Here is a 126,069-nt window from a genome sequence, read left to right as displayed (position 1 = left end):
ACTCGGCCAAAAACTAATCGGTCAACTCGGCCACAATAAAGTATGGAACGCAAAAAGTGCTTAATATTATTATGATTATTACTATCCACGCTTTAAAAAAATGACCTCATTGCCGATATGAATAGCGTGTTACAAAAACTCGTGCAGGTAGGCCTACCGCATTTTAGTAAATCGAAGACGTAGGCCTACGTTCCACCATTTGGCCATAGAAAAAATGATCGTACATATCGTTTTTGTCCATGATTTGCGTTTTTAAAAAAGGGGAATCCCCAGCGAAAACACGTAGCAGTTGTAGATATCGAAATAGCTGCCAAAGGCGCAGGGAGGCGCAGCTACGAATTGGTTTCATATGTTGTCGCCTAATCAAATGCATACACTGAAGAAATCTACGCGTGATTCAACAATGGAGTTAACATTATTTTATACCTCAATGATTCAACCAAACAATCTTATTACACCTAATAAATGTCCTCGCATATCGGACATGTTTATTGAATTTTGACGCACAAACGAACATACGCGCCCACGTACGTGCATCATCATTATTGGGCCTACAATGTGTTCCTATTATTATCCAAATGTTCATTATAATCATTAATAATAGTATGAATGCTTATTAATCAATCAAAAATGTGAAGAAATAATATTTTATCAAACCCCTTCATTTGCACTTTTTGCGTTCCATACTTTAACGGGGCCGAGTTGACCGATTATTTTTTGGCCGAGTTGACGTGAGGCCGAGTTGACTTGAGGCCGAGTTGACTTGAGGCCGAGTTGACTTGAGGCCGAGTTGACTTGAGGCCGAGTTGACCTGGGGCCGACTTGACTTGGGCCGACTTTACTTTGGCCGAGACGGTTTAGGGCCGACTTGGATCGAAATCATCTAGTGCCTAAATGGTCCCAGGACTGGCAATTACCATTCAATCTTGCTAAATGTAAGATCATTCATTTTGGAAGAAATTCTGATTCAACAAACTATTACATGGGTCATCTGAACGAGAAAATCTTGCTTGAAGAATTAACAGAAATAATGGATCTTGGTGTAATTGTAGACGACAAGCTTTGCAGTCTGCAAATGTCATTAAGAAAACCAACTTCAAGATTGGTGTCATCAAACTCTGAAGATTCTCTATAAAGCACTCATCAGACCAACAATTGAATACTGCTCACCAGCCTGCCTTCCTCACAATAAAAAAGATAGTGACAATTTAGAACGTGTTCAACGGAGAGTAACTAATATTTATAACAGAGTATGATAATAAAGGTGGGACGAACCCACACAAGACAAAAAAACACCAATTTAAATCCAAATGATTACTTTACATTTTAATAAAGAACATAGAACACGATGTCATAACTTCAACACACTAGGACAATGCACAGAAAAAGTTTTTCTCATATTTCATTGTCGAAAAATGGAACAATTTACTTTTGTAGTAAGTTCTAGGTGTAACCCAGTGCAAAATCACAAATGACAGGGAACCATAATATAGAGAGCCCTCTTGCAATGTTTGTAATTAAAGAAGACATACATTACCAAAAGTTGTCAGATAAGCTTAGCCCCACATTCCATTCTCCTGATGCACACAGATAAAACCAAGACATATAAAGTGTAACAGTGCTCCGACCATATTAACAACCTGTTTTTTAAAGTTTCTATCTGGCCCGTACGACTGGCTCTTTTAGGTAAGCAATTGTTTTGTATTAATTACCTTTAATTGGTTTTTTTATATATTTAATAAGTTTTATAGGATAGATTTAATAGACTAGTGACTTCTTTTTTGTTTATGATAGTACAGTGTGTATAAAGACACTAACGTACCAAGGATATGCATTATAGGCTACTTGTACACATTAAAGTAAGGTCCCAAACTGTTTTAGCGAGTTTGTACCTGAATATCAGTGTATTAATTAAAGTGTACTTATATTGTTAATATTATTATTTTAGTAGTGATACATCGAATTTTATTAATTATTAGAAGCCGATGCTTTAGACGAAAGGCTATCGCCTTTTTACGATGATCAATCCTTATACTATTTTAGGCCATTAGTAATTATTTATTGATGAGTGATCAAGAAACGAACGTCTTGATTATGACGACCGATATTGAATCGATGATAGGACTAATTCATGTATTATTAGTTTTATTAGAATGTTTAGAATTGTATTAATCTTTGTTGTTATTGTAGTATAGTTAACTTTATATTTGAACTCGTTTTTAATTTTTATTTCTAGAATGAAGCTACTTGCTTGATTAATTATGATATGTGTATATGATTGTTGTCTTACAATCAAATAGTCCAATATATTAACAGGGTGAACTTTTAAGTGTAATTAGACCCTATGCTAGCATTCCTAATCACCGTCGAGGTCACATATGTTCGCTGAATTGGCTGAACGAATGATGATTCATAGGGGTATTAGCACACTTGTTAGAACTTTTATTACACTCTTGATCTAGTATGTTAAAGGATACGTTTGTATTAAAGATATTCCAAGGAATATGTTAGGCTTAGTGAATGTATAAAGTGATGAAGCATTAGCGTGTTTTATATTGAATTTTCACTTAATTACTATTGCTATAGCATTTATGTGTTGTTACGATGTTATTGATTATGAAGACAATTTTGGATTAATTAGAGATCAAGAGTTACCTGTTTTAATAGGAATTACACATATTATATTGTATTGTTTTAATCGATTTATGTATGTTAGTTATGTTATAATACATGTATGTATTTTCTCTTTTAGTTTCAGATTAAATTAAACTTCAATTGGAATAAACTCCGGAATAATACAAATTTATTTGGAATCCAAGTTTTTATTAGTATTTTCGAACAAGAAGGGTTACATAAGTCAATTAATGAGTTTAAAAACACAACTAGAAAGAGACTACCACCAGAGAGAGCCCAACAAACAATAAGAAGATTTGATGGTCACAAAAGCGAAAGCTTAAGAAGACTCCAACAACAACAAATGAAATGAACAAATGTATGTCATGTCATTATATATATATAATACACTTCAATTATGGATGCCACTTAGTTACAACGTGTGTCCATATCTTTTAAAATAAATTTAAACTAAATCCAGGAATTCTGGCATACAGGTTTTTAAGCTCAGTTTGGATTTTGATTGTGTATATGACGTACACGGCAATTGAGTACAACGATTTTTTTGTTTGACAGTTACATCCTAATAGTCTAGGCAAAAAATCTGAAAAAATGAGTTAGGGGGAGTGGAATGTTAGAGGATGTCAACATAGCCAGTTATCCTAATTAATCCCTTCTGATCACTCTAGGCCCTGTTGACACTTAATTTTTTGCCTCGTCTTGAAATGGCGGCCATTTTTCAAAATGGCCGCCAATTTTATATAAAATGTGCATAAAATCGGATCTAAATAAGGTAGATGCACAATCTTGGTGTCTAAACACGTGTACTTCAGACAAGGAATCCATTAGGCCCTGTTGACACTTCATTTTTTGCCTCGTCTTGAATTGGCGGCCATTTTTAAAAATGGCCGCCAATTTTATATAAAATGTGCATAAAATCAGATCTAAATAAAGTAGACAAACAATCTTGGTGTCTAAACACATGTACTTCAGACAGGGAATCCATTAGGCCCTGATGACACTTCATTTTTTGCCTTTGTATTGAAATGGCCGCCAATTTTATATGAAACATGCATAAAATCGGATCTAAATATTCTAGATACATGATTTTGGCGTCTAAACTAATATTTTCGGACCATGCAGCAAACTAGACATACAACAACTGTTGTCACTCAAAACCGAATAAAATATAACACAAAAATTGGTGTTTAGTTGTTTAGAAATAATCAAAAATATACTTAAAATTAAAATATATAAATAACCATAAATATAAAAAAAAGTTTGATCAAACCATTTCTAAAGTCCACACATGAAGAGGCAGACACCAGAATTATTTTACATGCTTTCGCAGCTTGCAAGAAAGGATATGAACGGCTTATAATAAACTGTAGAGATACTGATGTGTTGGTATTACTTGTGCATTTTGCTAACCAACTTAGCAAATACATTTGGTTTAAAACAGGAACTGCTCAGCGAAGGCGCTTTGTTGCAGTTCATGACATCAGTTTACCTGAAAACATACAGAGGAACTTACCAGCTTATCATGCACTAACTGGGTGTGACACGGTTAGTCAGTTTCTAGGCCGTGGGAAAAAAACATCATGGAAAACGTTCCTGGAACATGGTTCTCTCCTTGATGATCTTGGACATGGTATACTTAAAGGAGAAACTACGAAGAAAGCTGAAGCGTTCATTTGCAAAATGTATTGCCCAGAAACAACTGAAACATCGATTAATGATCTACGCTTCAAAATGTTTCAAAAGGGTACAAAGGAACTCAGAAATCTTCCACCCACACAACCATCTATTGCACAACACATCAAACGGGCCCACTTCCAAAGTAAGGTTTGGTACATGTCTGGTATTCCACAGCCGGAATATGGTTCACCAGATGGTGAAGGTTGGTACAAAGACGGAGACACAGGGATATTAAAGCCTCAACTGTTAATGGATGACCCATTACCAAGTGACTTCACAGATACTGTAAATTGCAAATGTACATCATGCAATACTACAAGGTGTAACTGTCGATCACGAAATCTACGATGTACTGCAGCATGCGGCTGCAATGACCTTTGTCAAAATCCTCAGAACTGCTCGTCAGATGACGAGTCCGACATAGAAAATGTTTAAATAATTCACACTACCCCGAAACTGAGAAATACCGGGTTGGTGTCCGGCGGGGGATAGTTTACTGGTAATTATATAGAATCTAATTGTCTTATATTTGTATCAATGCCCCGAAACTGAGAAATACCGGGTTGGTGTCCGGCGGGGGATAGTTTACTGGTAATTATATAGAATCTAATCGTCTTATATTTGTATCAATGCCCCGAAACTGAGAAATACCGGGCTGGTGTCCGGCGGGGGATAGTTTACTGGTAATTATATAGAATCTAATTGTCTTATATTTGTATCAATGCCCCGAAACTGAGAAATACCGGGTTGGTGTCCGGCGGGGGATAGTTTACTGGTAATTATATAGAATCTAATGGATAACAAGCAAAATAAACATTTTGTTATCTTTAACTGAATGTTTTTTTTATTTCTTGCGTTATAATTCCTGGTGTTTTATTCGAAATCTTCATTTCTTGACTTACGCATAGACATGGAAATCATGCAATGCTTATTTTCCGATTTCAGCACTTCTTAGATTATGAGGAGGTCCTTTTGGAAGATAGTAGCCGGGATTAAATATAATTAACTATTAACCTAATAATATATATCATAAATATATGGCATTTCTTGTCTGAAGTACATGAGTTTAGACTTTAAAATCATGTATCTGCATATTTAGATCCAATGTTATGCACGTTTCATATAAAATTGGCGGCCATTTTAAAATATGGCCGCCATTTCAATACAAAGGCAAAAAATGAAGTGTCAACAGGGCCTAATGGATTCCTTGTATGAAGTACATGTGTTTAGACACCAAGATCGTGTATCTACCTTATTTAGATCTGATTTTATGCACATTTTATATAAAATTGGCGGCCATTTTTAAAAATGGCCGCCATTTCAAGACGAGTCAAAAAATGAAGTGTCAACAGGGCCTAATGGATTCCTTGTCTGAAGTACATGTGTTTAGACACCAAGATCGTGTATCTACCTTATTTAGATCTGATTTTATGCACATTTTATATAAAATTGGCGGCCATTTTTAAAAATGGCCGCCAATTCAAGACGAGGCAAAAAATGAAGTGTTAACAGGGCCTAATGGATTCCTTGTCTGAAGTACACGTGTTTAGACACCAAGATTGTGCATCTACCTTATTTAGATCCGATTTTATGCACATTTTATATAAAATTGGAAAAATGGTGTCAACAGGGCCTAGAGTGATCAGAAGGGATTAATTAGGATATCTGGCTATGTTGACAGCCTCTAACATTCCACTCCCCCTAAATTGATTTCTAAGCATCTTTTCAGATTTTTGTCCTAGACTATAACAAGAGTTCTTTGAACGAGCTACTGCTGTTAATTATCTAACTTTTTAAATATATTGTCAATTTGATTCCACAGTATGTGATTATGTCTACTATAATAAAACATATGTTTTTCGTCTTCAATGATTTCACAATTGTTTCCAGTTTTAGATTTGTAGGTACGATTCTATTTAGTAATTATTTATAATTCAATTATTTCTTACTTTTTTTCGTTTTTCACTTTTCTTTTCCAGAAATCACATCTTTTGTTGTCATCTTAATAATATTGTTGATATTGTATTCCAGATTAACATTCATATATTGGTTCATATTTGGCATATTATTATGTTTAATTATACTTAACCACTCTTTTGGAATAGCTCTAGTTAGTGAAACATATTCACCTATCCGTGACAACGCGACTCTACAGCTCACTATGTCGGTTGTTCGTTCTGTCGGTCGGTCGGTAAACACTTAACTCAAATTTGCGCACGTGACTGCAGCCATGTATATGGCCTTGTTCTTAATACGTAGTTGTTGTATTTTCTATAGGTTTCATTAGACGATTGAAAATAAGAATCTCCAATTTGATTAAAACCTGCATCTATCCAGTTCTTAAAGAACAGTGGTTTGTTTCTATATTTAATATAATTATTACCCCATAAGTTTTGCTTTATCACTTCTTCATACTTGTTAATTGTACCTTCATTATTTATGTTATTAAATTCAACAAAACACGTTAGAACATTATAATAAAATGGTGGTATATTATCTAAACCCATGTTATTTTTAAAATTGATATTTGACATACTCAAAATTAGTTGTTCGTTTTCAAATTTGTTAAACTAGTATAGTGGTAAAATTTTCCATCTTACTTGTTTTCTACACATTATTTTTTTTGCCCATATCATTTTCAGAGCGTTTATGTGTAGTGCGAAATCAAGCATACCTATGCATCCTTGAATCATTTTACCGATTAAAGTTTTTCTTTTTATTTTTTCCGTCTTTCCATTCCATAAAACGTTATATATCAATTTATTTACTTTAAAAATAACATCGTCCGGTACCTCGATTATTCACGCATTGTATGTCAGTTTAGACAAAGCTAAACTTTTTAAAATAGTAACTTTGCCAAAAAAGGTAAGGGTTTTTCCTTTCCATGTATTGAGTAGCATTTCTAAGTTTGCCACCTTACTATCCCAGTTTAATTCACTGCATTTATTCTCATTATATCCCACATAAATACCCACAATCTTAATTCGTTCATCAACCCAATTGATAGACTACATGGTTTTTCGATTTTGTTTATATTTTTGTCAATCCATATAGCGTTGTTTTTTTTTCATTTAAATTCCTACCAGACACTTTACCAAACTTATTAACAATATTTAAACCAATCTCTATACTTTTTTCATTTCCCACAAAAAGTACAGTGCCATCTGCCAAATGTGCAATGCGAACTTCCTCGCCATTATTATTAGGTAATGATTTTGCTTTATAGAATTTCTCTTTTCTTATATTACACGCCATAATTTCTACTACTAAAGTAAAGTGTAACGACAACAATGTGCAACCCTGTCTTATTCCGCATTCCATTTCAAAACTTTCTAATATCCAACCAGTACCGTATAACAATAACACACTCAGTCTTACTATAAATTGTATTTACCCTTTTTAAAAAGGAGTCTCCAAAATTAAATTTCTTTAGTACCTTAAACATAAAATCTCTATTTACAGAATCAAAAGCTTTTCTAAAATCGAGGGTAGGAAGGATGGGGTAAGTGGTCCATGGGGTAACTGGTCCAATTGTTTCCAGTTTTTCGGTTAAGTGGTCCATGGGGTAACTGGTCCAATTGTTTCCAGTTTTTCTTCAATTACTGCTACCCTCTATAGACCATATTTTTATTAGAACTATTATAACTTATGAACATAAATTACTTCTCTATTGTTTTAAAGATGAATTATTTTTTACATTTGTGGGCGAAAAAGTCTCTCTTTTTTAACATTTGTGGGCGTTATCACATTTGTGGACGATGATAGTTTTCTTTGTGGGCGCTTTTTTTCACATTTGTGGGTGATGCGTTTTTATTTGTGGTTGTTTTCACATTTGTGAGTGATGTGTTTTCACATTTGTGGTTGTTTTCACATTTGTTGGTTAATTTAACAGGCCTACACTGGAGCTAGTTGAAGCATACAACTTGTTATCTTTCCTTGTTTCTTATGTTTCTCCTTTGTTGGTTCCTCATCACCATCTTCGTCACTCTCCTCACTTTCATCTGATACTGATTCATCTTTATCTTTATCAGTGTCCAGAGTCTTTTTTTTTTCTATCTAATAAATTCTCCATGCTATTACCATGGAGCTATAACATTTATAGCTCCATGCTATTACTGTACTAAACCACTGTTAATACATTTTTCTGATTGTTCCATCAAATAAACTCTTCTGATTGGCCCCCATCAATATGACATTTTGATGGACCAATCATAAGAATGCTTGAAAATGATGAGTAAAAACAAAGATAGTGTACACACTATCTTTGATAAAAATTAAATAATGGCGATTTTAAAATGTTCTCACGGGACACTTTAGGATTCCATTTAGTATTTAGTATTGATTACGTAACCTGTTTTTCTCCCCTCTCCAATACTCGCCTCCCTCCCTTCCGATCCCCTGCTGTGTGTTTGTTGAACATCATCATCATAATCCTTGTATTGTGTAGCGCGTGTCACGCCAAATGAGGTACCGCTGCCAAATGAGGTACCGCACTTAATTTGGCGTCTAAGGCGCCAAATTAGGTACTATTGCAAAATGAAGTTCTATTGTCATTTTTTAAAATACAGTTTATATAAAACAATCATATTTAAGCCAGTATTAAACTACAATATGTATTATGTGTTGTTACGCCTGTTATTAGATCACCATTACATTAAATTAAATATAAAGCAGAAAATAGTTATCCTTTTTTGATTTTCGTCGAATAGATCGAAGCGGAAGTGCTTCGGTCATGGTCCGCAAATTATATGATACGCCTTGTGTGCCAAAATCTTTTTACTGCTTTTTAGTTGTGCTGCAGTGCAGATTGTCTGTGATCAAGCAGAATCTGAGGATTTACCTGTGCTTGGGGGTCTGTCTATCAAGGTACAACATTTCGACGAAGCCAATTTAATATTTTCATTTTTTTTAATATCTGTAGAATACGTCGTCATTTATTCTGAAGCTAATACTGTAGGCCTATATACCGTAATCAGGCGGTATTAAGGCTAGTTCACGTACAGTAGAATTCACGTAGAATTATGTGGTGTTGTTGCTTGATTGTAAATTGCCCAGATTCTTCATTAGAAAAGAACTGATATTAAGGTTAATTCTGGAACTGATATTAAGGAGTTTTTAGAACAGATATTAAGATGTCCTCTATAAACGGAGTCCTCACAAACTCATATAAGAGGTCCTCTTGTGAAATCAGGTTCCCGTCGAATTTATTTCAGCTAAATAGCTAAATTATCATGGATTTCGTACCCACCATTCCATCGATAGCTTTTTTTCTCTCTTTTGTGGTGCAAACATATTATTTAACACATTTGTTAATTCCCAATGTCGTTACAATTCATCAGTAACATTTTTACATTTATCCATTCCGTATTACCTCCTATTTCATTAATGTTCATATTTTTCTATACACTTGACAATGATCATCATTATCATCTATATCTCGTTTTAACATATTTTACACATAAAGAATTTGTGAGATTTTCATTTGTTTGTTTTCATTTTACAACCCGGATTATACAATGTAATTTATATACAAGATGAAACGAAATAAAATCAGATCAGTACCACCTGTAACTCGTATCACAGAATTCCTTTTCTGATAATCGTAGCAAATTAGAAATTATATTAGCATAATAGTATTTCTTAAATCTACCCATTTTTCTATACTTGTTTCTTTATTGTTATATGTTTCACCGTGATTCAATGTTATATAGCATATTGCTTTTAAATGAATTCCATAAAAATTTACCCACTGGCTTATTTAATGCTGATTTATTCTATAAATAGTGAAGGCTGCAAATGTGTAAATATCGGCCTAATCTACTATTCCATCGATATAGCTAATTAAATTACTGTATGTCAATAAATAATATATTAACTTGATTACAGTAGCATCCCACTCTCATCACCCCACAAAGTATAACAGTGCATGCATGTTCCACATTATGTACGACGTATAATTGATGGAACGAACAACCGAGATGAAAATAACGCATGCAATCTCCATTGCAAAATTAGGTTCCATTTAAGTATAAATTCTAATATTCCCGACCTCAAAATAATTAGTGTTATAACTAACTGTATTTAGCTTCCTAGAATTTCGTCCACCCCTCCAAACGTGTTTCCAACATCGTATCAAACAAGGTGACCGACTTCATTGCAAAATTAGGTTCCATTGCATTATTGCGAATTTAAGGTTGTTCCCCCGACTTCGAAGTAATACTTGCTTAGAATTTCGCTCAACGCCCCATTCCCATCCAAACTTTTTTCCCACATTGTAATATGATCTGAACAAACGACTTTATTTGCGAATTCACGTTGTGTTCCCAACCTTAAAATAACTCATGTATTTAGCTTGCTTAGAATTTCGCTCACCACATTCCCGTCCAAACATTTTCTCACATCGATATGAACAAATGAGATGACGACTTCATTGCAAAATTAGGTTCAATTATTTGCGAATTCACGTGCTTTTTTCCAACCTTAAAATAAGTATCATGTATTTAGCTTGCTCACCCCATATCTCATCCAAAGTTTTTTCCCATCATATGAACAAGATGACACGACTTCATTGCACAATTATGATCCATTATTGCGAATTTATGTTCAAATGTTCCCGATATCAAGGTAAAAAGTACCAGCTGAATAAAATATCTAACATATTGCAAAATTAGTCTCTATTATTGGGAATGTTTCCGACATCAAAGATTGTTAAAACTTGATGAAAATGCCATTAGGATTGGTTAATTAATTAGTTAATTACCATTATTTATTTATTGTGATATGCATGTTCAACTGTTACCTTCTATTACGGTACGTGACATGAAAAGATTATAACAAAAGAGAACAACGCAATATCTCAAAATTTGGTTTCATTATCTATTTATGTTCTAAATGTTTCCGACCTTATGAGTTATTGTTTTGATGAAACAATTTGATGAATTTCCCCTCGAAGTAGGCCTACCTGTAGCCTGCCATCCCTTATTTATTTATTATAGGTCACACACACACGTGTAACAAATGAGATGATGAAATTATAACAAATATCTAACTAACAATTTGCGACTTAGGTTCGCCATTATTCCGAATTTATGTTTTAATGTTTTAGACATCAAAGTAAATATAGTGTTATACTGTAGGTATAATAAGTGAAATAAATGTGATCATGTAACTCATATTCTTAAAGAACTTATAAATAAAAAACATAAATAACATTATACATTTAAAAAAAAACGGAATTGATTAAAAATGAAACTAAAAGGTTAGGAAACTGTATAGTTAAGCAATGTTAAACAAAAAAATATATACAATATAATCAATAGAATAACGGGATACATTCATATTCAACGAATAATCATTTTAATTTGACATAAACATAGAAATTCATAAAAACGAACAAAATAGTAACGGGAATAATGTACCGACGAAAGGAACGTCAAATCAAAATATTACTAGGAAATAATGCAGAAATGGCGTCCCATAACTCAAACAATCAACGTTTTAGCGCTAAAGGCAAATTGTCCCAGACCATGTCCGCATAACATGCAGACGTGACTTCAGACACTTCCCTTTGGCGCTAAAACGAGTAGTCTTCTTTTCCAGCTGCTTAGAAAGGGGTCGGTAGGCTTCCCATCATGCATGTCGAGTTTTCTATATTTTTCGATGGCAGTACCTTTCGTTTTTTACACTAAAATCGTAAATTTTCGTCGTATGTTTCAGTTATAATGGTTTAATTTCATACAATGAATAAAGATTATTAGGTTAGAAATACTCAGGTTATTAATTTTCAGTTTGTGTTTATTTGGAAATAAATAATATCAATATTTAATAACACGATTAGCTCGCCAGAAACGTGCTGCCAAATTAAGTGACCTAGCCTTGTGCGATACAGACCACGCGCACCTCATTTGGCAATGTCACTTCATTTGGCGTTACAGCGCGCCACCCACGTACCTTGGGATTTGTTATTAAATTAAAAAACCCACACACAATATAAATGTGTATTTTTTCTTCTATCTTCCTTGTTAATTGCCTAGGGAGGCTAGGCCTACTCCTTCTTGTTGCGCGACTCTCGAATTTGTGTGGCAAAATCTCGATTCTACTAGCGCCCTGTATACGTCAGATTTGGTAACGTATTCTTTTTAAACATTACATTATTTGATTATAGGACTAATTAATGGTTTTATCATATATTATGGTTTTTTAATATCTAGCTAGGCTAGGCCTAGCTAGCCTAGCCTCTAGTAGGCCCTAGCTAGTAGGCCTAAGGCTTAAAGGCGCCACACTATTGTTTAGCAGAGGCGGCACTCGTTAGTTCTGTAACACTAGCAGTAGAGCGGTTTACGATGAAATCAATCGCGTCTGAATCGGTTGCGTTTGAAATCGGTCGCGATAAAATCAACTTCCGGTATTTTGTATGGCGCGCCGCTAGAGCTATACGTTTGATGAAATCAGTCGCGTCTGAAATCGGTTGCGTTTGAAATCGGTCGCGATAAAATCAACTTCCGGTATTTTGTATGCCGCGCCGCTAGAGCTATACGTTTGATGATATCGGTCGCGTGAAATCGGTCGCGTTTAAAATCGGTCGCGCTATTTTGTATGGAGCGAGATGCATGCTAGCGGGATATACATTTTCTTCGTTTATATAGATTTAATTGATATTTTTTAGGAACTACTGTAGATTATTTATGTGGATATTTTTTATTTGGTTAATAAATATTTATTATCAATCATTATTTTTTTTTATTTCACAGGTCTCGGAGGATCTGTATCTTTTCAAAATGGCCATTTCTAAACACGTTTAAAATATATTAGGCATATAATAATTTACCTCTATTTTATTATGTATTGTAATTAATATATTATATAGAGAATATACGTCTGTGTCTTTCATTATGCAAACAATTACGTAAAAGAGAACAATTTATTTAAAAACAATAATTGTTACAATGTATAGCCCGTAAAGCCAGCGTATCCATTTTTATACTTATGCATACTGTGGCAGATATATCATATCCATGTCGATCACCTTTTTGTTTCTATTTTATTTATGTCTGTACGTTATGTAGGATACTATTAAGTATATATTATTGTTGAGGCAAATCATGTGTATATTTTTATTTCTAATGTTTAAAATAGTTTCTAGTAAAATGATTTTTATATGCGGATCGTAGGCGAGTTACTGAAATAAACCCCCAAATAAGCCATATCAGATGCGCCTTCTATGATCGTGCAGCCGTTAACTGTACGTTATTTCACTGATGGGGATTCCCCTTTTAAAAAAACACGTACTAGTGTTTCAAATCATGGACAAAACACGTATGATCGTTGTCCATGGCCAGGTAAAATGACGTATAGGCCTATTACTAATAACCATACGTTTGAAACATCTATGGGCCTCCTGAACGTGTTTTTGTGAAACATAGTTCCATAATGAAACGATGTATATAATTTACGTATATACGTCGGCGATACTATAATTTTTAATTTGAATATCTTTTATTTCTTCATTTATAATCATTTAATGTAAATAATTAAGTACAACTCAGTGTCTCACATCCATACGCCGTTCGTAAATCTAAATGTTTAAATATCAGTGCAAGATTACCTCTTTGAAAATCGTGTCCACCTTTATTATCCATCCATTATTATTCTTCTCACATCTATCATTGTACATCATATTGTCTGTATAGGCCCGGTAGATTGATTTATAATGGCATATTATCTATATATTTTATTATTATTATTATTATCCTAAAACCATGCTCACGTCAGAGTGGCGGATATCGAACATAAAAATCATCGTCATGCATCATCTTCCTTTATTGCATAAACCTCATTGAGCTGGTATCCACTTACAGGTATAGAACGAGTTTCGTAATTAACTGTGATTAAAAAATACGCAATAACTAAATTATTTCAACATTTTCAAAACTTTAAACAGTATTCAATAAAACATTTTTAAAACGATTTTCTAAACGAACACATTACAATTATTCATGGACACCTGTAGATAAAATGAAAACACAAATTATTTATAAATAATGAGGTAAATTTATATTTGTACATAAAAAATAATAACGATCGAGGTAAAAAATAATAGTATTATTAGAAATTCTTTATTCAATATTAACTAAAAACATATATTAGCTTTTTCATTAAAAATGTATCTAGTGCGTCCCATACAAATTAGCGCGACCAAAATAAAACGTGACCGATATCAAACGTAACTATATGATAAAAAGCGTATCTAGCGGCGCTCCATACAAAATACCGGATGTTGATTTTATCGAGACCGATTTCGAGCGCGACCGATTTCAAGCGCGACTGATTTCATCCGACACCAGTAGGCCTAGGCCAGGCCTACTTTCGCACCTCTCTCTCTGCTTATTAGATTATCTCTGCTCTGAGTGACGTGACCATTCATGGCCTGGATTGCTCGAAATTAAACTTCACAATTAATTATGAATAATCACAGTTCACTCATCCTCATCGCGTTTTTATATTTGGTCGATAATGTCGGATAACACAAATTCGTTTTTGCATGTCATTGTCAATTTGTCAATTAATGTTCTGACCATGTTAATTTGGAATCAAACACAACTTCAAGTCAATCGTAAATCAACTCTGTCAATACGACTTCCATTTAATAATTTTCATATTTCAAATATATGAAAATTTGGGTAAAAAAGTGTGGTTTGTTCCTAAGATCATGAATTTAGTCTTCTTGATATTCAATGTAGGCCTAAACTAGGCCCAAGTCTCTCAAACCATTTAGCAATTTTGTTTAAATTCTTTATTTAATTTAATTCTAATACCGGGTAATATTATCATATATTCGTTATTCATTCACCTCATAGACAGGCAGCCCAGAGACATTTGGTTAGATGAGCTAGGTACCAATATCTGACTATTTAAGTGTGTTGGGGGTCACTTGATGTCAATAAAAATGGGAGTCTGCCGGGTACCCCCTGCTGCGTCTAGACCGGGGGACCCCGAAACGTGCTAAAAAATCAGCCCCGGTTAGATGAGAGAGATACCACCTAATTTTACCACCATGGGATGCCCATTGGCATCCTAATACCAGTATCACAAACGACCGTCTTTTTCTCTGATGCAAAAGGCCCCCCGAAAGGAGGGCCTAAAATGGGGTTAGCATAGATGAGTGAGGTACCACTCAAAATTAATGCCAAATGAACAAGTTGTGTTCATACAATACTAAATGGATAACAACAGACTAATTGTCTGCTGCAACGCAAGTGCCAGACACCCTAAAGTTAGACTAGAGACCCCCTTCCCCCAACTAGCCCAGCTTAGATATTGTAGATACCACCAGCAACCAATGTTATATGATTTAGCACATTGTAAGCAATACTAAATGACCTATTACAGACTATCTGTACACTGCCTTGGCCCTGGCAGACCCCTCTAAAGTTAGACTAGAGACCCCCCTTTCCCCAACTATCCCAGCTTAGATATTGTAGATACCACCAGCAACCAATGTTATATGATTTAGCACATTGTAAGCAATACCAAATGACCTATTACAGACGGGTGCTGGTCAACCCGTACCCAAACCAACCCGTACCCATGCCAACTCGTACCCAACTTGGCTAACCCGTACCCAAATAATTGGTCAACTCGTACCCACTTTGGCTAACCCGTACCCAAACCAACCCGTACCCATGCCAACTCGTACCTAAATATTTGGCTTACTCGTACCCAAGTATTTGGCTTACTCGTACCCATTATTTGGCTTACTCGTACCCATTATTTGGCTTACACGTACCCATTTTTGGCTTACTCGTACCCATTATTTGGCTTACTCGTACCCATTATTTGGCCTACTCGTACCCAATTTGAATAATTACTTGTAATGAAAAAAAAAAAACCATTCGTTTTAAAACGATTTTCAAAAAGCACATTACTTCATTATCTGTAAAATAAAATGAAAATACAAATTATGTATAAAAGATATTCATGTTTACTTTTAATAATTCAAGTTTTCATCATCACGTGGGTATTTCAATGTCCGTGTACTACTATTCGTAGAAAATAATAGATTAACAACTCATAAATGAAAAAAAATAGAATGCAGCACAGCCGACCACTGACATCTTCCACAGAGCCATATAAAACAGCGCCCTCAAGTATTAACTTGACCAAATACGACGTACGCGCGCAAATACGATGAAAGCTGTGCTTTTTTCGTACGAGTCTGTACATATTATTATACTTTTTAGGTCAATAGTTTTTGCCATTATAATATCGAACATATGATTGGTATCTAAAAATTTAATAAAACTGGGTTTAAATGTAATATAAATATACTTTAAATAGCATTAAACTTGGGTACGGGCCAGCCAATGACGGGTACGGGTCAGCCAATGATGGGTACGAGTCAGCCAAAATTTTGGGTATGAGTAAGCCAAAATTTGGGTACGAGTTGGTGGGTACGAGTTGGCATGGGTACGGGTTGACCTGTATTCATTACAGACCATCTGTACACTGCCTTGGCCCTGGCAGACCCCATCTAAAGTTCAACTAGAGACCCCATTTACCCCAATATGGCCTAGCTTAGATATTGTAGATACCACCAGCAGCAAAAAAAAACCACCTAAAACAACATGTTTAATTGAATAAAGTTTAACTTTAATCGAACTAACACAAAACAATTGAAAATATATCACATCAATGACGATAAAATGACCATTACCATTCTAATAATATAAAGGGAAAAATAGTTTTAAGAGTTTCACTTAAAACTTATATAATCCAAATATATATATAACAAGTACGGATTCGGGTAAATTTAGCATTCCTGCTAGATTTGTGAGGATCTGGAATTCCTTGCCTTTGAATGTCAAAGATACATTCATCTGTAACTCTTGCGACCTATTTTAAGAGAAAGCTTAGTAATCACCTTATCAAATTCAGGATTGTAGAAACTTAATCAAAAGTGATTTGATTAATTAATAGTTGGTAATTTTAAATGCTGTATATTATAATCTTAATCCTGTATTCATATTTATATATATAAATCCAAAGGCAAATAACTGAAAAAATGACAATGCTGTGGGTATTATTGGCTGGATCTCAATGGAGATACAAAAAAAAGCGAAAAGCTAAATCAAAAGGATAAAGTAAAACAGCCAGAAACGTTAGCAGAGCTTTCGGGCAACACTAGCCCTTTATCGGTGCAAGTGAAAGAATTTGGATAACGTCATAGTATAAGAACTGGCAAGTGCTGCCTGGGTGGACAGGAATAAAATAAATACAACAAAAGGAGACAGGGTGGAGTCTGAATAAGAGTAGAAAACAAAGAAGGTAGCTTGGTAGAGATATAAACAATTTTGGAATGAAACTAAAAAACAGCTTAAATGGTGGTTAATATTGAAACTTAAATTTTGGTAGTCATTGGAATAATTTTACCGACCTGGGAGTATGTTTCTAATGTTAAGTACAAAATGTTTTGTGGTTTTAAGTTGTAATTCCCAGTGGTTTTCTTTGACTTTGCGAGTTTTGTCGCTCCATTTGACATCATGGAATATTGCAATAACTCTGAAATTTGCAATCGAGTGACCAGCTGAATTAAAATGTTCGGCTACAGGTTGATCGAGCTTTAATGATCTGTGTTGTGTCATTCTCATACAGAGAGTGTTTTTTGTTTCTCCGACGTACTGTTTGCCACAAAAATTACAGTATATGAGATAAATGACGTTTTTGGTTAGACAATTAATTGATTGTCTTATCCGAAAAATGCGGCCAGTTTGGTTACTCTTAAATTGTTCAGTAGAATCAACCATGATGAACAAGTTTTGCAAGATTTGCCGCAAAGGTGACTGCCCAAATTTTGTCTGTCATGAGAGTTAATTTCACTCTTAAATTTGGATCTGACTAATATATCACGAAGGTTGGGAGGTCTACGAAATGCAATAATGGGTGGTTCCGGAAAAACAGTCCTGAGACGTTCTGTGGACTGTAGAATGGGCATATGATATAAGTAATAGTTCGTAATGGAGGCAACCTAGGGTGATAGGTTGTGACCAATGGCACTCTGGTCGAACTTGGCTGACGTGGTTTGTACGTCAGTGTTTGACATCGAGGAATATCTTTTGCTTTCTTTTTATAGCCAGTTTCGATGTATTCCTTCTTGTAATTTCTATTCCGGAGATGTCCGGTTAGTTCTTCGGTACGATTCTAAAAAAAATCTAAATCTGAAGAACAGATATGTCTGATACGTAATGCTTTACTGTTCGGTATGTTTTTAGTACAGTGTTGGGGATGACAACTGCTAGGGAGCAGGTACATATTTTTATCCGTGGGTTTACGGAATAGGTCAGTTTTGAGTGTACCATTTTCTATGGTCACTATATAGTGTCCAAAAAATCAACGCTACTAGTGGATTTGGTAGCTGTAAATTTGATAGTTGGGTGGGCTGAATTAATATTGAGAAGAAAAAATTCCAAATTATCTTTACCATGGGTCCAGACCATGAAGATGTTGTCAATGTATCTAAATATATATTTTATGGCGATCCTGTTTTGGTGTTTTTTCTTTACACTCTTGGATCTTGAATAAATAAAATAAAACCAAAAAAGTGGTTTATTAGGTTTGAGGGACAGAAATTTGGCCTCAAATTGTCCCATAAATAAATTTGCAAAAGATGCCGCCATTTTTGTGCCCATCGCTGTGTCATGAATTTGAAGGTAATGGTCATTTCCAAAAATAAAATTGTTGGTTAAAATCAACATGACCAGTTCTCATAAATGAGCTTTAGTAGGCGTCTTGCCTGGAATTTGTTTGTAATTTAAAATACATGCGTCGGCTCCTTCTTCGTGAGGGATATTAGTATACAACGATGAAACATCTAATGTAGCCAGAACAGAATTATTATGTAAATTTTGAATTTGGTTAATTTTGCGGTCCATGGAGTCCTGAATGTATGAAGAGAGATCAGTCACATATGGTCTAAGTAAATCATCCCCATATTCAGAAATTTTCTCTGTAGCAGTGCCATTGCCCGAAATAATGGTTCTACCAGGACTGCCTGCTTTGTGGATTTTAGGTAGGAAATAAAATCTGCCTGGAACTGTGCCAAATAAGGTTCAATCTTAGGATTGATGGAGTGTTTTTTTACCATCACAGAAACAGATTTGGCCACCTTATCCGCAATTTCCGGGATGGGATCCGTTGTAAGTTTACGATATATAATGAAGAGGATTGTTTACCTGTCTTAAGTATTCCTCTTCATAAAATTTGATGTCCATAGCAACAGTGGCAGAACCTTTATCAGCGGGTTTAATGATGATATCATTAGGCTGACGCAATGTGGCAACGGCCTGCCTCTCTTGTTTTGAGACATTGTCACGTTTATCTGGACTCGGGACGTAGTTTTGTACATCCTCCTCAATAGCCTGGATAAATGTTTCTAAAGCTGGACAACGATTTTTAGGTGGATTCCAGGAACTTTTTGGTTTAAATTTGTTAACGTTGCCTTCGTTTTGCGTGGTGCTGCTGTCTGAATCAGCAAAATATTCACGTAATCGTAATCTTCTGGAGAAAAACTCCATATCCAAAGATAGTTGTTGTGCGCCGACCTGCCTTGGTTTTGGCCAGAATTTAAGTCCTCAGGAAAGAAGTTTTTTCTCTCCATCGGAAAGTCGACAATTAATTTCAACAACTGAATCTTGTTATAAGTCCCAACGAACCTTCTGCAGGGTTTCCTAAAAGCCCTGAAGTCATCCGAAGGTAGAGTCATTTGTGTTGAAATGACCAAGTCTGCAGGTAGACCAAATTTGTGATGTCCCCTTCAGGCCATTACCGTTGATTGCTTACGGCAATCATTAGCGATAATCCTGAGTTTGTTTTGAAACTCAGATATGCAGGATTCTAGAGTGAATTTCAACGTCAAACTCAGTGAGGATTTTGTGGCAATTGCCAATTTGGATCTCATTGAGTTGACAAGCATTTTTGTAAAAGATTATATTAATTTTGTTCAAGTACCTTTTTTAATAGATACAGTACTACATATCTACATAAATAAACTACATAAAAAAAAACTTATAGCCTACACCAAAGAATAACAAATATCAGGTCAAACAGTACCCATGCTTGTAGACCAGTACACCGCAAGCCAGATGTGTACACTTTTAAGTCCTTATCCGAAAAGACTTGTTCTATCGCCAGAGCCACCATGATCGAGGAGAGAATTGAACCGTTGCCGATTGTACAGTATAGATGGATTGCGACGCCCTCTGTCTTGGCCACTCGATTATGACTAAATTGTTTATCATTAATTATATTTTACAATTTAACAAAAAAAATAAAATTATTTGTTGGGATTTTCCATCTAGCTGACCATTGTGACTCTAAAAAGTATTAAATATTTTAGATCTGATAATTGAATAAATCCCATAACAGGATTACAATACATACTGTACTGTACACATGCTAGCTACTGTAGCTTACTGTGTCTGGGACATATGCCAAATCTGTGTTCTCAGGGTCACCAGTTATTCCTTTCAAAGTATGGATCATTGATCAATTCCAATGACCCATTTGAATCTTAACCTAAACACATGCTTTACTATTATTACTAACTGTACCTATACTACACTACCACCACAATAAATATTCATCATTAACATTGTAATATAATAATGACGTAACAGTGTTAAAGTTCAATAGAAAGGTTGATTATTTTTTACATCCGCAAACCGCTAAGGTAGGTTGTGTGTGTCGCAATAGGTTGTAAAAATCATGCATCTTGTATATGGCATCACTAATAATTAAGTACCAAATTATTAAGTAAACTTGCTTTTTAATATTTGTGACGGTAATTAGTTTAAAATCATTTGACAAATAGAGTAATAAAATTGCTTGGTTGCTCGGGCACTGTTCTTGTAACAATCCAGATGTCTTAGGCCTAATTTATGGACATTTAAAGTATATAGTGTTAAGTGTATAGCGAGCTATTGTAATTTATTTAAACCAAGATTTTGACCTTATAAATAAAAAGGTTGAACATATTAAATTAAGTAGGGTTGTCTAACTTTTCAACTTACCATACTTTAAATGTCTATTTAATTTACTTTGTATGTAGTAAATAGACTACTAAATTTATTATATTTATAGTATGCCAGTGGCGGATCTAGAGGGGTGAAAGGGTGGCTAGCCACCCCCCTTAATTCTCAAAAAAAAAAAAAGATGCAACATACCCGCGACCGTTGCTAGACGTGGATTCGATGCACCCAACTCTTTTTATTTAATTAAAAAGAGTAGGCCTAGAGCTAGGATTAGCATTAGTTGTGTAAATAGGCCTACATAGTGAAAGAAGAGTTTAATATACTATTTATGAATTCAAGAGTTTAAAAAGAAAACGCGATTTAAAATCTTCGGAAAATACCCAGAACTGAGTTATTTTCAAAGCACACGCACTTCTCTACCAGCAGCGTCACATTGTCTTAGCTCGCGCCTCGTGTGAATGCTGACATCATCACGCTTCAAAAATACACCATTTTCCATTTCAGTTTTAATTACCGCCATGGCCCTCCGTGTGTGTGCAAGCGTTAGCGTGGTACAGTATATTTACACCCCTGAGTGGAGTGTAATATCGTGAACTTTTTTATCTTGTATGAAGGTTTTTTATATAATAATGGTATACAGTATAAACGATAAAAATAAACAAGAAACATGGTGTTATTTTATTATTTCATAGGTATAAAATAAACATGAAATGTCTTGTATGTACACGGCCAAAAAAAAGTGTGTGGCGTTTTTGATTTGTGTTATAGACACGGCGATTACTGCAACCATTGTATACTAAATTACATTGAGTTATTCACCCGGCTATAGGGTATATCTGAGGTTAACAGACCACAAAAACACAGTACACAACACCATGCACTTATCGAGGCATTTTCGGAGTACCGCATTACCAAAATGTTTATTTCATTTGAAGTGTTTTTGATCAAAGTTTATTATTAGTTCGTCGAAAAAGATCTGTACAGTATTTACTGTAGGAAGGATTTAATTAAATTTACATTATGTAACACTAACAGTTGTTATTAAATGTGATGGAAACAGTTGCTCTAGCCTATTAAACAGTGTTTAAGCATCTATTTTTTCAAAACATTCCTGAGGCTTTCGTGGCCAACCCCCCATCGTCAGATCCTAGATCCGCCACTGTATGCAGAGGATATTTTTGGGGATATTGTATACAGTAGGCTACTGAAGATCAGAGAATACATCTAGGACTACCAACATTGAAGCAAGGAGATCGGATTGAAATTTTCATATTTCATAGCCTCTTTACTTTACTAAAGGTAAAAACAGGGAGATCTCCCTAGTAAGAATTACTCTTAGACTAAGGTAAGAATAATCTAGGAAAAGTGTTGTTCACATTATTATTATCAGTTATAATATCACCCATATTTTTTAACCTTTTTTTTTGTGGTCTTTTTACAGACAACAAAGGAGTATCTATCATGGCTGAACATTTTTTGTAAGTAAATTTGCTTGTGTTTAGTGTACTGTATCGTTATTTACTGTGAGAATAATGCATATATGTCAAGTTTATTAAGGTTGCTACAGTACACTGGTTTGAGACTTCTTCAATTATTAACTCTCCCAATCCTCACCCTCCCAACTTCAAATTGCCTAGCCCTAGCAGTACTTCCGAGTGAGTTTCGACCCAGACATGTTTCAGTCTAGTCAGCCAAGGACGTTTTATCCCACTTCCTTTCATTATCCATGTGTCATAAACATTTTTCAAACCCACGTTTATTGTCTATTCTGTTTTTTTTTATTTATTTAATTAATTACAATTGCATCAGATTACTAGGACAATTATCCCCTAGGACAACTACCCTGCAGTACAACTACATCTTAGGACAACTACAACTACATCCCCTTGACAACTACGATTGGTATGGTAACCAAATTAACAAGATTCTTCTTTTGGTGCCAATTGTAAATCAAATTGTGTGAGGAGGGGACTACATGGGCTGTGTACCATACTATACATTTTACAATATGTGACTTTCAAATATTTAGTAACTTAACATTTGTAGTCTATTTTGTAATAACTATAACTTATTTTAAACATTTTTTAGGACAAACAATGTATGTATGACATAATTAATCAATTAAACACAGTTAGCTATGTTGTCATAATAGGAAATTTATAAACCTGTTGAATAAGAGAGAGATTGATTTTCTAATCGTCTATGCTTTTTAAAAAAAAAATCTAATGTAAAATTAGGAGGTGCTGTAGAATATGAATTGGAATAAAATAAAATAAATCTAATAAAAGTAGAAATGTTATATAAATACATCATGGGCATAATTATTCTTGAGGTCCTCAAAACGTTTATTGTCCTATTTTCTCAAGGGTGGGGAGAAAATAAAAAAAAAACAAAATCAAAGTTCTTCTATGAAGAGTACCACTAACAGCCAAACCAATATTCCATATTAGTGGACTTTTAGTAAACGTATAATGACATAAGTTCTTATGGTAAAACATTTGATTTGGAAAAGAAATTTTATCGATAGAAAGGGGCCGATAAAAACTAACTTTTTTTAAAATATGATTTTCGATTGACATGTGCAGCTAGGTTCTTAGATTTCTATATGGCATCTTAATGTCACGCAAGAATAAAATAAGCCACTGTTTTATTTTTCAAAAGGAATGCATTCTAAGATAATTTGGAGCGTCTCAATTCTCGTTTAATGTCAATTAATTTACGAATACGCATATTAAAATATTAGAAAGCTTTCATTTAAGATCAATCTCTCTCCCTATGTTTTGAAGTTCAGTAAGTTTAACAAGTATCAATGTGTATTATGTAGTTTATTAAAATATTATTAATAGAAAAAAGGCAAAACAAATGAATTAAATGCAAGCCTAATGTGTAGGTATCATGATATTAGTTATTCTAGACATGTGGTTGTCCAGAGAATGTTGTTGTTCTAGAGAAGCGTTGTCCTAGTTGCATAGAAGTTGTACTAGAGGGTTAGTTGTCCTACAGTAGGGGTAGTTGCCCTAGGGGGTAGTTGTCCTAAGGGGTACTGTAGTTGCCCTAGGGGGTAGTTGTCCTAAGGGGTACTGTAGTTGCCCTAGGGGGTAGTTGTCCTAAGGGGTACTGTAGTTGCCCTAGGGGGTAGTTGTCCTAAGGGGTACTGTAGTTGTCCTTAGGGGGTAGTTGTCCTTGAGGATAGTTGTCCTAGGGGTTAATTGTCGGGGTAGTAGTTCTAGGTAATATTTAAATGCCAACTGCGAGGTATGTATTCTGTTAATAATAGAGGGCATAAGATTGACAAAAAATGTGAACACGTCAAGCCTATGATCATTATATTTAATGGATTTTACGCGTTTAAAATTTTTTTGTTTTTTTTATGGTTGTAATATCCTATGAATAACAACTTTTTAATAAGAATGTTACGTCATACATAGTAGGTAAACATCTGGTGATCAAACAGAATTAACAGTGAGTCATATTTATGTGATTTCTAGATCAGAATTATGAAAATGGTACTACAGGTACAGTATCATCATAACCCCTCAAATAAGTATACTTTATGTTCACAATCTATTTATAATTATTGGCAACATAATACAATAGTTTGGTTTGGTTTTCAAATGCTTTATCTACAACAACAATGTACATTTTATGTTTTTCAATAATTTGCAACATAATAACAGAATTTAACATAATATTTTTGAGTTGCTTTCCTACTACCAGAATTTGATGTTATCATTTTATTATCAATATCACTACACTGTCCATATCACTGTGTGTCTTGTTGTTTAAATAGTATGCCATTATTTCGAGGAAGTGCACCAATTGTTCCTTTCCCTGTAACTGTATAGTGGTATTATCATTTGTATTAAAACTGTTCCACATGCACCAAAGGATCATATCCAAATTATTGTACTGTCAGTTACTGCAGTAACTACATTTTTAATTCAGTAATGTCTTATGAATTCTATTTTAGTTAATTTAAGTGTAGCAAAGTTTGTGAGGCAGTCAGTCCAATAAACACTGTGTATCTACAGTATATCAATTATGCTTAATTCTGAAATTCTTTTGCTCACCCTCTAGTGGCCATCCAAATCTTGCTAAGTTAAAGATTATTAAAACAAAATGTAGTACTGCAGTACAGTAACGAGATTCATTGTTTGTATTTGGGTACGCTAAAAGTATGTTTTTTAAACTGTATATGGACTAAGTGCAAAATTCTTTCCTTATTCGTAACACTAACACTCAATATTTTTATTATTGCTAGAATTACAGTAAAATAATTTTGTTTTTGCATTAACATTACCGAAGAAATTGTTACCATAACAACTATTTGACTGTAAAAATGTCAAAGTACATCTAATGAATTCTAATTTGCAACGGTATCAACCCCTTGAGTTTTGTGTATTAAATTACTGTGGCTATTTAACAAAAGGTTTGGTGTGCTGAGTGTGTAGAGACATGATAATGGGACAATAAAGCAGAATTTGGAACCTCTACCTTATTGAACCCATAAATGTGAAAACAACCACAAATGTGAAAACAACCACAAATGTAAAAACGCATCACGCACAAATGTAAAAACAATCACAAATGTGAAAACGCATCACCCAAAAATGTAAAAACAGCGCCCACAAATGTGAAAACGATCATCACCCACAAATGTGATAACGCCCACAAATGTAAAAAAACAAAACAATTCATGTTAAATTTAGATCTAAACACAAACATTTCTGATACATAAGCTTAGTATTTTACGAGTTAATGTTAATCTATTTATATACATTGTGGTTGTACGATACGCGTTGGATTACTATTAAGTTGATGTTTGCAATTAGCTGGGCGCTTCAAGGTCATAACCATTGCTACTTGTAGTGTGTGGTTGTTAACTCGTTGGCTAATACTATTATGTACGTATTTTCAGTGTTTCAGTCGATGTTCAGTGTTTATTGCGTGCGTGCAACAAACAGAGAACAAATTGGAACTATGATACCTACATAGTGAGGTATACCCCTGATAATAGTAAGCCAACGACTTCAACAACCACAAACTAAAAGTCAATGTTTTAAATTACCTTAGTATCTGCATGCACGCAACAAACACCGAACATTGATTTGGAACTATATGTACATCATAGTATTAGCCATACACACTATTCATACAATGGTATAGAATATTGACCTTGTATTATCGTTCACACATCATCTTTTACAGATTCAGTATTTTTTATTTTTCAATTTCAATTGCACAATTGACATATCAAAGTATGAATTCTTGTCTGACAGACAATTTAAGTATTTTTTGTTTTAAATTACATTTTTTCAGGTGAATAATTGTTTGGTTAACATGAATAACTATTATGTGACAATAAAATGACACATTCAAAAACAAATTTGAAATAAAGGAGGGACAATATATATTTAAAACTGTTTACTTCAACAAGCGAGCAGCGTTTTTTGTAAGAAATATTTCTTGTTTTTTTTACATTTGTGGATGAAGCGTTCTTTTTTTAATTTACATTTGAGGATGAAGAGTTCTTTTTTTAAATTTACATTTGAGGGTGAAGAGTTCTTTTTTTTAATTTACATTTGAGGGTGAAGAGTTCTTCTTTTAATTTACATTTGAGGGTGAAGAGTTCTTTTTTTAAATTTACATTTAAGGGTGAAGTGTTCTTTTTTAAAATTTACATTTGAGGGTGAAGAGTTCTTTTTTGTGGGTGTTTTCACATTTGTGGGTTCAACAGACCTCCGCTACTAAAACATTTTTGTTTATAATGTACATACATAAATTGTTTTTTTGTGTGTTTTCTTTGTAGAGACGATCAGCGGAGACTAACAGAATCAGAAGAAATTAATGTGGATGGCAATTTAACTCAGTAAACCTTTCTGTTCTGTTATAATTTATCCCATTTGGTACACTTACTGTACTGCTTTCTCAAAGTATTGTATTGTATTTAAATCTTGATAGTCAATGATTGTAAACAGTTACTGTACAATTTTAAATATGTGACTGTTTCCACTATTATTAAATACATAATTCAAATGAAATGTTTATTGGCCAGTATAATAATACTCATCAATCAAAAAAAATAAAAAACAACTTGACATTTGTTTAACAGATTGGTTGGCTGTGTGATTATGTCTACAGTATACATGGTTTATCCTGTCATTTTGTAATGTGTTTTTTCTCTTAGCGATGGCGGCGCTATAACATTTTATCTCCGTATTTTCACTCCCAACAAGAGAGGGCGCATTCTGGCTACTATTGTTTTTATTACTTGAAATAGAGAAAGAGCACAACAGTCGGAAATACATACGAAAATCATTCGCTCTAAACTTAAATCAAATCAACATTTATTTATTTTTATCAATGACAGCGACCCTTGGCAGCCGATACAGTTTTCTAAAAGTTAGTCAATTGGGTCGTACCTATCCCAAAAATATTAGTTTTGCTCGTCCAATTTCTAGGCCATCTTTATGAAGATCGATATCATTATTTTAGCGTCCGTAGTACAGCGAAAAACGCACTAGCGTAGCCTTTCCGCTCGCGTTGTCAAAAAAGAATGTTTCTGTTGCAGAAATGAGATAAGACGAACTTTTTCATCTAAGGCAGGGTGTTGTTCGTCTTAGATATAAGACAAAATTAAGCAAATTTTTTTGCTTAGATATATTGATAAATCTGACTTAGGCAAAATCAAGGATTTAAGGCAAAGTTAAGACGATTTTTTTGCTAAGCAAGTTTGATAAATCCGGCCCCTGGTCCTCGAGCTTAACTGGAAACTGAGGAAATTCGGATAACATACTTTTAATCAATTTTTATATGACTCAAACATTTTGTTATATTTTTTACTACTGTTTTAACCTTTTTATATAATGTTTGTACTTGTTGCTTTTAGATTTTACACCTTGGTGTTGTACTGTATTTTACCCATTTTCATATTTTATTCATGTTTATATTCGTGAAAAGCAAGACAATTTTCGAGCCAGAGTGCTTGACAGAATAAAATAATTGAATTTAATTGAATGGTGTATTTAATTTTAATGGTAATTAATAATAAGAAATGTAATGTTGTCTATTTTGTGCCTGATAACTTGGTTAAACTGACAATCATTAGCCCTTTCCTTACACTGGTGGGGACAATTACGAAAAGAAGAATTTTTAGTGGAACACCCTACAAATTATCCCAACATACCACAGTCATCATTTCTTGAAGTTACCATAAATTGAAGGGATGCAAAATTGCACAATATATCTTTAGCCTTTGTTGCATGAGACTGTTGTTGTTGTATAATGTTCAACTACAGTACGTATTTTGTAATCATTTTTGTATTAAAATGTATGATTAATTTTGTTTGCTTATAGTGAGAATAAGATTGCTCATGATGCCGCTCAGCTGTGCCCACATTCAATGGCTCCACATTCATTGGCCCAAGATCAGAAACTGGCCAGAAATATAGGGTAACTACTTTTTCATTTTCACTATATACATTGTTCATGTTGCTCTAATTGCATTATAATCTAATCTTTTGAACTTTAGCAGGGCTTTTGAATCTGCCAATGATCCTCCACATTCAAAGCATATACAAATGACTGAAGGTCTTTGAGTGATAATAACTATCATTTTAACAGGAAAATTATAGAACATGTCCACTATGTAATGAAGGATCAGAAGATCTAATCCATTTCTTATTTATGTAAAATTGTAAATGTCTGAATGCTATCAGAGCCAATGAGTTTATTAATCATGAAAGTGCCTTGGTCTCACATAATTTGTTTAATTATTGGTCTTGGTGGTAGTTCTGGTGATTTATTATTTTAAATAAATAAATTCTGACTACTTTATTAATGACCCAAAGTTTAATCTTCTGTTTTGTAAAGTAAAAAAGGTGTACGCTCCACTATTAGAAATAGGAAAAGTATTCAATGTTCAAATTTTTAATGTTTTTCTTGTTTATTTTGATTGTATTGTTTTATATTGTACTCTTGATAATAAGTTTGTAATTTTTATATTTAGGATGAACTACCATTTGGTTTGTGCCGCTGTTGTAACAACGTCAATCCAAATAAAGTTATTTATATTATTAATTTACAGTACATGCTAAATTTTAAATGTTTTTTTTTTCCTTCAGTTCCGAACCGGATATGGAATCGGCTTATGGGACTGGAAGTCATAGTGCACAGGGTTAGTGATGTTTAAATTATTATCTGTAAGGATAACATTCCCTCTTATTCATCAACTTCATCAACAATTACAAAATGATACGCCCGTATTCTTAAACCAGACTTTAGTCGTAGTTCGAGCTAAAACTCTAAAAATGACGTCATTTTAATTCATAAACCGAACGACTAAATCGAGACGGATTTTGACCGATTTTTTTTAGTCTTCGAGGGGCCAGGCTAAATGGTCGACTTAATGGTATTTAAACAAGGTTTATAAAAACAGTCATTGAGTTGTTATATTGGCCAGATATTGAAGAATGAAATATCTATTTTTATATTACCTTAATTAAATAAACATTGGTATATGTTATAATAATGAAAATCATCTTTATTTGTACAACCGTATACAAATTACATTATTTTCTTCGCGCAAGTCCGACTTGAACTACGTCACGCCATAGCGACAATGGGAGATGCGGAAATTCACCACGCGATGGAATGTTTAGGGGGCCTAGCGCTTTCTTGTCATGCTATGAAGTGCATGGTTCGTCGCGATCATACTTTGTTGGAGGCCTAGAAAATATGAAAGTTACCGTACCGCCATGGTTCCTAAATATATTTTGAAGATTTTTGTTGTTAATCAAAAGTACTTCACTGTTTAATAAATTAATACTGATCTTGTTCTAATAATTAACGTTTAAAATTATTTTTCATGTATATAGTCCTGATGCGAAAAAAGTTTTGTAAGAAAATGGAAAGTGATATCAATGCGCAAAATTTCGTCTGCTCCTCAAATACTCCAATGTATAGCCTCGACTAAAAGCTTGACTTCATTAAGTCGAACTGCAAACTTCGACTACTTCGTTTATGAATCGAATTTGAAGTAATAGCTCGAACTACGACTTTTTCAAGTCGAACTTTGAACTACGAATAAAGTCCGGTTTAAGAATACGGGCGTAACTTTCAGATCCTTATTATAGATTAGTAGTAACCTACTTTAGTACCCAGTCTGTTTATTTTATTATTAAGAACAATGTGACATCAAAGGCCCATGATCCAACAGAATATAGCAATCATATGACTGGGCATGCCTACAATGCTTACACAGCACAGAATGTTTGAAAGTACAGGTATGCACAGATGACAGTACAATGTTCTGTTTCTGTGTACAAAAAAAGTACAAAGTTGCATATTTTCAAGGGTCAACTGTTAAATTGCTTGTGATCTGGCTGGGTTCATAAGATTTATATGTTAAAAAAGACAATCAATAAATCTCTTTAAAATGATCTTAAAACATTTATTTTATAAAAATTTTTATTTTATTTTTAAACATTTTAATTATTGTAATTGTAAATTAAGAATAACTTGAAATAATAGCTAGTGTAAGATAAATTGTAATTTAACTATTTTTTGTAGTAGATTTTGTAATTTGTATGTACGTTTTATCAGATCTTTGTTATAGGACGCAAGTGGAAATAAGTTTGTAACTTTTTTTGGGATCCCTTGCAATCAAGGCCTTTTTTTGTACAATTGTATGTTGTAATTATTTTTTAAAACCTTGATTACCAAATAAAGAAGAAATTCAAAGATAACCTAAAGGAAATATAAAAAATATATTTTTAGATAAAATTAAAATTGTGGTTTTGACCAAAAGAATGATTAATAGTAGTTTTTACTAGAATGAAGACAATAAAAAACTATCGATACAACATGGATTAAACAACACACATATAAACAACCACTAAATATCAATTTCACTTTTTTTAACAGTTGATGATGAAAATGATAGCATTGCTAATGGGACAAAGTAAGTATTCATAATTCTACTGTCTTGTAGTTAGTGGCTTGACTTGCCTGTTAGCTAGGCCCTACTAATCATACAAAATCCATATAAATAATGACTGGCAGATCAAAATATAAATTTGGTGCTTAATTGAATAAGTAAACAGCAGTGGAACATAATCATTGTGCTTTTTGCATCAGGAAAGTAATTGGTATTTGTTTTCCCTACTCAGCTGACACAAAGCTACTTCACAGTACAGTAATTCAAATACAATTATCATCATGTTGGTGCAGTACCTGCTGCTTACAGGCAGGATAGTGGTCCAGAGGTTGTGGGCTTGAGTCCCCCCCGAGAATTACTTGCACATTTTTCTCTATTGTTCTCAATGTGCTGAGTATAAAGTACAAAATTATGTCAGAGTTGGGAAAACATCTGACCGTAGCGTAGCGTAATTTGAGGCCATTTTAATCAGAATTAGGGTATCCATTTTTTCCATTTTTTATAATACATAAATAAAATACTGTGTGCAAAACACATTGCACGAGGTCCGATGCATGCAATGACTGTGTGTAAATCCATTCTTTCAATTTTAAAAATGTAGTGAGTTCAAAATATGCCTATATTTATCGGGTAAATTGTAGCATAGAAAATTTATGCAAACGTAAAACGTATACCCACGGGCCAAGAGGTATATTGTTAATCGCAGAGGCGAGGCTGGTATAATTTGAAAGTGTTCATCGTCGACTCTTCTGCAGCATATTCTTGTGGTGTTTGTATATATGTATTGTATGTCTTCACTCAGTTTATTCAATTGTAAGTTATTTTAGTTTATAGGATTATTTCAGAAGTAGAAAATGCAACGTGTTTAATGAAAGAACATTTAATTGAAAGCTTGAAAAAAAAGGTTGAGGAACTTAAACTAGAGTTGACAAAATTAAAAGAGGAACGGGATTATATGAAGTATGTAATTCAACACAATATTTATGAAAAATGCCATTTGCACATTAGTTGCACATTTTTTGCTTTAAATTCCAGTTTATTTATACAGTTTATTCAATTTTTGGTCAAAGTGAATTTAAACTATTGTGACATTAAAATGGCGTACAAAAAGGGGGACAATATATCTTTATATCAACTACAAATTTATTTATGGTGTTGTTAATATTGTTTAACTTAGAATCCAAGAACTAAGAGATGAGGTGGAAAGAGTGAATGCAGAACGTGATGACATGGAATTGAGGTATGTATTTCGTAATTATTTTATTATTTGAAGTATGTAATTGTAATTGAAAAATAAATGCCAGATTATATAATACTGTACTGTATTGTAGGAGTTTTATTTATTTTAGCAGTATAGGCCTAAAAATGCATGCAACATGAAAACTTTGAAATACTCAAAATGGCCTGCTAAAACATGCTCTAATGTATTGATGTGATTTTGAGCATTTTTTGTAAGCTTTTCCAACAGTATTATTAAGCTTTCATGATATTGTTTTACTTTAGAAACCGAAAACTAGAAGATGAGCTGAAGAAATCCAAAAAGGACATTGATGATTTTGTCAAAATGACCAATGCCATAGAAATAAGGTATGTATATTGATAATTATGAATTATGTAATTGAAAAATCAATACATTATTAATGATAATGCAAGTATTCCATTTACAATCATATTCGTACCAGTATTAGACCTAACATTAGCCCAACTTACCCATAATAGTAGGGATTATATTGTTGTTATGGCTTTCATGATATTGTTTTAATTTAGAAACCGAAAACTAGAAGATGAGCTGAAGAAATCCAAAAAGGACATTGATGATTTTGTCAAAATGACCAATGCCATAGAATTAAGGTATGTATATTGTGATATCGTGGAGAATTCAAGTCAAAGAAATATGTCTATTGCATAGGAACGGAACGTCTGTCCTGTCAGGGGTCTGGTTTGCATTTTTAAAAAGAAATTGTTATTTCAGATCAGTTAATATTAGAATGCATATTTTATTGTTAAATTTACATAATATAATTAACCTAACAAGGTAAATTTCTCCCTTCTAATTCATTCAACGATAAAATATTTTAGAAAGATTACTTTAGAAGTGCAAAATGTGAAGTGTCTGATGAAAGATGAAGTCAGTAGGAAGACTACAAGGTTGAATGAGTTGGAATTTGAGAGTATGAGATCAAAGGCTCATTATTACAAGAGGTATTAAGACTAACAATGTAACAGTATAAATCTTTATATCACTTTATATCACATATCACATTGCTAGAACAACAATTTAGATTGTCAGTTAGATGCTCACATAACTGAGACCACCTGTGAGTTATGTACATACTAGCTGGTGATAGATAAAAACTTTATTGCAATTTATAAACAATAATTGAAATACAAATTGAAGTTGAACAATTCAACAAATTAGGAACATACAGTATATACAAAATTAAGAATTATATAAGTTATAAATAAGGGAAACAATCAATATAAATCTAAGTATAAATCTTAGTACCCGACTGCGCAAGGAAAACCATCTACCAACCATTAAAAATACCGGTGTTAATAATGAAGTTCTTTGATCTATTTGTATTGCACTTTGGTAGAGGAAATTCATTGACTGATCTTAATTTTTATGGTACGTGACGCAGTTGTGGAAGTAGGTTGTGGAGAATATGGCTAAGACTCAAGCAAAGGAATAAAAAAGAAAGTGCCTCATTGTACAAAAACCACAGGAGTATAACTCTAAAAGCCCTTCTCTGAATTTGTTCAATATGCATTGATTTGTAAGCATGGTCAAACAAGTAGCCCACACTGGTGCAGCATATTCAACTACAGGCTGGACAATACTACAATAAAAAAACTTAATTCGTGAACGCTGAGACCGGCTTTACGCATTTGCCTTAGGAGTCTAGAATTAGCCTTCCTACACATGCAATCGACTTGGGCATTCCAAGTCAGATTAGCAGTGATTGTGTTTGGTTTGATCTACACATTCGATGGGGGTTCCATTTATGATCAATGGGTCAAAATTTGATTTAACCGTTTTGCAGCTAACCCAAAACTTTTTTTTTGGACTTTAATTCCATAAGATCATCATTAGCCCATGCGCAAGCGGTGTTAGCAAGTGGCTGGAGACCACTCATACCATCCCTACCAATGCGCTCATAGACGGTTTTATTCAGGTTTCGATAGCTTTTAGGATTCATGAATCAGTTTCCTAAAGTCAGTTTCCTAAACACCAAAAAAAAATGTATTAATATTGATTGATGTGAAAATGTTTGGTTTTATTTCAGTTATCTGCAAAGTTAACTGTAGCCTATAGATATCTACTATCATAAGTTTGTATATTACAAACATGATGAAACAACTATGTATATGTACAGTATGTCAACCTCTACCAGATATTTGTGTTTCCCCTGTTTGTCTTTGTATAAAATATCTTTATCTTGACCAATTAATCAATTATTATTGTAATTTTTATGTCCTGACCTGGGTGCTTTAATACCAATTCATTTTTTATTAAAAAAAAAATAGTAGTCAGAGTAAGTAACACATGACAATACATATTCAATTTCAATTAATTTTCTTTTTTTAGTTTTTAATCAATTTAATTTAAACTATGCTTAACTTTATCAACTACAACTTTATATATGGTGTTGTTAATATTGTTTAACTTTAGAATCCAAGAACTAAGAGATGAGGTGGAAAGAGTGAATGCAGAACGTGATGACATGGAATTGAGGTATGTATTTGGTAACTATTTTATTTAAGATTAACAAATGCCAGGAATACCATTTTTGCAGCAGTAGCCCAAATAGCAGTTGCCCATTCTCTACTGAAATTAATCTAGGATCGAAAAAAAAAGAAACCAAAACCGCATTTTCAAATAAAATGCAATCAGTGCAGGACCTATTATTATTATTATTTCTTTATTGACAACTGGGGATAACAATGTCCAACATGGCACACAAGTAGTATGGTACAAGCATGAAAATAGCAATAACGAACTTAGATAATATTTTCACTAACTTTAAGAACTTCGAAAACAAATTTTGACAGTAATGAAGGTTCAATAGAAAATATAAACACAAGGCTATGGTGCAAAGACTGGGGACCTAGAGGTACATATTCCCAAGATTGTCTTACCTCAGCCCCAACCATGGTGAGGCTGAGGTGTTCGACTCTTTTAGACTTCCTTTATTGCATTGGTAAATGAAATGTATTTTAGGCCTCAAAATTAACATTTTACGGATTGCTGTTTTAGTACATTGCCACCTTTAACTTACAGCATGTGTATAATAAATATTTTTCTAGTTAAGTATGTAGTTTTGGATTCCTAAGGTAATCATACTTGTAATTAGTCAATGAAGCTATGTTAATACAGTACGGTTACTTCCTTATTTTTAAAATCTTGAAACAGTAGGCCTAAACTTTGTGGACTAATCTACCTACATGCACTGCACTGCACAGTGTACAGCACTACTGTTCCCTTCACTTGCTACTGCTATTGTGAGACTGACTACAATAGAACAATAAGCAGCTAGCCAGACTACTAGAGTGTATTGTCTACTGCACACATGGTGTGGCACAAAATGCAAATTAGCAATACTGCATGGTTGAGTGAACTCAACACAATACAGACAATAAAAGTTAAGATTTGAACCCTACAATACTATTAGTATAGGATTTCATAAACTGTGCGCAAAAGTTATGCTGTTTTACCTCTGACAGTGACACCATCAAAAAGTATTTTGTTCAGATCTGCTAACATATCTCACAAAGGTAATGTTTTAAAAAGATTTGATTTCAATTACACTAGCATGAATAAGTTTATTTTCAAAAGCAATGTAGCTTAAAACCATATCAACATTTATTTGGATAAGCTACAGTAATCCTGCTCGTCATCCAAAGATAGAAATCACATTGTGTGACTCTAAATGCGCAGTTCAACTAAAATTTTCTGTTTATCATCTTAAGATTTGCCACCAATAAAACTCAGCCACCAAAGACATCCTCTGTGCAAACTCAAACGCAACAAACTCTAGAGATGCAGACAAGGCCAACAATGACAATGCGAATGCAACAAGCTCTAGCTTCTTCAGGTATTAATTTGACTTTGTGAGAGACATAGTTCAAAATATAGCTCAATAAGACTATTACTATACCATTTGACCTCATTTGGCCTATATTTTTAACCGTGTCCCGATAAAACCCCAGACAATATTTGCTTTGTATGTATATTCAAATTTTATTCAAACATAATATTAATGTTATGACTGTTTTTAAACAAATAAGTCATGTAGGACTTAAAAGTCCTACATGTACTGCGAAATATAAATATTTGGTTTGAGAGTTTATGGTACTGTAAAACTATGGGCCAAGGTGCCTGAAATAGTAGTCTACTATTTCGGGCACCAAGATCTACCTACTGTAGGATTGTATTCAATTTATAGTCGCTATCAATGTCGAAGGAGGCTAGGCTATAGCAGTGCTTGAGTTTTGTTTTGGTTACAAGAGTGGCACATGTACTCTACAGGTTGATGTCATTTATCTGTAAATACTATTTTAGTCGGAATTTACCATTTTGGCCAACCTTAGTTGATCTACACTTGATTTACCACCACAGTAGGAAAGAGCAAGAAGATGACAAGAAACATTGTCCTACATTTACATTTGTTATGACTGCATACAATTAATTTGTTCTCTACACAACCTAAAACAAATTATTGTCTTTATTTTTTTTATTTTTTCCAGGAGTAAGACCATTCGTTATTCCATTGAGATTTCCCATACAGGTAATTATATATAAGCATACAAATATACCTTTATAAATTATTTAATACCAATGGTGCATTAAAATAAAAAACCAACAAATAAACATGCACAAAGTGAGAAATGCAATCTGCTAAACCAATAAAAAAAATTGAAGGGTTGGGGGAAGGGTTATCTGATTATTACCAATTTTAGACATATATTTTACCTCAAATTACCTATAAAATATATGTTACACTAAACTAATTTTAGTAGGTTTTTTAAATAAAATACAGCAATAACTACAGAATCAGAAAAAAAGGTTTGCCTGTGCTAGGTAGGACCCTTTGACACCGTATCTTTGCACATGTCATATTGGAGGACCATCATCAATGGCATGCATTTGTGTTTAATAATTTCTCCAGATGATTTTAACTTAAATATTATAATTAATTTGCAGGAGACTGCACAGCATGGAGATTTTCAGGAGGCACAGCAGGTAAATAACAAATAAAATAAAAAATATTGTGGTTTGTTGAAAATTAAAATTAATAGGGAGGTTTCGCAACACTAGGAATACGATAACAAAAATGGATACGTCACACATTTGTGAAACTTTTGATCTAATCCCCATTTCATATTAATAAAGCGTATTCGTGTGACGAATATCACCAGTCATATTCGTAACTACAAAACGAGTAAAGTTTTTTATCTATTTTACACATTTTGCATTGAATTAGGAATGATTCGATGATGTTAATATAATTATAGATTTATTGAAAGTAATTTACTAAAAGTAATTTACTGAAAATGGCAGGTCAATTTTGATAAATAGCAGTTTTTAAAGTCCTCACTCGCTTTTATGTTACGCTAGGCCTAGGCAGCCAAGCAACACGTACCTGCGCTTTGTTTAAATTTACCGCAGTCATATTTTGGAAGGCGGCCTCAATGCGTTGCCATATGAAACAGATTTTTACTGGCTTACGAAAATGAATATGTGTGTGTTACGTATCCATTTTCATTATCGTATTCGTAGCATTGCGAAACCTATTAACCAAACAGAATTTACAATTTACAATGCTCGACCATGATACAACATGGGAAAAGTAGATTCAAGTAAAATGAATGAATGTGTATGCTGTATACTGTATGTTATGAATATATTATTTACAGTGTGTTACCTAATTAAAGTCAAGACCTATTTTTGTAGAGCATGTTTTTTGTTTGTTTTTTTTTTTCTTGTAGGAGGAGGAGGATGATGGTTCATCTGAACTATGCTTACAATAGCTGAGTGAAATAGAACACATTTTTATCTTTCTCATCTTCATTTGTTTGATAACACACCTACTTTTAACTAGATGCTAGGTCAAGGCCTAAACCATTCGAAAAGGCAGCTCTCCTATTTTAGGATGCAGAGAGGAAGGTTTTAGCTGATATTAACCATTGCTGTACTCGCATAACGAAAAGTTTTCTGTATTTCTGTATTTAAGAGTTCAATAGAATATTTATTTAATACTGTGTGACTCACAATCCATCAATCAAATTACAGTAGGTGTGTTATAATGTAAATATAATAAGAACATAGGCCTCATTCACAGAATGAAATTATTATTATACTATTGTTATAGTGTTGTATTCAAATTTACCATTGTCATGAAATTTAGGGCATCGCCTTCAATGTTTCGTTGCCATGTGAAACAAATTTTTACGTTACAAATACATATCATAAGGCTCAAATGGTGTTTAATTTTTTAATAAGGAAATAAGTAAGCACTGTTGATGTTAAACTTTTTTTAACTTAAACATGTATTGTCCCTTGAAACACAAAAAATGAAGGTCAAAATATTCTACATTTAAATTGGCCATATCAAAGTAATATTAAAGCTATTCACTTTAAGTCGAAAATTCGAGCCAAAAACAACATGTTTACGTAATTAACAGGTAAATTAATTTTATTACATTTCGTCTAGAAAATCGTCACGAGCGAAAGCAAACAAAGATTTCAAACCACGAACATGCATTTTGCATGATGCTAATTGGGATCGTTCACAACTCGTCACAGCTGAGAAGGTGTTCTCACACAGATCGCGAGGAAGTTTTATGATTATGCATACAGAGTAGCCAAACAAGCGCGTTGCATTATGAGATATGTTTTGATCGAAAACTTTGACTGGAAGTCAAAGTTATTTTTTGAACAAAAAAACGTCTGTATTTCAGTTAAATGATTTTGTTTTCAACTAATTTTTGGTGAAAGCTAATAACTATTATGATACTTTAAAATGACCCACTTTTTGTCGCAATATTTTTTTAAAATTTTTTTTTAATTAATCAAAGGGACAATACATCTTTAATGAATAGACCACACCAAAGTAGCTGTAATGTTTTTTCATATTATACTTATACATCATGTATTGGACTAAATCCACAAGATTCTGTACGCTGTCTATTTTTAAAGATAACTTTATACATTTTTACATGTTAAAGGATCAAGTTTAGATTGACTTGTGCAAGAGCTTGCTTTTAAACATACATTTTTTGTTGCATATATGCATTCTTGCCTCTTTTCTAAAATGTTATAACAATTTCTTATAATTATATATATTTTTTGGCATGGAAACTTAAAGAATTCGATCCAACTCGGCCCTAAACCGTCTCGGCCAAAGTCAAGTCGGCCCCTAGTCAACTCGGCCCCAAGTCAAGTCGGCCCCACGTCAACTCGGCCCCAAGTCAACTCGGCCTCAAGTGAACTCGGCCTCGAGTCATCTCGGCCTCACGTAAACTCGGCCAAAAACTAATCGGTCAACTCGGCCCCAATAAAGTATGGAACGCAAAAAGCGAAGCGAGTTGATAAAAGAATAAAATAATTTTAAACATATTATTTTTTATAAACATTTTTATTTTACTGTTATCTTAATAATATCTATCTAATATATCTAAGAACATTTTGATTCATTCTGGGAACATCCTTGTAATGTATCAAAATATAGGCCTAGGCCTAACTAACAAACAAACACGTAGGCTACTGAAACTATACATACACAACTATTAATATATATAAATACTACTTATCAATTAAACGAAAAACGACAGAGTGTGTTGTAATTTAAATATTAAATTTTCCGTTTTATTTTGTTTAGGCCTATGTGTAGGCCTAACCTATTAAATTAGTAAATCCTGCCATTATAATATTAACTATTAGGCCTAGCACTTTTTGCGTTCCATACTTTAATGTGGCCGAGTCGAACGATTAGTATTTGGCCGTGTTGACGTGAGACCGAGTTGGTTTGAGGCCGAGATGACGTGAGGCCGACTTGACTTGAGGCCGACTTGACTTGGGGCCGAGTTGACTTTGGGCCAACTTGACGTTGGGGCCGACTTGACTTTGGCCGAGACGGTTTAGGGCCGAGTTGACCTGCACCCAACTTAAACTGTGTGACATTTAAATTACACAAACAGCAATGAAATATTTAATTACTTTAATTAAATCCAATGCTATGACGATTTTTTTATCCAATCAGTACAATAGGAGACCTGCTAGTTAGTGATTCAGTTTATTTTTTGACAATAAGGAGATATGTACAATAAATAATATATGATTAATATATAAAAGCAATAATGACGGTCTATGTACCCTATGTAACTCTAAATCCACTGAAGATCTTTTAGGCATTTCCTTTTTTCATGTCCTGCGCTCCAGAATATTAGACTGGAGGAATTGGCAATACTTGAGCAAAATCTATCGAATGCAATTGACGTTTGGAACCAATTTAATAATGGAAACAATAGACCAAAAATTAATGTATGTTCTTAGTTCACCTGTACTTGATCTTTCTATAAATATTGAAATTGCATTCGATAGATTTTGTAACGGTTTCGCCAAACGGGCATGGGAAAAGAGAAGGGAAATGAAAATGATTAGTTTTTTGATTTTCAAATCCTGTATTACTCTAGTTATGTTTTTTTTTTTTTTCAAAGTTTCCTTGTACGGTAAATAGGCCTATTCTTAAATCATTTTTTTTTCTATAACTTTTATTTTACTTACTGTACTATTGACGCACCTTCATTCAAGAAGTGTGCCAGCTGTTTCAAAAGTATTACTTTAATTTTTTTATATCTTGTACATAATATAGTTTAAGTTTCCTTGTACTGTAAATAGGCCATAGTTCCTAACTTTTATTTTACTTACTCTGGATGCACCTTCATTCAAGAAGTGTGCCACTGTTTCAAAAGTGTAGCTTCCAAATAAATTATTATTATGGACAACGTTGGCCCAGCTTCTACAGTTTTACTTATTATAAATTCAATTGTGAAAAATGTTTGATGGCCAAAGTCAAAATTAAGCACACTGTTCATCTAGTAGTTTTACATTTGAACAGTAAACAGCCTGCTATGGGGTCATTATATATTAATTATGCATGTGTATTTTTATAATCATAGGGTCCACTAATAGGTTTGATATGTGATAATAAAACAAACTCCGAAAAAAAGTGGGGGAAGCCATTATGATCTATAATGGTAATGGAAATGAACCTAGTTTGTTTTCTTGATAGATTCTTCTGATAATCGGAAGCAAATTTCTAATCTAACAGACTATAAATTCCCATTCTTGTACAAGAAGATATGGCTGGAATAAATTCCGGTGGATATACTGAAATTTAATTAATTAATTTGAAACAATAAGATGAGGAAACCTGTGAGAATGAGAAAAAGTCGCCCCAACCGAGCTCAAACCCAGAACCTTCTGTTTGATATGCAGCTTTCCTAACCATTAGACCACTGGGGCTTTCATGGTATTGTTCAAACTCAGCAAAACAATGAGCAAATCTCTCTGCTCCAATTTAATGTTTATTATCCTGTCGTTATCCTAATAAGCAAATTTTGAAATTGCATACAATACCCACAACCATTGCAACATAGATGTGTCTGAATAAAGTAGTAAAAATCAACAATTCCAACTTAGTTTTATTTACATGTAGTTTAGGATAACTGTAACATAGTTTTAAATCTGCATCATCAGTAGGCCTGTTGATGTCAATAGTTTTTATTGCTTCTCTGCTGCCAAACAATAAATTAGAAAAATAAAATTCAAATTTGGTTTGGAGGGTTTGTTATCTTTGTCTGTCTATAACGTATTCAGCGTTAACAATACACATCTGTTTTTTAAGATATTTGTCTATTACACTTTTAGTTAATCATGTTAACTCACCATATCATACATATCCGTCACATAATGTATCAAATACTTGGCATGAAGAGCGAGTAAGACCATTTCAAAATTTAAAGAATCTAGGAGAGAGAAAGAGTGAAGAAAATCCAGACAAAGATGGTCTGAAAAGAAATCAAATTTGTGATGAGATATTGGAGAAAGATAGTCCTACCATGGAGGTATAAAAATAGATTTTCTATTTTTACCTCCATGGTCTTAAATCAGACGTACTACACACATATGCCCTAGTAAAGTCCACCGTAAAGTCTATTCGGGGTGAGAAAATTAATCTCCCCTCAATTGGATGTTTAAAATGTTTACCATGATAAATATTTGTTTATACATAATATTATGATCAAACGAACGGGTGTGTAGAAAGCGACGACCTCGAATTGGACGACCCCAACGACCCGGGCGACCTAGAATTGGACGACCCATAACACGAAACCGACGACCCCTATACTAGCCTAGCCTAGGCCTAAGTGTGGTATTAACATCCCGAAGCCGAACATAGCCAAAGATCTTTAAACCATACCTTATAATACTCGCAAGCAAGCAATTGGTTGAAAAAATACAGAAATATCGCCATTTGATACTGAATGTGTCGACACGAACAAACGAACATATATGGAACGCCAAGAGTGCATCATTAAAACTGCATTTGACTCGATTGGCACACGAAATATCATAAACATGGCAAACCGGGTAAAAAAACGGCCCCTTTTTCAGCGGCGGGTAAGGTTTGCTCAGTGGATTGGACATCGCTAACCCAAATAATCAAATCAAATCACCTTACCCGCCGCTGAAAAAGGGGCCGTTTTGACCTGATTTCCCATGTTTATGATATTTTGTGTGCTAATCGAGTCGAATGCAGTTTTAATAATGCACTCTTGGTGTTCCATATCTGTTCGTTTGTTCGTGTCGACACATTCAGTATCAAATGGCGATATTTCTGTATTTTTTCAATCAATTGCTTGCTTACGAGTATTATATAAGGTATGGTTTAAAGATCTTTGGCTATGTTCGGCTTCGGGATGTTATACCACACTTAGGCCTAGGCTAGGCTAGGCTATAGGGGTCGTCGGTTTCGTGTTATGGGTCGTCCAATTCTAGGTCGTCCAATTCGAGGTCGCCCGGGTCGTTGGGGTCGTCCAATTCGAGGTCGTCGCTTTCTACACACCCTCAAACGAACAGTACTATATAACATTTTTCAAATGACACTGGATTTTTGTATAATCAAATTTTAATAATCCCGCCGACGAATACCCTACTATCCAATCACAAAACAGTCCAATTTTCCTTCCTTTCTCGACTGCGCGCTCGACTTGCGAACAGCAGGTAAACAGTAAACACTCACTTTCGAAAACACACGTGCCGGGGGTCCTTCTACTACCAAGACCTGTCAATTTAAATAAAGAGTTAATTTAACGAAATATGATATATATAGACTTCTAATAGCATTTCCAACAATTAAACCTCAATTTCAGCGCGATATAGACACCAAAAATGTTACGAAAATGTAAAATCGACAAGCTTCGTGAAATGAACTGAGTTGTTGATGCATACATTGCGTCACAAATGTCCGTATTGCGTCAACTAGTATGGCTCACTGACACTCGACGCAGTTCTCCTGTCGTAGGCCTACTGGGTCGTAGGCCTACATTTAACATTTTTGGTCTCTATATCGCGCTACAATTGAGGTTTTATTGTTTGAAAAGCTATTAGAAGTCTATATATATTATGTTTCGTTAATATAACACTTTAAATTGAAAGGTCTTGGTAGGTCATACTAGTTGACGCAATACGGACATTTGTGACGCAATGTATGCATCAACTCAGTTCGTTTCGCGAACGCGAAGCTTGTCGATTATTTAACATTTTTGGTGTCTATATCGCGCTAAAATCGAGGTTTTATTGTTGGAAATGCTATTAGAAGTCTATATATATCATATTTCGTTAAATTAACTCTTTAAATTGACAGGTCTTGGTAGTTCTTGGTAGGTCTTGGTATTTAGGAGGACCCCGTGCCGGGGGGGGGGGGGGGGGGGGGGGAGAAGACGATGTAACACAAAAGTGTGATGCCATCATGACAACTATTTACACATGCATTGGTCAGTGTGGTAACCAACTAGGACACAATTTTTTTAATACTGTTAATAACACCAGTGATGAACAACAAAGGTAAACCATAAACATCATCAGTCTATAATAGAGAGCGCATACCCTAGGTAGGCTAGTTTTAGGCTAGGCCCTACACTACTAGTACTACTACTAGGCCTACTAGCCTACTACTACTACTAGCTAAGCCCAAGCCTCCTACTACTACTAGCCTAGGCCTAGCTAGAATAGGAGACTGAACAGACGATCGGGGCCACGGACGATCGGGGCCATCATAGAGATGATCGGGCCCATTTTTTTATGTGCCCGATCGTCGTATACGTTTGGCCCGATCGTCTTAGGTGTTGGGCCCGATGCGATAGCCAACAAGAGGGATGCTATTGCTAGTCAAGTCGCCCCATCGCAAAGTCGCCCCTTACAAAGTCGACCCATCGCAAAGTCGCCCTGACACAGTCGCCCCATCGCAAAGTCGCCCCAACGCAAAGTCGACCCAACGCAAAGTAGCCCCATCGCAAAGTAGCCCCATCGCAAAGTCAACCCAAAACGTTAATATAGTGCGTAAAATGTTGCAATGATACACAAAACAACACGTGTAGCCATAAAAGGGGAAGCCCCTCCATGTAGTCTCATGTCACACGATCGGCACGCTCCCATCAGAGAGGAAGCCCCTGACTAATCACTCCGCAGTCGCACTAACGCGCTAGCTCACCAGAGGGAAACCCCCGTAATTACTCCGCCATTGTCGCACCAACTGAAGAAGGGGAAACCCCGCCGGAGTCACTGATCCAACTTTTACGATGATATGAGTCGCGTTCGTAATCGGTCGCGTTTAATTTTGGTCGTGGTAAAATGATGTTACGATCTAGATTTTTTTTACTTTGGTCGATGAATATGTATTATTATTATATTAATAATAGCTTTTTTTTGATTTTACAGATCTATGATGAGAAAAATGACAATTTGTAAACATAGTTTAAGATTATAGTATTATTCGGCATAATGTCATTTAACAGTACATAATTATTTAAATATTTTATAGGGAACGTAGGCTACGTCTGTGTCTTTTATTTTTATGCAAAAAATTACATAAAACAATTTATTTATAAACATTAAGTTTACTATTAATTAGTATTAAAATGAACATTTGATTATAAGCCTGGAAAGGCAAATCCCATCATTATCCATTATAAATTGCATCATATCACCACCTATGTCGTAAAAGATGACGTGCGTGTGTGTATTCGTCGTACGTCCATGTACGTATTACTCCGTGCCCCTGCACTGTCTTGTTTTATTTCAAATTAAATAAACACCCGATATGAGGATATTTATTAGGTATGATAATTAGAATGTTCTATAACCAAAAGTAAAACGATCATATGAATGGATGAAATCCTTTTTTTTAGTATTTTTTATTTCTTCATTTTGAAAAGTCATAATAAAATTAAATAACAATAGACATATAACTTGTCAATAAATGCAAAATGATCAATAAGTAGCCTATAACTAATCTATACGAAGGCCTACTATATACATGTATTATATTATCCTAAAAGATTCGTAATTGTGGCTCTGGTAACTAATTTTAAAATCATATTAAATTAACATTTTGGAAACTATAAATCAGGGATAATCTTTTTAGAACTTTCAAACAAGGAACTATTTTTTTTAATGATTTTCAAAAAGCACATACCCCATTAAAACCTGTAAAATAAAAATTAAAACACAAATTATGTATATAATAGGATAAACATTATTATAATGTATACGACATTTTAGCACCAGACGATCGATATCAAATGCAACCGATATGATTAAAACAGCGTACTACTAGCGGCGGCGCTTCATACCGAAATAAAACGATGGTCGACTTTGCGATGGGGCGACTTTGAATTGGGGCGACCTTGTGATGGGGCGACTGTGCCGGGGCGACTTTGTATTAGGCGAATTTGCGATGGGGCGACTTGACTGGATCCCGCCAAGAGCATCGTTTGTAAATCCGTCCCATTATAGTTTATAATTGAGATGTCGGCAAACAATGTTAATGATAATATTAATAGACCAGGAGCCCAGAGGGGTCAACCTAGCTGGAAAGTTAACCAATTTCTATGCATGTGGCAATTATCTACGTACATATCAATGTATGGAAATGACAGTCTGGCGCGTTTCTTTTGGTGGGTGTGGCTAGGAGGGACATTGTAAAGGGTAAAAAAAATGAGCTAGATCAGCTGAAAAGTTAACCCCATGAAATATTTTGCAAATTGTTTGACATAGAGTGAAATATAAGGAATGGCTATTGCCAGACGATTTTAGTGGTGGGGGGTGCCTGCCAGACCCCCATTTCTGGGGGGCCAAAAATGAGCTAGATCAGCTTAAAAGTTAACCCTCTAAAACTGGTGGGAAAATGTTCAATAAACTCTTAACTATCATGAATGACCATTGCCAGACATTTTCAGTGGTGGATTGTGCCCGCCAGACCCCGTCAAACACCCAACCCGCAAAAAATTGAGCTAGATCAGCTGAAAAGGTAACCCCATGAAATATTTTGCAAATTGTTTGACATAGAGTGAAATATAATGAATGGACATTGCCAGATGATTTTAGTGGTGGGGGGTGCCTGCCAGACCCCCATTTCTGGAGGGCCAAAAATGAGCTAGATCAGCTTAAAAGTTAACCCTCTAAAACTGGTGGGAAAATGTTCAATGTACTCATAACTATTATGAATGACCATTGCCAGACATTTTCAGTGGTGGATTGTGCCCGCCAGACCCCGTCAAACACCCAACCCGCAAAAAATTGAGCTAGATCAGCTGAAAAGTTAACCCCATGAAATATTTTGCAAATTGTTTGACATAGAGTGAAATATAATGAATGGACATTGCCAGACGATTTTAGTGGTGGGGGGTGCCTGCCAGACCCCCATTTCTGGAGGGCCAAAAATGAGCTAGATCAGCTTAAAAGTTAACCCTCTAAAACTGGTGGGAAAATGTTCAATGTACTCATAACTATTATGAATGACCATTGCCAGACATTTTTAGTGGTGGATTGTGCCCGCCAGACCCCGTCAAACACCCCCACTCCCAAAAATTAGCTAGATCAGCTGAAAAGCTAACCTTTTAAAACATGCTGTAGAATGTTCAGCATGATTCCTAGTATAATAAATGCCCATTTCCAGACATTTTAAGTGGTGGGTTGTGTCCACCAGGCCCCCTCAAACATCCCACCCTCAAAAATGACCCAGATTAGGCCAAGGGTTAACCACTGTAAAACTGGTGGGAAAATGTGTAGTATACTGTCAAGGATATGAATTCTCATTACCAGACATTTTTATTTGCTCATTATAGAACCACCCCATCCATCCAACCCCTTACCTAATTCACAAATGTGCCACTATGGTACAGTATATAAGTTCAACATAGTGTAAAATAGGTATTCAGAACAGGACTTCTTTGTCTTTTTGTGGTGTGGAAAAAAGTAAATCAATTAGTCAATTGGTTTATGCAGTTAAAGGACATATTTAGAAACTGACTTATCTTCTATAATGGTTCACTAGAGAATAATGTTGTTGATTATCATCAACATTTCAAAACAAAGGCTGATTTTATTAAATGCATTTTGATTATGATAGAGAGTGGTACATCTTTAAATCAAGGTAAGTGTCCAGCTATGATTTTTTTTAATTGTGTATCTTAACAGTAATACTAAACAAATACAATTAGGCCTAGGCTATTTATGGCTCATTGATAGATATTCCACAGCGTTCAGTGGCGTAACAGCATGAGCGCTCACTGGCCTATTGCTTAATATAAGGGGCCCAGTAAACAGCCTAATGCAACTATGAACCCAGGCGTTGACACATTTATGTTAATATTCATGTTTTACTTGTTAGAAGTATACGATTGATTACCATTAGGAATGTTGTTTCCTAATTTCTAATATTGTGGTTAGGAAGTCAGTGCCATGTCATTAATTAAGCTTTAGGCAAGTCTAAGTAATATGTATATGTATTGGTTTAATTATATTGTTTGAGATTAGGATACAGTGTAATTAAGAAAGACCTGGACAATGCTTTATTAGGTTGTAAGCACTAGTAAGGGGTATGGTGTTTATATAGTTACAGTTAATTAAAGTAGTGCAATAATATATTAATTCACTAATTGTAGAGTTGTGTTTTGTTCAATGTTTATGACAGCCATAATGAATCTAAAAGAAAAGCAAACCGTACCAAAAGAGCGAGACAAAGTATCTTTAAGAATAAATCAAGAGGAAACACATTCAGAAGAAACATCAATAACCTTGGAAAAGTCACAAAGTTGTGCAGAAAAAATGCATCCATGTACAGTACAACTACAGAAGAGCAAGGAGATAAAGAATTACAACATAGTAAAACTCAAGAAAAAACCTCTGAAACTACAGAAGAACAGGATATAAGTGAAGCAGTTGGACCAGCAGCAACAAGTATTTTACCTGTATCTGTTAGTAAAGAGGTATAATGTGATCATTAATTTTAAATAGCCTATGTTTTTTCTCTTTGAAAATGTATTCTACATTCCATATTACTTTTATTTGTAGTTTAATTTAAAGTTTGAATATGCTTGACTTGGGACATTACATTTCTTTCAGAACACTGACCATGTTTCAAAGTGCTACATCTGCCAAACGGTAACGGCGGACAACGATTGTAAATTAAGAGCGTTCAGTGAAATGAAATGGTCAACTGTAAAGAATGCTGCTGCATTACGTAAGAAAATGAAGTCTGACAAATATGCTGATACAACAAACAAGATTTTTCTTATGAAACAACCTGAAAATTCAATCAGCTATCACCCTTTATGTCATAGGTATTACACTGCCGTGAAACAAGACAAAGTAGTGTTCTTCGGAAATCAGATGAATGTGGCATGTTAAAGGGAACTTGCATATTTTGTGGAAAAGGCCGAAAAAATGGGAAAGAAGAGAAAAGTCTTAAGATAGCAACTGTTTCTGGGTGCAAGTCACTTTCCCAGCGGGTAAAATTTTCAAAAAACCAACGTATCAATAGTCTAATTCTGTGTGCCGTTGATCTGCCGAGTTCAGTTTCTTCTAGAGTTGGCGTTCTACGGAGCAGTTGGAACGTACATTAACGACAGCGGTATCGAATATATTCTCCAAGAAGCAGATATCTTGGCTGAGGGGTCAATGATGGGTTTCATCAAAGGAAAGTGCACTAGAATTCACCAATTGCTTGCCAATGTCTTGGAGCAAAAGTTGTATAAACGCTTTCTTCAAGAAATAAATGCAGAAGATCATCACACATTTCAAGAAATAATGTCAACTGCACCTTTGGACCCATCATTGATTGAAGAACATATATCGGATCCTGTTGTAATTAATCACCTGCAGAAGTACGAGAATTACTTCAAGTCAGTGCTTACTGGAAATATAGGTTCAACAGCACAATTCTGGGCTATTTACATTTTTCTTATTAATCGACTCCATAGAGAACTTCAGAGATGTGTGAAAACAAATGATGTCACTGGCTACATTAATGTATTTCCAACCATATTATCTGTTTACTTTGCCCTGAACCGACCTAACTACGTCAGATGGGGAACTCTAGGGCCTATTCATACAGAAACTGAAAAACGCTGACCCAAAGTTGCTTGAAGTACTGGAAAAAGGAGCATTTTCCATCAGACGTACAAATAAGCACTACAGTAGATCAGCTGTTGACCTTTCCTTAGAACAGACGGTCAATCGTGATTCTTCTTCAAGTATGAGAGGGATTGTTGCCTTTCCTAATTCGGAAAATGCAATGCGCCGGTGGTCATTGACTATGACTCAACGAGCCATGGCAGTCACGGAGCTGAGAACATTTGCTGGTCTTGAATTGGGGGAAACTGTAACAGCTCAATGCCGTCTATCAAGAATAAAAAAGGACAAATTGACAGTGAAACGGAAGAAATAGAGATCGAAGAATCAAGTGATTCTTATGGCGATGCATGGAGTGAAGACTCTGATTCAGAAGAGGAATATATGGATTAATTTAAAATAATTTGTGCAGAAAAGTCATAGCTTATTAAATAAGACTGCTTTTTGTTGTAACTAGTGAAAACTACTGTAGATAGAATAAGGTACTATATAAAGTATCATATGCTAAAATGTCGGGTGTTGGGATATTTGATGTAGTTCTCATTTTAGTCATTCATGCTGTTTAATGGGTGTCTGGCGGACACAACCCACCACTTTAAATGTCTAGCAATGGTCATTTATTATACTAGGGATCATGCTGAACATTTTACAGCATGTTTTAAAAGGTTAGCTTTTCAGCTGATCTAGCTCATTTTTGGGAGTGGGGGTGTTTGACGGGGTCTGGCAGGCACAATCCACCACTGAAAATGTCTGGCAATGGTCATTCATAATAGTTATGAGTACATTGAACATTTTCCCACCAGTTTTAGAGGGTTAACTTTTAAGCTGATCTAGCTCATTTTTGGCCCTCCAGAAATGGGGGTCTGGCAGGCACCCCCCACCACTAAAATCGTCTGGAAATGTTCATTCATTATATTTCACTCTATGTCAAACAATTTGCAAAATATTTCACGGGGTTAACTTTTCAGCTGATCTAGCTCAATTTTTTGGGGGTGGGGTGTTTGACGGGGTCTGGCGGGCACAATCCACCACTGAAAATGCCTGGCAATGGTCATTCATGATAGTTATGAGTTTATTGAACATTTTCCCACTAGTTTCAGAGGGTTAACTTTTAAGCTGATCTAGCTCATTTTTGGCCCCCCAGAAATGGGGGTCTGGCAGGCACCCCCCACCACTAAAATCGTCTGGCAATGTTCATTCATTATATTTCACTCTTTGTCAAACAATTTGCAAAATATTTCATGGGGTTAACTTTTCAGCTGATCTAGCTCAATTTTTGGGGGGTTGGGTGTTTGACGGGGTCTGGCGGGCACAATCCACCACTGAAAATGTCTGGCAAGGGTCATTCATGATAAGTATGAGTTTATTGAACATTTTCCCACCAGTTTCAGAGGGTTAACTTTTAAGCTGATCTAGCTCATTTTTGGCCCCCCAGAAATGGGGGTCTGGCAGGCACCTCCCACCACTAAAATCGTCTGGCAATGGCCATTCCTTATATTTCACTCTATGTCAAACAATTTGCAAAATATTTCACGGGGTTAACTTTTCAGCTGATCTAGCTCATTTTTTTGACCCTTTACAATGTCCTTCCTAGCCACACCCACCAAAAGAAACGCGCCAGACTGTCATTTCCATACATTGATATGTACGTAGATAATTGCCACATGCATAGAAATTGGTTAACTTTCCAGCTAGGTTGACCCCTCTGGGCTCCTGCTCTATAATGGTAGCCATGAAAATGATTAGATTAATTAAAGGTGGCGTAAGCTAACAAAAAAACACCACATTTTGTCATTAGGTAACTGTATATCTGTGTCTACTACTATTGCAATTGTTGGAATTGGAAGAGAGAGAAATTGAAATTGAGTCCCTTTTTTAGCCTAAATGAATTATTTGTTTTTTGTTTTTTTTATTGTGTTTGGTATAGAAAAAAATGTCTCTTAATAGAATAATCAATCATAATATATAATAATATTTTATGGTGAACAATAATTATAAATCCAATTCGTTTTTCGTAATCCCGATCGTCTAATTATGCATTTGTCAATTGTATGACCCACTATATGACCCCCCCGGGAGAGGTGCGTCATGGGTGCGTCATTTACAAATAATTGCTGACGCAGGGGTGGGTCAAAAAACCTAGATGGTACGTCAAATCAATGATCAATGGTGTGTCAATGTCCATCACTTTATTACCCAAAATATCATAAAAAACATGGTCACAGTGTGTCAAAATGGGTGCGTCATGGTCACCTAAAGGTAAATCACATTATTGGTATTCATGGTATGACCCACTATACGACCGATGGTCGTATAGTGGGTCATACCAGAGAGTAACAACTCCCTGGTCATACAATTGACAAGTGCATTATGTTAGATAGGCCCGAACGTCCACACAGTATAAGTATGAAAATAAAACAGACAAAGTTCTTGTTTCTGCCTCAAAATAAAATATTTATTGTACGAGTACTTTCGACCATAGATCATCATCAGGTACTGATAGAATATTGGTAAAAGACGAATACATATAGAGAAAGGGTATCACTAGAAAACAAAGGAGTCTATTATGGGCTATATGGGCGTAACAATGACAAACAAAAGGTATTACATAATAATAACTCATGTCAATCAGATAGACAAGATAGTACTCAATTCCTAAATGATTTAAATGATACATTAAGTCCATTGGGTTTGAGAGTTCCAAGTTGAAAAATTGTACGTTCTTCTAGTCGTCTATGGTCACGTTCGGATGAGTTACTGTACATTGTTTTATGCCAGTAACCCGTATATCATTAATATTATGGTTATCATGAAAATGTTCTGCCACAGGAAGACCGGGTGTATTAAGATGAATGGAATGTAGATGTTTTACAAATCTATCCCCAAGTCTTCGTTTGGTTTCTCCAACATAGGTTACATTACATTTCGTACAAATAATAGCATATATCACATTAGTAGAAACACAATTAAAATTATCTTGAATGTCAGAATTCTTACGTGGTCCTATTATACTACTAGTACATAATACATGTTTACACGTCTTACATCTATTTCTGTTACACTTAGTCATACCAACATCATTATGATTCGATGATTTTAATTTAGAATTCACTAACTGATCTTTAAGATTACGATCTCGTTTATATGATATCATGGGATGTACATTAAAAATGTTCTTAGTTACTGGGTCAGATTCCAAGATATGGTAGTTATCCATGGCGATTTTTGCGATTTTTTTTGAAGTAGGATGGAATGTTAAAACTAAAGACATACAGTACGATCAGACACATCATGAACTTTAGTAGGCCGATAGTGTGCGAGAAATATGTCTGTAAAATCATCAATTTAAAGGATTTATTTTGTACTTTTTATGTGATTCTCTTAAGTACATTACTTTACTCTAAGGTGTGGTATTCAAAATAAAGTTAGTTAACAAATTTGAGGTCAAAATAATGTACTGTACAACAAGACAGGTGCAAAACAGAAATAGCGCCTATTTTATGATATAAATGTTATCGTAATGCAACAATTAAAGTATAATTATTCTTTTAGATCTCCATTTGTGTGTCAAGATAATAAAATTCGTTCATTGAATATAGATAGTGAAAACAAAGTTTTAAAACGTTTGATCAAGGATTCCAAGAAAAGGTAGGCCTAATTATCCATTAATGTATGGCAATATGGTGTAATGGTACAGTCGCCTAGGTAATCTGACTAGCATCAGATACCATGAGAGCAGGACGTGTAGCTGCTGTATTTCTCTTTTCCTTAGACAAGATGCCTCATCCTTCAAGTAGGATTTAAATTTGTTAGTCTTGTGTACATATGTATTGAAGATTCAAGATTCAATTTATTGTCACACAATATTACATACATGAAATTTGTTTTCCTGAGCTTAAAGAAACATAGATACAATTTAAAACACAATATAAAACTGTAACACCTTAACTAATTATCTTGAAAAATGTACATTATATAGATGACAAGCATATTAGAAAAATGATTTGAACTTTCAATTGTCTCATGGTATGTGCTGCACTGTCTGTGGTTACAATTAATAACTTTAGTAGTACTACTTAGTTACAGTATTTTGAAATGACAGGTCTTCGCATGATGATTAGGTTTTCAGATTTAGCTCTGTACGCACCCACGGCATCCACAGTACAAAGCCTACCATGATCAGCACACCAACATTTTTTTGACAATGTGCCCATGGACACTATGATGTCATATACTACCATGTGGGCACATCACAATTTGTTGTCAAATATAGTTTGATAGTTTATTATAGATAGATTCTAATAAAATAAGTGGTTCCATAATAGTTTATTATAGATAGAGATTTATTCTAATAAAATAAGTGGTTCCATAATTACTGTACATAATTTGCAATTACATTCTCTTAAACTCTTAATCATTTTTTACATTACAAATTCTAGTTGTTGGTATAATTTGAATTCTTTTTTTATAGCCTGCTAAGGGAAGATAACATTGTATGCGGAAGAAAGGGAAGAGGTGCCAATTGGGCATTTGGTATGTGAACACCAGAGTAGAATCTTTTAATTTGATTGGATAATGTTACATGTTATTCTGTATTTAATATTACATTGTCCAACCAACAGTAAATGAATGGTGAATTTAGAAATGTTAAAAATCAAGAGACAAATGTTTTATTGTCATATGGCTTGAATGCACCCTAACCCTTACACTGCTGACGTCCACTCAAGCTTATGTATTCTGCGCGCTGAATTAAAATTAAATCACGTAAAATTTCATTAAAAAAATTGATTGATTTTTAAAATTTCAGAGAGGTCAATAGTTCAATGACCCAGAAATTCATAGAAATTTCATTCTGACTTACTATTAGAGGGATATAACAACCTTGGAAAACACCTATTTTCCGCTTCCACGCACATAGATCTCGGCGACTAGTCACTGCTCGCGTTGTAAAGGTAGAACCCAGTGCATGTATCAGATGCAGATGGTATACTGGTGCATCTTGGTCACTGTCATACTATTTGACAGGGAAGGAGCCTAAGCACAGAAGAAAGTCAGTGCAACACTACAGCTGCTAGTCAACTGCTCCTTGAAACTGTTTTTACTATAGAAATACAAACCCATTATCGCATTTTTTATTAATGTGTTCTTTTGTTTCTTTTCTAGGTTACCATGGTTTGAGAAATGATGAGGAGAACTTATTAGATTCTTGTTTAGAAGCCTTCAGAAAAGAGGTTGAGAGATGTGACTGTTACACTGGTACTGTCATGATGCATAGTCTCTGTGGTGGGACTGGTTCTGGTAAAGTTCATTCGTTATTAACAGCAGTAACTTTATTATTACCGGTTACTGGTTGTACCCTGCAGTACATTAGAACTTCAAGTTTACTCGCGGATCTGCTTCATTATAATAGAGATCCTTTGCGACAGCCTAGTGACTTATGATGCCATGTTAATGTCTAGGAGCACAAATGGGTAAATGTTACTCGCCCACAACAAACCTGTCGTTTATGTAATTAATGGGGAAGTAGAGAGCATATTTCCTTTTATTCTATGTCCATTATAATGAAACATGAGAAAACATTTTATTCCAAATTATATATGTTTTAATTTTCTTTATTATTTAAGTCAAAAATATCAATTAAGGCATTACCAAATTTTATTGTAGTACAGTAGCTATAAAGAAACATTTTATTTGGCACACTGATAAAATAGTATATAAAGCATAAGTGTATTACCTACAGTATGATGATCTTCTAAAATATTTACATTGCAATCACAATTATTTTATATTGCAGGTTTTGGTTCACGCTTGTGTGAAGCTATTCGAGATAACTATCCAATGGCTTACATCCAGTCAGTGGTAATTGCCCCATTCCAAACTGGGGAAAGTCCTTTACAGAACTACAATGCAACACTATGTATGGCTTGGCTACAAAGGTTTGTTTCCATGGGTTTGCATTTATTATTAACATTTAACAGTTAAAAGAACAGTACAATGTAAATACCTGGCCTTATATAACACATTTGTTTTTTCAGGTATTCAGATAGTATTTTTATGTACCACAATGAAGAGATACTGCATCGGTTGTCAGGACTGAATGTGTCTAAGGTTGTACGAGAGGAGGCAAAGGTCACAATTAAAGATATCAACGAACACATTGCCGAGAGTCTGGCTGGATTGTACAAGCCAGTTTCTTCAGGGAAGTAAGTATATTAAGTATATTTATCATTACAATACTAGCAGAAACACATCTTTTAAAATGTTGAATTAATCAATTGACACACTAGTGAACTTTAGTTTGCAAACTTGATACAAGTTTGGCAATAAAAGCTTTCTAGTGTAAAGGCTCATTTACACTAGGACGATACCGATCGACGATAAATAGATAAACATACATTTTTCTTACATAAAACAAAAGAAATTAGAAAAGTTATTTTTCTAGAACTAACCATTCATTGTGTGTTTGATAAAAATAATATTTTTTTTGAAATCCTATGAAATGATCCATAAGAACAATAAAATTGTTGTATTAGCACAAGATTATTACTCTTACTAATCATTACATCATCTGATTGGATGTGTTAAAAAATGTTTTTCATCAAAGGCAGCATAGATGGTTATTCTATAGTTCTAGGACGAACAATGTTTAGATTTCTTTTGGTTTATTTATCATCGATCGTTATCGTCCTAGTGTAAATGGGCCTTAAACCATGCAGTAAACTACAGAAAACTAGTTTGTAGAAGTTAGGTCATGCACTACTTGACAAACATGTAAAGTATATGATCAATGTACAGCTTTTTGGTATATCTTTTTCAAACTTAATTGCACAATACTGAAATACAAATAATTGTGCACTGCGTCAGTATGACATGGTAGAATGGCTTTTAATATTTCAATGTCATAAACTGCCAATACTGCCCTCTAATGTCTGACTTTCACAATGTTAACCCACTTTGTGGTTAACCTGTGTTATTTAAGTATAGTATGTGATTTATTGATGAGTTTAATCTGTGCAGACTACATCAGTTAATTACTCAACTCACTGATTTTGTATGATAATCAAAATCTATGTTAAATTTGCAAGGGAATGAGGCTGTATGGAACAGAGTGTATAGTGATCAATAATATTGTGTTCAAGTATTGACCGCAATACCCTATTTAGAGTTTATTGCTATTCACAATTCAGTCGACCCATTCAGACACAGTGGATTCACAACAGTCAGCCTCTTGTCTGGTTACAATTTATTGAAAACAGTAAAAAACAACAATTATAACAAATTCATCTAGATATGTAATTATTTTGTGAAAATATATGCCTGTATATAAAGTACAGTACTAGGTAATTTACCCATCCCAGGATGGTTTTCAAATGTAGTTTAAAGCCTTTCCAGTACCAATCTGGTCATTTCGACACCCAACGTGAAATAGCAGAGATACAAACAAACAAAAACATACAAACACTTATAATAAAGATATTGCTGCCAAATTGGACACATGACCTTTAGAGGAAAAGCATGTTATAGAAAAGGTTAACATATAATCCATCATGAAATACTGTAGCGATATATCAATGCAGAATGTAAATATTGTACATTTCAAATTTAAACCTACTCTTTTGGCTAACCCAGTTGGTTAGTGCTAGAGTTAAATACAACCCCATTTAACAACCAAAATAAAATGTATGAACATTTTCTCTTTATTGTTTAAAGACTTTTTATAGATAAAGATAAAAAAGAAGTAAAAGTTGTAATTATCGTTCTCAAGCTTAAATACAAAATGAGTAAATTCGGATTAGGCCCTCTACATACCCATGGCAGTCAGCAGTGCAGCATCTACTTGATAAGCAGACTGGGATACCTTTTTTCAATTAGTGGTCATACTTTAATATTGCACAGCTTTACGTCCCAACCGAAGTATGAGGCAATGAGAGTAAAGGTCTGGTCTGTACAGCACCCGATGCAATATTCCCATATGGTCTCCCATCCAAGAATGCAACTTAACTTTGGTGATCTGACAAGAACCGTTTCAATGAAGTATGACTATAATGTGGTATTAGAAAACATATTTAAAAATTAGTCAAAACAACTACAGTGCAAGAGGTTGTGCCATTGCGTCCCTATTGCCAATTACATCAACATTACAAAGACATTAAAATGATGACAAGTGTTAACAATAATGTTTCAACGAGTAGTAAATTATGAAGATGCTGCCTTATATTTATCAGAACTTTGTTTGTTTCTAGGAGCACATCACATGGGAATGAACCTTGGGAAATATTGCAGTCTGTTTGTCCAATGCCATCGCATAAATTTGCTCATGTTATTCACACAAGTCAAACGTAAGTATTGAAGTTAACCTATCCTTTCTAAAAAAAAAGAAGTTGTTTCTTTTGTTGCGGGTGTGCTCTACCATTTGTTGGAAAGAAGGAGTTATGAACTTTTTATATCGTATAACTAATAACTATCGTGTGCAGAATAATTTTGTAGGCTGGAATAAAACAAACAGTATGTAAGAATATAAATAAACAAACTTTTACATATGGTCAAATAATTTTGTATTGCAACAATGTCAAGTTAGGCCCTGTTTCTGCTGCCAATCGTTTGGCCATGAATTGCTCAGCTCAACAGAGGTCATAGCTATCCCTCCCTCAATCCATACAGACGAAATGCATTTTTGGGTAATGAAAGTCAACTTTTAAATATTCCTCCCACAAATAAGTTTCAGCAAAACAGGTCATCGTATTATATAGGCCTACCGTATATTATTATGGTATTTTTATTACGTATTGACGATATGCAGAAGAAACCGGGCCTTAAAGAGAAGCAAATTTGTGACATTCCAGAAACTGTGGAAGGGGTTGGAGTGGGTACAGTACAGTACTTTCTCTGCATAGCCCCGACACTAGAAAACTTTACATACCTTTGTTGCAAAAGTTTTGGCCTCTGTTTCAAGTTTTTTTTTTTACATGTACACAGTTACAAGAGGCTGTATTTTTGTCTATTTGAAGAGTCGTGTAGCTACAAAGAGATTCAATAGTTAACAAACTTCATCAAATTAATGTGACAAGAAGGCGCACGGCCTAAAACTAATTTTCTACAGTTTTCAATAGTTTGTCAACTGACACAAACAAACTTTTCTTGCCAAACTCGAGTTAGTAAAGTTTGCTAGTGTACTGTACGAGGCTTAGAGGTTAACAACTTATGTTTACACTGGAGTTTTAATGAAGTACTTTTTGATATAAAATGATAATGTGTTTGTTTCTGAAACAACAGTACAATCTACCGTATAACGTAATTAATATGTATAGAGTATATTTAAATTATATAATATTATTCATAATGTTTCTTTCGGGAACACTTAAGCTTAATCCCAGGTGTGTCATCTTGAGACAAAATATGCAAATGTAGTTGTCGCAGGTGTGGGCAACATAACAGTTCTAAACATATGACGCCATAGTAGAATTATATTGCCACAGATACCTGTGTCTGCGTCACAAAAAAGACACTTTATGAATAAGTGTTCTTGGAAAAGCTTTCTGATATTCAACTTCACTATACATTTTTTGTTGATGAATTTAATGTTCCATTAGCAGTCTATATTTAGTTTGAATTCAACAACAACCAAATGATTTAATATACTACAATGTTCTCCTGAATCCGAAATATATTATATCAGCTCATAACTAGAATTGAAAATGGTGTAAAAAATGTTATATTAAGAACACGTTGACATTTTTGGTTTAGTAGCAATCAACATGTGGGAAAAAGAATACTTGATTGTAAATATTTATATAATATTTCTGGTTGTTGAAGCATTTATATAAGATAAATGTTGCAACCAACAATTTTGACATTAGGCCTAGCATAAAGATTTTTACTGACCATACCAAAGTCAAATGGCTAGATAGACTAAGCTACACTTCCACTCACATTATGTGATTATAACCACTCATAGCAGACAAATTCTATGTTCTATTTACGTCACATGCAATTTGTGTCTGTGTTTGAACTAATGTACCACAATCAATAACTCATTGCTTAAAAAGATTACAGCAATGATAATAGATGTGATATTTTCAAGTTTCAAGATTATCTTTAGTCAATCCTTTTTAGTTATCCGCTTGGTATACCAAGCGGATAACTCCTTGTTATTGTATGAGATCAACAGTTTTTTGGTTATCCGCAACTTAGAAGTTGCGGATAACCCTTGTGATTGTAAATATCTTTTTTTTTTTCATCTTCTTTGTTCTTCTTTCTTTCCCGGAATTTTGTTGCATGCATATCTCTCATCCTTGTCAACATAACATTGTATAACTTTGTCAAAAGATTGACCTGTAGCTGTAGATGTGCAAGAAACTTCGTTATATGACGTTAGAGTCGCGCAGCGTAAGTTACGCGCAATTTTATGAATTTCAATGATTGATCATAGATTATAAACCAAAAGTCATTTTGTATTGACACTTGGTGAAAATTTAAGTCATATCATGGGAAAACTTTCTATGGATTAAAAATAGCATGTTTCACAAGAAGTTACGCGCGCACGCGCATTTAAAATTTCAAAATGCGCAAAATTAATTTCTAATCAACTTTCTACGCTGATCATGACATTTTGAACATGTCAAAAATTCCCACGCGCGCGAAAAAAATTACGCGTAAGGTGCGCACGGAGCATGAAAATCATGTGTTTTTTTCTTGAATTATGATTTTACAGCCTTTCTTAGTCATTTTAAAAAAGATTTACATCATTTCAAATTAAAATGACGTCATACGAACACGTTGATTTAGACCATTTGCGCGCGTTTTAGTTGCAAAAGTGACAACATATTGTCAAAATTAAGCCTATTTTTAATCTATTATAGCTCCTCAGGATCATCCACGACCCCCAATTTTTTAAATTTAATATGAAAGCAGATATGTTGTAGATATGAATTCATGCAGAACCTTTACCACTCGGATGTTATGACGTCATCGTATGGCCACACGAATGTAAAATATAGGATTTTTTACTCTTTCGTTATTGCTCATCATATTAAATAGAGCGCATCTCACTTTTACGTGCCCAAAATTCTTCAAATTTGATTTAATGTAATTATTTAGATAATTATCTTCTAAAATTGTTATCTTTATATGTCAATTTGATGACGTCATCGTGTTAATAATTGGATTTAAAAGATGGGTCTCGTAATTTTGTCTATGCTACACTGTATATAACATATACAGTTTATTCTGTAAAATACTGTAATATGATGTATGCTACATAATAGGTACAATTCAGCACTGTAAACATTTATTTCATGTCATAGGATGGCATAATAATTGTCGAGGTTCATATGGTTAAGTATGTGCATGTTGCGTTTGCGCGGATAACCCGAACTCGTCAAAGTGACGAGTTCAAATCTAGTTTCTGTATTATTCTTCTTTCCTTCCTTCCTTTTTGTGATTCGCGTTTCTCTAAAATGTGTAAACATAACATTTCATAACTTTGACAACATATGGGCATTTACGTGAAGTTGTGCACCTCCTATTTTTGAATGACGTCATAGTTGCGCAACGTGACTTACGCGCAATTTTATGAATTTCAATGATTGATCATAGATTAAAAACCAAACGTCATTTAGTATTGACACTTTGACAAAATTTAAGTCATATCAGGGGCAAACTTTCTACGGATTAAAAATGGCATGTTTCACAAGAAGTTACGCGCGCACGCGCATTTAAAATTTCAAAATGCGCAAAATTAATTTCTAATCAACTTTTTATGCGTTTCTTATCATTTTGAGCATGTCAAAAATTCCCACGGGCGCGCAATTTTTTACGCACGCGGTGCGCACGTAGCGTTAAAAACATATTTTTTTCTCTTGAATTATATTTTTCAAGCCTTTCCTAGTAATTTTGAAAACAATTTAGACCTTTTCCAGTTTAAATAACGCCATACAAACACGTTCAATAAGACAATTCGTGCGCGTTTTTTATGAAAAAGCTTAAAAAATCGTCAAAATTATGTCTTTTTTTAAACAGTCATAGTTTCTAAAGTAAACCGTTAACCGTTTATTTTTATTACAAAATCTAGAAGTTGATGAGTTGTAGATATCGGATCATGCATCGATAAGGCTAAAAAAACATTGTGACGTCATCGTATGGCCACACGAATGTAAAATATAGGATTTTTGTCTCTTTCGTTATTGCTCATCACATTCAATGGAGCGCATCACGCTTATCTGTATTCCTTTTTCTCCTGCATTTATATATTGTGTAGGTCAATCAACTTTCTTTAGCATGAGATAAAAATATTTTAATTTTTATGACGTCATCATGCCTAAAAATTTTAATTACGTGGGTCATTAATTTCATCTTTACAGTACATTTTAATCTGTAATAGCTCGTAATAATAAAATGTGATAATCACGATTAAAACGTTTTATGGAAGCTATTGAATTGTAGATACGAATTCATGTAAACATTTTGCCAATCGGATGTTGTGACGTCATCATATGGCCAGTTGAATAAAAAAAGTCGTATTTTCATATTTTGCGTAATAGTTCATCACATTTAAAAGGGTGCGCATCTATATTTTACGTATTCAAATTTCTTCTACACGTTAATATGTTGTTCCTGAGATAATTTCCTTCTGAAATTGCTATCTAAGTGTTTCATTTTGATACCGTCGCCATGTTAAAAATTGGAATAAATGGCGGGTCCCGTAATTTCACCTATTTTACACTGTATGTAATATGTATACAGATTATACTGTTTACAGCATATCATATTCTTCAGTTCTTGTCATAATGCCATAATCTTTATCTGTGTGGAATATTCCAACGTATGACGTGCACGTGGCGTTTGTCGTGGTGCGGATAACTAACTCGTCAAAGTGACGAGTTTCATGTCTAGTCATAAATTGCTTTTGATAAAACACAAAAATAATTAAACATGAAAGTCCTTTGAGTTTCTTTTTAAGAGCATCTATAGACTTCTTGTTGTTAGGTCCAGGCTAATACCATGGCATATTTTTACTTTTCATAGTAACTAGGAGATATAGGTCCTCTGATGTAGTAGCATGTACTGATTGCTTAACACATCAGCCTATGGATACATTACATTACATACAGTACTGACTGTATTTATATCACCATGATTATTCTATTAGAATTGTATTACATATCTGACAACAGCTGATTCCGAAAAGAGAATTCCGAATAGCAAGAAATAAATATTCCATGAAGTGATTCCAGGATCACCTGATTTCCCAATAGGAATTAGGAGTTTGCGTTTTTACATGATTCCCAACAGATACTGCACTAAAACATGCATTATTCAAATCATATGACAAGACATATTAACAATGTTCAACTTCTTTCCAAAGAAGTTTATCCATCTCCTGCAAATATCTTCTTTTTTGCTGTTTTTTTTAAAAGCACCCATTGGTGTTGGTTGTTTTTGTATAATTCGATCACTTGATCTTGAAAATGGTTCCATGATGGTTCCGAAACATCGATCTTCTTTTTTTTTGTCATTAAATTTTATTGTAAAGTTATATAGTAAGCGTCTATTAATTCGTAAAACAGTTTGTGTCACTATTAAAATTATATAAAAACACCTCACACACAATTCAGCCCTAGGCTATAAGACAGGTTGTTCCCATCCATAAATTTACATTTTTAGTTAGTCAGTATAACATATCCCTTTAATAATACAAAATGCTTATTTTAATTTAAGATTTTGATATAATTTCTTAGGGTATGTGATCAATTTTTCTTTACAGCATTAGACCTCGTAGGTTTCAGAGTTATATCCTACAGTATGTAACATCCGATATGTATGATTAGACACAGAACAAGATACACAACATGATGAAATAAATTCATGTTGTTTATTTAATTACTTTGAGAATTGTTCTTCGGAAGATAAAAATTAGGTGAAACTTATAACAATGTTTTGTGAACACTTGGTCCATTCACATTCAGTTGCCATTTTACACGAAACTTTCACTACATTTTGATTTAACTCCAATTCTCAAAATAAACAACATATTTATTTATTATTATTTAAAACGTAGCTGTATTTCATTTCGTTTCATTTTTGTCAATTTAAAAACATGATAAAACAATACAAATAAACATAACAAAACCCATGACGGTGACAGGATTTAACAAAAACAAACTTAATTGCTGTAAAAATATTCACCACCATCACGGGTGACATATAAAAGACAATTAAAATCAATTGAGTAATTTAAATATTAAAATACAAGATATACAATAAAAAGATATATAAATATAATAAAATATTAAAATTGTAAACTGTAGTATCTTCCTTAATATGCAAATTGAAAATAAACAATGATGGCCTCAATCAATTTTTTAACTTACCATTTTTCCATTTAACCATTTGCACTTAGTGATGAATTTCGGCTTTGGTAGAATACTATTTTTAGATTTGTCGTTTAAACTGTCTCTTTAATTTTATTTTTTTGCAGTAAATCATCTTGGGAAACACTGAGTGGTGGTCTCCTGAGATCACTCAAGCGTTACGATGAAGATGGACTAGCTGTATCCTTTATACCATGTCACTGTACTATCATCAGTATTTCTTTTTCTGTGTCAACCATTTACTAAACTACAATTAACATACATATTATAGAATATAGTTTCTTACTTAGTCTTTCAATAAAAATGTTTGAGATAGTTTAGTTTACGCATGTAAAATTCACAATTAATAGTTCCTATTTTAACATTGTATGTCTTGGGAAGGGAAATTGTATACTGTATTTGTTTAAATTATTGCCCTGGGGCGTTTATTGTTCAAGATGGTTTTTGGGAGCAGTTCATTCAGTGGAGGCATTTATTTTTTTTGAGTGTAAGATGGTATCATGTATAATCAAATAAATACCCCCTAGATATAAAAAAATACACATGATTATTATTATTAAGAAGGGGTAAAATATACTAAAGATTGTAGCAAAATTGTAGAATTGCAATTATTTCCCTATCTGTAACAAATCTTTAATTTTGGTGTGCTCTGAACGGTTAAAATGAGAGTTCTCTGTCATAGCAAAAAGGACTATTAGCTCACTGTATCTGCTGATCATACATTTGCAGGCAGATATGCACAGTTTTAACACATTATTACCCTTGTATTTGTTCTTTAAACTATTAAAGATTATGAAACATTTAGAACATATTGTATAGGCCTAGTTTATATTAATTTACAGTTTTGTACTTTGAACATTCATCAAACATTCCAAAGTATCTTGGAAAAGTATAGAATGTCTGCTAGATATTTATAGAGTGTGTTACCCTTTAAAACATTGAACTTTTAGAATATTAAATCTTTAGAATTATAACATGTGTCTAGTCCCATCCCTGGTATGTTCATCCATGGAGGAATTAGTTTGGTGTAAAAGAAAGGAGTGCACATTCCACAGATATATTTCAACACATAAACATTTTATTGTAGGTTCCCATATTTATATTTTTGGACTATGGTAGGCCTAGCTGTTGCAGAACCAGTACAAATTTGAATTTACTTTTTTCAAAGAACAGTTTCGTTGGATGATGTAATCAGCGTTTTAGAATCAAAAGTCATAGTTTACTGCCATTTAATTGAAATGTTCATAAAAGGAAGTTTGTGTGTTATTCAAAATGTTTGCTACTGCACGCATCCATACTGCACACACATAGGGTATTAATATCAGATTTAGGAAAGTTTTTAAACTATATTTGAACAGCCTCCAGGTGGAAAGGATTGGGGTAACATATACCAGCTTTTATATTTTTTGATAGAATATACAACATTTTTTTAAATCATAAAAGTAAAAATGTCTAATGGATAAGAAGTTTTCTTTTTAGATCTATCCTTGTCCTTTGAAACATTGCTTCATAATATTAGTGCTCATGTTTTAATTAACTCACTGTGATTTACATTAAGCAGAATTGAACAGAATTAACTTTAATCCTGTAGATAGAAGAGAAAATTATTTCAATCATTTCTAAAGCTTTCATACATAGGACTCTTCAACTTACTAGTTTTATGACAAGATGAGTGTTTTTACGTAAGATAAAAAAAAAAACAATTTTGTGCAAAATTTACTTTGTGTACACCGTTATTTCCACTTTTCTATATTGGCGAACTTTTGATTTTATAGTCTGTAGCCATGAATTTCACAGCCCCTGTTATTTTTACCAAAAAGGGCACTTTTCCAACAAATGCAGGGAAAAAATCGTCATAAGCTAGGTTAGTCACCACTTTAGCTTTTGGCCTCTAGAGTTCATTCAAAATGTACATAGCCAGGATTTTGGTGTGTCCTTTTACCCACAAAGGGACACATTTTATTCTCATAAGTTAGGCTAGAAGCATATTTACCTTTACCTTTTCTGCTGATCAATAGTTTGAAAATGGGCACTTCAGGGAAAATGGATATTTGAACCCCCTGGCACGGACCACATTTAGACCACTTGTTTGTAGTGTAGAAGTTAAATTTATGTGTACTACATTATATAGTTTGTTTCCTAAACTGTAACAGTTCTCTTCATTGGCTAACTTTGCTGTTGCTCGTGGAGATAAAATGAGTACGTTCTGCAAACATTCTAAGAGCATTGAAAACAAAATCAAGGCAGCTTACAATTGTGTGAGGTGGAACCCGTATCCAGTTGATTTTTGGATAGGTATGTTGGCATGATTGAAAAGAAATGTTTGTTTATGTTTGTATCATTGATCATCATTTTTCTAACCATCATCATTATCACATAACCATCTTCATTCATTATTTTCATCACAAACATCATCATCATTATCGGCATCGTCATCATTATCAGCATCATCATCATTATCATAATCAACTTCATCATTATCATCATCATGGTCTTTTTCATCATCATCATCATTATCATCATCAACTTCCATTATCATCATACATCATCATCAACTTCATCATCAACTTAATGATTATCAGCATCGTCATCTTTATCATCATCATCAACATCTTCTTCATCATCATCATCATCATCATCGTTATCATATATCATCATTATCATCAGGCATCATCATTATCATCATACATCATCATTATCATCATCAACTTCTTCTTCATCATCATCATTATCATCACCATCGTCATTATCATCATCATCATACTTCATCATCATCATTATCATCATAATTATAATCGTTTCAACAACATTTTACCATGATTATCATTTTCTATTCATCTACTATAATTTCTCTAATTTTGACATATTTCATAAAATTATTTATTTATTAACCACAAAGCTAATAAATGTTTTAACAAAGATTAATTTTTAATTTGAATTAAAGAAAAGGTGATTAAGCAATTCCATCATCACGGCCATAACCACAGGTCTTTGGTAATCCCTATATTTGATTACAAAATGTATATTAAATCTGTCGCCAAGCCCCACAGTATATTATTCATTGGCCCAAAGCCACTTCCTGTCTAAGTATTACCATCTATTATTTTGACCTACTTTTTTGTATTCTTTCAGGAAAAGATTCCATAAACGTGGCTAAATCTGGAACTGCCTCTCTGACCATCTGTGCCAACACAAGCAGAATAGTTGAGTATGCTGGAAATGTTCTCAGTAAAACTCGGAACATGCTGGAGGCAGGAGCCTATCTGCACCTGTATTTGAATCATGGCTGTGAAAAGGTATTCCCTAATGACCCAATTATATATTGATCTAATTTCAATGCTTCTATATACAATACAGAAGAAGTATAGAATCCTTATTTTAGGAAACCTCTATTCAGGGGTCACCCCTATTAAAGGGACACTTTCTGGTGAAAAAATGGCAAACCCTTATTCAGAGCACACTTATTTGTGTACAGAAGGTGTCCATTTAATAGAGGTTGTACTGTATAAATTATACTTTATCTTGGAGATAGGCGAAAACAAGGCAAATCCGTTATGTCAAAGGTTCTGTCTCGGATACATATCCTATCTACCACCTCTCAAACCAGGATTCAACAAACATAGATATATACATGATACAGTAATATTCATGAAACAACTATTTTACTGATCCATCCATATGTTGATTGCGGAGGGAAAAAAGGCCGGTTTCAATCATTTGGAAATGATATGGTTGTCTAAAACTCAAAACTGTCATCACACTAACATAGGTACATTGGCCCACTGGTGATAGGTAGTATCAAATGCCAATTATAACTTATCCAAGTTTAAATGACAAGAATGACAGCCTAATAATTTAGGTTAATTTAAAAAAAATTGTACAGTATATATAAAATTCATTTCATCACAAAAAATGAAGAAGTGTATATATAATTCAATACTGTACAGTTTGAACATCATTCACAAGTCCAGTCAGTATTCAATCTCCAAAGGGATTTATCCAAAGTGCTGTCATGATGTAAAAGCTAATCTGTTATCACCATTTACTATAAAATGTTTTCTCATTACATTCATGTTGTAAAGATAAGTGCATTGTGTTTGTAACATAATACTAACATACATACTTATAACAAAATTATTTATGGCCAGATACTGAGAACATTAGTGACCTTTCATTTAAACATCGCAGCATGCTCATGCTAGACCCTAAGTCTCTAGTTCTTGTTTTCATTTACGGGCGCCACCAGCCGGGGGTTTCGATTTTCCATCTCAAGTATAAGTATGACAAAATAAGAATGTGTTTTACCAATATTTCTAAGCATGCAGAAAATAACTTTTCGACTTGACAGCTGTTTAGTCATGAAACGTATCATGAAAACCAAAAGTCGCTACTAATGGAGCAAAATAACCATTTCAACATATTAATTCTGTTATATATTATAGTGTATGTAGTGGTGGTATAATTCTGATTGTAGTGATAATACTGTTGCTTTTGATGGTGAAAGTGGCATGGGACAAAAACAATAGCCATGGGATTTATCAATGAACAGATAAAACAAAAGCTTTTCTCAATATACGTGACCATCGTGGGAATTGAACCCACAAACTTACAATTGTCAGTGTGAATCGCCTTTGCACTCGGCCAGCCACTCAAAAAAGTTAATATGTTAAATTAAATTACACAAACAGGCATTAAAGGCCCTCAACTTGACTCTTCTTTCTTTTCCTAGGGGGATTTCATTGAAGCCTATGACACTATGCAATGTGTCATCGATAACTACAAAGATGCAGTTAAGTGACTCATTTCCGTTGTACGTCTCATGTTAATGATTATATGGTCTGCTGGGTGATAAGTCACTTGAGTGAGTAGCCCAGGGATGGCCAAGGCTCAATGGAAGGGGAGGAAGTAGTCGAGTGTGGTGAAGTGACTAGATGGACAATCCTGCTAATTTGTATTTTATGCATACAGAATGAATATGGATTATTAAACTAGGCAAGCTATTTAAACTGATTCTAGAACAAGGCTGCAAATTTGGATTATGATTATTACTAAAGTACATTCCTGTCTTCTGGAGAAAGTTTACATTCCCACATAAATATATTTGATTATATTTTGTTCTTTACCATACAAAATATAGTTTCTAGAAAAGTTGTATTTAAAGAGGTAGACAGAGACACGATATATCCCTTCCTTTGAAAAATCCCTATAAAAGGGACACTTAATATTGGCCGTCCTTTATATATAGAGAGTTTCTGTAGTATATAAGCCAGGATGTGATGATTCTTGATAGTACTTCATAGAGAATTTGATAAACTTTTGGTAAATCTTTTATCACCAGGTTTGAATCATATGTGCAAACGCTTAGCGGCATAAAGTGCATAGTAACCTAGTTAGGTCTAGACATTATGACAGACAGGTTTGTAAAAATATATTAACAAAAGAAAAATGAAAATATCTCCCAATTTTAACTTTTTTTTCATGCAGGGCCAATTTTCACTGCCAGGTAGTGTCGACTGAATACTGAACTGTATCATCTACTGTATCTACTCTCATGATAAATTTAATTTGTGCAATAGTAAATACATTTGAATAAACGGTACTGTAATGATTTTTTCACACTGAAAAGTATACATTTAGCTCATTGTTGTGTGTTTGTGTTTGTGTGTGTGTGTGTTTGGAATGTAGGGATGTTGGGTCGTGCAAGCAGATGTACAGTAGTTTGATGCAGTTTTGTAGGTTTATTTAAAGTTTATAATTTATAACGATATATGGATGTTAAAATGTATACACGTTAGATGCGGAACGTTATGCGTCATTTAGATTGTACACAATATGATTTAAAACAAAAAAGGGGAAGATGATCTATAAGTTCTTGTTTCCTCCTTTTCCTGCACTTTATAAGAAACATGTACTTTGTTATGTTGTGTTATATAAACTATTGTTGGAAATAAACATATCAAATATGGCAATTGTCAAACTTTACCGTAACATGCAAGTGCTTCTACAATTAATTCTACTGTTTATAGTATACGATAACAAAAACAAGGAAATAGTATACATATATCCTACAGAAAACAAAACAAAATAGAAACATGTTCACACTATAGAAGTACCGTATAGGATAATCATTTATACAGCTTTCAATAAAAATAATTTTTGTAGAAATTCGATCAAATGACATCGGAACAGGGAATTGGTTGTATTGATGAAAGAGTGCAACTAGGATATTCAACTTGGCCTATATTCCATTTTAATGGTGGACGGTATCTTGGCCTATATTCCATTTTAATGGTGGACGGTATCTTGGACTATATTCCATTTTAATGGTGGACGGTATCTTGGCCTATATTCCATTTTAATGGTGGGCGGTAACCTAGGGTTTCGGAACAAACGTACATCGAGGCCTATATATCTTCATGTATTTATGCTGCCTTTCCCGCGTGTAATATGGATAACACGTTGTCATCTGGTGAAACTTGTCTGGTTTTATTTTGTCTCATAAAGACACCATTAATGTCCACAGTTGCATTTGTATGTGGACATGCTGGTTTTTCACTAGGTAACTTACTTTACCAACAATTCATTATGTGTATCGTTGACGGAGGTTTTTTTTCAACAATGACCCATTGACACTCCCGATAATATCTGGTCTATACGCATAAGTATCATGTTAGTCCATCTTAACGCCAATTTACACGACGAGCGGTAACGGTAATCGGGAAATCGCGTAGCTAGCTAATGTCCCACTCATAAGTGACAGTGTATCTAGTGCGGTTCTGCTCAACCGCCTGTCCATCCGCGTTTTGTGTAAATGGCCATACGAAATAACATTCTATATTTTTGTTTTTTTGTTTACCACTCACCGTTTTTTAATATGTACCGCTCGTCTGTGTTTAGCCTTTAAAGTGTCTGAGTCTTTGGTATATACACCCAGTTATAAACTGTGTGTACAAATGGCCAGTTCATTAATTATGAACCCGATTCTCCGAATCTGTATTATCTAACTTTCTTCTGTTACATGATGTTCTGTATATTCCATGGTACAATGTTCGTCACATGAACTCTTGAATTGGTATTGCGATTATTTTAATGTTAATGTGTATACACATATGACTGTGACACTGTATTTTGGAACACGTGATATTTTGCCTAGATAGGTCTACGCTATTGCTCGTCTGAACTTAATCGGATCCTAATCTACATATGTCGATGGTTTATAGGATTATAGTCAAAATTACCTTTTTAGCCTCTAAACAATTTATCATTTTTCAAACTATTTAGATTGATTTAACAGAAACCCATCATGAAGCTTCCTTAATTCACGAAGGGAGTGACGAAGATTATAGAAGCATTTCATTTTTATTATCGCATTGGTTCCTTGTAGTCTTCAGACGTATTATAAATATATGCAGATGTACGTAAATTAGGAATAGTTTGACTAAATGCTCATTGTGTCGATGGTAAAACCAGTTCTCGGTAAGTGTGTTGAATTCTCTTTTCATGTTGTTTCAAGTGTAGTATTTTTTTTACACACTGTAAGCATCGGTTGACGATTTAAAAGCCAAATATACAGTGTTAACATTACTACTGTACTAAATCAAATAAAAACCTAACCCCTGTTAAACTGAATACCCTCCGATAATCTCTTGCACTCCCAACATTGTGCGGCCGAATTCTTTTGCGACCGTAAACGTACGATACCGTTATACAGCCGTCAACCCAACGTTTCTCGTGTTCTTGTAAACATGATGAAATCAACTGTTATTGCGAATGAATTTAATTCAGAAGAAAACAGAAGAGTTTGAAATACAGTACCATAGAACCCCTCAGTGAAACAAACAAGGGGAAATTTAGACACATTTGTTGGCTCCCGAATATAAGGTTACTGTATACTTGCGCATTATACATTATACAGTATACTTGATTTCAACTGTTAGTTTTTTCTCTAACTCATACATCTTTGATGATATATTTTCTCATTTTTCTTTATATACCGTAACCACTTGAAAAGATACGGTACCCACACATGGTCGGTTTTCAAATGTAGTTTGAGACTTTTCCAGTAACAATTCCGGTAATTTTTATATGGATGCGTTCAGTAGCCAAAAAAAAATATGCATGACAAATATTCATTATGCCTATATGCCTATCTTAAGCATATTATGTGGAGCAACTGACCAAGCCATGTTAGTAAATGTAATTAACAGTCTGGAAGTAGACTGTAGAAAATATCAATAATTCAGATGTACAACTGTAGACGAGTTTGTCACGCAAAAATGAAATGGTTAATAATTCTTTGGATCAACCGATAATCGGGGTATCAGCCCAGACGAACCCGGATGTAGTTTGAAGTCACGATTTCAATCCTAGGAACATTCAGTTGAATCCATAATCTATGTTATACGCTAAGTTAAATGTAGTGCTTCAATCGGTTAAAAACGCTTGTTCGAAGTTGTAGGCCTATATTTGTCCTCTAAAACCTATCAGAGTTATTATGATATGTCGGAGGTACATCGGAGTTATATAACGAAGTTACCGACACAGATGTTTATACTCTGTTACTCGGATCAGCGTTACTCCGCGTTTAAACATCACTTATAAAAGAATACCTTCATTTTAAACATTTTGTAATCATGTGAACATCGCTTATAAAAGAATACCTTCATTTTAAACATGTTGTAATCGTGTGAACATCGCTTATAAAAGAATGCCTTCATTTTAAACATGTTGTAATCGTGTGAACATCGCTTATAAAAGAATACCTTCATTTTAAACATTGTAAGGAAAAATTGAAAATAGACTAGGGCCTATAGGTTCCCACACATTGAAAGTTTAACTACACTGTAGTTTCATTTACTCAATTTTTAAATCGTAAATACATTTTATATTTTAATTACAATCATTTAACGTTTTTTAATAGTGTATCGTTTTTATACGGACGGGGAAGAGTGTAATTTCACTAACTAGTGTGACAAAAAAGTGTGATGTGCCCAAATATAGATGACGTCTGCGCTGCTAGGTAACATCAGTCAGTCTGTATAGTAAATATCCATCTACTCAAAAGGTGTGTCTGATTGTAGTGCATAGTCGTAACAATTGATAAAGTTCCATATTAATAATGTAGTGTTTATAACGATGATCACAGATGGTTTAAGCATTGAAGAAAACATTAACAATTTAGAACGGTATTCAATTACATCATTTCGGATGTACATGTCATATTTTTATATTTTTTTCACGAATAAAGTTATTTCCGTCATCCGAATAACGCAAAAATAGACTGAAATTTATTTTCCTTTTATTTATAGCATTAACCCCTAAACATTTAAACATTTTTTTTTGGTTAGCCACCACCTTTATTTATGTATTATTTATTATGTATTTGTATATGTAGACTTCATATCATAGCCTATTTTGTCTAATTTCTGTTTCCCCCCCCCCCCCCCCCCCAAAAAAAAATGTTGATAAAAAAATTTCAAATTTAACATAGTTAATTGATATTAATGAGAAAAACACACCAACACACAGACATATAAATAACGTACAATCAAATTGAAGCAAATTATTTTCCTTATTAGGCCATTATATTCTTGGCCCAAGAAATTATTTGTATAAAATGTTGTTAACAATTAACATAGTTCATTGCTAAAAAGACAAAGACAAAACAATTATCAAATCGAATCAAAATTATTTTCCTTTTATAATATTGGTCCAAGAAATTGTTTTTAATAAAATGTTGATAACAAAACTACCGTACCACAGATGATTACGAGGAAGAAATAAAACGAAACAATTTTTGTTTAGAAGAAAAATACCACAAAATGATTGCCTACAAGAAATCAAAAAATAAAACAACACTAATTGTGTTTTTCCTGTTTCACGACATTGGTCCGAAACATTGTTTGAATTATGTTTTTAACACAAATACCACAGTTGATTATTACTAGAAAGTATAATAAAGTAATAAACATACAGTGTTTCGTAATTCTTTAATCGCCATAAAGTAATGTTTCATCATTTTGTAACATTTTGGCAATATACAACATATTTACGACGGTTATTATCACTCTATATAGCTATTACACCGGGTTTGATTTTAAACAAAAAAAAACAATTACCGGATATTAAATTATGAGTTTTGTCAAATGTTGGTGTTCATTTTCCCGCTAGGCCTAGTAATGTGACCCAACATTCATTTGATTACTACGGCCTTAGGGTGACTCGTATACTTGTCAATACCGATCAATGTATTGTCATATCGTATGGTGACATCATTCACCTACCGTTGACAACATCACATCGAATGTGTCATCATCTCTGACATAGGTCTTCAACCCACTCTCAAAACAGATAACTGTTAATGACATTAGCTAATGAAAGAAATTTCAAATCCATAAAATATGAAAACACCTTTTTAGGAACACACTTGATTAATTCAATTAATTCTGCAATAGAATTGAAATAGTTCGGTCTAATGAAAGAAAACAAAGAAAGTAGACAAATAGATTTTAGTACAATTAAACAAATATAATTAGCTTTTGTGTTTGAAAAGTACATACAAAAAAGTATACGAATACAAAGCGTTTGGGCATACTCTAAAAACATGCCAAGTCAGATAAAAATAGATAAACATTTAATTATATATACATTTGTTGAGTTAACGTTTCGACTAGGCCTAACATATTTCACATGTATTGTACGAAGACGTGTTGCTGTCGTTGATGACAATAAATCCAAGTTTGCTCTCGACTCTAAAAAAGATTATTATAACCAATGTCACTTTACGACACAAAATGCTAATACAATAAAGTGATTGTTATGGCGGTTCATTTCCCGGTAATGTAAGAGTAATTAGTGTTATTGGTGATTGTGAATATATCGATTCATCAATTCTAATTAAGATAATTTTCTAATTAAGATAATTGTAGTAGCTAATTTTACCTACAAACCACTTTCGACAAGTTAGTGAGACCACGATGTGATACGCACAAGAAACCTTTTACTGTTCCATCATTGTTTTAACGCGCGCTACACTTTTTCATCAGGATTTGGACGTGCGCGTACACAAAGCCGTATCGATTTATCAGCGTTTGGACACGCGTGTACACAAAAGCCGTACCGTTTCATCAGCGTTTAGACGCGCGCGTACACGAAAGCCGTACTGTTGCATCAGCGTTTGGACGCGCGCGTACATTAAAGCCGTACTGTTTCATCATTGCTGGCAGACCTTGTTTTAGACAAGGTTTAATATGAGTTCATCCAACCATCGTCATTAGGAATGCATTGTCTCAATGTGTGCCACCAGAGAGTTAATACACCACTGATTATCAGTTTATTAATTTTATACTGAAATTTATTATACATGATGTGCACATGATTTAGGTAATCATAGTTTGAGGCAGTTCTACACAGCGAAAACAATCACCTGCATTAGTCGTCATAAAAAAAAATAATTAGTTGATGGATAAATGTTGTGCAATTTTGCTATATCCAAGGAATTAACCATCATTATAAGGCAATGTTTCGTTTTATAATACATTTTATATATTTTCAAAGCGTAAACGTGTTTGAATATTATTAAAACATGATTTAATATTAAACAGAATAAAAATCAGTTTCTCAAAATGAATGTTGTTGCATTGCATAATTTAGTCAGCATCTACATCATGCATTTTTACAATTGTGTCAATGATGGCTAATGATCTCGTCGGCATTGAGAATATTTTAATTCTGTACTGTTGTACACAACTACTTTAAGTTCATGGGCCTCAGATACCATCTGTCAACTTAACAAATTTCATTATGTGGCATTCAGTTTTCATTGCCTCCTGTTTCACATAAACGTATGCTATCTAGGTATCATCCAGAGGCATGACTCGAATAATATCTCCACTAGTATTAAATTCGTCTGTAAATTAGATAGTATGGTGATTAATTATTGCTATAGTATAGTAATACATCCACATTGTATCAGGATAGTCAAGGCAATTGAAGATTGCCTATAATATATAGGGCATTAAACGTTTACACTCACAGTAAAGCAAAACCGAGTGACTTTCCTAAATAAGTAGCTAATCAAATGTGAACGTCACTTTAGTCTATTAGCGATACTGCGTTTGTTTTACTTAGAGTGATATTGTATATTTGTACAACAGTGTACATGGTGACGTTGAAAGTGCGTATACACTATAGTCCAAGCGCACATCATAATTTGTGATATTTAATTTGACAATGGTCAGGCTTTTATGATTATATGATTTTGAATATTATGATTCGGGATGACCGGGTTGTTCGATATGCATGTTGAAAGTGTTCCCATTTACAATTGTATTGTCATAAATAGAATTTATCATAATAAAAGACGTTATTATAAAATAATGAAAGTTTATGTTAAAGGGAGAATGTTCATGTGTTGAGGGATTGACTGTTGAGAATCCACCACAGAAACAACACGAACCGTTCCCCAGAATGTATTCCTATTATTAGCTATTACTATCATAAGTGGCACTTAGTTAATTAACCACCGCAAATATCATTTTCCATTATCGTCAACACAAGTTTGTAGAATTAACGTGTCTACTGAAATTAATGGAAGAAAGTGTATTTTCACATGGATAGTAGATCGATTGATATCAATAACACCATTGATTCAAATTCTCAATATGGAATACCGTAAGTTTCTATAGCCTATTTGTGACAGGATTTTCTTAAACACAATGGATTGTACACGCTCTCTTATTATCTTAGTTAAAAGTTAATTTTGCGGCTAGTATTTCGTTTTGTTCAAACGTGTTCAGTCTCGTTATAAATATAAACCGGTCCTTTAAACCTATCGGGTATATATCGGTGTTACATTGGACTTGTATATTGGAGTTAACTAATACGATGGTATTTTTGCACACGAGACGACCGGCGCGTCGGTTGATATGTAACTTGGATGTGATTCGAATTAGCTTACTTAACACTTTAGTTGGTGTGAACCCTTCACCATAGTCAAACCCAATTCACAAATCAACCTATCATAATATAGGCAAGTAGTGTGTTTGCCTATCTTTATCGGCATATATATATATATATTATAGTAAGCGTTTCTCTACATCGGGGTCTGGGGACCATCCCTACATTAACTCATGTAATGCACTCGAAATACAGGCAACCAGCTACAAATTAAATTGTGACGTCATTCAGAAATCATACAAACTCGTCCCCCGATTGAGTTTGGTAATAATCATATCGCATTAGAACTCGTTAGCATTAACACAATTAATGCGGTCATCACAGCTGATGTCATCTATCGTATGCACGTTAACATGGTCGCCACTATACTACATGGGCTAGGTCTGTTTGATGCTCATGTCATTATCATACACCAACTTCATATGAAGTCTCTTTTCTTTTTTGTCTTAGAATCTCTTCTTTGGGACACACCCTATTCTAGAAACATTCCTATTAAGGATATGCTTAACTGATGCTCATCATAAGCCTACGTGACGATATAAAATCAACTCAAATTAGAACCTTTACGCAATAAAATGTCTACTTTTAAAACTTCCTTTTCCGGAAAATCTCCTATTAAAGCCTGTTTTCCTGTCGACGTTAGTCGACGCTATCGTTACCAATAATCGACGATCTTCTACGTAAACATTGAAATGTTAACGATTTACAGGAAAAGGTACTCGCTATCGTTATCATTTCAACTTGATCGTTTTCAAACGATCGTCGTTGAACCGTTAACGATCAACGACGATAACGTCGACAGGAAAAAATTCTTTAGAGGACACTTTCTGTGAAAAGAATGGAGGGAAAATGATGTCTTCAGCCAACACCTATTCAGAAGGAACCCCTATTCAGGGTTACCGTTCTGTGAAAAGGAAAATGGAGCAATGTTTCAACATAATAATGGATAAAGTAATTACAAGCAGTATATTTTTATTTTTATTTTTTATTTTATGTCTTTAGGCACTGTGGCCAAGGATTACCAATAGTGAATTAATCACTGTCCTATCAGATAGGTGGTAATCCCCCTGATACAGAGGCTATTGTGTGAACCAGTTCACCGGGGTAACCCCCTACTCTTTTTCGAATAATGAACTGGGTTCTTTAAAGTACACACAGGTTATAACTGTGTACACTGGACCTACGGTTTATAGTCCTTATCCGAGAAGACTTGTTCCACCACCAGAACTAGGAGCGAGTCGGCCTCGAACCCTTGCCGATGTTAGTTGGCTCTTTAGGTACGATAAACGGCGCCCCTGCCTTAACCGCTCGGCCATATGACTCGCTCGGTATTGCTATTACAATAAAATACTGTATTATATAGCCTACACTCATTATAATTGTTCAGAAATAAAGTGACACTCATCTAGGAGATGAAACATAATTATGCTTTTCTATAATTTAACTACCACCCAAGAGAGCATATTTTTATTTTTAATATTTCACATTTCAAACGGTCCAGTGAGCTTCCATCATAAACTGTTCACTAAACCAGATAGTTCCATAATTAACATAGAACCACGTGAATAATAAGTGTCACAATGGCAATTTATAGAAACTGGGGACTTATTTTAAACAAATTCCATTCTTGCAGCAGACGTTTTAAGTAAAATAATAATAAAGAGAAAATAATATGTATTTGAAGTTAAACCGAATGTTAGTTACTTAAGTTAAGTCGAGTGATAATTTTGTAAGATATAGGCATATTCTCCCACTGACAAAATAATTTTTAAAAATGGTTGAATATTATGCAGTTATAATTTCAATTATTAACCAATGACATTTAAAAAACCCGTATTAAAGGGAAAAACTCAACAGATTTCAAGCGGGGTTTTTTTCGACTGTTTAAGTGAAATCATTAGTTTTCTTGGTTTCTCTTGTTAACATTATTAAAACTGCAAAATAGCGGACTCAAAGTTTGATTTTATTCATATTTATTTTTCATGTTTTGGAAGACATCATCTTTTATGTTCTCAGTACTAGTTTTACGACTATAGAACTTATTATAGAACCGTATACAAGGTAAGTTATAGGCCTACACGAATAAATAAGTCACAGAAGAAATAATGAATCGATGATATTGGTTTATCATTGTTTTCCTAAGAAAAAAATATTACTAGGCTAATTGATCTATTTTATTTTGGAATTACATTAATTACGACATTAACACATTTATCACCAACAATTTACATAGAATTGAATTATTATACGCATTGATAATTTTTTTCCTTTAGGCACCATCACATTTATAACTATAAAACATGAATATGGAATTTAATAATATTTTAAGAATAGAATTTCTAACTAGATCTTAACATTTAATCGCCTACAAACGAAATGAAATTCACTTTGTCCGTACATGGTCCGTGTCGCTTCATATGTTGTAGTAGTATGAAAAATTTACATAGAATTGAATTAATAGAAGCATTGATATTATTTTTCCTTTAGGCACCATCACATTTATAACTATAAAATATGAATATGGAATTTAATAATATTTTAGAATAGAATTTCTAACTGGATCAAGAAATTTAATATCTCTACCAACGAAATTAAATTCATTTTTGTTCGTACATGTGTCCGTTAGACGAACTTTACGCTTCGTATGTTAGTATGGCAATCAAGGTGTTATGATAAATGGTTCACCAACTACCGAGGGAACAAAGACAATTATAAAATAAAAACCAATCCAAATATGCACTGATCCAGCCCAGAGCTAAATCAAGCAAGTCTACAAAAAAGGTAAAAGTAGCACGAAGCGTTGTTTTAATGCTTTTTCATAGAGAATTGAGTCGCTTGTCGGAATGATTTTTCCAAATCAATTGTCTCTATGTATCGCGAAACGTTTATTAATATTCATGTATTTAATGAATGCAGTCAAAGTAAGGGTCACTAACCTCTTATTAAACGGATACATAATTATGTCATTAACACAGATCGATGAAATTATTAAACTTGACCTTATTACAAATAATACAAATGTAAATTAACAAAATATGATACGATTTCATATTCAAAATATTAAATAATACTTCTGATTTACGTTATGGTTTTGGTGTTTATGGTTTGTTTTTTTGTCATGTAATTATTGACAATTTAACCGCCAAAAAAAATAATGTAGGCTTATTATAACTTAGACCTAGCCTAACCATCATACTATACATTTACGGTTCGCACGTTTACGTTGTACAAAAAGGCGAAACGAACCGATGGAGGAACTCCCGTACCGAACAAATAGTCTTTAACTGGAGAATAACAATTGAGATCACTCTTAGTGGTAGTCTGTGGAATACCGATATTAAACATTTTTGGTGTTAGTCTTTAACTGGAGAAAACGATAGAGATCAGTGTTAGTGGTAATCTGAGTGATACCGATATTGACCATCATTGGTGTTTTAACTGAAGAATAATGATTGAGATCACTATTAGTGGTAGTCTGTGAAATACCGATATTGACCATTATTGGTAATAATCTTTAACTGGAGAATAACGATAGAGATCAATGTTAGTGTTAGTCTGTGGAATATCGATATTAACCATTATTTGTTATTTTTTAACTGGAGAATAACGATAGAGATCACTGTTAGTGTTATTCTGAGGGATACCGATATTTGACCATTATTGGTGTTAGTTTTTAACTGGAGAATAATGATAGAGATCACTGTTAGTGTTAGTCTGAGGGATACCGATATTTGACCATTATTGGTGTTAGTCTTTAACTGGAGAATAATGATAGAGATCACTGTTAGTGGTAGTTGGTGGAATACCGATATTGACCATTATTGGTGTTAGTCTTTAACTGGAGAATAATGATAGAGATCACTGTTAGTGGTAGAATACCGATATTGACCATTATTGGTGTTAGTCTTTAACTGGAGAATAACGATAGAGATCACTGTTATTGGTAGTCTGTGGAATACCGATATTGACCATTGGTGTTAGTCTTTGACTGGAGAATAACGATAGAGATCACTCATATGGGTAGTCTGAGGGATACCGATATTTGACCATTTTTGGTGTTTTAGTCTTTAACTGGAGAATAACGATAGAGATGTGTTAGTGGCATTCTATGGAATACCGATATTGACCGTTATTGTTGTTTTAGTCTTTAACTGGAGAATAATGATAGAGATGTGTCAGTGGTATTCTATGGAATACCGATATTGACCGTTATTGGTGTTAGTCTTTAACTGGAGAATAACGATAAAGATCAATGTTAGTGGTATCTGATGGTTACCGATATTGACCAGTATTTGTGTTAGTCTTAACTGGAGAATAACGATAGAACCACCGGGAGTGGAATATCTGTTAATGTTAGTCTTTTACTGGAGTAATCCAATATAACCACTTATAGTGTTACTTTAGAATACTAAAAGAGCATCAAACTACATAACTCATGTTTAAAACTATACTAACAAATGTAAAGCAATCAACTTAATTAATTAATCTATCAATCTATTAAAAGCGTGCATGCGGAACTCGATATATTTTGTGCACACCAGAGGAGTGTGCTGTAGCTTAGACAAAGGCCTCACGAACTTGGCCAATATTTTAATTAGTGAACATAATCCTGCAAGTAGAAACTTAATAAACGATAGTTCGTATAACCTTGAAGTATCATATTCAATAAGATACGTTTATCCGAGAGGACTCGTAATCAGAATCACAAAACGATCGTTTGCTCCACCCATCATTCAAGCTCATATTTAAATGAATTAGGATCGCAAACCCAGTTACCAAACGAACATTAATTGATTTATCTGCGAGAAATATCAACAAAATCACATATTTCTCCACATGTAGAATTACATTTCTATCGTAATTCAACATGCAATATTATTATGAAGAAATATTGACTTTTAGCTCGACGAAGGTTTTTACTTATGAATTACTAACACAGTGTCACCGTTGACCTTTTTTAAACATTATTAAAATGTTAATAAAAACAATTAATAACAATAAAAACAACAATGCTGTCGTGTATTTTCCTTTTTTTCTTCAGCACATTGACAATTTAAAAAAACTACAGTAATTATTTTGCCAATTTAATAAAAGCATCTTTTACAATTCTTGGAAGACGTTTTTATTTATTGCCTATTGACACGATATGTTTATTGACCCGATTCTTTCTTTTGTTAAAAAACCAGTCAAAAGTGTGCCCGGATGTTTTACGCGAATCACGGATGATGGAGCGAACAAAGCAAAAATCTTTCAAAGACAATGAGTGGGAAATTAAAAGCCGAGAAGACAAAGAGAAACATATGAAGGTCTATTTATGATAATTATCATGATGGTCGTGATGATAATGATAAAGATGACATGGGGTAGCAATATTGTTACTGATAGGAAAGTTGTTGTTGGTGGTGAATGTTGTTGGTGATGATAATGACTGTGGTGTTAGAATTACTGTTGATAACTGTGTGCTGTTTTGAAGGAATGTTATATATTTGACAGTAGTGGTTGATCCGCCCTGGTCAACAATGATTATTTATGTCGAATTTTTTAAAAATAAATGGTATTATTGGTGATGTTAGTAGAATATCAATAATTCTGATGATTGTACAGTTATTTAATAGGATGATAATGATATTTGTTGGTGCCAGTGGCGGTAGACATAATGTTGATAACTGTAAAGTGTTGTTTATGGTGATGAGGGTAGTGTTTGTGATAATAGCTGTGGTGGTATAGACATTGTTTATGAGGTGTCATCTTGATGATAACTGTAGATGATGAAAGTGTATGGTGATAGTGGTAGTGGTGGTATAGACATTGTTTATGAGGTGTCATCTCGATGATAACTGTAGATGATGGAAAGTGTATGATGAAGGTGATAATGGTAGTGGTGGTATAGACATTGTTTATGAGGTGTCATCTCGATGATAACTGTAGATGATGGAAAGTGTATGGTGAAGGTGATAATAGTAGTGGTGGTATAGACATTGTTTATGAGGTGTCATCTTGATAACTGTAGATGATGGAAAGTGTATGATGAAGGTTGGTAGTGGTGACGATGTTAATAGCGATGTTGACGATAATGAGTGTTAAACACACACAAATGTGATAACTCCCACAAATGTGAAAACGTATTACCCAATGTGAAAACAACCACAAATGTGAATACATATCACCATATGTGAAAAGAACCACAAATGTGAATACGTATCACCCAATGTGAAAACAACCACAAATGAGAAAACGCTCATATGTGAAAACGCCCACAAATGTGAAAACCACAAATGTGAAAACAACCACAAATGTGAAAACAACCACAATGTGAAAACAACTACAAATGTGAAAATGGTTGTGTTGGTAGCAATAATGCTGTTATTGGTGTTGGTGATAATGGCTATGTTGGTCACAATGTTGACAATGGTACACAGCGTTGATGCGATTGATAATTGTTCGTGATATGAGTAACAAAAAAAATAGGAATAATGATTTTTGTGGATGAAGGTTATGATTTTAGGTATAATATCTGCTGTAACGTTAAAGTTTGGGATAAATTACCAGTTTTCATGCGGGCGATTAAATAATGGCTGTGTGGTGGCGGTGGTAATATGTTAATAATGTTGAAAAAGATAGTGATGGTTTATTGTTGCCGAGGAGGAAAGATGAGTACTGATAATATAATTAGTATTATGTTGTGTTGTCATATAGGCGATATTTTAGTTTGATCTAAATTCTTGACATTAGAAAGAACAGATTATGCCATTAATAAATTATAACCACTCAGCACCAAATTTGTAAACAAGATCTGTTGCATATTATTTCAAACAGCTGATATTTGAAGTTATCCTGTTCATCTAAGCCCACTAGTTACATCTATTTTATTTATCTACTGAAATTGAATGAAAGAATTTTAAATACGTATTTTCGGAAGTCCATGTGTAACGCAATTACTATAAGTACTGGTTATGAATTTCAATAATGTTTGCGTTCAGATCCCACCGGTTATGAGGACAGCATGAGGGATGTTGCCCGGCACGATCTGTCGTGCTCATATATAATTGAACTAAACAGCTATACAAATGCGAAGTAGCCTTTGTATATAAAATTATATAGACTTACCCACTGTGACTTGATTATTATGATTGATTGGTCCACTTTAGGGAGAACACGCCCCCAACGACACAGTAAAAAACAAACTGTCGTCCAATTTATGTATCATTCGGAGTCTTTGTGCTGACGGGGTTTTAAATGCCATAAACGTGCTTTGCGACTGAGTTCAAAAAGGATTATTAAAGCTCTGCGGATATTTACATTCGTCATAAATTACATTTGTCGAGAGAAAAAAAAAACATGTATGGGTTATGATCTATTTAGATGTTCTGAAAAACTAAGTTTTAATTCCGGAGGAAAAAAAATAATATTGCGCATCGTTTACAGTTTTGAGTTGATGCGAACGTCTCTTGAACAAACATTTTGCCTGAGGATATGCGATCCATCTGTCAACGGCTGCCGGTGACATAGACGTTTTTTTTTACTGTACTAGTCACGCATAATGCCATCATGCTAAGCACACGTACTTTTGTAAAAGTGGAGTTTACTTATCGACAATGATATACTAATAACGTAATAATTAAAGGATACAAACGTGTACTACTGTACGTATCTATACGGATATTGGAAATTTATTTGATGGATTTTTATGGTAGTAAAATTAAGTAGTGGTAAGTTGAATTAATTATTCGTAAGATTCGACTTTTCACGTGTAATGAGATAATATATAGTATAATTTTCGGTATGACATTTACAGAGAGTAGAGTGATGTCTGTTCTTCAGTTTACGAGATACATTCAATGTTTTGACCGTTCTAAATTTAGATATCAAGTGTACATACTATACCTTATAATAGTGTATAATGTGAATTTTGTTGTTTTTGTTTTCACACACATCCAACAGAATTAGCCAAATACCCAGGATAGTTTAACTATTTTATATTTATTTAGCATGCTTATAAACTCTTAGGGTTAGGGAGTGGAGTTACAACCCCCTGGCACTAGCTCAGGATTGAACCCTGGACATAGGGATTGGCAGGCAAGCATGTCAACCTACAGCTTCACTAATTTGATGTTGCCCTCGCGGGTAGGCCCATGTTTAATTAGGACATATATTATAACACATAGTTTAAACATTCTATTGTACCTTATAATGTTAGATATTTTGTATTGTACCGTATTACAAATTATTAAAATAGATCCCCTGTACTCTTGCAACAAAGTGTTCCCTTAATAGGGCCGGGGTGAGCTGTAAAACATATACTTCTTCTCGTTCATTTCACGAGAAAGTGTGCCCTTAACAGGTGTGTCTCCCGAATAAAGGAGGGGTTATATACTATATCAATGTGGTACTGATACAATCCTATGACACGCGAGTAGTATTAGACTGGCAGGCGGAGATTAAAATGCGCCATGCAGCATATTCCCCGTACTTCCACCACAACCCCCTTCATATTCTGCACTCGGCCTCGGTCTAGCTACTCCAGTTTGAATTGATTTAAGCATGAAGAATGAACTTCACTTTCTCTTTAATATAAATTAATTACCGTCTATACAATTAATTGCAATATTCAGATTGAATGATGTATTTAATTGCTGTTGATGTATGTTGCTTTAAGAGCACAATTAGACCAAGGCTGATCAATCATTCTATATCCATACACTGCACGTCACTAATGTTCAGTAACATCATCCTAACAGTAAAACATATTTAGCTATCTCATCAAATGCTCACTCGGCGAACATTAGGCCTAATGGCCTGTGTCTACATTTAAACCAACATTATACATTGATGTATGTAATATAACACTGTGTTGGGGAAATATTATGATGGCTATTATGCGTACATAAGGGTGAGGGGAATGGAGTGGGACTAGGTAAAGAATTGTAAAGGTGTAAGTCCAAATCTATATTAAAATTCAGACTTAAATGTAACGTTCGAAATATTGAATTACCAATACCAGTATATTGTTGAAGGATAAACAATATGGGCCTACTGATGGGCGGGAATATCTAGGATAGGATGCGCCACTTCTCTCTTCTTCTGGGATACACACATGTTTGTTCTCTCTCCTCTAGAGGCAACCCACTTGTATTTCATTCGATCTTTCAATTTTGCATCAATATTTAAATATGTAATATGCATGTCTATAAAATGTTTTAAATTTGTATTTATATACCCTATAAAAAATGTAATCAAACTAATTGTTTTGTTTGAAAATTATAAATAGTTGGTTACTTTCAAGTCATATTATTTATTAAAATATTAAACATCATATTATGATGCCAGTAAGATCTGTATGGCTTCTTATTAATTATATAATTATTCCGCAATATTATATAATATATTCCTTATTAAATTATGCGCTATATAAGAATGAATTATTATTAATAATTAGATTTGAAAGTAACCCACTAAATGTTTATGTTTATTTGAATTTCACTGGAGTTATAGGCCTACAATAAGGATCCTAATAGAAATAAAGAACAATTGAATTTGAATTGAAAATTGAATAAAACTCCCCAAAGAGGCCCTTGTAAAAATGGAAAAGTAAGAAAAGTAAGGGGAAAATAGGAGTAAGAGGAAAATTGACACATCACAATCCTGCCTAAACAGAGCAAAATGGTATACAATGTGGAAAGCGTCAGATGATGACAACGACGTTGATGATGATGATGATGATGAATATCTGTTTTCTTGCTTTAAAAATTCTGGATTATAAAAATGATAAATTAACAGTTGTATTTCCTCACACAGCTGAGATTCTCCTCATTGTGTCTATACGTGATTAGTAATGGGCACGATGCACTTAACGACTTCAATCATGGATAGAGTGACTGAGATTGTTTACACAAAACGCGAGCAAGGATTTAATTAAAAAGACAGTTAAGATGCATTTATTAATTAAGGAAAATATCAAATGATCTTTGATCTGTAATTCAGAGCGCTTCTATAGTTTACCCCATAATGTTAAAAGTGTACCAAATCCAGTTTTTAGGATCGTGTTCGTTGTTCGACTAAGCGCCGCCGCAGTCTAACAATCACCGCAGCGGCGGTCGAGAAAGTTCCGCACCATAAATACCGCTGTGGCGCTTTCTGACACGAACACACACAAAGTGTGAACTATTTCATAACACAAACCTAATCTTGATTTGTAGGGGTTGCGGACACTATAGCACTTCATTGCTGACACAGCCCCCTGTGTCAAATAAATGAATGACTAATATCATAACACAATAAATAACATCATATAATAATAATAATAATTTATTTGGAAGGTACACTTTCGAAACAGTGGCACACTCCTTAAATGAAGGTGCGTCCAGAGTATTAATTAAATAAAATTAAAAGAACGTGATTTAACAAATAGGGCTATTGCAAGAAAACTTAAAGATATATTGTCCCCCTAAAAATTATTTTTGTTGTTGAATATGCCATTTTAAAAAATAATATTCTATTAAATAATTTTTATTTTCATGTTTTTGGGGGACAATACATCTTTAAAGCCAAAAATTAGTCAAATTGGCTGGCAGCCATCACATAATAGTTATTCATTTTACCAAAAATTGGATCGGAAAAAAAATGTTTTACCTGAAAAAAATGTAATTCAAAGATGTATTGTCCCCCTGAAAAAAAATAAAAAATTTATTGTTATGTTTTTGGGGGACAATACATCTTTAAAGCAAAAAATTAGTCAAATTGGCTGGCAGCCAATGGGGTTTTTGTTGAATTTAACCGTTTATTTTGTCATTTTATAAGTGACAATATTATTTTTCGGGGTTTTTTCTCGGAAGTGATTAAGTTTGTTAAAACTAAAAAATGGCCTATTCAAAGTATGATTTTATTAATCTTCATTTTTTATGTTTTTTTTAGGGTGGGAGGGTGAGGGGGAACTAAATTATGTAAAAAATTTAAAAGTAACAAAAGTAATACAGGATTTAATAACAAAGAACTAAGCATTTCCATTGCTTCTTTCCTTTAGGCCTATATGATTCTTTTGACAATAACCGTCATCCCATAACTACGAGGCACCGTTCGTCACACAATTCTCATGGTTTGTAAAAGACAACCCATGTAACATAATTAGTCGAACGGTGCCTCGTACATAACTGCATATGGAATTTTGGCATGATACCCTACGGACCACGCTTTGATCATTTACAGTAAATTGAATATGTTGTTTGTTTTTTTTTTTCAAATCTATAGGCCTAATAAACATAAAAAACAAACTCAATATATTCAGGGCAACCAAATATTTTCATTTAAAAAGAATTAGTTCTTCAATTTTCCATCTTCAATTTTGTTATAAATTTGACGAGTTCTATAGTACCTTTTTGTGTAGTTAGGCCTACCATAGATAGGCCTACAGAAGATCCAATATTTCTCCATTCCCATGGAAATGAATCACCAAAATAACATTCGTTATATCCGACGCCAGGCAGGAAATGAGTAATTCACGAAGTTACAAAAACCCCCATGATAGCCCCTTACACAACCCCAGGCCCGATGTTATTGACAGGCACAGTGTCATAACACAGTTGGTATTTTTGACTCATAAACTAATGACTGTTCTGTTTTTAATAGATTGACTCATCTAATAATGAAGTGTGAAGTGAGTATGATCTGAATCTAACCCGATGACTGCTGCTTGATGACTGCTGCTTGCATAGCTTTTGGATATACATGCTTCATTCCATTGCACTCATCAGCCAAGCAAAAAACAATAATTAAAAGCTGCTGATAGAACTCCAATACACGAAAGACAACATTCTCTACGAATGTTATATTGTAGTTACTCTTATTTCGACGAGACTTACGCACGTACACGATAACGATTGTATTGATGTTCCCGGTGATACAGGAATAACGTTGTCAGTTATACCAAAACGATTGACGTTATAGGCAGACAAAATGGGCGCGGCAAATGGCAAGCCACGCCCCACCATAAGATCGGTTGTCGAAGTAGTTGATCAATCAGATGAGGAAATTGATATTATTGATTTGGAATATTCTGATTATTTTGATGATGTGTTTGAGGACAATGAACCGGTCAAACACGGATCACTTAGGAAAATACGATTGTGGGATTTTCCGTATTCATCTCCGACTAAAAATGGAAAAAGAGCCGCAAGTGAAAGCGGTGGAATTGCATTCACAAGACGAGGTAATGTACTAAAATCACATTCCTATCGTAAGTATATAGGCCTATAACAATTTATGATATCGGTTAATGACATACTAATATTTTGTATTCAAGATTTTGTTGATCTAGTTTAGAGATGGAATGGTATTATTAAAGATATAATGAACAACCCCTCATTTGCGACACTCCTATTAAAGAAACACTTGTGATCATGAAGATTTCCTCTTAATAGGTAATACTGTCTAATAATCAATACAGTGAACCCACCATATGGGACATCCACGAAGGGGACAATTTCCTTCGGAAATGTCCGGATTGACAAGGCAGTTGATACGGGCGTTAATACAATATAACCCATTTTGGGACACCTATTCATGGTACATCCTTATCAAGGAGAAACAACGAGGGATATTGTGTTGTGTCCCAACACACACGCACACCCCTAATGGGGCTGTATTGTAAACTATAATTAAATAGGCCTACTTCTTAAGCTTTTTATGAACTACGGCGGAGCAATACTATGTGTAATGAAATTATATGGTTTAAAGGTTACACATAAACCCGGTTTAAAGGTTACACATAAACCCAGTTTAAAGGTTACACATAAACCCAGTTTAAAGGTTACACATAAACCCGGTTAAATCAGACCTTGTGATCTTGATAATTTTTATTATCACATATACAAGCCATTTCATAAAATGATAAATGATAAATCCGGGTTAATTTTGGGCATGTTTTGAAACACTTATGTATTTACTTCTTCGGCAATACATAACTGAGTATTTAAGATCCCATGACCTCTACCCCATTCCCTCGTGATAAAATCCATTACTCTTATGGACAACATGCATTACAACTTATGCTCACTGTTGTATACCCACTTGTTTGATTAATTTTGTTCACACGCACTGTAGAGTTAAAGCGTGATAGAACGGATTTAAGCTGAATCATGGGATGCAAGTGCATATGGATAATAAGCATAACTTAACTCCGGTATAACTCCGATAGGTTTCAGAGGTAATTATAACATTATACCACACACGCAGAACAACAAGAGTGTAAATTCATTCTTCCCATGGTTTCCGATTGAAGCACCGTTAACTACGATGTAAATATCACTTGTACGTAATATTTACAAAATTATAAACGCATTGTAACAACATTAATAAAATGTCAATCAAAAAATGAAGTATCTAGTATCAATAAGTCATCACAAAACAAACGCGTTGTGTGAATTATTGATGTTGAAATTATGATAAAAGAAATGTCGGTAAATTAGCTCGGGCAAAGTTTAAGTGTTGGTAAATACGAGGCTGGTCTGACACGTCTGTCATTGGTACCCACATTTCGACAGACCAGTTGTGAATCCTATCCGGAACAACTAACTTCTCTGAATATAAATAACGCAGTAGTTTTTCAGTGGAGGGGAAAATAGGCTTGACTTAAAGATAATCCTCACTAGTAAGAACTTAAGGTAAGGTAAAATGAAGAACTTATATTAATCGTCTTGACTTAGTGGGCCGAATTACCCAGCAGTCGATTGTCACTTAAATGTTCGTCTATGAGTAGGCCAGCGGTAACTTACGTCGTCTGAAGATTGTACACACGGTAATATACAGTATTGTAATGTCGTCTGAATAGTATTCGTCTGAAAAAAAATGAGGGTTGTGACTTTCGAAATGTGTTATCAGGCCTTATGTTTTATGTGACTTACGGTAAACATGCAATCAAGGTCGAATGAAATGTATATATTTGGTATGTTTCACGTATCAAAGTCCAACAAAGAAAACTTATGAGTTGTAACTATAACAAAACAGAATGTAGCGATGACACAGAATTATTGACATTTGATTATTCAAGAAAAAGAACAAAATAAAGCAAAATATCTTTCTTGATTTCCTAGGTCTTTACTCAGAGTCAGACGTCATCACTCCACCTAAGCCAGACTATGGTACAATTCTAAACCACGGTCGCAAGAGAATTCAATCTGCCAAAGAAGCTCGCAGCAATTCTTCTAAACGATCTAATCTTCTAAGGAAACTTTTCACCAAACCCGAGAAAAAATCTGACCCAGATTCAGATGTCTACCAAGCAAACGCCTTTCGAAGACTTCATATACCTTCGTCTAGCGCAATGGGAACGTGTTGTAGTACTTCAAAAAGCATTTCCAGTTTGTCCACACGTCAAAGTGAAACCTTCGCGAAAACATTTCCACATAAAAGAGAGTGTTCAGGAGAGGTTTCGCAAAAACTTGAAGAAAGTTCTAATAAAAGTGAATTTGAAACTAAAGTAAATTGTAAAAGAGACTATGAAAAAGTATCTAATGATGAAAAAGCTTCTCATAAAAGAGAGTTCGAAGGAGTATCTTATGAAAGAGAAATTGAAAGAGCTTCTCATAAAAGAGAGTTCGAAGGCGTTACACGCAAACCATCGAGACCTCAAGATAAAACCTCAGAAAATGACAAAAATCAATCCAACATTGTAAGTCTTTCAAATGCCGGAAATACGGGTTACTCAAATGGACAAAACAGTACTGATATTTGGGTAGGACGTGAATCTGCTAAGCAAAACAAAAATGGACAAACTCATGATTTAATGATAAATGATGACCGTTTAAAACATGTGGATGGCAGACATAAACCTAGGCCTCTGCCAAGAACGTTTGTTAATAACGGAGCAACAGAAGCAAGGAATTCGTCAAGTGCCAGTGTTAGGAAAATATATATGCAACAGAACAACTCCCACCGACAACGGAAATTAACACCTGCTGTTCCTTTAACAGTACCAGGATTTAAAGGTAAGAACAAGAATTACCCTGACAAAGATGCTGTGTCTCTATTCAAATCGTCCACACGTTGAACACGTTGGTATATGTTTTTTAAATGTGTTATGTGTTATATTCTAAACTGTTTGTACCAACATACTGGTACTTGGTCCAACAATATGAATGTTCACCTATAACAACGGTGTAAAAATCAAATTAATTGACAGGACTTGGAGTAGCATTATAGACAAACTATCACCTTAAAACTAGTTACAATTACTCTAACAATTAATCTTATGCCATGGTTTCCACTACAGAGTTAGGGTTACGCAAGGACGTACAGTAAGCTCACGTGAGTTAATGTTCGGTTCCCACTAAAGACGAAACACAAGGACGTAACGCAACGTACGTGATTTGACCAATCACAAGTAAGTGGTGGATTATTCGAACTGTCATCTTTTATTGGTCAATTCGCGTGCGTTGCGTCTACGTCCTTGCTGAAGCAAGCCTGTACAATACATCGTGTATAGTGTCTAAAAAATGATTTTCAAGATCCACTGAGTATAAAAAAACGGACGGAAAGTAGTACACAGAATGAATACGCGTGTGACTTTCATGATACAATAATTGAATTCGTCGACAGCATTTGACATAATGCTTTTTCCAACCGTACATCACAGTATAATACATTGAATTGATTTGATAGGATACGAATTGATAGCGACGATGTTTGCACATTACAAAATTAATAAAGTTGTCGCTGTCAAACCACATTCATTATTGATCCCGTGTACACGTTGCACATTCCAATAAGCAATATAATAACCATATACTGTAACATTTGTACATTTATATTGAGTGTTGTGTTATAAGGAATATGAGAACAAGTGATTGATAATACGTTATAACACTTCGTCTAAGTAAATAGTTTTAGGAACAAAATATTCCCTGTAATAAGACTGGCTTTTATTAATGCGTCATGTATTATCCTCTCATATAAATATGTATGGTGTTTTTTTGTCAACATGTAATAAAACGTATGGAAATTTGTATAGAACCATTCGTATTATACTCATACATAGGCTTAGTATAATACTAATAATAATTGTAACAGACAAGAATGATATCCTTATATCAATATAAACTAGTCATAGAATGAACTCATTTGTTTTCAATTCAATTTTATTTCGCAACAAGTCCATATCAACAATACAAATAACAGCAATACAAATAAATAGTTGTAAAAAGAGATTCGACTACAAACAATGTATGAAAAGTACTGTAAAGAGAGATTATTATGAATATAGTATAGTTGGGTCTATTTTCTATACAGTTTTGAAGTTTTAAGCATTCGAGAATTAACACACGTGATAAGCGAATTGCAACTATTATTAATCTTAGTTTTAAACATTAGGCCAATCGTAACCTTCAATAAAACGTATTTTAAACATGCAGAGGTAAGCACAAATCTCACTACTGGGAGATGACCAAACCCCCCCCCCCCCCCCCCCCCCACTCTGCCTTCTTTAGACGGAACCACTACACATCTCCCGCCTCCCCTCTAAACTATAAAACTGTCAAAATAATAAATGATGGTGATTTTTACATATTTGTTCCAGACCTGCTGTATGATATTTTTGTTGAACATATTACCAGAATTCTGTTGAGCATGTGAGCATAACATAGCAGAATTTGTATTTTAACATAATTATCTTTAAACACAGCCCCTTTGCAGAGTAGTCTTCCTCCAGTTGGTGACGTAGAAGAGTTGTTATTTGAACGTGACAACAACAGTCAGAGCAGATCAAGCAAAAGTACACCAACAAAAGGTGAGACAGTTTATGGTTATGGCATAACCAAAGTAAAAAATATTAATAATCAATTAGCGTAATGTAAAATAGGCTTAAAGGCCGCCGTTGCACAATAAACAGCTCACACGGGAAACGACTCACGTCAAGCGTCAAAACGAACCGTCATTTTGACGTGACGAACTCGAATAATAATAATTTATTTTGAAGCTACACTTTTGAAACAGTGGCACACTTCTTGAATGAAGGTGCGTCCAGAGTAAGTAAAATAAAAGTTAGAGAGAAAAATTGTTTAACAATAGGCCTATTTACAAGGAAATTTAAACCAAATTATGTAGGCCTACAAGATATAACAAAAAATAACATTAATTAACAATAGTAATACTTTTGAAACAGTGGTACACTTCTTGAATGAAAGTGCGTCCAGAGAAAGTAAAATAAAAGTAAGAGAAAAAAAAAATTAAGGCCTATTTACAAGGAAACTTAAACTAATTATTACAAGAAAAATAACATTAACAAAAGTAATACAGGATTTAAAAAGCAAAGAGCATTTTCATTCTCTTTCCCTTCTCTTTTTCCATGCTCATTTGGTGAAACCTTTACAAAATCTATCGAATGCAACCTCAATATTTATAGGAAGATCAAGTACAGGTGAACCAAGAACATACATTAATACATACATAGTACTAGTGTTCTATTATTAAATTGGTTCCAAACATCAATTGTATTCGATAGATTTTGTTCGAGTATTGCCAATGTGACGTGTAGGAAGCGTCATTTCCAACTTCGCGCGACTCGCTTCGATTTGACGCGTGCCGCTTCGTGTGTAAAATGTTGACGAACACATTTTAGTGGTTGCGAGGAGATGTGGTTTGTTTCATTTTTCGAATTGTTATAGAACCTTTATTTTGTTTAAATAATTTCTCTCCTTCTCTTATCCTTCTAATTGTAAACAATGAATCACAATCACAAATAGAGTATCCGATGTTTTTACTGTATATTTGTAATCATTTTATTTACAGTTAAAACCAGGCCACCGCCAATTCAATATCATTTAAATTCATCACCATGTTCATCTAGTTGGCCTAGCCTATCAAATGGTGACGGATATCAGCATCATATACCGCCGCCTTCCACTCCACCACATAAAAACCTGCTATCACCTTCGCCGAAGCATCTGCTAGTTTCGGCTCGACACAATCACGACATGCTTCCTAAAAGAAAACTAGTTCGAAAACTTACTCCTATTATTCTAGAGGTTCCAAAGAATTTGGAAGGCAAGTATTTTTTTAAATAATGATCCTGAACATCGCCATCATCTTTAAGCCATATATTTTTTTTTCACCATTTATCTTTATTTATCATCCTCATTATCATACATTTATATGAATAATACACTCTGTCAGTAGAAAGTCAGTGACTATCACAAGTCATCGAGTATTACAAGTATTTAAAACTTGACTTGCGATAGTCAGTTTATCTACTGACAGAATCGGGTGAATAATATGACGGATATCAAAACTTACAACATTCGACCTAACACCTTAACCATACTTAAACTCACCACCTCAACATTGACCTGTTGTGTTTGTGTTTTTTAGAAACGACACAGTGTGTGTGCACCACATATCTTGCCTAATTACTAGTTTCTTCGCCATTGCAAACACCATTCAATTTGTATTTATATTTAAAATTACTATCTCTGAACATTGCAGGTCGTAACAATAGTTTATCTTCCGATGAAGAGGATGAGGCTCACCAATTCCTCCATAACGGTGTCTACGGGTACGAGAGCATGGTAGAAGGAACACCAAAGTCCAACGGCTACGGACCAAGCGACGAATATAGAGAGGAGTTGAAGAACACGGTCGACGAACTGATAGACCAGTTGTCACCGACGATCATGGGGGACGAGTTCATCGACAGACCCTACGGGCGACGAAGCCCATCGTACTGGCGAAAGCAACCTAGCCAGCCGCGAAACTTTGTATTTCCGGAGGTACGGCGTGTTGAAGAAGATAACGGCAATTTAGAGACAACCTTTCCGCCAACAAATGGATATAGTGGAGATGTGTCTCCATCGGTATGTAAATAAATGTTCAATAAATGATGCTAAGATGATGACGAAAATATCACATACTATAACAGTGACAACGCCTACAATATGTTTGATAATGTACCGTGTACAGAATTTTTGATAATGGTTACTATAAAGGTTTTACTTACGTAGAGAGAAGAGTTTTGGCGAACACCGACACGTGATTATGCAGAATACGTTTTAGAATAGAAAATCTAAATTTTTAAATATATACTGTATATTCACTCTGTCTAGTACCATAGACAACGTATGTAATACAGTATCGCATGTACATCATGCGATACTCTATATGCCTACATTGCCGATGATATTCGGCAAAGAGTAGGCCGACTGGGAATTGGCTATTGAACGATTCTAGTGATCTGAAGGTCCCATTGAAGATTTCTCAAATTGTAGGCCTACGGTACTGACTCATGCTGATGTACTTTAATAGTAATGTTTAAAAAGTAAACAATATCACTGATCAAGCCAAAGCACCACGTAATAATTTAATGAAACATTCAGTCAACTTGGTTGAACTGGCATTTTGCATATTAATTACCATCTGGAATTAACAGACAATGTAATGATTTTTCAATGAGCAATGTTAATATACTCGTTTTCTTTTTCTCTTAAGTTGGCACCGTTAAATCATAAAGTTCATCGACGGAAAATAACACCGGCGCCTTCCGTTCATCCACCTCTTTATAGATTAGGTACGGTATAAAGTTGTTTAATTAGGCCTACGGATTTGTTTGGTTTTGTGTTGTTTTCTGTTCTACTTTTTTTGGCGTTTTGTATGTAGCCAAGGCAAAGCGTTATATTAATTACATTATTGGCCTGTTATCCTAATTATTAACTAGGCCTATTAGGCCAGTTGTACCGGCGTTCATTGTGTAGTGGGTGTACCATATGGTTAATATTAAAATTGGATTACTGTAGATGGATACTAAAACGTTATGAGGGTAGCACAATCTCTCTTTTTGTTGCCATATGCATACGTGTTTGATTTTTTCGTGCTATTTTTTGAATGACAACAATACTATACCCAACTACTACCTATCCGTCTGTCTACACACACACGCACACAAACTTTTCATTCATATGTTATTCACCTACTGTATTAGTTTATAGAACATACTTGACGTGCATTACAAAACATCAAACTTTATTCTTTTTTCCTTTTATATGTACAGATCATTCTAAAATGGCATGCAACTCGTTTGTCGAAGACGAAGATCAATTCTAAGCAGGATATTCAAAAAAAAACATCAAAACAAGTGAAGTGAATTTATGGCAAATAGAATGTTATGAGTTTTGTTGACGTAGGTTGGGTATTGGAACGTGAGCCTGTTCATTTCTGTATTCGACGAACCAGGGCAAATTGTTACAATGATTAATTGAAGGCATATAGAACGGAATACAAATATATTAAAGCGGAAGATACGTATTTAACTAATTGTTTTTCATACAGAGCTAGCTGTGTTGCCTACGTTTACACTGAGGCTACCGGAGAAAAATTCATCATCGTTACGTTTTTTGATCACTAATGTACGTTTAGATTTAGTGTGAAACACTACACCCATGTTCACGCCACCGGACCAGAATCAGAAGCTTAGTGTGAACGAATGAAATTCTGTTCAATTAACACAATTTAACTCCTAGTTTGTTAAACATAGCCAATTCATAATTGTTGGGTCAGCTTTAATTTTTAAAACGGGTCAGTGGCCGAAGTTTTAATTTTTAAGGATAAAGATAAAGAAAAGTATTTGTATTGTATCTTTTAGAAGTGTTTTATAAAAGCACCCCCGGCCAACTTTAAATAGGTATTAGAGTAGACCTAGGCCTTAAATGGTATATAATGTGAAGATATGTATCTTCAGAGTCCCCCAAAGTGTATATATATACCATAGGGCTTATTTCAGTTGTCTCAATTGTTTTGTGTCACAACTTTATGTGAATTTTTCATCATGAATGCAATAAAAAAAATTGAATTTGGCCATGCCAATTTATGTTTAGCATTCAAGAAATATGTTTGTGAAAATCATAAACCAGTTACTATTATTATACAAAATACAATGTCGGCCTATTATTTAAAAAATCATTTATTATAATACAGTGAATTTGACTTGTAATATATTTTTGAAAGAAATGTGTTTAATTTAAGATTTCGTTGGGTAAAATACTTATTTTATACAAGGAATACTTAGTAATAGTATTAAAATATCTATAATTTCAAACAAAACGTGTTGTTTTCGACCCTGTGTTCTAGTTTAAGAGATACACATTTATTTATTTAGTTTGTTCAAGAAAGCCTTTAGTAAAAAGAAGAGAAAAAGAAACATAAACAAGAAATATTTCTCACAAAAAACGCTGCTCGCTTATTGACGTAACAGTTTTAAAGATATATTGTCCCTCTGAAAAATATTTTTTATTTCAAATTTGTTTTTGAATGTGTCATTTTATTGTCACATAATAGTTATTTTACCTGAAAAAATGTAATTTAAAGCAAAAAATACTTAAATTGTCTGTCAGACAATGGTTTTTGAGTTATAATTAAACGTTTCTTTTCTCTTTTTATATGTGAATAAATATTATTTTTTTGTTACAGAAGTGAATAACTTTGATATGAAATACAGACTCAATTTCTGTCACTTTAGTACAAACATGGAACTATAATTATAGTTCCATGGTACAAACAAAAACTTTCATCGTTTTTTGGGTCTAGCAGCTGGGACCTATAAATTATAGTGGAGTTTCCATTTTAGCAAAAATGTCAGTCTCTCAGTACTAAAACTGCTGCTTGCTTTATATCAGATTACGTCATCTCTTGTGACGTAGCGGGCTAGAGCAGCAGCGTGAAAAAAAACAATACCGTACAAGATTGAATAATACAACGTCGAATCAATTCTTAGAAGGTTCTATTATTAACATACTGTAGATAATAAATAATATATGTTCGTTTATTGTTCAGTGGGAGGTCTTTTTCCAATAATAGTTAATAGACGACGTTGTAACTGCATTCAACGAATTAATGACAATGACTGCTTAAATGCATGTTTCGTCTTCTACTTTGAGGTTGTTCAAAGAGTGGAATGAATGGTGTTGACGAAGTAACACCCTCTTGTTAATCGGAACTTACCTCAGGTGAGCTCATTTCCCAACATAAACAATACTATTATATTATAAGTATTTCGTCATTGCAGGTAGGGCCTATAGTTTAATAATGGCCATAATGAACAAATTATCACTGACGTCATTCACGGCTTATGGTTGCAGTTGGTCCATGGTTGGTCTAATCAAAATTAAATATCTTACATGTAGGGGCCGCGTTCTTGTTGCGGTGGTCGATACTCCTAATGCTTGGTTCGACAGAACGTAACGCAACGTAAGTGAGTTGACCTATCGCAAGCGATGGATTATTCGAACTGTCGCTTGTCATTGGTCAACACGCTTGCGTCCTAGTGGGAACCAAGCTTTAGTTTAGGTAGCAGCTGGGGTGAGCTGCGGCGGCGTTTACGCATTAACGATTTGACGTAAAATTCTACTCTTTACTCAAAATAACATTGAAAATTCATGTTTCTTTGAATAATAAAAATAGTTTGTTTGTATTGAACTTTATCATTAAATGCAGAATTTATTTTTTGTAGAATCCAAATGAAATGACGTGTCTATTTTTAAATAGGGAAATATGGATGACATGGCGTGGATTCGCACCTCCCTGCTATGATTGCTCGGTATTTATCGGCTCTGAAATTTCAATAAATATTTACTGCATTTCGACCTAATACTGTACAGTATTTGGTAACATTCTAAATAGATTGATACATAAGACGTTCCATACGTATAATTCTTTGGAGCAAGTCTATACGTTACTGTAATGCGCTACCTGGCCTCTGAATGAATGCCCACATTTCGCTAGGCTAAACATAAATTAGTGAATCTTTGCAGTAAATGTGTCTTGCTATGTGATTGGTTGAAGTTTCCTGAATAGCTAATGACGCTACGTTAAAACCAATCAATGGCAAGTACACATTTAGGCCGCTATTATAATAGTAATATTGTATAATGTAATATGGCCCCTTCATTGTCAGCATATGCTGTTTATGGCCACCCTCTATAAATAAGATTAAATAAAAAATAATATATCTGAGAATTTAAATTTTACTGGTAAGAACGGGAACCAGGACGTGTTTCCATTTATACGACCAAAAACAATATAACATTGGTATTGGTATGGACAAGTATTACGTTTCGTATCACATTTCCGTTTAATATATATGTACAATATTTATATACACAGAGATAAATACACTTTCTATTATTATACAAATTGTATCTTTCATTATATCTCTTTTTGTATTGAAAATGTAATTTACTAAAAAAAAAGATTTAAACAAATCATCATTTGAAAATTACATGATTCATATGTTTAAATGAAATACAACTACTGTAACGTATTGTAGACCATGTAGTAGTTCTTATTTTCATTATAATGTATATTTACTTTAGATTGCCAAAGTGATCCTAAAGAGCATATTTTAATTGAAACATGTTTCATTAGTTATCCACATTTTGCGGATAACTCTTTGTAATTGTCCGTCTCTTGTTTTTTAAATTACTTATCTGCATTTAGTAATTGTTGTGTGGATAACTAACTTGTCAAGTGACGAGTTAATGTCTAGTCTAAATTTAATTCTTAAGAAGAGTACAAGCAACTACACATAACCTAATAGCTGCTAATCAGTAACCTGAACTTTTCGTTGACACATTTGTTCATAGAAATAAAATAAAATTGTTGAATCATAACAAAGTAGAAAACGGTGTTCAATATATGTCTACTGCATCTTACGTTGTCGGTTCTCACTTGTGATGCTCAAGGTTAAGTTTTCTGCTTCGATACGTTGTGTTTATGTTCTTGTGTTGCATATAGTGGGAACCAAGCTTCAGTGGATGCATGTTTCGTGGGAATAAAATAAAAACTGTTTTGGAAAATCCTCCAAAAACCCTAGAAAGCTAAGTTATACCTTTAATCAAACCACTTGAGTGAATGCTAGTAACTGGTCTCTGATTAGAATCAAGTTAAATAATAATAAGAATATTTTGTGTCCGTTCATTCAATGATTTTTGGATAAATCATTATTCATTTATGTATGAAATGTACTATTGCAATTGATTTTCTACAGAAATTTGTCCCTTTTCACAAACTTGTTATTTTCTAAAAGATGTGTGACCTCTGTGAGGGAGATTAGTCGACTGTTCATCCGTTTTAAACCTTCCAGAGAGTTTGTTAGCAAGATTGCAGATTATGGCAGCCTGAAAAATTAATAAGTACATGAAAAATAGGGTATATATTATTATTATTACAAACAAATTGTGTTATTTAGGAGAGAGAAGAAAATATTTATTTTACAAAGTTGATAGAAAGGATAGAGAAATGCAAAATAAGAAAAGACTCATTACAAAACAATAAAGTAATTGGCTTATTCTGGAAGTCAGAGCTTCTCACCTGTTTAGTCTTCACAATGAGTGAATGGCTACCAGAACTATCACGATACTTAAGATGGAATGACTTCATATCAGATGAACAGTTCCATGAGCTGGCTTGCTCATATGGACAACTTGATAGTAAAACCTATTATGAAAAGGTAAAAATTAAATTACATCTCTCAAGTAGGTATATTTTAACCAAATATTGTTTAGTTTGTATATGTACTGTACAAAGTATGTTTTGCAGAGTCTTTACTGGACTGGCCACCAGGCACAAAAAACAATTCACTAATTTTTAGTCCGGATTCAGATGTTCATTTAAAACAAACTGTTTCTATTTAAAGACACATGAATATACAATGCTCGAAATAGACATAGATCTAAACAGATTCACATGCGCAAAGGATGCTTGAGGCAGTGGCATAATGCAGAGGCCTGAGGCCTCTGGTTTAGGAAACCTACATGGCCTTCCAAGTTCCAGTGCTCGAGGCCTCGGGCGTTTTTAGCCTTTCTGGCATATTTTAATGCTTGTTTTTTCTTTTGGGCACTGTTCATGGGCCTCCATAAACTCCGGGGCCACTATAGCTGTTACGCCATTGGCTTCAGGCCTATATAATTGACTCTTGAAACACAGAAAATAGGTGATTTAATAATTTAAAGTGATTGAGGAAAACAAGATAAAAACTTGATATTTTATACAAACCTTGCTGATTGCATTGATGACATGAATCCCTCTACAATTGGTACCTACAAACACTGCAACTGGGGGTCGCTGTGTCCCCCCAGTACGAGATGCACCCATTTGAGCAAATCCAAAGAAGAACGCTGATCCATAGATTACAAATGATCTACATTTTTCAAGGTACATTAATTGAAGTTTCTGCAAAAAAACAATACATTATTAATAAGAATGCCTTGAAATCTTTGATTCATTTTTAGTATTAAGATTTGTTTTGGACACAATGCAATTGAGTTGACCAATCACAAGCGACAGATGATCCATCGCATTATGATTGGTCAAATAACTTGCAGTGCGTACATTCTTGCAGTGTTTAAATTGAAATTTCAACTTTAACTTCATGCAAATGAGATGAATTACAGAAAGTTCAGACCAATCAATAACAATATTCAGCTATTTTAAATAAATAATTTAATTTCAATTATTAAGTGTTTTCTACATTTTCACTTCATTTCATTTCTTTGTTTTATTTTGCATTTTAATTACACTTATTTTCTAGGGTAAAGATGAGATAAACTATTTCAAATAACTTTCAAACTAATTCATTGTGCGCTTACAGGGATATTGGAACATGTTTCATCACTCCCCATCTCAACACATACTTGATGCTTTCTATGTCCAGATGATTTATCTGATCTAGTAAGATGGTCAGTCATAGTAAATCGAAAGCTTCCCAATAAATGTTATTGAACTTGCATTCATTAGACACTCACCATGATATCTCTCACTCCTTTACTTGTAATGTTCTTGTGTTCTGCTGAGATTCTTTGAGCCCAGTTGGCAGTTTTAGTTGATGGGGCCTTAGCTTCTAACTTAACCCCTGGTATAAAATGCCTTAAGTTTATATTGCTGGGGAAAAAGAAATATAAAGGTTTCTTAAATGATAATCATATTGAACTACTGCTTTTGCCTCCCAATGCATTTAACCAGTATTCATGCAAGTAATAATATTATAGAATAAACTTGAACTCTTTCACATATATATAGAATTACTGTATAATAAAATTACATGTGAATTTACAATTTAAACAATCAAGATAGTATTGAGAACTTACTTTAAAAATCCTACTTTGTGTTTCTTTGGATCATGGTCACCGTAAACAATCTGAAATGATAAAAACAAACTTTTAACAGTTTTTATTCCACTCCAGTTTTAAGTACTATGGTTGAGGAGTACTTTGAACCTAGTTTGTACCAATATTACGGTTGTGGTGTGAAGTACTCTTGTCTTAGCTCATCAATCACTCGACTCCTATTAAAGACCACTTTTGGGACCATGGTTTTGTTTTAGTGGTCTTTGGGTAGTGTTGGTCTCTAATTAGAATCCCTCTAATCAATGACCGGCACTAGAAGTTGTCTTTATTTCCTATTTAGAGATAAATTGGAGGGAGCAGCTAAATGGTAGATGATAGATCATCCGGGCCATGGTACAGTGGATGGATTCTTTAAAACCTTTATTTCATTTTAGATATCATTAATCTTACAAGAACACTATACCTGCATGTATATGCCAGCTAATAGTACAGCATCATTGTCAGAACATGGATACATTGCTTTGAGAATATTTAATAAGCATTCATCAAATAACATCTTTATTGCTTGTGGGTCTTTTATCTGTCATAAAAAAAGTAAAAAACTATGTAATTCATGATGTTCTACTGTAACTGTATCTTCCTGAACATGGAACTAAAACAAGCTTTACATTTCTGAGGTGAGTACTTATGATGAGCACTTTTCAAGATCAAGTCACATGACTTTTTAAGTTTCATTCCGTAAGTTCTAAATGTCTTTATCTTACCAATCTTTCATCATTGAGTGTGAGAAGAGCATCTCTTCTTAAGTAGAGGACAGGTCGCTCAGTATCCGGGTTATAATTTGTAAGTTGTCTAACTATTGCATCCCATTGTCGAATGTGAAGAATCGGTTTATGCTCTGGTCTCATTTGAAGATCTGTATCATAAAGATAAATATTAATGTACATATTAGCAATCTTTTACTATTGGTTCAGTACCATTAATTTTATCATGGTTAAAAAACTGAGCCACTGTGCAATACCTTTAGCTTAGTTTACAATCCTATCCTGCAACTGGGTGATAATTATGAAGAATACAAACTGTCTTTTAATTATTATTATTATTTATTTATTTATTGATGGTTTGATTGACTAACTGGTTTACCTGACTGACTAACCAGTTTACCTGACTGACTAACAAGTTTACATAACTGACTAACTGGTTTACATAACTGACTAGTTTACCTGACTTTATACTAACCAGTTAAACTGAATGCCTAAATTTTCTTTTACAAATAAACACATTGTAATTTAAAAAGGTCTAACTTACGTAGACTTTGTGAAGCTATCCATATTGCAAATACATGGTGGCAACCCTTAGGAAGTTCCAATTGCTGAAAAGTTAAGAAAATATAGTTTAAAGATGGTGTAAAATAAGTAACATGTTCATCCAGAACACAGCAACATATACACTGCACACCAACCAACCAACCAACCAATTTACATGTTGTTTACAGAATTTTCCTAAAAGTTTTTAGTGTAAGTTTATATAATAGCTAGCTTTCGTTTTGGACTAGTAGACAACTATATTTGGTCGATTTCAATTTTTTCATTCGGTTACATTCCCAAAACAAAACCTCACTACATACTGTACTGTACCAAACTGCTATTTTTTGTACCCTAACAATTCAGAAAGATGGTGTAAAATAAGTAACATGTTCATCCAGAACACAGGGTAGAGATTTGTTAATACATCTGGTATATGAACAATTACCACACTCCTTCCACTGATTATAGAAGACACTAAATAGTAAAATATGTAAATAACTCACTTTAAGTAATTGAGCAACAGAAGTGTTGCTACCAGCAACAACATCCAAAACAACATGTGAGCCATCTAAGTCCATTAGATGTACATCCACTTTAATTGGCTGTAAAGAAATAAAAACAGAATAACTAATACACATACATTTGACATACACCATTTGTACATTTGACATACACCATTTGTACATTTGACATACACCATTTGTACATTTGACCTACTCTTTCTGTACATTTGACCTACTACCTCTGTAATTTTACCTACTCCTTCTATAAATTTGACCTACTCCCTCTGTACATTTGACCTACTCCCTCTGTACATTTAACTTACTCCCTCTGTACATTTGACCTACTACCTCTGTACATTTGACCTACTACCTCTGTAATTTTACCTACTACCTCTGTACATTTTAACTACTCCTTCTGTAAATTTGACCTACTCTCTCTGTACATTTGACCTACTCTTTCTGTACATTTGACCTACTACCTCTGTACATTTGACCTACTACCTCTGTACATTTGACTTACTCCTTCTGTACATTTGACCTACTACCTCTGTACATTTGACTTACTCCTTCTGTACATTTGACCTACTACCTCTGTACATTTGACCTACCTCTGTAATTTTACCTACTCCTTCTGTAAATTTGACCTACTCCCTCTGTACATTTGACTTACTCCCTCTGTACATTTGACTTACTCCCTCTGTACATTTGACCTACTCTTTCTGTACATTTGACCTACTACCTCTGTACATTTGACCTACTACCTCTGTACATTTGACTTACTCCCTCTGTACATTTGACCTACTACCTCTGTACATTTGACCTACTACCTCTGTACATTTGACCTACTACCTCTGTACATTTGACTTACTCCCTCTGTACATTTGACCTACTACCTCTGTACATTTGACCTACTACCTCTGTACATTTGACCTACTACCTCTGTACATTTGACCTACTACCTATGTACATTTGACCTACTGCCTCTGTACATTCAATATCAAAATATACATTTGACTCACTTAAATAATTATACTGTACAAAGAAGGCAAGCGGGTCTGAAACCCCCTTTTCGAGACATTTACTGTATTAAAAGGAACATAAATAGTGGACTTGACTCTAGTCTCCTCATGTCTGAGGACATGCACACAACGAACTGTAACTTTTGGTCATAGCAAATCAAAAGCTCCTATAAATTTGTATGTAACTTACCGGCTTTCTCATTGCTTCTTTAAGCACTTTGATTGTTCCTTCCCAATCGTTCATCTTTGAATCCTCGCACTGGCGTAATGCTGTTCTATTTTCATTATTTACTGCAGTCTGTAAACAAACAAAATTCTTTTCTACACTAATTTTTCAAATTTATCATAATGTTTCCAGTGAGTGAAATACACATTGGGATTTGTAAAAAGTGTGTTGGTAACAAATCTACAAGGCTGCCATTATATTTCTGTTAGTCAACATACCAAATCAATATCTTTATGTGCAACAAGCACCTTGACAATATCGGTGAAACCTTTGTCAGCTGCAAAATGTAGAGGAGTTGATCCATCTTCATTCCTTTAAAAAGAGAAAATGTCATAAAATTTTGTGGAATATACAATCTTGATGCCTGCAGCCAAAAGGCTTGAAAGAACACCTGATTTTGCTGAGATAGAGACTACCTTTTTTACTTTGTATAGTGGTGGCATTTTATGATAGAAAAAAAAACAGATTTCTATTTCAGTAATCTTGTTTCAAAATGGGAATACATCATCAAAAGGAAAAATATTATCACAAAGAATACAAAATAAAGGCAGAATTTTGCAATTCTAAAGTCTTTTGTTTTGTTTTTATATATTTAGGCAAATTGCCAAGGATAATCATAAGCGAATTCATTCTGTTTCATTCACATTCACAAGACAAGACAAACATACAGTACACAAAAGATGCTGTACATACAAAGTCTTATTAGAAGTCTTTGGAAGTGGAGTTGTAAATCGTTAAATTAGAAAAAATCCTGAAATATGACAAGACTTGAACCCAGGACCCTTGGAATGGTAGCCAAGCATCATAACCACCAAGCCACAACTCCACTCTACTTTTGATGAACTAAGCTTTTGAGAATAATGAATTATACACGCTATAACAAATTATCTACCACCAAAATTTTAAATTTCTGACAATAGTAGGCCCTAATAATAGATACGGTAATAGCAGTAACTTACTCTACATTCGGGGATGCTTTGCCAAAATGCAAAAGTGCTTTAACTGCCTCAGTATTGCCATAGAACACAGCATAATGGATAGGTGCCCATGAGTGTTGGTTCGGCTGATCAGCATAGTATCCCATTGAAATAATCTGTTTTATAGCTTCTACATTCCCTTCAAAGGCTGCGCTGTGAAGTGGAAACTCATCCACCCAACTGGAAGTAAAATTGACAGATTTAATGTTTACAGATTGAGTTCTGGAACCAGACTTTGAATACCAAAGATATCAAATTATTTCCTTATGTAAAATAAAACGTAGTACTATCCAAAATTGAGCGAGTTGACTGTACAATGGTATACAGTACATATACTGTAGAGAAAAGACAAACACATACAGTATGAGACCAATACAGCCATGCATGTTGCCGTATGTATCCTACTACACTGACAGCCTATCAACATTTACTCTCATAGTCTCATGTCTTGAGTGTGATGATATGGGTGGCTGCCATGGACAGAGTATCTGTCTTTTGTAAGATTCACTCACCTTTATTTTCATTTCAGTATATTACAACAGTATTGTTACAAATCATTTTAATAAAAAAAACTCTTTCTTTACAACCAGAAATTGCTGTTGATATTTCTTTTCTTACAGTATTTCATATAGCAGTAACTGTAAATGTAGATACATGAATAAATAACCTACTTCCTAGATGGCAAGTCTGGAATGTCCAGCCTGGGAGGAGTAATTGCTTTGTAGTCTGGAATTCCCATACCAAAGAATGGATTCAATACAACTCCATCAACACTTATAAAATCATTCACTCTCTGTAAAAAATTTAAAATATATTTAAAATATACTAGGACCTACAGTATATAAATTCACTGCAATATCTACTATAATAATCGCCCTATCTTTTTCTGTCTAGCTTTATTCAGAAACTAGTCACGGTCTTCAAAAAGAAAGAACAATTTTTTAGGTCAAAGGTAAAATCTAAACAATTGCTTAGATCGATCAAGCGGAAACTTGGGGAAAATAATCCTGATGATAAGTATGAATCCGATATCGAGGAGGGTGCCATCCAAGGTCATGCGATATAAACTTTAAAAATTGCACCGATTGAGCTGAAACTTGGGAAAAGTCTTTAAAGGTGGTGGGTAGGTGCAGTTCGGTATATAAGAAAAACAAGTTTCGTTTGTTAGGTCGTCAAGGTAAAATCTAAAAAATATTTAAATTGCTCTGATCGAGCTGAAACTTCCATAGGGTGACCTACAAAGTAGGCATGTTATAAAACAAATAATGAATGTTTTATATTCGTGAAATGGTACAAATAACTTCAAAAAAGCTGAAAATGTGTTATATTTTCACCTCATAAAATTATTTTTACTATTTCACTTTATAAACATTCAATATTTATATACTGTACAACATTGGACTATACAATAAAGTACTATTCACTACTGATTTATAAACTAAAAAAACTTACAGTGTCTTCAACAGGTAAGTCTGTTTCAAGTTGAAAGAACTCGTTTATAACCAAGTTGTCAACAAGATCCAACAGTTCCATTTTCTTGAGGGCATCTGCCGGAGTGTATGTACTTCCTTGCGGAACCCTTGACACGAACGCTGGATTTGTCACATTGTTCTGCAGGCGTTCGTGAACTGAACGTGGTCTGTGCATTTTTAACAATTTCTTCTCTAAAATATTGCTTCAACAACTTCTGTGGTATTTACTGGATACATACAAAGTGTTCCAAGTTTACATTAAGAAGTTAATGCTTCATCAAATTTAAAAAAATGTAATTTCTCACTATTTTCTCAAGCGCTCTAAAAATGTCTTTGCTTTGAACTGTCTTAGTTCAGCATGTAGTTTATTCACTGTATAATCCTAATGGTTTATTACAGTATCAAATCTGCCTTTTTATGCCTACTGTTGGTGTTTGGCCTCGAGTCAATGATCCTTTACAATTAACACACAATGATGGGCGAAATTAATACATTTACAAAGTTGGCCTCTGTTTACACTTGTGTTCCAGTTTTTTCCACATGACCAAGCAATGGGTGTGTCCAATCTTCTGGCAGGAAATTTCAATCGAAGTTGAGAAGGGTAATTGGTTATTGACCGCGGCGAGTTATCTGCAAGAGAACGTAGCATATTAGGGTACACTAATGATTATTATTTTTAACTAAAAGTGCATTGTGTGTGTTTGTAGGAGAATAACCTGTGACTCACACCCTATTGGGCTGAATTGCGCACCGCTTTGGACTTTTATCTTCCTTTGCCTGTAGTACAGCTGCCACCAAACAGTGGTAATTCATCTGTCCACAGCTGCGAGAGACAGAACACCTCCGGCAACCCTCAGATGGCCTGGGTTTGTACACACAAGCCAATCATAACAAAATATTGTCCCTATTTCTGATAGTTTTAATACTAAATATTTAGGTCCTGGGTTTTAAAAGTTAATTGGAAAAAAAAATGTCTAGCATATTCTATTCCATTTACTGCCACGTGTTACTGTAAAAATGTTAAATAAGCAAATACCTAGTAATCTTAATTCATAATTTTACAAAAGAAATGAAAGTAATGTTTGTATTGAAGAGTGTCTCCTTTAGTTAAATTCCAAATAAAGCCACAAACCTAGAAAATGAAACGCACCATGCATTCAGGCAGTTTCAGCAACGCCCATATTTGTATAACCAATTTGAAAAGAATAATTTGAATAGGTTTCACTGAATAGGTATTATTACTAAGTATTAAATTTAACCTTCAGACTGCATACTGAGCTTATAGGAGTTTAACTGATGTTGACACTGACACAGGTGAGCTAGGGGTTAAAGCCAATAAAGCTATGTTTTTTGACCCACTACATTTTATGTAAAAATAAATACTATATGGACCTATTTTCCTCTTTAAACTGTTAAAAATGGGGCAAATCAATTCTAATAAATTAAGCGGCCCGCTATATAAATACCAGAATGCATCGCGTGCGGATTGATATTTTCATATTGTGATTTGAAGCACCCAGTTTTGATAGATCGTGAAAGAGTAAACAAATAATTAAAAAAAACCAAAAGAACATTTAAGCGAAAACACCAGATCTTCCCCAATTTGTATACAGTCTGCTAAAAAGGGAAATCTAATCTACAGTAATCTAGGAACTGCTTAGACGAATGCGAATGCGTTGATCCACCGGCTAAATCAAGAAAAAATTCAGCGCAGCCTTGGCTTTCTCCGATTAAGCAAATTGTGTCAAAATTGGCTCCATTATGCATGTAAAGTATAGGAGGAACAAAATACTTTTAACATTTTCTTATACTGTATTTCAAAAAATGTAATTCAATTGAATATTTGACGGTGAATTATGGATGTGCAAAACGTACAGAGCTACTTGCTGCAAAGAATAATTATGTTCGCATGCTACTAGTAGTATAATAAATTGATTGATTTTGGAACGAAACATCCCATTATTTCTACGTCTTTAATTAACAATTGCAATTGTAATATTTTTTAAATAATAAAGGAAACTATCACATATAAAAAAAATGATGAACGAGTCTGAAATTTGATAATAAACGTTTAGCAGCACAGTTTGTGTATCAACGACAAACGGCTACTACTTTACTAATAATAATATTTATTCGGCAAAAGTTCTTAAAAGTACGTTTTACAATTCATCTTGCCAGGAGCAAGTAATAGGCATGAGCCCAAACAGAAAACTGCTCTTACTCCATTATTACTTAATAAAATACAAAAATAACAAAACTAAGTTGTACAAATTAAGTAAAAACAAAACAAAGTTATAAAGAGACACCAATTAAAAATAAGCTGCATTGAATAAACAATATAAACAATTATACAACTTAATATTTTGAGATCAAATGTTTGGTGAGTTGGGCTTTAAAGTCTGAAATTGTAGCACATTTCATTGGGAAGTTGCTCCCATAATCTAGGGAAAATAACAAACGATGAATTTAAAAATGTATTGGTCTTAGCCTTCCAATGTAATAACCGCCCTTCACACCTCTCACTTGACCTCACAAACTCATTAAAGGATGAGGAACATAGGCCATGCATTATTTTAAAACCTAATGTGAGTCTATACACTTTAAATATATCTTCAATACTTAAAATATTTAGGGTCTTTAACCTATATAAATATGAAGTGTCCCAATTTCCTTCTTTTCTGAACATAATTATTCTAGTGGCCTTTCTCTGAACCCTTTCAAGTCTATACATATGAGATATTTCAGTAGGTGCCCACATACAACAACAGTAAGTCATAACAGGTTTGGAAATCTGACCACTAAAATATAAATGTTTAGTTAGGCATAGAAAAACGTTGCATTTAAAAACAATTCCCCAATTTCCAGGCATTCATAAGCTCAGGTTTGCCGTTAATAGATCGCAATTAGCGTTAGCCTAGCGTTTACGATGGGTGGAGTACCCAAGTTTTGCTTTTTATTAATTGATTGAACAAATAAATTCTACACAGATTTGAAAATGTAATAATTATTAGGGCATACAATATAATATGGAATAAAAATATTAAGATTCTTACACTTAAATTAAGCTCCATCTTCTTGAATAATTAGGCTGTATTTTTACACAGCGTTTTCTCGCTCTCCTCAGTCTCTCAAAAACAAAACATTACTATTTTTATAGAGGGCAGTGTGCAGTAAACAGTTGCAGAGCCATATGGCTCTGAACAGTTGCAGAGCTAGCCATAATAAATTATATAGGATTCCATATGACTCTGAACAGTTGAATTAATCAAAGATAGTGTAGTACAACACTATCTTTGAATAAATTACCTCATGAAAACTTACCCCAGTCTAGATTAGCGAGCAACAAACCACTCAATCAAATCTGGGAGTAGTTGTCTTTGACCTTGATATAGTGTAGTTTTGTCTGGGAAGGCTATAAATGACAACTGAAAATAGTGTCTTATATTTAATCGCATTATAATTTGCAACATTTAGGTAGGGTCCGGGCCGACTTGAATAGGTAGGGAGTGGATGGACGGGTTCGAAGGTGCGAATAAACCCGGCCCCCTTCAAGTGCCCTTCAAACTATAATGCCAAGGGTAGGCTTATCTCCAATCCTTCTTCTTCTTCTTTCGGGTACTTAAGGATCAAAACAAGCAGGGTTTGTGCTTGTGCGGGGTCTTTGATATTTAGTCTCTTTTATCAGGTGATATGTTTTTTAAGTGTTCCTTTAATGCTTGCTTGAAAGATTCACTTTCTTCAATGTTCTGTATATTTGGAGGTAGTTCGTTCCAGTCCCTAGTTGTTCTCGTCACATATGAGAACTTGTAAGTATCAGTGCGTGTTTGGTGTTGGATAATGATTTGCTGGTTGAAGATCGATGGGTTTGCCTTTGAGCCGGCGCCAGATAAGAATGGAGTGGCAGAGCCAGATGGCCCCCCATGGCTTTATGTAAAGTAACAAGACGTGATGTTTTTCGCCTTAAGGAAAGTGGTTCCCAATTCAGATCTTTCATTAGTTCTGTTACACTCTGTTGCCAGTCATAGTTGTTATGGACCATTCTGGCTGCTCGCTGTTGAATTTTACCAATTTTTTGTATGAGTTCAGTGGTGAAGGGGTCCCAAACCCCAGAACAATATTCCAATGTTGGCCTTACCAGTGCAGTGTATGCAGTTGCTTTAGTGTCCTTATTACAGAAACTTAGGTTTCGGCGAACAAAACCGAGAGTTTTATTGGCTGTGCTAACTATTCTGTTAATGTGTATGTTCCATTTCAGATTGTGAGCAATGTCAACACCTAAATAGGTGTGGGTGTGAGTCTCTTGCAAGATCGAATTTCCAAGTCTGTATTGTTCGGTGATTGGGTTTTTTGATGCCGCAATTCTGAGGAGATAGCATTTGTTTACATTGAATGACATCTGCCATTTTATCTGCCATATTGACAGAGTGTCGAGATCTTGCTGTAATAATTTTAAATTTTGGTTTTAATTGTGTTATACAAGACGCAGTCGTCCGCGAATAAACGGGTGGTACAGTTTATTCCATTTGGTAGGTCGTTTATATAGACGAAGAATAAGAGCGGGCCTAAGACCGTCCCTTGTGGTACTCCAGACAAAACATTGGCCCATTTGGAGTGCTCGCCGCCTACAATTACTCGCTGTGATCGGTTTGTAAGAAATGTAGAAATCCAATGATTAAGTTTGCCGCAGATCCCATAATGTGATAATTTAAGACGTAAACGCTGATGTGGTACTACATCAAACGCCTTTGAGAAGTCCATCACAACAACATCGGTCTGGTGTTTGCTATTTTGTGCAAAGGTGAGATCATGTATAGTTTGAATAAGTTGCGTTTCGCACGAATGCTTGCTTCTAAATCCGTGTTGTTAATCGGTGAGAGTATGGTGTTTATCAAAAAAGTCCATAATGTTAGAATGGACTACGTGTTCAAGTAACTTCCAATTCAGAACCCGACATTGCTGCACAAACACCATTAGAAAGAGTTTCAACATTGACGCAATCAACTCGGTTCCATCACTCATTTAACCTTGTTAAAGGTCAGTTTGCCAACTCTGTGGTAAAGAATGTTGGTTCAGTCCATGCAAGAGCTGTCATGAAAACACATTGTGCGATTGAATCCCACCAGATGACTAACGTGTCTATCAACAGCATCATTGCAAAATGGCTACGAAGATAACCTGAACGTGTCATCAGTACCGAACCATTCCACTATGGTTGCTTCAGTTTAGATACCAGGTCACACAAGGTACGTACCTGCATGTGGCATTATAATATTAACATTATAAAACATGTATTTGATACCGATACATACTAATATTTATTTCTTTGAAAAAATAACAGCCTCGTTACGGTTTTATTTGAATCTCTTATTACATCACATGAATACGACACCGTTGGAAAATACGGATAATTCCCTACTAAAAGCTAGATTGTCGCCATCGATACTGATAGCACCAAGACCAAAGCATGAACAAGTGAAGTAAACTTTAAGTGAAACTTCTCTTTCAAAAAATCAGTTAATGAACTAACTAGCTTAATTATCTTGCTATAAACATTTCTGTTCTTTCTTTTTATAGGCACTTTATTTATTAGATCAACCATCACTTGACTTTGGAAGCCAATACTATGAACCTCCATGCTATGAATTATGTTATCGATCGTTGTTCCTGCCATCCAGACCCGATACCACTCGTCCATCATACACAACCGGCCATCTACTACAACAACAAGCTGGTTATAAGCTTATTTTTTAATCATTTGCAGTCTTCAGTGCATATCATCTTTGAAAGTGAACAAGCCCGATTAATCTGTGTAATGATGCTTACCAGAATTTGGATGCTATTTGCTGACAGCAATGGTGTTGGGAACCAAAGTGTGACAACATTAAATGAAACACCAGCATCTGCATACTGGTTGATATACCATATTTACCAAGCTCTGTGTGGTTTGATTCATCTCGTTATTCTCAGTATGAGCAGGCGAACTGCTGTAATGCCTCCCATAGGTGAAGATAGTGACACTGCACGAGCTTTGTGCCAATCATATTCCGCCAGACGCCATCATTACGTCATTAGCTTTCAAAATGATGTATGTCCCAGTTGGATCACATTCTTATTCATCACCTTACAAACTGCTGCAATCGAACACGCAGACTTGGCTGTTGTTGATAGTTACGGATGATTATGACGGTTACACCACTTCGTCGAGTGCTTCATTCGGTGGAGAATGGCAAAGCAATTTGTGTATTTATTACAAAAGTAACCTCATTGTTTTTATTCCTCAGGTGACGCTTGGAAAAAGTTTGTACGGCGAAGTCTCTTTATATCGACTCAATTCATTAGATGGCCCTCCTGTTGCTGTAAAATCCTGCATGGCCCCAAGGGACAAATCGAAGCAACCGAGGTATGAGTTTTTAGTCACACTCGAAGCAGATTATTCCCACCATTTATTTGAAAGGTTTATTTGAATCAAGAAAGAAGATCGTCATCGAGTATGTAGGAATTCCAGAACGTCTCCAGTCTGTGACTCTATCTAGAGCCATCAAATCCCAAGACCCACAACTGAGTCTCATAGAAGGTATCCACATAGCGGTAGATATAGCAGAGAGGGAGTTGGAATAATGCAAGCGCACGGAATCATCCACAATGATCTAGCTATTAGGAACGTTCTTATCCACCATAATGTGACAGATGGTGTGCAAAAATTATTGATTTTGGTGCTGTCTGTCACGTGAATTCTTCATTCGACATGTTTGAGCTGAACAACACTCCTGCTGCACAAAGCGAATGTGCCATGTTATCTAATAGAGAATATGCCCCGGAGCTTAATTTTCCGAATTCACCACCATCATTTAAATCGGACAGTCTTGGTATAATTTTCGTCGACATGGGTGCTTTTTTAGATATGAAACCTCTTCTTGAAATAGATCATCGTGATCCAGACCGCCGCCCTGCCATTAATGATATCCTTGGCATCAAGAGATCAACACTTTGTAATTCACTCAGCTGTCCCATAAAGAAATTACAATATTTAAAAAAAAATGCAATCAATCTAATAATAATTTCAATTCATTAATAATTTTTACGAAATATCACAATGTACCTTTAAATTAATTATTTTTCTACTAATCATTAAAATGTATAGTTATCAGAAATTTGTTAAGCAAATAAATATGTTATTTTTATAACACTAATTACATGAATTTAAATGGTTTTTATTTGATTTTTTGTTTATTTCTACAAGCAATGCCCATGACATTTATCAACTTATTGTTTAATTGTGTATCATGGTACTTCTTTAAACTGAACGACACTCTTGGTGGTGAAAAAAGGAAAGGCCTCAAGGCAACCTAAAGATAAGCCTTACTTTCACCATCTACAATTAAATCGAATATTCATAGCCTCGGCTTCATTTTTCTGAACATTGGATACTTTTTATTGCTGTGTTACGTTCCACGAATTCGTATGCCGTGTTATTCTTGGTTTTATCACATTTGGCTATTAAATGTGCCCTGTCCTGCCCCTCCGGCTTATTGACTAAATTAGTAGAATGAATAATCAAATTGGTTTATTAGAGAAGTGTATTAAATTTGGAAAGCTAAAAAAAACTACAAAAAAAAAACAAACATGAAATGTCTGAAAGCACTGTGAAAACAAGAAAAGGCTAGGATTACTTTGTTTTTTGAAATATAAAAATAATCGTTTTTGTGTCAAGTCATATTAATTTAAAAATGATGTTCATAATGGAATTTGTGACAGTGTTTTTATTTGGGAGCTATTTTAGCGATATATGTAAATTATTATTTCGCTTTTGTTCTCCATAAAGTTATGATGTTAATAATGTTTCTGTTTTTTATGTTAATTTACATTTATTTTAAAACTAAAAAAAAAATTATAAATAAATCTTCAAAGCTTAAAGAAAAACTATAATGATAATGTAAAAGTAAACATAGTTATTTTGAAATTAAATTTAACGCGCGTTAATAAAATGCCAACTAATTAGGCCTATTTATCATTCATCCCGACAGTTAGATTATCAACCAAGAAAATTCATGTTCACAGAAATGCGGATCCAAGGTAAGAGGGGGATTTTTTAAGGGTGGCCGTTTTCACCAATAATAACACTTAAGTGTATGTATCAAGGTATGATTATTATTATGAAATCAAGAGAAAAAAGGTTGATTACGCTATTGATTGCATGTTAATTTTTTTTCGACAATCAAACAAACTATGGCATTTTCTTGGACCGAAATAACAAACTTAACATTAACCATCTTCTTTAAAATGCTCATATATTAAAGTTGAAAGTATATACTTTGACTGTGCATCATTTAAAAAATGTTTAAAGATTTCATCATAGTCAAAAAATATGATTCATTGCGGTATGTAATATCTGCACCTAAAGCCTGTTTTCCTGTCGACGTTATCATCGTTGATCGTTAACAGTTCAACGACGATCGTCTGAAAACGATCAAGTTGAAATGATAACGATAGCGAGTACCTTTTCCTGTAAATCGTTAACATTTCAATGTTTACGTAGAAGATCGCCGATTATTGTTAACGATAGCGTCGACTAACGTCGACAGGAAAACAGGCTTTAAGCCAAAATCTGAGGAATTTGCGAATTTGCATATTCCTTCAGTGAGACAGGTGCTTCGCCATATTGGCAGACGATGGGTTGTTCTTTTCTCATTTCGTAGTACATTTTTGGGTTATGCGGACATCCTATGTACAGTAGCTGTTAAATGCTGTTATTTTGGTTGTTGAAAATGTTGGTAAGTTTTACATTAATCATAATAACAGCTATATTATTAGTGTTAGGATTGGCGTTGTAATTGCCATCGATTATATATAATTAACTATTTTTTTTCGACATCAAAAGTGACGCCTAACTGTAGCTTACGGTGCGGCGTGATGTGCCATTACACACATTGTCTACGACCATTTGTTTCGATTAAATTAAAACATATTCTGAACTACTTGTTTTTGTATTGTAATGTATTTTTCCAATATCGTTTGTCTATGATGTCATGCACAGCTCTTTAAAATGCTTGAATAACAATATGGTAATTGAAACTAAAGAAGATACAAGATATTTTTATACATGTTTTTCTCCCTGGGTCTTGCCTGAATTGAGTATTTACGCTATCCTCTCTGAATGGACGTGTTAAATTCAAGTAAAGCGACCACACCCTTAGCCTGGTTAAATATGCATATGATTAACAATGACTTTTCTTTAGGTGAGATGCGTGCAATTCAGTATAAAACCGAGCGTAACGATGTTTCGATTCATTGTACTTCTGCTTTCAACATGAAGAGGAACACAAGGAAAATGTGAATGGTAGCCAGATGTATTTTACGCCGGACTGCAACCACATGGCAACTATGATGTCATAGAATAAATAGTGTAGGGTAAGTATGCCATTATATTTACTACTACCACATTTATTCAGAAACATTTACATTGTTTATATACAATACTGCAGGGATCCTATTTTCTGTAGCCTTTTAAAATAGAAGTAGATGAATAGAAGATGTTTTAAAACTCTCTTTCCCTATAGAATTGCAAGTTTCTATTCTACATTAAAATGCTCATTTATCGACCCCATACTCTTTAATTTTTACATTATGGTTTATATAAAGTTTACCAGTCTTAAGTTTGAATATTTCAAAGTGACACATCTTGATGATGTTACTACAATTATAAAATTATTGACAAATTTACAGTAAATCCAAATAAAATGTGTACATACGCATAACGAAATGCTTTCGGTCTGTATTATATTGTATTCAATAGTTTTATGGTGAATAGATTTAGTTTCAGCAGCTGTGTTTCCTACAAACACAAATTGTATACAATAGTATAGTTGGATAGTTGTTGGTTTCCATCGTCGTCCTATGCCTAATCTATATCACTTTCTTCAGCATAAATCACCACCAGGTGGTGGTCCCATCACCATTATGTCCAATCAATGATAGTTGCTGATTTCCATCGTCATCCTATGCCTAATCTATATCACTTTCTTCAGCATTAATCACCACCAGGTGGTGGTCCCATCACCATTATGTCCAATCAATGATAGTTATCATCAAGCCTAAGATTCTCGTTTCATTATTGTCAAATTTCTTAAGATCACAATTTGATTTCTTCATATCTTGTTGTAATAATGTCAATATCAATGGAATTATTATTTCTTCAGTTAAATGTGTGCAGTAATTTTATTCTCCAGCTGATTCCTACCAAGTAAATGTCATAGTTCACCCAGAAAGTGGTTCACTCTTTGTATTCACTCTCTTTCCCAACCCACATTTTCGTCATAGAACTTTCAATAACAGTCCAATCTCTAATAACTACTCACACCAACCACGCCTGATACGTTGTGTGTGGTGTAAATAAGAGATTCTTTCACGCAACACGCCTTTTGCTTTAACACCGTTTTTTTAAACATTTTAATACAGTTCTTCAATGTAAAAATAATACACCCTCCAAAATATACCATGTAAAATATGCCATCTGTATCTCTTTATCCAATGTCGTTGTCCGTCATACTTGTACTATATATTTAGGCATATGCAATGGATAGTTTCAAACCTTATGAAACCATTGATAACTAGAACATAATCTGCATTGAAAATGGAAAAAAAGTAATTCTGAAATAAAAGTATTGGTAACATGTTCAAAAATCCTAATTATAGTGTTTATCCAATGCATATTGAACGAGTTAGTATAGAAAGCGCCTTTAATAGAATTTACACATCATACCGGTAGTATAAAACAGCCATGATTCAATCTTTATTTGGATCCTCATCAGGAATTAAGACAATACATAATAAATGAATAAGAACATGTAGAGAAAATTTGGCGTATAAGGTAGTGCCAAAAGAAGTGGCCTTACACACGATCAAAAGTCCGATATGAACACAAACACTGCAACGATTTATTAGTAGTTGGACAAACCTTGAAGAAAATTTGAACAAATTAATGTATTGCATATTAGACATCTTGAACGTCACAAGTTTAACAATACAGAATATTTAACAAAATCAATTGCTAAAGGATGGATATCTTGCGCATCACTAAAAGCTACATAAAAAACTGAACAACAAGATAGATTTCTGTACTGTATATTTCTTGAATTGAATAGATGCCGAAATTGCAAAAATTTGCAATGGAAGTTTGTAAAGAATCTGTTAAAAAAATAAAAAGTTTGGATGTAATGATTTAATAATCTACCGTAAGTGTTAAATGGAGTAAACATACGGAATACTTAATTTTTGCACAATTTAATAAAAGTACATACAGTATTTGGAGAATGTGCAAACAGAAGCAAGTACATACATGATAAAAACATTTGACCATATTTATTAAAAGATTATTAGGACCGTATTACATTACAATTAACCGTATCTGGAACAACGATATTAATATGAAATTGCACGTTTGATGAAGAACAATATTGATTGCTTGGAGAAAGGCTACCGACTTTGCCTGTATTCAAATATAGATAGTGTACGTACAGTACAGACATCTGAAGATTGAACACTGTAATATATTTATGTTTGCAATGGAACAACTGGATTGGAGACTAATATAAAGGGAGATCTACAAGATTGCTGAACATGGGGAAACGCCGTCATCTTGTATATACTGCGAACGTTGAGATTTGACGTTAAATGACTATTTACAAAAACTATACATAAATCTTGATGCATTGCCATTTTACCTTTCACACTATTAAAATCATTATTAATATTACATTTCGGAAATTTCAATGTACAGTATTTTTAGTCATTATAAATAAGAATATAATCAAATAAATAAGGTTTGAAACTGAAATTCTTAATAATGCCAATGTAAGAATCAGTACAGTATTTTCTTTTTTTTCTTCTTTATTATGCTGTATATATTCCAAATCCAATTCCTTAATAACAATTCCAAGCTTATAACCACACGCCTAATGTTATCCAACTTGAATACAGTACACTGGAATACTGCGTAGTCCCACATTCGAAGAAAACAAATATCCTTTAGTAAAAATCAGTCTTGGAAATCTTATTCTTTTACCCTGGAACTTCACATAACCTAAGTGATTAGAATCTACTAGCAAGCTAGTTTACTTTCGGGGACCAGCCCCACGCACCATTAATTAATCCATTTAGAATTTTGATATTTCAAGATAAAAGTACCTTAGCCTTGCTGTAGCAGTGGTTAATGCCGCAATAACTACATTTACTGTACTTTCTTGTTGATCTTTATAAATTGTTGGTCATCTTCAAACTTATTTACGCTAGATCATCATTTATAAAGTTAACATCGTGTACAATAACTCTTGTGTCTGAAACCAAGGCCAAGGATCGTAGTCCTTATTTAGTTAAATGTTTTCGTTGGTTTCGTAGTCTTTAATGTATTTATCTTTACACACCATTCAGGTCATCCAGAAGCTTCCTGCTTTAATTTAAGAAAAGTAATAATATACTCCGGGAGAAGTATCATCTGAGGTACTCGCTCTTCTGCTTAAAATTCCAACCTCAGCAGCTTTCTCCAACTCCGTTGATACCCAAGTCCCTGTCAAGCATCTTTCATTTTCATCGTGTTGGCATGATTCATGATACAGATTGTCAATCATATGTTTATTTATTTTTATTTATTCAATTTTCAGGCACAAAAATACATAACAACAAGACAGCGGTGCAGCACCCTGAGGATTGCCATGAGTGCAAAGCACTATCGAGACGGCTCTCCATATACTGCACTTGAACATATAAGTAAACCATAAAAAAAACAAAGATATAAAAATTTTAAAACTGCGAGGCATCAAGTTGAACAATCATTAAAATTGAATCTAAAAAATATATATATATAAATATTATGTACAGATAAGAATGATTGTTTAAAGATAAAAAAAAAGATAAAAAGTTTAAAGTTGCCTGACATAAGACCGGAGAGCTGTCACAAATGTGTTAAAACTAAATAAAGAATGTTCTCTAATATAATTAGGAATCTCTTGCCATACACGGGGAAAATTAGTGTACAATGAATATTTAAAAGAATTGGTTCTGGCATATTTGTGTTTAAAAATAACTGATTCGGAATACCTTGGATTAAAATCAACAAAATCGTGAATATTAAGATCAATTCGACCATACAAACATTTCATAATAAAAAGTATACTGAGAAAACACACTCTCTGGTCCATAGATGGCAAATTTAAATGTTCGAGCCGTTGCTCGTAATCGCCCTTAGCACACAATTTTGTGATCCTTCGAAGAGGTTTATTTATGCTAGTAATATGTTGTTTTTGATGAGGCACCCAAACAGGGGCAGCATACTCAGGTATGGGCCTACATAAACCGTTAAAAAGCCTCATCAAAATTACAGGGTCGTTAAATATCACAAAACGCTTTATGAATCCGACAATTTGGAGAGATTTTGTGGTAATTGCGGACACATGCGTTGACCAAGAGAGATTGCTTTCAAAGTGAATACCAAGATATTTGTAGGAGGTAACTGCTTGAAGGTCATTAGTGTGAATATGATAACGAGCATGAATGGGATTACGTTTGCGAGTAATATGGAGAACTTTGCATTTTTTAGCATTAAGTCTCATCATGTTATTTTGACACCATTCATCGATGTTATCTAGATCTTTTTGAAGTAATATCGCATCATATTCACATCTAATTGGCCTAAACACCACCGTATCGTCGGCATATTGTCTAATTTGAGAGGTGATCGACATAGGGAGGTCAAAAACGAACGAGTTGAAAAGTAATGGGCCAAGTACCGACCCTTGAGGTACACCTGAAACAACAGGTGTACGGTCAGATATCAGTCCATTAAGGACAATCTGTTGGCAACGATCAGTAAGAAATGAGCCCATCCATTTCAAAATTGGACCACATAGACCAAAATTGTGGAGCTTACGTAATAGTTTAGGGTGACTCACACGGTCAAATGCTTTTTCCCAATCAAGGAATATAGCATCGACGACTGGTGGGTTCGTACCATCTAATATTTTGGACCATTCGTGGTATATGGATGAAGCTTGGGTAACACAAGATCTTCCAGGATAGAACCCGTGCTGTACAGGACTAACAAACGCATTACATTGAAGATGAAATAAAAAATTATCAGCCACTATACGTTCTAGAACTTTGCCAACAACTGAACAAAGTGATATTGGTCTATAATTACTTATATCATTTCTACTACCAGATTTAAAAATTGGTACAACATTGGCCAATTTCCATTCCTTCACCACAATGCCTTGGTCAAGGGACATTTGAAAAATTTTGAGCAAAATTGGGGATATAACAGGTGCAGCCATACTCAACATCATAGGGGTAATCCCGTCGGGCCCAGGGGATTTATTAGTATCTAAAGATAAAAGGGCACGGAAAATTTGATCCCTATTGATGACAATACTAGTTAAAGGTAAGACAATTTCACTGTGATTACAATAAGATGTTTCGTTTGTTACATTGAAATCATCATTATCTTCAGTAAAATTAGAATGAAAATATGTCGAAAATGCTTTAGTAGCATTTAAATCTGAGTCTATGATATTGCCGTTTAAAGTATACTTTTTTTCTGTTGCACATTTTCGTTTTTTCTTAACATATGACCAAAATCGTTTAGGATTAGATTTACAGCCTAAACTAAGATTATGGAGGTAATCATAATGAGACTTTCTCGTAGTTTCACGCAATGCGTTACTAAATTTTCTGTATTTTTCCCACTTATACATGTTATTCGGATGTTTCTTTGCATCTCGATAAAGGCGTCTCTTTTTACGAGACATTTTAATAATTTCAGTTGTTATCCAGATTGATTTTCTGCGAGGTTTGCTTTTAGCTTTGGGTATGCAATCATCAATTGCGGCTAGAAAAAGGTCTTTAAAACAAGCCCAAGTGGAATCTAAGTTAAGCTGCGTAAAGCAGAGATCCCACGGGACTGAATTAAGAGTTTGGAAAAAATCATCATGATTAACCTTTTTATATTGATAAAAATATCTAGGAACTTGTTTAGGACAGACCAACCGTCCAGCTAAGTCAAAGAAGATACCTATATGATCACTTGTACTAATTCCAGGTTCACCTGTGACATTATGAATAATGTCATTATTATTACAGAACACAAGGTCTAACATAGAATGTGATCCATTATTTGCATATCTGGTAGGAAAATTTACAAGTTGAACAAGATTAAGAGATGACTCAATATTACAGTTCGAGTTCGAACTAAAGTCATAATTGAAATCACCAGCGATGATCACAGCAGTATATTTGTGCATGATGGAGAGTATATTGTCTGAGAGTTCTTGAAAATTGGTTAACCATTCTCTTGATGAACTCGGGGGTCTATAAACACAGCCAAGCAGAATACTCCCTCCAGATACATGGATTTCAGCCAGTTGAACCTCAATATTAGTGTCAATGTCCACAGGTAATACATCTATAGATGTTCGACATAAAGAAAAAATAATTGTCCACTTTTATATACAGAACAGGATGAAGCATATTCTTTGGAGGACTAACTGTGCATTGAACAAGACCAAGATACTCACGAATATCAGTAGACATGTCTTTGGAAGATATTATTTCAGGATGTCCAATTGGATATGTTCCATATTTGTTGCAGAATGGATATAGGCTGGTAAAGTCAACATAGCTAATCTGCTCCTCAACTTTAACTTAAACAATTTAGCGGCATTGGTTCTACCTCCAATAAAGCTTCTCTTTCTCTGGGTTTGCAGATACGAATCGGCCATGCTTAGACCAGTGAACGGATTTTTTCCGTGAGCGGATGCACTTAGTAAAAACATGGTATAAACATCCCATAAATTAAAAAATAAAGTTTGGCTCAAACGATAAGCACCATCAACTTTATAACTACCAAAACATTTCTCCTTACCATGACGGGAATGATGAATATGGATACCTCGTCGTTTTGACTCGTAACTTGACCACTGCATGCTGGCGAAAGAATGATTCTCTGTAGTTAGGTAATCTGCTGGTGGAAAAACAGCCATTGAATTCGGCTAACTAACTATCATGGCCAAATACATGCGTCCTCAATGTAAAATGTTTTGTTTTTTTTCCCCACAAACATAGCGGTCATCGCAAGCTACATCACCGGTGATACAATCTATTCCATTTCTGTAGAACAGGGATTTGGAATGTTTTCACTGGTGTCTCAAAATCGAAGAAAATTTTCCATCACATTTTTTCTGGCATTATTTTTGTTCGTTCTTATGCCTTTTGAGCAAGGTGGGTCAGTTTCTATATCGTAGCAGGAAGATAATTGGTGCTTTCTCGGATCGTTGATGTCAGTAATCGTAATCAGTAATTATAATATCAAAATCTAGGAAGTCTAAAGCCTTTTTTATTCTTTCCGGACTGATGTCATGTATGTTAGCACCTCCTGATGCTGCAACATCTATGCTTCCTGATGGTGCAACCTCTCCTCTCCTACCTGTCTCTCAGCCGCATTTTTTCTGGCATTATCATTGTTAAAATCTTTTTTTTTATCCTGAAACCTAATTTTCTTCATGTTGCACAAATGATTACTATCTACTAACATAGGGCATATCTTACATAAAAATGTTTTGTGCAATCGTGACCCTTTTGAATGAAACGATTACACACTCTACAAACTTTCTTCTTGGATTTTGTGTTTTTTTATAATATCAAAGCCTAGGAAGTAAAAAGCCTTTTTTCTTCTTATACTCGGGATTAGCAAAGCATTTCTGATTCTTAAAAGAACGTCTACAATCATCACAGTAAACCTCGGGATTAGCAAAGCATTTCTGATTCTTAAAAGAACGTCTACAATCATCACAGTAAACCGAAGTAGTAGGATTACTAGCTGGAACAACCGAGTTCATGGGTAAATTTACATTATTGTGGGTGAACTTGACAATATAACATTGAAAATAAAGATTACATAAATAGCGAACCCTAGAAAGTTATAATAAAACAATAACATCAAAATGTTTGTCATGATGGTATAAATAAATTTGCTTTTCTTGGTACTCGCCACTAAATATCAAGCAGTGGAGATTGTCTTTGGAAATCGCTCTCATTTGATAATCCGGCAATACCCCTTTAAGTTCATCAATACCGCAAACACCACGATTGACACCGGCTCTCAACATTAGCTGATCGACTTCATTGTC

The 126,069-nt window shown here is 34.1% G+C and overlaps 4 protein-coding genes and 1 long non-coding RNA gene across 11 annotated transcripts in view; 4 read left to right on the top strand and 1 right to left on the bottom strand.

Annotated features, from left to right (window-relative positions):
• Positions 1-12,394: 12,394 nt before the first annotated feature.
• Positions 12,395-41,248, top strand: LOC144845013 (uncharacterized). 4 transcript variants are annotated; one of them, XM_078702131.1, is made up of 15 exons: positions 12,395-12,435; positions 22,777-22,813; positions 27,145-27,204; positions 28,692-28,787; positions 29,459-29,511; positions 31,260-31,296; positions 32,450-32,512; positions 32,776-32,859; positions 33,040-33,123; positions 33,352-33,474; positions 34,946-35,008; positions 36,244-36,368; positions 37,021-37,061; positions 37,478-37,516; positions 38,263-41,248. In XM_078702131.1, exons 2-15 carry the CDS (start codon positions 22,797-22,799, stop codon positions 38,302-38,304), a joined length of 927 nt encoding a protein of 308 aa, XP_078558257.1. In that variant the 5' UTR covers positions 12,395-12,435; positions 22,777-22,796; the 3' UTR covers positions 38,305-41,248. The 4 variants fall into 4 exon arrangements, with proteins under 4 accessions (XP_078558257.1, XP_078558282.1, XP_078558264.1 ...); XM_078702146.1 differs by lacking the exon at positions 12,395-12,435 and adding an exon at positions 24,824-24,850 and having other exon boundaries at positions 22,795-22,813; XM_078702156.1 differs by lacking the exon at positions 33,352-33,474.
• Positions 41,249-42,981: 1,733 nt separating this feature from the next.
• LOC144844856 (tubulin delta chain-like) lies at positions 42,982-70,290 on the top strand. 2 transcript variants are annotated; one of them, XM_078701963.1, is made up of 11 exons: positions 42,982-43,219; positions 53,525-53,620; positions 54,444-54,505; positions 55,136-55,270; positions 55,767-55,908; positions 56,008-56,175; positions 58,216-58,311; positions 64,449-64,521; positions 66,495-66,636; positions 67,474-67,637; positions 69,071-70,290. In XM_078701963.1, the coding sequence occupies exons 1-11, from the start codon at positions 43,164-43,166 to the stop codon at positions 69,137-69,139; spliced, it is 1,203 nt and encodes a 400-aa protein (XP_078558089.1). In that variant the 5' UTR covers positions 42,982-43,163; the 3' UTR covers positions 69,140-70,290. The 2 variants fall into 2 exon arrangements, with proteins under 2 accessions (XP_078558089.1, XP_078558081.1); XM_078701955.1 differs by lacking the exon at positions 42,982-43,219 and adding an exon at positions 44,278-44,404.
• Positions 70,291-71,676: 1,386 nt separating this feature from the next.
• LOC144842028 (uncharacterized) lies at positions 71,677-98,206 on the top strand. Of its 2 annotated transcripts, none has more exons than XM_078698483.1 (8): positions 71,677-71,817; positions 88,921-89,500; positions 91,383-92,276; positions 93,968-94,072; positions 95,074-95,328; positions 95,767-96,134; positions 96,766-96,844; positions 97,325-98,206. In XM_078698483.1, the coding sequence occupies exons 2-8, from the start codon at positions 89,248-89,250 to the stop codon at positions 97,375-97,377; spliced, it is 2,007 nt and encodes a 668-aa protein (XP_078554609.1). In that variant the 5' UTR covers positions 71,677-71,817; positions 88,921-89,247; the 3' UTR covers positions 97,378-98,206. The 2 variants fall into 2 exon arrangements, with proteins under 2 accessions (XP_078554609.1, XP_078554531.1); XM_078698405.1 differs by lacking the exon at positions 71,677-71,817 and adding an exon at positions 84,910-85,007.
• A 2,163-nt stretch (positions 98,207-100,369) lies between these two features.
• Positions 100,370-112,013, bottom strand: LOC144844648 (krev interaction trapped protein 1-like). Its single transcript, XM_078701657.1, has 15 exons — positions 111,949-112,013; positions 108,876-109,525; positions 108,095-108,216; positions 107,406-107,603; positions 106,665-106,758; positions 106,411-106,518; positions 105,202-105,300; positions 104,700-104,763; positions 104,156-104,307; positions 103,855-103,971; positions 103,413-103,462; positions 103,071-103,206; positions 102,322-102,498; positions 101,638-101,763; positions 100,370-101,444 (listed from the first exon to the last, which is right to left on the bottom strand). Exons 2-15 carry the CDS (start codon positions 109,068-109,070, stop codon positions 101,340-101,342), a joined length of 1,743 nt encoding a protein of 580 aa, XP_078557783.1. The 5' UTR covers positions 109,071-109,525; positions 111,949-112,013; the 3' UTR covers positions 100,370-101,339.
• Positions 112,014-117,549: 5,536 nt separating this feature from the next.
• The window catches only part of LOC144841944 (uncharacterized), a 12,841-nt gene continuing 4,321 nt past the window's right edge, over positions 117,550-126,069 (top strand). Inside the window, exons 1-2 of one of the 2 annotated variants that reach the window (XR_013612062.1) lie at positions 117,550-117,666; positions 118,132-118,303. This is a non-coding gene — a long non-coding RNA (uncharacterized LOC144841944). The remainder of the gene's footprint in view (positions 117,667-118,131; positions 118,304-126,069) is intronic. The other variant, XR_013612066.1, reaches the window with a different exon arrangement.

Source organism: Antedon bifida, chromosome 1 (genome assembly GCF_963402885.1).
Source record: "Antedon bifida chromosome 1, ecAntBifi1.1, whole genome shotgun sequence".
Lineage (NCBI taxonomy): Eukaryota > Metazoa > Echinodermata > Crinoidea > Comatulida > Antedonidae > Antedon > Antedon bifida.
The sequence above is the reverse complement of the archived record's forward strand: the minus strand, read 5'-3'. Positions and strand labels throughout refer to the sequence as shown.

Coding starts and splice junctions, on each gene's coding strand:
- LOC144845013 (XM_078702131.1), top strand. Junction 29,512..31,259: donor TGGAAGTCATAGTGCACAGG/GTTAGTGATGTT, acceptor TTTTTTTAACAG/TTGATGATGAAAATGATAGC. Junction 33,124..33,351: donor ACCAATGCCATAGAATTAAG/GTATGTATATTG, acceptor AAAATATTTTAG/AAAGATTACTTTAGAAGTGC.
- LOC144844856 (XM_078701955.1), top strand. CDS start 44,310: ATGACAACTATTTACACATGCATTGGTCAGTGTGGTAACCAACTAGGA. Junction 54,506..55,135: donor AGGTGCCAATTGGGCATTTG/GTATGTGAACAC, acceptor TTTCTTTTCTAG/GTTACCATGGTTTGAGAAAT. Junction 64,522..66,494: donor ACGATGAAGATGGACTAGCT/GTATCCTTTATA, acceptor AAACTGTAACAG/TTCTCTTCATTGGCTAACTT.
- LOC144842028 (XM_078698483.1), top strand. CDS start 89,248: ATGGGCGCGGCAAATGGCAAGCCACGCCCCACCATAAGATCGGTTGTC. Junction 89,501..91,382: donor AATTGCATTCACAAGACGAG/GTAATGTACTAA, acceptor TTGATTTCCTAG/GTCTTTACTCAGAGTCAGAC. Junction 92,277..93,967: donor AACAGTACCAGGATTTAAAG/GTAAGAACAAGA, acceptor CTTTAAACACAG/CCCCTTTGCAGAGTAGTCTT.
- LOC144844648 (XM_078701657.1), bottom strand. CDS start 109,070: ATGCACAGACCACGTTCAGTTCACGAACGCCTGCAGAACAATGTGACA. Junction 107,604..108,094: donor CCAGACTTGCCATCTAGGAA/GTAGGTTATTTA, acceptor TTTTACTTCCAG/TTGGGTGGATGAGTTTCCAC. Junction 103,972..104,155: donor CACTCAATGATGAAAGATTG/GTAAGATAAAGA, acceptor TTTTTATGACAG/ATAAAAGACCCACAAGCAAT.